The sequence below is a fragment of the Pyrus communis genome, chromosome 11, assembly GCF_963583255.1.
Source record: "Pyrus communis chromosome 11, drPyrComm1.1, whole genome shotgun sequence".
NCBI classification, from domain to species: Eukaryota; Viridiplantae; Streptophyta; class Magnoliopsida; order Rosales; family Rosaceae; genus Pyrus; species Pyrus communis.
Genome location: NC_084813.1, coordinates 19985995 through 20125044, shown reverse-complemented (window position 1 = coordinate 20125044; position 139050 = coordinate 19985995). Strand labels below are relative to the sequence as shown.

The 139050-nt window shown below is 37.4% G+C and overlaps 16 protein-coding genes, 4 non-coding genes and 4 pseudogenes across 22 annotated transcripts; 8 read left to right on the top strand and 16 right to left on the bottom strand.

The window, feature by feature from the left end:
- The first annotated feature begins 17826 nt into the window (after positions 1 to 17826).
- Positions 17827 to 19977, top strand: LOC137708783 (uncharacterized). Its single transcript, XM_068447933.1, has 5 exons — positions 17827 to 18225; positions 18561 to 18685; positions 19111 to 19202; positions 19348 to 19434; positions 19538 to 19977. Exons 1-5 carry the CDS (start codon positions 17870 to 17872, stop codon positions 19643 to 19645), a joined length of 768 nt encoding a protein of 255 aa, XP_068304034.1. The 5' UTR covers positions 17827 to 17869; the 3' UTR covers positions 19646 to 19977.
- Positions 19978 to 20591: 614 nt separating this feature from the next.
- LOC137708625 (uncharacterized) lies at positions 20592 to 22965 on the top strand. The gene is made up of 2 exons (XM_068447742.1): positions 20592 to 21351; positions 22302 to 22965. Exon 2 carries the CDS (start codon positions 22327 to 22329, stop codon positions 22762 to 22764), a length of 438 nt encoding a protein of 145 aa, XP_068303843.1. The 5' UTR covers positions 20592 to 21351; positions 22302 to 22326; the 3' UTR covers positions 22765 to 22965.
- Positions 22966 to 23172: 207 nt separating this feature from the next.
- On the bottom strand, positions 23173 to 26635 carry LOC137708624 (serine/threonine protein phosphatase 2A 59 kDa regulatory subunit B' gamma isoform-like). The gene is made up of 2 exons (XM_068447741.1): positions 24810 to 26635; positions 23173 to 23866 (listed from the first exon to the last, which is right to left on the bottom strand). The coding sequence occupies exons 1-2, from the start codon at positions 26043 to 26045 to the stop codon at positions 23477 to 23479; spliced, it is 1626 nt and encodes a 541-aa protein (XP_068303842.1). The 5' UTR covers positions 26046 to 26635; the 3' UTR covers positions 23173 to 23476.
- A 1028-nt stretch (positions 26636 to 27663) lies between these two features.
- LOC137707950 (chromatin remodeling protein EBS-like) lies at positions 27664 to 31765 on the bottom strand. Of its 2 annotated transcripts, XM_068446900.1 has the most exons (6): positions 31322 to 31765; positions 30652 to 30994; positions 30471 to 30539; positions 29243 to 29381; positions 28574 to 28628; positions 27664 to 27820 (listed from the first exon to the last, which is right to left on the bottom strand). In XM_068446900.1, the coding sequence occupies exons 1-5, from the start codon at positions 31392 to 31394 to the stop codon at positions 28602 to 28604; spliced, it is 651 nt and encodes a 216-aa protein (XP_068303001.1). In that variant the 5' UTR covers positions 31395 to 31765; the 3' UTR covers positions 27664 to 27820; positions 28574 to 28601. The 2 variants fall into 2 exon arrangements, with proteins under 2 accessions (XP_068303001.1, XP_068303000.1); XM_068446899.1 differs by lacking the exon at positions 27664 to 27820 and having other exon boundaries at positions 28272 to 28628.
- Positions 31766 to 38626: 6861 nt separating this feature from the next.
- Positions 38627 to 40925, bottom strand: LOC137709406 (homeobox protein knotted-1-like LET6). The gene is made up of 4 exons (XM_068448500.1): positions 40610 to 40925; positions 39955 to 40225; positions 39280 to 39533; positions 38627 to 38954 (listed from the first exon to the last, which is right to left on the bottom strand). Exons 1-4 carry the CDS (start codon positions 40871 to 40873, stop codon positions 38733 to 38735), a joined length of 1011 nt encoding a protein of 336 aa, XP_068304601.1. The 5' UTR covers positions 40874 to 40925; the 3' UTR covers positions 38627 to 38732.
- A 3638-nt stretch (positions 40926 to 44563) lies between these two features.
- Positions 44564 to 47284, bottom strand: LOC137708354 (plant UBX domain-containing protein 4). The gene is made up of 4 exons (XM_068447408.1): positions 46696 to 47284; positions 45821 to 46109; positions 45190 to 45285; positions 44564 to 45098 (listed from the first exon to the last, which is right to left on the bottom strand). Exons 1-4 carry the CDS (start codon positions 47187 to 47189, stop codon positions 44715 to 44717), a joined length of 1263 nt encoding a protein of 420 aa, XP_068303509.1. The 5' UTR covers positions 47190 to 47284; the 3' UTR covers positions 44564 to 44714.
- Positions 47285 to 47921: 637 nt separating this feature from the next.
- LOC137708886 (glycine-rich RNA-binding protein 4, mitochondrial-like) lies at positions 47922 to 49697 on the bottom strand. Its single transcript, XM_068448047.1, has 5 exons — positions 49479 to 49697; positions 49308 to 49376; positions 49034 to 49140; positions 48822 to 48952; positions 47922 to 48158 (listed from the first exon to the last, which is right to left on the bottom strand). The coding sequence occupies exons 1-4, from the start codon at positions 49633 to 49635 to the stop codon at positions 48839 to 48841; spliced, it is 447 nt and encodes a 148-aa protein (XP_068304148.1). The 5' UTR covers positions 49636 to 49697; the 3' UTR covers positions 47922 to 48158; positions 48822 to 48838.
- A 1184-nt stretch (positions 49698 to 50881) lies between these two features.
- LOC137708798 (F-box protein CPR1-like) lies at positions 50882 to 57267 on the bottom strand (annotated as a pseudogene).
- An 863-nt stretch (positions 57268 to 58130) lies between these two features.
- LOC137707763 (uncharacterized) lies at positions 58131 to 59605 on the top strand. Its single transcript, XM_068446677.1, has 3 exons — positions 58131 to 58209; positions 58966 to 59170; positions 59255 to 59605. Exons 2-3 carry the CDS (start codon positions 58979 to 58981, stop codon positions 59384 to 59386), a joined length of 324 nt encoding a protein of 107 aa, XP_068302778.1. The 5' UTR covers positions 58131 to 58209; positions 58966 to 58978; the 3' UTR covers positions 59387 to 59605.
- A 75-nt stretch (positions 59606 to 59680) lies between these two features.
- Positions 59681 to 62548, bottom strand: LOC137707761 (protein NRT1/ PTR FAMILY 6.4-like). The gene is made up of 5 exons (XM_068446676.1): positions 62399 to 62548; positions 62192 to 62300; positions 61853 to 62070; positions 61000 to 61547; positions 59681 to 60751 (listed from the first exon to the last, which is right to left on the bottom strand). The coding sequence occupies exons 1-5, from the start codon at positions 62399 to 62401 to the stop codon at positions 59857 to 59859; spliced, it is 1773 nt and encodes a 590-aa protein (XP_068302777.1). The 5' UTR covers positions 62402 to 62548; the 3' UTR covers positions 59681 to 59856.
- Positions 62549 to 65950: 3402 nt separating this feature from the next.
- On the bottom strand, positions 65951 to 70656 carry LOC137708874 (endoglucanase 11-like). Its single transcript, XM_068448035.1, has 5 exons — positions 70424 to 70656; positions 70120 to 70332; positions 69788 to 69988; positions 69376 to 69630; positions 65951 to 66815 (listed from the first exon to the last, which is right to left on the bottom strand). The coding sequence occupies exons 1-5, from the start codon at positions 70634 to 70636 to the stop codon at positions 66147 to 66149; spliced, it is 1551 nt and encodes a 516-aa protein (XP_068304136.1). The 5' UTR covers positions 70637 to 70656; the 3' UTR covers positions 65951 to 66146.
- Positions 70657 to 75842: 5186 nt separating this feature from the next.
- On the top strand, positions 75843 to 79704 carry LOC137707647 (probable plastidic glucose transporter 1). 2 transcript variants are annotated; one of them, XR_011064721.1, is made up of 12 exons: positions 75843 to 76097; positions 76199 to 76337; positions 76429 to 76629; positions 76761 to 76860; positions 77293 to 77405; positions 77541 to 77634; positions 77719 to 77875; positions 78159 to 78305; positions 78389 to 78462; positions 78632 to 78810; positions 78920 to 79034; positions 79231 to 79246. XR_011064721.1 is itself a non-coding variant. In XM_068446560.1 (12 exons), exons 1-12 carry the CDS (start codon positions 75884 to 75886, stop codon positions 79426 to 79428), a joined length of 1641 nt encoding a protein of 546 aa, XP_068302661.1. In that variant the 5' UTR covers positions 75843 to 75883; the 3' UTR covers positions 79429 to 79704. The 2 variants fall into 2 exon arrangements, 1 of the variants encoding a protein (XP_068302661.1); XM_068446560.1 differs by having other exon boundaries at positions 78632 to 78720; positions 79231 to 79704.
- A 1189-nt stretch (positions 79705 to 80893) lies between these two features.
- On the top strand, positions 80894 to 85051 carry LOC137708494 (uncharacterized). Its single transcript, XM_068447585.1, has 10 exons — positions 80894 to 81216; positions 81658 to 81811; positions 81940 to 82114; positions 82434 to 82549; positions 82721 to 82780; positions 83394 to 83532; positions 83961 to 84030; positions 84300 to 84371; positions 84478 to 84543; positions 84716 to 85051. Exons 1-10 carry the CDS (start codon positions 81034 to 81036, stop codon positions 84848 to 84850), a joined length of 1170 nt encoding a protein of 389 aa, XP_068303686.1. The 5' UTR covers positions 80894 to 81033; the 3' UTR covers positions 84851 to 85051.
- Positions 85052 to 85242: 191 nt separating this feature from the next.
- On the bottom strand, positions 85243 to 85368 carry LOC137709585 (small nucleolar RNA SNORD14). The gene has a single exon (XR_011064878.1). It is a non-coding gene; the product is annotated as a small nucleolar RNA SNORD14 (small nucleolar RNA).
- Positions 85369 to 85481: 113 nt separating this feature from the next.
- On the bottom strand, positions 85482 to 85563 carry LOC137709617 (small nucleolar RNA snoR77Y). Its single transcript, XR_011064905.1, has one exon. It is a non-coding gene; the product is annotated as a small nucleolar RNA snoR77Y (small nucleolar RNA).
- A 71-nt stretch (positions 85564 to 85634) lies between these two features.
- On the bottom strand, positions 85635 to 85789 carry LOC137709622 (small nucleolar RNA snoR2/U65). The gene has a single exon (XR_011064909.1). It is a non-coding gene; the product is annotated as a small nucleolar RNA snoR2/U65 (small nucleolar RNA).
- Positions 85790 to 85971: 182 nt separating this feature from the next.
- LOC137709623 (small nucleolar RNA U49) lies at positions 85972 to 86038 on the bottom strand. Its single transcript, XR_011064910.1, has one exon. It is a non-coding gene; the product is annotated as a small nucleolar RNA U49 (small nucleolar RNA).
- Positions 86039 to 86364: 326 nt separating this feature from the next.
- On the top strand, positions 86365 to 88985 carry LOC137708759 (AUGMIN subunit 2-like). Its single transcript, XM_068447913.1, has 6 exons — positions 86365 to 86592; positions 86859 to 86984; positions 87073 to 87177; positions 87678 to 87746; positions 88023 to 88136; positions 88466 to 88985. Exons 1-6 carry the CDS (start codon positions 86470 to 86472, stop codon positions 88814 to 88816), a joined length of 888 nt encoding a protein of 295 aa, XP_068304014.1. The 5' UTR covers positions 86365 to 86469; the 3' UTR covers positions 88817 to 88985.
- An 8882-nt stretch (positions 88986 to 97867) lies between these two features.
- Positions 97868 to 102939, top strand: LOC137749424 (uncharacterized). Its single transcript, XM_068489519.1, has 10 exons — positions 97868 to 97962; positions 98114 to 98205; positions 98563 to 98704; positions 98805 to 99074; positions 99160 to 99307; positions 100002 to 101174; positions 101290 to 101528; positions 101624 to 101697; positions 102360 to 102466; positions 102581 to 102939. Exons 2-10 carry the CDS (start codon positions 98141 to 98143, stop codon positions 102607 to 102609), a joined length of 2247 nt encoding a protein of 748 aa, XP_068345620.1. The 5' UTR covers positions 97868 to 97962; positions 98114 to 98140; the 3' UTR covers positions 102610 to 102939.
- A 558-nt stretch (positions 102940 to 103497) lies between these two features.
- On the bottom strand, positions 103498 to 105295 carry LOC137749426 (small ubiquitin-related modifier 1-like). Its single transcript, XM_068489521.1, has 3 exons — positions 105119 to 105295; positions 104117 to 104266; positions 103498 to 103922 (listed from the first exon to the last, which is right to left on the bottom strand). The coding sequence occupies exons 1-3, from the start codon at positions 105194 to 105196 to the stop codon at positions 103854 to 103856; spliced, it is 297 nt and encodes a 98-aa protein (XP_068345622.1). The 5' UTR covers positions 105197 to 105295; the 3' UTR covers positions 103498 to 103853.
- Positions 105296 to 106917: 1622 nt separating this feature from the next.
- On the top strand, positions 106918 to 110065 carry LOC137749425 (glucan endo-1,3-beta-glucosidase 12-like). The gene is made up of 3 exons (XM_068489520.1): positions 106918 to 107205; positions 107310 to 108632; positions 109735 to 110065. Exons 1-3 carry the CDS (start codon positions 107121 to 107123, stop codon positions 109773 to 109775), a joined length of 1449 nt encoding a protein of 482 aa, XP_068345621.1. The 5' UTR covers positions 106918 to 107120; the 3' UTR covers positions 109776 to 110065.
- Positions 110066 to 112444: 2379 nt separating this feature from the next.
- On the bottom strand, positions 112445 to 117805 carry LOC137709167 (palmitoyl-monogalactosyldiacylglycerol delta-7 desaturase, chloroplastic-like; annotated as a pseudogene).
- A 7567-nt stretch (positions 117806 to 125372) lies between these two features.
- Positions 125373 to 132260, bottom strand: LOC137709166 (palmitoyl-monogalactosyldiacylglycerol delta-7 desaturase, chloroplastic-like; annotated as a pseudogene).
- Positions 132261 to 135227: 2967 nt separating this feature from the next.
- LOC137709165 (palmitoyl-monogalactosyldiacylglycerol delta-7 desaturase, chloroplastic-like) lies at positions 135228 to 136526 on the bottom strand (annotated as a pseudogene).
- Positions 136527 to 139050: the final 2524 nt, after the last annotated feature.

Here is a 139050-nt window from a genome sequence, read left to right as displayed (position 1 = left end):
AAATGATGCACCTCTATAACTAGCTCCACCACCACCACCACCATCACCTGAAGAATTAGTAAACAATAACCCAGGTATAAAAATACTAAATGACAATTCTTTATAAATATTTATCTTAGTAAAGTTGTCACAAATCTTGCTAAAGTAATGTATTTTTTGTTCGACTATCTGCATTATCAGCTCCAATGCAGTGAGGAAAGAGGGTGAAAATGGTGAGGGATCGTACACCACCTCCTCCAAATGATGCACCTGTACCACCAGCTCAACCACCATCACCACGACCCTCATCACCTTCACAATCACCTGAAGAACTAGCAAACAATAACCCAGGTATTAAAATTCTACATGACATCACTTTATAAATATTTATTATAGTAATAATGTTGTAAATATGGTCAAAGTAATGTTCCTTTGAATTAGATAACAGGGCATCTACATATGTATATATCATGTACAAGTGTACAATTAGATAATCAAACTAACATCAATGTACCTATGGATGTAATTATGTTTATGAATGGACTCAATAGTTAGGACAGTTTCCCCAATATAAAATATAGCTTTATTGAATTTCAAGGTTTGTATATTGATCATGATCTTTACAAGAGAGAGAACAAAGCTCTTATAAAGAGCTGGAGAACAGATTACAAAAATAGTGGACAACATCCACTACTTACCACATGGTTTTTACCTTAGAAAACCGGACACAACAAAGGCTAAACAAATAATAATTACAAGTAAGGAGATCCCAGATTTTAGGAGAGACATTGACAAAAAAAGAGAAGTATGGTAGAACAAGTGAAAAGACAAGTTGGAAGGTTGTAGCCATCACTTTAACCCATAACTTAGCTATAGTGATAATTACAACCTGTTGTTCCTATTTTTATTGTGCAGCATCACTTGTGCAGCTTCACTAACACAACCCATACTTGATTTACTTGTGATTTTGATCTATTTCAACAAGCTTCATCTTTTGTCAATGTGTCCTTGCGCATTAATAAAGTCATCATATCCCAACTAGGAAGATATTCCATAATTAGATACAAGTACTCTTCATTCTGGAACAAACAATAAAGCTTGACAATACAATTACTATCAACCTCAACAAGTAGATTCCTCTCAACTTTCACATGCTCCACCTAAACAAAAAAAACACCAATTGTACTAAGCCCAGGGAAGAAAAATTAAATTAGATTTTAAAAAAAAAAGGTATGAGAGAATGTATACTGATTTCTTAAGCTTCTTCATTGCATATGCGTGACCAGTTGCTTTCTCCCTACAAATTCTAACCTGTATCAGATAAAGGAATATGTCAGATGTTGTAAGGCATACATAATGCATTAAGGCCACTTTTATTTCTCAAGATGAGTTATATATGCCAAAAATAGTCAAGATGAGATATATATATATATATATATATATATATATATATATATATGATTGTACAGTTGTACATGATATATACAATTGTATAATGATTCTTATTTCTTATCATGACAACACTTTATAAATATTTGTTTTTCATTTCCAGAAACAGAGTTTGATTTTTCTGCAAAAAAAAAAGGCACGTGGAAAGTCATCTAGGAAACGCCTCCATGATATTTTAGAGGCCAATAACGGGAAGAAGATGCCAGTCATCTTTGATTTGAAGCAGCAAGTACCAATTGATGCAGGTGTGTCAGCTTTTTTCACGTCTAAAATAGGGATTATTGTTCGAAGTGATGCACCGGTGTGCTACAAGAGATGGAGGTTCCTGTTATGGCTAAGGAAAAATTGCAGGAGTCATTGCTAGTGAGTTTGACTTTACTTCAACTTAGTCATAATAATTTCAACCACTCATCTATTTATATTTTACTTTGATTTTAGATACTGTTTGAGGTAGACTTGTGCAATTCGAAGATTCTTGCTTATGTGAATAAGAAGATGGGGAAGTTGTACTCCCAATTTAGGTTTCGGTTGCATGAGCATTACTTATCATGTGAAACACCTGCGAGAGGATGAGCTAAGCTGCCTGATAAGTCACTATGGAATGAGAGACCAGTGAGTCATTTGCACTGGCTGTGTGATAATATTTACACTAGTGAAGTCTTTTTGGTATGTTTCTGTAAAACATTTTCTTATTTATGTTATCTTGCTGCAACACTTTGCCATGTTTCTTATTTATGCTTTTTGGTATGTTTCTGTAGAACAATTTCTTTATTTATTTTAAAAAAAAAAAATTCCCTACAAATCATAGTCTACAATATGATTTCTTACTATATTAAAAGAGATTAACACATGAGCTTCTTAGAAATGTAAAGAAAATAATAAAAACAAAAGAAATCCACTACCTCAAATTCACATTGTGGTAATTAAATTCTTTTAACGTACTTAGAAAGTGATCTAGGAATATTATGAGCCTTTTTAGTAATTTCAATGACTTTTCAACTCCATGTCAGTTTGAGATCAAATTTTTATATTACAATTTATACATTGCAAATCATGCCATATATTCGTGAACCTTAATAAAGTCAAGAGTAGGTATTCCATATGCAGCATCAGTATGCAACATCAATAGGCAGCAACAGTGATATGCAGCATCAGTCTCCCCATATCGTCTAATAAAAGTCAAGAGTGGGTATCCAAAGCTATTGGTTAGGTTGATGATTAGGGTGTAGTTGTCAACTTACTTCTAGTTAGATCTTGTATCTTCTTTCCCATACTTCTAGGATGGTTAAAAGCTTTTTGCCTTACCTTATTTCTACTCCCTGTTTTATGGAGTTGCCATGTAGGAGTGGTGATCAATGTGTTGATCACCCCTTGTCTTATATATCTTGTATCCTTGTGTGGTTGTTTCCTTATGAATCATAATACAAACAAACACTTAAAATTCAACAAACCTGAACAAAAGTGTGATTTGATGATAAATACTTTAGAACCACTCATGGATTCAAGGTGTTTCATTTTCTTCTTATGTATGATGTTGTTACAAGTAGTCCTCATAATGGCATTCTAATGTAGGATGTTTCCAAGAAAAATGTTGATAATCGAAAGAAACAAAAGTATCATCACAAGAGACAGGTAAGGCCATTCATCCAAGATGCTAAGAATGCTCACAAGGTAATGAAATTAAATCACATATAAAATTAAATCACATATAAAATTTAGTGTGTAATTTCGATATGCTCATTTTTGTTATATTTTGTTTTGAATATGAGGAGTAGAAAGGAGAACCATTTTCTGTGATTAACAATTGGGGGGCTCTCACAAAAACAAGAACGGCCAATGGATACATGATATTGCTAAAGAGAAATATGTAAGTCACTTTTGTGTATGAATGTGGTATTTAGCAATTGATCAATATTGAATTAACTTTTGTGTATGATGTTCATTGCTATAAAAATGATGTTACAAGGTGACAAGTAAATATGACATAAACTAACATTATTATTGTTAATTATAAGTGATATTACTACTCCAAGAGCTATAAGGTATGACAAATTTTGACTTGAACTATGTTTACAATTTGGTTTCTTTTCAGCCATTGAGCAATTAACGCTCCATCTTTTCCCCTAGAAAGCAAAAGCACCAAAAGAAGTTGAATTCTTTACATATCACTATTGTTTATATATTACTTATTTAGCAATTGATGAATATTGAATTCACTATTTTAGTACTTTTGGTGCTATTTGTTATGTAAGGATAAGATGAAAAAAAAGAAGGATGAAGTTATGGAGAAATTGATCCAAGAAGCACCAGATGGTACTCCACTAGATTCTCTACAAGTTCCATTGGATGATGAGTTTGGCATCATGGCTGAGAACCTTAGGAGGAAGGGAAAATCTGTTAATGGTGTAGGTATTTTTCCTCATATGAATACATCTGATTATGTTTCTTCAATGCCTTCAAGTTCTGAGTTAACAGAGATGAAAGATCAAATAAAGCTTCTATCAACTAGTTTCATCAACTTAGAAAAGGAGAATAAAGAGTTGAAAAAGAAGAATGATATTCTCATATTACAAGTGAAAGCTCTTTTAGCAAAGAAGTGTCAAGGCATCAACAATTCTATAGGTACTGATGATGATCTTTCAAACGCCGATGGTGAATATGCTGAAATGGAAGAACTTGGTATGGATGAAGACTAATTTATATTACAAAGTCTTTTATTGTTATCTAGTTTTAGTCATGCACATGGTAGAACTTTTTGGTTAGCTCCTTAGTGTGTTAGATTTCTCTTTTGTTAGCATCCCAACATGTATAAAGGAGTTGGTGCCCTTCATGATGAACTTACTGTTATCTAGCTTTAGTCATGCACATGGTAGAACTTTTTTGGTTAGCTCCTCAGTGTCTTACATTTCTCTTTTGTTAGCATCCCAACATGTCTAGAAGAGTTGGTGCCCTTCATGATGAACTGCCATTGAGCTGAGATGGGATACTAAGATTTAGATTTTTTTGGGATTTTTATTAGATTTTTTTGGGATTTTTATGTGAGTATATGAAATGTACTTGATGTATGTACCTAAGTAGTTTATTAATGAAAATGCAATTAACCGAAGCATTACCTTATATTTGACATGAATTGTAATTCTATTTTATAAACAGGGAATTGTAATTTCATATTATAAACAGGGAATATGTATTGGTCTATCACATATATTTCCAAAATAGGTATTTTATTTTGACATAAATGACCCAGGCTACGTCACAAATGGAAGAAAAATGTGACGCTTTCAGCGTCACTTATCTATTTCATAAGTGATGAATTATATAGGTCACATAATTTACTCTTTTTTATAAACAATGAATTGTAATATCAGATTATAAACAGAGAATATGTATTGGTTTGTCACATATATTTCCAAAATAGATATTTTATTTTGACATAAGTGACCCAGGCTGTGCCACAAATGGAAGAAAAATGTGACGCTTTCAGCGTCACTTATCTATTTCATACGTAACGAATTATATAGGTCACATAATTTATTCTTTTTTATAAACAAGGAATTGTAATATCAGATTATAAATATGGAATTGTATTGGTTTGTCAGATATATTTCCAAAATAGATAGTTTATTTTGACATAAGTGACCCAGGCTATGCCACAAATGGAAGAAAAATATGACACTTTCAGCGTCACTTATCTATTTCATACTGACGAATTATGTAGGTCACATAATTTATTCTTTTGTGACGCCTTATCCGTCACAATCTCCTATTTTCGTAAATTTAAACCAGTACTAAGTGACGAAAGCAGTGTCACATATACTAAAAATATGTGGCGCTTTTAAAATTCGTCACTTATACTTTCCATGACGCGTCATAGGTGATGCTCATGGTGACGCTGTAAAAGCGTCACATATTATCAAATGTGACGCATTTTTATTTTCTGTGACGAATATATGTCGTCACATAAGCCCTGTTTTCTTGTAGTGGTTGCTGCCAGATTGTTTGATGTAGAGTCGTTTCGATCCATCATGATGACGTGCATCATTCTTCACAACATGATAGTGGAAGATGAGTACGATTATGATGCCGTTGATGAATATGAGCCAGACACAATGAACAATTCAAGAACACGTATATATTGTGCTCATGACGCCACCGAATAACCCGTGCAATATGAGCCATTAGAAAGGGATGGACGTTACAATGAATTGATCATTCAACGATATACTGCACTTCAAATGCCATATGTGCACAATGCCTGGCAAATTGATTTGATAAAGCACCAGTGGGAATTGAAACAAGCTCAAGATACTTAAGTTCATTTAAGTAATTTCCAACGACTGGACATCGATTCTTTGGTTCTTTTCCCACCCATTTTCTCAAGATAATTGGTATGAATAAGACTCCACATTTCTCGCAACTGCATCTCATTACCCGTAAGCGAACTATAAGTAATTTCAACCCAGCTAGTACACAACGCAATATCTTCAAGAAGCGTCCAATTCGTACCTGCATCAATAGTCATTTTGTTGAAAAAAAATTGGATTGAAACTTTGAGAGAAAGATAGGAATGTGGTTGAAAGTAGTTGAGAAAATATGAAATTGTGGTGTAAGATATATGATAATGAGAATGTATTTATAGAAAAGTAAAAACAATTTTTTTTTTTAAATTTCAAATCTTTTTTTGGATTTTTATTCGTTTTTTACAATTTTTTTTATTTTTTTATTCAACTAATTAATCTCTGCCGTTAGATTTAAAAAAATTGAATTTCAACACTCCAGATTGTGCCACGTGGCACAACGGTAACATTTCTGAATTTTAAAACTTTTTTTATAAGGGAGAATAATATCAACCGTTGATCTCAGATACAACGGTTGATATTAAATAAGATTTTTTTATTTTTTTTACCGTTGAAAATCGGACGGTCCACATTATATAGCCGTTGAGATCCAACGGACCATGGGAAGCCACGTGGCTTCCCAACGGTAACTTTTCAAAACTGCGCCGCATGCCCCAGGCGCTAAAACCGTGTCGGGTGACGCGCCCCCACACGCGGATGAGGTGCATGCGCCTGACAGAAAAAAAAATAAAACATTGGGCTGACGCCTGGATGACGTTAGCCCTGCGTCAGATCCACTTCAGACTCGCGGGCTAGCAATTCCTTACAGGCCTGGTGCTCGGGCCTGGCCTGTCCATCGAGCTCCCCACGCTGGAGCATTGAAGCCAGGCTCTCAGGCCCTTTTTCCTGGCCTGTCCCCCGAGCAAACTCCCACAGTGGAGTTGCTCTTAGGGTGTCGTCTTCATGCACTTCTCTCTATATGCATTCTTTTTTGTGTTCTTGTAAGTCTGAAGCACATGCTAACTTTTTTAAAGTGTCAATAACATCATATTTATTTATAATTACTTTGATCAATCAAATGAAAATTGGCGACTTTTGAAGAGTGGAGAAAATGAAAATGTTGCACCAAATTATGTGGTATACAGGCAAGCATAAACAACTTTTGACATATAACGGAGATGAAATCATTAAGTTGAAAACCAACGTTCTATACATAATATACGTATAGAAAATTATCTGACGGCAAGACCCTCGAGGGGTGATTAGGGTTTTGCCTTAATTACTGAATAAATTTCAATGATCCATTTGATTGTAATTAAGACTTCAAATTCTAAGCGGACATTGAAAAGACAAGTGACAAAAAATCTGAATTTGAAGGTCTAGTGATTTCTACAAAAGAAACCCTAGTTATTCCGAATTCATCAATGAGAGAGGTAAAGAGAGTAGAATTGAATAATTTATCAGAAGAATAGGTAGTACCATGCAAATTTGAACGGCCAAGATTGAGATGTTACAAAAGCTAGCCATCATCAACACACGTGACCATCAAACCAATACATCAATGGAAGATGTTGTTGGATGTTTTAGATAGCTGGGGCCGCCCCACTCTAATAACATTGATATTGTCCCCAACTTTACCACCTGCCTAATCCATCAGATGTGCACAAAAGGCCTCGATATTAGTTAGAGTAGGATAATTCTATTTAAACCCATTGGGTTTCTTTGAACCCACCGATGTGGGACATTTAACACTCCCCCTCACGTGTTACCTCATTTAGTGGTCCACATTGGTAATTGAAACTCAGAGGTCGGCTCACGTTGGGCCCACTTGTTTTCAATGGAAATCAGCAGTCGTCTCTATATTAAGAGTTCAGACTTGTTTCCTTGGCTTGCATAGGCCCACACCAGGCTCTGATACCATGTTGAAAGTTGAGGTTATGCTATAAAACCAATTGGCAATATGGGGAGTAACCCAAGACCATATAAGCACATAGCAAATCTTGTCCCTCACCAATGTGGGACAACCCTTCCTCACATTTCAACTCTCAACACGCCCCCGCACTTGTGACCGATTTTCAAGCCTACACATGGACAACAGGTGGGTAACGCGTGAGCACGTGTGGCCCTTGGGTTTTTACACGAGAGACAACATGCTCTGATACCATGATGAAAGTTCAGATTCCACCATAAAGCTAATTGGCAATATGAAAAGTATCAAGCAACATCAACTTGCTGTTTCTCAACTTAAATCCCTAATTGGTTATATAATGAACATAACTTTGAAAGTAAACATGCATCTATGTGGGTGAACCGCGGAAAATCTGTCCCACCACCCATAGTATTTATATAAATATATAATATGGTTAGGTTGAAAAAAATAAAAATGTAATCACTTGATTCAATTCCAATTTGATCGTGTCGAGATCGAATATAATGCGGAGTCTATCATCTAAATGGTGAATCGGAAAATTGCAGCTGATGCATCAATTGAGAGTATTCTTCATGACATCTGAGATTTAGCTTAGAACTATGAGGTTTGTTGTGTTTTTGTTTGTCCCTTGAGATAGTAATCAGGCAAGACACTTGTGGCTTCATATATCTAGTTAAATATGGTGGTTCGCATTTGTGAGATTTTATTGGTCTCGACTTTCTTTTCAATATTTTAACGAAGGATGTAGACATTATCATTAGAATCTAATAAAGTCTTATTGTTTCGAAGAAAAAAACTCTAATTTCAAATGCTGTACAATATGGAAAGTGAACGCCTTGACCTCTCCATAATTATGTTATTTAACTCTGGTCATGAATAATGAATATACTTGTAATATATATTTCCTCCACTTCTCTCATATAATTAACTTACAATAAAGTTTTCAGTAGTTATGATGATGAATTACTAAATTTGCCTCTTTATTTTGTTAGGTGTTGATCGATCGTTTATACATTCATAGGTTTATTCAACTTATTGTTCTTAAATAATCATGCATGTTGTCTGGGTCAAGTTTTTCTTTGTTGCTGACTCATTCTTGTAGGACCCTTTTTGGCCAACAATATTTTTATAGGTCTTGAATATCAAAAATTCTAAGGTAGAGTATGTTGTGCAACATATACGCAATAAAATTTAGCGGTAACATATGAGACGTTGAGTGTAAAAAATGAGTTTAGTGAAGATGAGAATGTTTTGTTAGATGTGTGGTCACATAAAAAAGGAGAGGATTAAAAATGAGAAAATCCGAAGTAAAGTAGGAGTGGCTACAATTGAAGATAAGATGAGAAAAAATTGGTTAATGTGGTTTGGACACGTAAACGGAAGACCAATAAATACACCGGTTAGAATATGCAATTATAAGATGGAGGCTTAGGGCAAAAGGAGTAGAAGAAGATCTAGAAAGACTTTGAAATAAACTTTAAGAAAAAATATGAAGTACTTTGAGCTAACAGAATACATACCACAAAGCCGAGTGCAACGACTTTACTTAGTGAGATAAGCTTAATTGTTGTTGTTGGATGTAATCCACTTAAAATGCAACGTATATTAGACATTGATCATTGATGTACAGAGTAAAGTAGAGGAACTCCTTGAATATACATGCTTCAAAGTTTCAAACTAAATCACATTGCTAGCTAGTTTTGAACAGTAATATCACAAGTTGCTTATAAGGGTCCTCACCTATGCAAAAAGAATGAAAATGGTATGTGGGTCTTAGTCGAGGGGGCCAGATTACCATGCTTATGGGATAAAGGAATTTGATGGGGAAAAGCAGGAACCTTTTGCTGCCTATAAAAGTTCATATTTTGATGGTGCACCTAAAAAGTTCATATATTTTTGGTTAATTAACTATGATATTTTTTATAACTTTTATGTTACAGAAGGTAGCATTCAAAGTTACATCATTTGGGACAAGAATATTTCACACTTAGAAAAAGAGAGAAAGAGAAACCCACTTATCGTTAAATTTGACATATAATTGGTTGTTTGGAATTTTTTTAACATAAACAAAAATACAGAAAGGTTAAGCCTTGCAGCAGAAAGTCTTTCTTAGAAGCATTCTATAAGGGAGGTATTGAAAATTTGTGCAATGCTAAAAAACCACGTGTTCTATCTGTACTTTTTAGGGCTTATCTGTCTCTCTCTAGAAGCAGCAGTAAAATTTCAACTTTCAAGAGCTATCTACCTTATATTTCAGTATAATCATCTTGTATTTGATTATTAATATCATTTAAAACTATTTACATTAGTACATTCACAGGGTAATCACATTTTTTTTTATAGACGATTCATTTTGAAATTGTTTTACTCCGAAACCCAAGTCGAATCACTCATTATTGAACTGTATAGTTTAATTCAGCTTGAGCTAAAATAAGTTAAAAAATCAAATTAAACCAACATGAGTGTAGGATTACTATAATTTAAGTTAATGTAAACTCACTTATAAATTAATACATGCATAAACATATAGAAAACACGATATTCATATACATGCCTCTTTTCTTTCACATAGACTAATCAAAAGAGTCGGCATTAGACTTTGACTTTTTAATGACCTTAAAGCCCCTACCTTGCATAGTGCCTATCCACATTTCAAGTATTATATGAGTAATATTATTCATACTATGTTTTTGTACCACATTTTCATATCATCTTAGGTAGAATCTAATGTAGACAGCCATATCATTTAAATTAATCAGATTTTTTAAATTTAGTTCATTATTTAATAAACTAATAATTAAGAAAAACTAGTTAATTAAATGATGATTGTGATATACGAGAAGTCTTTCTTCTTCATTTCCTTGGTTTTGCAAATTTTTCAAATAATGTGATTGTCTATATCAAATGCCATCTAAAATAGTATAAAAATGTGATATAAAAATATAGTATGAATAGCATTACTCGTATTATATTGGCAAATTTGTTGAAATGAATGTGAAATCAGCAGTGGGCATTTTAGTCCTTCCAAGAGTTGAAAGTTACTTCAAAGTCGCATCAGCAAACCTCCCTTCCCCTCCAAGATTTTCAAATACAGGTTTGTGTTGGTCGTATTTGCTATGTGTCACTGTCTAATTGAAAGGGCTCCTAATTGAATTATTACCACACCACCGCCCCTAACCGTCATTGTAGTCCTCACTTGATCCCATAATTGTACACCAGTGGATGACCATCACCAAACGGACGGTTGTAGTAACATGTATGATCTATGCACTGGGATACTTGACTTTAAATCCAACCGTTCATTCACCTGATTTGTTCTATAATTTTCTTGTATTTTGATATAAAAAAAAAAAAAAAAAGTCGCCCAATACTTCAGATTGTAATTGTTAATTTGCGTAAAAATACAGCAAGCACAAAACAAGAATAAAGGACAGACCATGTCCATGTATAAATATAAATTGACCACCTGGCCATGCCATTTCACCGTGCCTTTTCTGATCACTCTCTCTCACATTTTTCTTCAAATATTCACAGCATGAATCGCTTTCAAATCTGCCTCCTTTTCGCTCTGCTGATCCTCTTCTTTGCTCCGAGAACTCATGCCATTCGGACAAGCTTCCCGAGCCCGTCTTCGGCAAGAAGCCAACAAGTTTTCAGGACATCAGTGACTAGTGCTCCCTCTACCAGAGATCATCAAGCCAGAAATTTCGAGTCCGAGAAGCGAAAGGTTCCGACGGGATCAAACCCTTTACACAACAAGCGATGATCTTTCAAGTTTTTTAAGAACTCCCATTTCCAGATAAACACAAATATTTATCTAGCTAGCTTGTTTAATTAATTTGTATTTACAAAAGATATATGCTTCACGATGTGTAGTTAATTAGTAGTTAGCTTGAACATATATAGTTGGAGATTTCTATATACCAAATGATGATCATATCACAGCAGGCCTTGAATTTTGAAGCTCCATTCGTAGAGATATTGTACAGAAGGTGATTGTGAAGGTTTTGAAGAAAACCATGTAAGAGTTTGATTCATATAGTCTTGTTTGACTGTTATTTGTTTTTCTTTTCTTTCAGATTGTATTTTCTTATGAATTATTTAATTAAATAATTTTTCTTTTGGCTTGTTTTGGCTCTACCTGAAATAGCTACTGCATGCATATATAATTTCATGTTTGCATTTTGGGAACTCAAATGGGATGCAGCTTTGGCCTGCCAATGAGAAGAATTTGGTTTCACAAGTCCATCCATCTTTGAAAAACGCAGACGACTTGAGTGACTTCCACACCCATAAGTATAGAATATTCAAATTTCCATCTTATTCAATCTTCTGGGTTTTCGTGGTAGTTGCACCACACCAAATATAAGGCTTCATATTAAGCAAGCATATTCTTGATTTTTTCACTCTTGTTCTTCTTCTTGTTTTTTTAGGATTTGACTGAATAAATCAAAGAAATTAACACAGAAACAATGATACGAATACAGAGAGAGAAAACAAAGTGTGGAAATCAATATATATATATATATATATGTACATACATATGTGTGCCAGGATCACCATTGGAATTTGAGCATATGCAAAAAATACAAGATGATATTATAAAATGGGTATGGTCTAATTGAGTGTGCCTGCTGTGCGGGCTGTTTCTGAGCTTTTTTAGAACCCAAATTTGAATGCAGAGTGTAAATAACCATTACTTCATACAACTACCATACAATTAAGAAGAGGGATACCCCTTACTTACCCCTCCTTTCAGATGTAATGGAATATATGTTGAATCTTTAGGTCCACAAACCCTACATAACTCAGGTGCACCAAATGCAGTTGAGGGTTATCTATTTACAGCCTTGTCAAGTTGTCATAGTAGTACTTTAGAAATCTCAAATCCGATATGAATGTTTAATGTTTATAGCGTTCTCGAAACCCCTCAATCAGTGCTCGGACCTCCTCAAAAGCCAATAAATTAGGTTAAATTGAACATACAGATCCAAAATTTCCGAATTTAACTGTCCTAACAAGTGTAATGTTTTTTATCTTCAAAATATAATTGACACCAATGCTCAAGCCCTCTCGAGACCCCTCGATCAGTAATCGAGCCTCCATGGAAGCTGAAAACTAGGTTATAACTTATAAGTCTTAAACACGTTCAAATTCGGTCCAGTTTTCAAGATTTCCCGAATTCAATTATTTTCTAACCGTGAATGCAGAAATTCGCTGGACTCCTTGGACTTAATTAACTAAATGCAGATGGAGGAATAGCTTAGGTAAGGCAGCTTGTGGGAGGTGGGTGTGGTCCACGGTGCGTAAGTGCACCAACTGGCTACGCATAAGGCATCCCCACCAGAGCCTTTATGTACTACTGTGTATATATATGAATCTGGTGTATGTGCGCGTGTAAAATTTGCACTAATTTTTTAGTTGAGGAAATTATTACGTAGTTGAAAAAATTAGCCTAACATGATGGATTTCAAGTGAAAAGGAAAATCCAGCAAATACTTGTCGTCCCACGCACCAACTATTTGGCTTTTGTGTATTTGGGAGATGTAAAACCTCAGAAACCCTATTACTGGGTCTAATACATATGTATACATACACACACACACACACACACACATAGAGGGGATGAACTAATTTCTTGAATTGTTACCAGATCATATCTAGATTCTTCATCGTAAATAGACGATTTCTGCAACTTCAACTAGGCCACATCTGCTATCAACTTTCTGCAATCCAAAAATAAACAAGAAATAAAAATAAGGAATTAGAAACACAAAAGAGATATTTAACGTCTACCGATCCAGATCTAGTTGGACCAGTCAGGAGTGTGAGTTTAACGACCACCTCTTTAGTCGTCGGCGCCAGATCTATATAAACCATTGAGGATGAGAGAGAGACTATTTGTTTTAGAAATAATGGCATGACCATCTGAAAAGCAGTCGGAAAGACTTAAAGACTTAAAAATTGCCTTTGCTTTTAGCTTCTCGAAAAGAAAATAAGAACAAATTATCTAAGACAACAAAAAGATTGAAAAGGGCATAACAAGTGCAAGACTGCAAGTTAAAAGTTAAAATATGTAAGGTATTAAAGTAAAATCAACTTGAATAGTTGTGAAGTAGTAGCTGAATATATCAAAATATAGCCATGTGAACTCCACGAGTACTGTCACCGCGTTTAGCTTTGGTTCCGTTAAAAACAAAATAATTATCATTATCTAGGATTATAATAATTAAAAAAATTAGTTTGTAAATTAGATTGGTGACACCGTTTTTCAGTGGGACAAGTTTTGAGGCCACCCCATGTACACTTAATGGTGCAACCCTCCTTCATAAAGACACAGATTGTGAATGGTGTCCCAAAAATGGTGCCCTTTGGCATGTTTTCTTCTAGTATATGCATGTATGTGTTTCTTAAAGAAACGCGTGTTCCCAAACTCCCACGAGTCCAACCTCAGAAACCCTATTACTGGATGTTTTGTTCTAGTACAATTTTAGTAACTTAGAATATGTGAGTAAACGAAACCATGTAGATACTGGGGCATGTTGATAGTATGCATGAGTGAATGCGCTTTTAACTATTTGAGCTACTTATAAGCTCCTTTCAATTGTTATGTATACGTTTCAATGATTTGATTTCTTGATAAAATTCTAAGTAGATAACAATCATTATTTTTCTTAAAAACAATTAATGACGATCTTGTGTGAAATATGTTTTCTACTTTTTTCAATTATTTAATAATAATGTGTGTGGAATATTTTTTTTCTACTTTTTTCAAATACTTAATAATAATGCAAAAGACACAATCTTCTCCCCCAAGCAAGAAAAGACTGAATGAGGAGATATTTGTTTATCTGCTTGCTGTGAAGAAGAATGCTGTAATGATCTGGTCAATGGATGGGATAGAAAAAACTTTACTATAGTTTATTCAAAAGTAGCCGCTACACTTGACCATCTTCTTGTTTCAATGTTCAAGTTTTAACCCTATGAAATTGATCTTATAAATAATACATATACAATTCAACTTATCCATAATTGCGGTCCATAATTTCATAAGGATGTGACAAACAGTGATAGATTCGGAATTTCAATTTGGGATTGTCCTAGTATAGACAAATTAAGAATTTTGTAAATAGAAATAGTGAGCAACACGCCAATTACACCATCAAACCATCCCTTCCCAAACACACAAGACTTTCCATGACAACATAAGAATAAAAATAGCCCGTTAATTAAAAAAACCATTATGTTATTGTTTGCACCTGATTTTATACTATCGGCCTGAGTAATCTAGACCGTTGAATGAGTATAGCTCTTAACCATTGGATGAAAAATGAAGATATATTTGTTACAATTAAAGGATAATATTATGATTTTTATCATAATAATTATCTTTTAATTTGAATCATTTTGACATTATATCTTCGAACAAGTACAGTTCAAGTGGACTTGGGATTCCTGTTATCAGATTGGAGCAGCATGGTAAATAGGGTTTGAAAAGTCAGGATGCGTAGTTTGGAATAATGATGAAGCCATACAAATTGGAATGTCATTGGTGCATGGAAGTTGGACCATCGAGATTCACGGCTTGCGAGGCATTCAAACATCATCAAAACCAATCTTTGGTTTAAATTGGTGCCATGCAAAAGATAAGGAAGGAGCACGTGGCATTGAGGGAAGGATATGCAGGATTATATGGAGAAGGTGGCAGAATCCCGATTGAGCTCTACACAATTATCTAGCCGTGTCAAGCAAATATCAACCATATAAATACAAGGCGTTGTGCAACGTAAAAAGACCTCCAATTCAACACACAACTGCCCTGCGCAAAACCTCTCAAACATCTTGAGAATTTTTATTTTCTTTTTTTTTTGCCAACACATCTTCAGTTTGGATAAACAGCACTGTGAAGGCAACCGGCGAACATCTTCAGTTTGGATAAACAGCACTATTGCCGTAGAATCAGCCGTTCCCGAAGTACCTTCAGTTTGGATAAACAGCACTGCGTCGAGATCGACTGGTTATCTATCCAAGTCTCGGTCGAGAAGGATTTTCAAATCCTTATTGGCAGAGGTCATCTCATTAGCCTTCTCGACGAAGTGAGGTGTTACCAGGTTACTACATTCGGCACCCGGAGAGCCGAATTTGATATTGAACTTCGTAGAACTAGCAGCCTTGTCTTCAGGCTCGAGAATCCAAAGGCCAAGATTTGTTCCTTCCTCGACCACAGTCGCAAGATAAAGAAGTCAGCAACGTGCTCAACGCAACATCAACAAATTTTACTCCTCGGCCGAGCTCTGCTGACGAGTTGGCACGCCCCGCATTCAACCGAAGGACGTAGTTAGCTTATTAGTTACTCAGCCTGCACGCCACGTAGGCTTTGTAATTTTTAGGGTCAACAGTTACACACAAGGTTATAAAAAACGCTAGGCGCTAGTCGGGCGGTGGATTGGGGCCTAGCGCCTAGGCGCCTAGATGAATTAGGTAGATTTAAGTAAATCTATTGTATTTCGTGTAAATAAGTGTCTGTTTATACTTAAAATATATATAATTTCATCATAAACTAGAAAATAGAATGACATATATATTATGAAGTATTGGACAATAATAAAAATATGAGGAGCAAACATATAATATGTGTTTATTTAAGTGTAAAATAAGTTTCTTATTGACGTGTTAAAAAACTAGTGAAGGTTCTTGAAATATAGTTAAAGTTTTGATCTCTATATATAAATCTTCCAAGTAGTTACATAATATATTATTTAATAGTGAAGTGGGTAATTGTTTTTATTATAATTTATAACTTGTGGAAATTAATCAGATAAGGCGAGTTTGGTTTTGACGCTTTGGAAATCGGGAGGCTTTTACTTTAACGTGTCCCATTTCCTCTTCCAGTCTTCCTCCACTTCTTTGATTGCTCCGCCTATTTCTCCATCGTCTTCTCCGCCTAATTCCCCATCTTCTTGCCCTGCAAAATTTCCCAAAATCTATTCTAGCGTAGCAAAGATCCTCGAAAACGTTACCGGCTCCGGCGAAGAAATCCGAAGAGACTTCAAATTTTTCGTTTTTTTTTTTTTTTCCAACAATTGCATTGTTATTCCTTCTACTGGTTTCTCTCTCGCGTTCTCTTCCCTCACGCTTTCTCTCTCTCTCTCTCTCTCTTTTTCAGATTTTATGTTGTCGCCATCCTCTTCTACGCTGTGTAGTAAAACACCGATGTGTAATTTTTTGACAGAACTGCCTAGTTCGCCGCAGAGACCGTCGAGCCTGCCCAGTCGGCCGCCTAGACACCGCCTAATACACTTGCTGATTTATTGAAACGTTTTTGGAAAAATCGCGGCGGCGGTCCGACGCCTAGCGCTTAGGCGGCCGCCTTGACCGCGTTTTAGAGCACTGGTTACACAAAAGAAATTTGACAAAGATTGATTCATATTGATAAATGGGTTTTTTTAGGGAACTTTAACAAAAAGTTATCGGTACTATTCATTTTGACGAAAAACCAAATTTTTACACTAAAAAGTCAAATTGGTACTATTTACTTTATCTTTTATTTTGTCTTTATCGTTAAAACTCAAAATTTTCAAGCTCTTTTCATTAGTTTTTTTTTTTTTTTTTTTTTTTTTTTTATCCCTAAAAACTATACAAATTACCCTTATGCGCAACACGAATCTTTAGACTTTTACAATGATTATATGAGTTTGATTTGTTTCGCATTGATGTGAGTCTAATAGTTGCAGATTCATATTTTATAAGAATGAAACTCATGAGACCTTTTATCACACTCACTAATTGAGGTCGCATTTATTGGATTCAAAATTTTTAACCTGTTGTGTGAATTTGATATCAATTTATAACAATCAAACTCAAAATTTTCAACTTAGTGCAAATTTTCAAATTTTCAACTTGTTATGTGAATTTGATATCAATTTATAAAAATCAAACTCAAAGTACTTCAAACTCAAGAGATATTCAACTTTGTTTACTCTAAATAAAAGGTATTATAATGGAGATTTATGCCAAAATGCAAAAGATTAATTTTAAATTAGTAACCTTAAACTTGATTAGCAAGCAAAAACCAAACTATATGATAAAAAGTAGAAACGCAGCATAACATATTTACATGCCCGAGTGAACTGTGAGAAATCCGAGTCACAAGGATACTGGAAACCAAAAAGAAATGAGCTTTCTCGCGGGAAGACTAGCCGGGAAAGAGGGAGCCTATTTTCTCCGGGAATCGAAACAGGCGGTGGGCCGCCTTGTATCCCAGAAGAAGAAGCTCCCATCATCGCCGACCGAAGCTTCCTCCGCCGCGACAGGGCACGAATCGCAAGCCGACGTGCTTCCGGAGGTCCTGAGGCACTCTCTGCCCTCGAAGATCTTCCACCAACCCTCCGAAACGACGTCGTCTCTGGACACGGCCTCCAAATGGGTTCTTGAATCCGATTCCAAGAACGGCCATTTCGTGTCCGCCGAGGCTCTCAACCCTCTGAGGGCTTACCTGTCGCTGCCCCAGGTCACTTTTGGCCCCAAAAGGTTTGCCCTTTTTGTTTTAACTTCTCAATTGTTCAATTTTGTGTTTGTTCTTTGGGAAAATGTGGGAAATTGAAGATTCTTGGATTTGTTTGGTGGATTTGACTTTGTTGGTTTGTTACAGAATGCTCAAAATTTGTTTAATTTTGTTATGAATTCTCAAAATTTGGAAGCTTTATTGTGCATATTCACGTGGGAATTGGAATACCAAGTACTGCCCGGGAGGAATGCATATGAAGGGGCATTTAGTATATACTACATTGGGTGTTGAATTTGAGAGGAATTGTCCAATGCTGAATTGTTCTAGTTTATATAATGTAGGGCATTGCTGAATGCAGGTGGCAACTGCCGGAATCAGAAAGCTCATTGTCAGCCTCGACGGCTAATGAGTTGCGTCAAGACAGGCATGCTACTCACATTAATCCTGAAAAGTTGAAGGCTGCAGCCGAAGGGTTTACTCAAAGTACATCCATTTTCATTTATAGATGTGTATGTTACCTGATAGTTTATAAAACAGGGATAATGGCCGTGTCGGGTGAAGGCATAAGGAATAATGATCAGTCAAGATAGTATAGGAAAGGAAAGAAGGTTTCTTGCTCAAGAAAATATGTATTTCTTAAAATCTATTATAATGCTCAACCCCATTTGACATATGAATCGGTCTTACTAATAACAACCCTTTTTATGCATGATCTTTGGATATTATCTTGGGAACTTATTGTGAATTGCCATTTTTGATGTTGTGTTTGTATTCCCGCACTCCGCTGCTTGTCTTAGCACCCGGAAATGCAATCCTGAGCGCATATTTTCATATTTTTGTAAGAATCACGAGCTTTGCTTGGTTTCCGTCTAAAGTCTTAATGCGATGCATTTTCTGCTTCTCTGTAGTTGGGAAGGCATTTGCTGTTGCAACTGCAGTAGTATTTGGTGGTGCCACCTTGCTATTAGGCATGGCTGTCTCAAAATTACAGTTGCAAAATGTAAGTACAAATATATTATGTCTTGATACCCAAATCTTGTAATTACCACGTGGGATCCTTTTGCCGTGATGTGTTGATGAAAGTTGCGAAGACAGTCTTACTATTTGGTGACAATTTCACATCAATCTGTGATTTATATTAACAGAGTGAAGATGTCCGAACAAAAGGGAGAGACCTTATGGAGCCAAAACTGGAGATGATTCAGGAGCAACTAGCTCCCTTAAGAGCTTGGGTATGTCAAGTTGTAACATTCGAATGGGATTTCCTTTTCTCTTACCTAATTCTGCTTGAATGTTTCACTTGCACATGAACTAACATGGAGCTTCTAAATGCAGGCTGAAAAAACGTCAAAGAAATGGCGCTTGGAAAGGGACGAAAATATAAAAGAGAAGCCAATTATTAAGGCGCTTACTAAAGTGTTGGGTCCAAAGACATCCAATTAACAACATTATTGCTTATTTTTTGTCTGAATCTATGTAAATAGTTCCTATTGGTGGTGTTTATGGCTGTGGCTACGAAGTTTGAAGAGTGGTCAGACCGGTGGAGAAAAAGGAAAATGATATAAATAGGTGTTGTATGAATAATAGCTGCCTTCCCTTTTGGGGGCATGGTGTTGTATCAGTAAACACTAGTTGCCTGTGTGTATTCTTTGGTTTGAGAAGCCTTATTTTCCTCCTTGGTTTGTAATTAAAGTCACTATCCAATCGACACGAAGATAAATGATAGTTCAAAAATACTGTTATAAAAAATATTGTTTTCATGCTTGGTCCAGCTCGTTTGGATGTACTTTTAAAACGATTGAAAGTATTTTGGGTGAAAATGTTTTTAGAATCAATCTTTAGTAAATATGCAAGTGAATTCTCTAGAAAAGTACTTAAAGTGCTTCTTGGAAGAAGCACATAATTGGTGCGTCTTACAAAAAACACTTAAAGTGCTTTTGAACTAAAAAACATTTTCTCTAAAAGCGTTTTTAGTTATTTTAAAAACACATTCAAACCAGTATGATCCACCAGCACCACCGTTTGAATGATCCACCAGCACCACTAACTTCCCCGCTCACTGATATACTCTCCATTATCCTCTACGCCATAAATTATTTAGGCTTTCAGGACAAGAGAACTGTACGTGCATAAAGTACCTATTTAGGACATCCGCCCTTAACTGAAGACAAAACGTGCATGTACATTATCAAAGGAAAGGAATTCCTACATTTTTGTCAGTCACAATTTGACGTGTGAAAAAAATATATATATATCTTTACGTGTTTTTGATGAAGTTTTTGCTAATATTTCAGATTATGATTTTGCATGAATGAAGAACTACTCATTCAAGCAGTGTCCTCATAAAAAAAATGTCAATATGTTTCGTTTGAGATTATAATATCGATAGATTAGCAACAACATATTTACAGTGGATTATTTAACAGACAATAAATGTTTGTTTTATAGTCTGACTAATATGCACAAAACACATAAATGAAATTTGAAACTTTAATAAGGGGGCACCTGAGTTGTTGAGGGATGGAACTGAGTCTGCGAGCAGAGGCATCTTCGAGCTCTTGCGCTTCTTCCATGAGCAAGTACTGAGCCCTCCTTTGTGCTCTGAAACAACCCATTTATGGATTGAAGATGAAGCAAAGAAACACCATCACCTTCTGAAAACTATGTACAAAACCAATTCCTCTCACTTGCTCATCTCACACTTAAAGCATATCATCTCATCCCTGCGTTTGACGTCCCAAAAATGAGAAATTTTTCAATATATCCAACCACATGCCATTATATAATTGAAAAGATGCTTAATTATAATATAAAATGTGGTTTTTCGACACGTGTTTTAAACACATTGAAAATTCTCTCATAATAAATCTATCCGTCCCTGGACTGGACACAAAACTAACTTCTTTTCCCATTTCATTATCCTAAAAAGAAAAAGAAAAGCAAGGTAAATGAAACATCCGGTTACCGGTTAACTGTGGGTGAGACAAACAGGTCACGGGGGAGTGACTCGATCAAAGTCCTCGTAAGCTGCAGCAAATAATTGGGGTATTGGATAAACCTTGGAGTGTAGGGGTTTTAGCTTCAGAGCTCTCTTTCTGCACAGTCTCTCTCACTCTTCTCCTCTGAATTTGAAGGTTCAATTTCAACAGGTAAAATCCCATAACTTGCTTCTGCTGATTTACTTTCCAAATTCATGCTTCTTTATCCTCTAATGGTTTCTGGGTTCTCTTATACTCGTTTGGGGTGGGCAGGAGATGAAAATCTTGATTCGAAAACTCAGAAATATGTATGAACCAGATGACCCAATAAATCCTTGCTGGGTTCATTTTTTTGAAGGTTTTTGCTTGCTGGGTGTAAGAAAAAACAATTTGTGAGTCAAAGATGTATAATTTGTTTGAAATGTGAGGTTAGGGATATAGGGAGTTTGTCCAAGTAGTTCACTAAGAATTTCTGGGCAAAAGTTAAATGGAAGTGATTTCCGCGCACATGTTTTTTTTCCATATGCACGTTCTTACTTATTTCCGGTCTTTGGATTGAACAAGTCAAAGTAGAAACATGGACAAAAAATAAACATGGGTACGGAGAAGGAGAAAAAGAGCGTGCGGAAGTCATTTATTCCGGGAATTCCGTATTCAAGTCAATGATGCATTACATTAATTATATTCATAATTTTTTTTATAAAACAAAAAAAAATCTAAAAGCTGGTAGCGGGAATCGAACCCGCATCGTTAGGTTGGAAGGCTAGGGGTTATAGTCGACGTTTGAGGAAGTCAATTCTCCCGCTAAATTGATACTATCAAGAAGCACGGTTGTTATTTGTACTGCTTTGCATTTGGGATTTGGCTACCTAGAGCGAATAAGTTACATGAAGCAATTTCTCACTCCTTTTTCTTCTCCCCTTGCACTCCCCTTTTTCTTTTGAGGATTTGGGTCGAATAAATCAAACAAGAATCAAGGGGCGTGAACAAGGGGAGAAGTACACAAGGGGATAACACAAATGTGAAAATCACTACCCTGTGTTAAATTCAAAGATCATGGTGTTGGTTTTTCTCTTTGGTGAATACTTGTGCAATGCCTCATTGTTTTCAACTCCTAGCAGGCCAGAATAAGCCACTGCAGTAAACATGGCAAGTGTGATCATGGCCCCAACTTTCTGCTCAATCTCGGTCAGAAGAAGCGGCAAAGATTGGAGCGAGCGCAGTAGTACTAACGGGCAACATCGTGGTATGAAATTGAAGGCAATGCGGATAGAGAAACCTCTGGAGGAATTGTACCAAGTGAGAGTGGAGAGAGAGGTGTCGCAGGAGAGACTGGCGGAGCTTGGAGTCTCCAGATGGTCAATGTGGAAGACGGGCAAGTGCAAGCTGCCGTGGGACTGGCAGGTCGATCAGCTGGTTTACATTGAGGAAGGAGACGTGAGAGTCGTGCCCGAAGGCAGTCGGCAGTACATGCAATTCGTGGCTGGGGATCTTGTTCGTTATCCCAAGTGGTTGGAGGCTGACCTCTGGTTCAACGGCCCTTACCAAGAGCGTTACAGTTTCCGAGCCTTTGGCGATGATTAGTAGACTTGCGTAATGTATTTTGATAGAACCATTTTCATATGAACTGCAAAGATGTTTTTCTGCATAAAGTTCATGACAGCTTAAACAAGATTTTGACATTTCTTCTGGCGATCCCTGATGCACAAAACCATGCTTCGCCGAGGACAACATTGGGCCGCAAATCTCCGCCATTTGGCGCGAAGCGTAGTATAAGAGAATAGAAAGCAGAAACCACAGCAACGAAGATCCGGAATAGAATAATTTCTTATTGAACAACAAAATCTTCCTTTTCTGGCATGATAAAAGTACAGATTTCCGAAACAAGTATCAAGCCTACAGCTCTAGGAATGCAATCCGTTGGCCGTGACAGTTGACCAAGCACGGGACTAAGGATTACAACCAATTTCCGAGAGAAAAAAGTTGCTTGGGTTGAAACAGAACCAGAAAAATGTAAACTTTTCTCACCATTATACAGCAAATTTTATCATGAATTCTAGTAAGTAATAATCATTCATCCCTATAATAAATCCTTTATATTACATACCTCCCTGGCTGAAGGGTACAAAAGGAAAGAGTGACCTAGGAGCAATTGCGAAGTCCACAATACCCCGCCTTCGCGTTTATCAGCATAGAGTTACAACAAGCCAAAGAGAAGTGAGGTTGGGTCCAACTCACTTTCCTCCGATTATGACTGATTAGGCAAACAGAATCTGTGAGTTGCGAGGGTCTCAACTCAACTACCTGAAGATGCCTGTGGCTTTGGGTTAGTAGCAGTGGCAACGGAGGAAGCAAATCTTGAGACGAGCACAGCCTCATTGCCCAAAGCCTTGGAAGCAGCCACATCTTCTAAGCGTTTCCACGTTGATTCACGTTTCTCTTGTGTTTCTTTCTCTTTGGATTCATCTTCTTGGAAGCCAACTAAGCACTCATCAAAGAGTTCTTGATCAACATCTGAGAATATCTTTTTCACATTCAATGTCAAACTCTGAACAGCTTGATTCCAATGACTCTGTGTGTTTTTCTCCAGAGCTGGGAAGATTATTGGCAGAATCACTTGGCGATTCTGTGTAATCAAATTTCTTATGTGATCGTTATTCCACAAAAACAATGCACGTTCAGCTACCTGCCAATGGAAATCAAGTTAAGAAAACTTCGCGTTAAGTAAAACAAAAGTGACAATACAAACTTCACATCATAGTAATGAATATACACCAAATCTTGCACACCAAAACCATTTGCTGTTAAGTTTCCTTAATACCAAAACCAAGTGCACTGTATCTAAGTAAGAAAAGGTGCTTAAGTCAGGACTTCCCACAGATCACTATGAACAGCAGAAATTCTTATCACCATCTACCTCCCAAATTGTGCGCCAGCAAGAACTTACCAACAAATAACACCTAAAGTTTTCAACTTCAAATGATTTCTAAACTTCCACAGCCATTCAGGACCCATATTGCTCTCCAACTCAAGGGAAATCTTAACTTATACAACTTCGTAAAGCAAATATGAACTTGTTCATTAATGCACCACTATATTAAGGTGCAACTTGGACAACTCGTCCAAACCAATTTTGACAACTAGCACATCACCTCAGTTCCAATGAACCTGAACGACAATCTGAAGTAACCCAACAGTTCTGACAACGGGAATCTATAATTGTCACTCAACCAAGTGTTGGAGATAAAAAATGCAAAGAGATTTCGTGAAAACTTGATTTGAAATCAAAGAAACAGAATATTTACAGATTTGTTGAAGACAAAAATCTCCAACAAAACATCAAAAGCCCCAAGCTTTAACATATATCTAGTACATCTCATAAAACCAACTAGGTGGCTAGTTGAAAAGGCAACAACCATATGAGAATCTATAAAATACATCACGTTTAAAAACGTTTCACTGGAAGAAAGATATTGAAAATGGACATCCATCAGAAGTATAAGCACACAATAAAACAAAGAATAAAACAGAATTGATAAAAACAGTACACACTGTATCTATATACATACACAGTTAACATGGTAGTAAAAAGAAGCCAGTAAAAGATAAAGACATTATTTGAAAAGTACCTGAAAATGTGAGCTGTTGAGACAGTGACCAATTTGACGAAATAAGGGGACCATGCAGCGCTGAAACTCTGATGGCTGGGTAGCTTCCAAAACTTCTTCCAATTCACCAAGGAACATAACTTCCTTTGAACTATTAGTTATGGGCCAATACTTCAGCAGTCCTCGAATCACTGTATCCGCCAACTTGGCATCTTTCTCCACAAACTGACTAATGCAATATGAGAGTTGCTGATGGTACATAGATACACACTTGGGCTTGTGAAGAGGAATCAAGGCACGAACAAGGAACAGCTTGTGCTCTTCCTTCAAAGGCAAAGCAAAACCATTGATTATGCTGCCTAAGATTTCAAGCAATTCCGCAATCCCATTGTGCTTCTCGGTCTCAAAAATGAACCAAAAGAAGATGTTGTTGATGGATTTCCTAATGAATGGTCGATGCACCATGAACTTCCCATAAATGCGATGGAGGATCGTCTTTAAGTATTCCCTCTCTCTTTGGTCCTCAGAGTCAAACAAACCAAGCAACTTCAACACAAACGAGTGGTCAATATATCTTTTAGCTAGCTTAGCATCGGTCTCTGGCGAAGCCACAAATCTTAATAGAAATTCATACACAACCTGAAGATGAGGCCAAGCTGGATCCAACATCTGGTCCTCCTCGTCTTGGTCGTACATATCAGGACCCTTGTTATCAAGATTGGAAGACGAAAATGTACGAAACAGATTGATCGCCACCATCTTTGTAATCTCTTGCATTACCACCTCATTGAACTTTGATGTAACTGATGAAATGTAATCAACAAGTTCAAGTAAAGTCTGCCGCTTGACGTCCTTCTCCTTGAGATTCTTTGAGGGATCATTAAAATCAAACACAACACAACACATGTTCAACTTCTTAATAAAATGATTCTGCCTTTCTGAACTTGGAACGTCCCTGAAACTCGGCAGAGGCTCATATGCACCCAAAGAAAACAATGGACCTACTTGGGTTGCAATGGGAGCTGATTTCTTCGAGTGATTTGATTTAACTGCGTTCGAGGAGTGTGAGGCAAGAGTCCCATTGCTCGAACGCGAATTGCCTGAACCCAAATTCGAAGACTTTGACGAAGAAGAGCTCGATTTTGAGTTGTGGGATGGATTGGGGCGATTCCCATTGGCCCCTCCGTCACTATACGCATCGCTTTGCGATGATTTCGATGGTTTCCGAGGTATTTTACCCAATATATTTTTTATCATATCTACAAAACCCTTGACTCTCAACTTCTGTAAACACTAATCAAGCTTTCAGAACCAATTCGAATAATTTGCATTCTCAAAACCCAACAATCCAATCCACACGAAAAGTCACAATTTATGGACAGATGAAATTAAAACCGAGGAACATGCCCTTGCCCTAGAAGATTCTACCGGGCACCAAATCCTCATCATTTCTGACAAAGAATTCAAATTGAAGGAAAAAAAAAAGTTGTAGGTTTTGAATAAATTGACGAGATACGCAATTGAAATTGACTTACATCGACTGCGTAAGCAAAGGGATCCGAGAAAGTGCGAGAAAACGACAGAAAATGTGAAGGAAGACCTAGAAAAATCCGAGCAGGAAGTCTGGAAGTCGGGTCTTCAGCTTGACAAAACCCTAATTAAATCTAATTGGGCACTTAATTTGAAGAGAGAGAGGCAAAAGGCTAAAGCGAAAAGAATCAAAAGTTTGAATTTAAAAAAATGGAAAGGAAATTGTCTGGTTACTAAATACAGTGGAGCTGGAGCCTCTACATTTCGATGGAGAAAACGAAAGTCGAAGAAAAACCAAGGAAATTGGGAACGCGTGGCTTATTTTGTCGCCATTTACACAAACGTCCATTAACCGTTTAACCTGTATTTTAAATTATTCTGTCTAAAAATTGAAGAAAAAAATTATTTTTTTTATAAAGTGAAAGAATAAAATGGCGAGAATAATTTCGGTATGATTGTTTGGTTATGACAACTCAAAATGATGAAGTAGAGTGGAACAAAAGTAGGAGATCTTATATTTTTGCGAGAGTTATCCTACAAATAAAGTGATCAAAAACTCTAACCTAAGTCGTTCTCGTCAAAGACAAGTTGGATGTAGAGATTTAATATGAAGTGGTCGAACGAAAATCTTGTTACCATCATACGGTCTAACTAGATTAAACGAGGTAAAAGACTCTTATCATGTATTTCCACTGACTTGTAAAAAGTGTACCCAATCCTTGGGGATGCGACAATACATCTAAGAAATTATTCCATCAAACGTTTTTTCTCCGAGATATAGCGACATGAACAAATGTCTTATACAAACCAAGAAACTATTGCCCCCAAATAGTTGAAATAATCACATGTATGTGAGTAAAAGTGAATCACTTTTTCAAATAATACAAGCTGCAAAAGTGCACAAGATTGCGCTAATGGAAAGGGGAGATTGCATGGCATGAAAGTCAGTGAGTTCCACCACCACATATTTTCCACCATCTCATCAATTTTGCGTTGAAAGATGTGGAATTTATACCTCATCCTCGTACTTTTTTTATCTAACTATTTCTACTTTTCAAGGATTCCCCAGTTTTTAAGTTACCAATTTCTTTTTCATTTTTCTTAAACAAATATTTGGGAAAATGCAAAAGAAAAAGTTAGGTCTAACAAATTAGTAGTCAAAAGACGAACATTAAAACCAACATAACTTGTTAGTTTGAGTACAATGAACAAATATTTAGTATAAACAGGGTATATATATATATATAGCTTGATTGGGCAAGATAAGAGACTTAATCATCAGCTTTGCTGGCCAAGTTAGGTCAAGATGCCCTCTTAGACATCTCACGACTGTCTTCTATTTGGGGGGAGAGAGAGAGAGAGAGAGAGAGAGAGAGAGAGAGAGAGAGATTTTAGGTGAATATGGGTACCATGGTGCTAAAACATGGTAATACTAAAGGCTAGAGATTTGTACCAAAAGATGTGACTCGACGCGAATCCGGAAAATACGATTCTTCAAAAACCTGACATGCACAAATAACATACAGCACCAGTTAATCATAGAGATCGACAAAACCCGTCTGACATGCACAAATAACATACAGCACCAGTTAATCATAGAGGTCGACAAAACCCGCAGTTATGATAATGACAATACATGATCCTCAAACCGGAGGTACATTCACATGTCTTTGTTGATGGTCGATCCTGTGGGAAAAATAGCACGAGGCAGGGAGAAAAGCAGTCTGATGGAATGGAGCCCAGCTCCACCAGCCAGTAAGACCAACCCAGTGGCAACTGAGTGTTTACAAAGACAAAACCCACCAGTTACGCCAAACGGGGTTGTTCCAGTTACTCCTGAAACTGCACTCACCGAGCCTGTGATCAACATATGCAGCCTTACTCTTTCTCATGCCCAAAGACAGAAAAGACAGTGAAAAACCAGGGGGAGGGGGGGGGATTAAAAAACACAAGAAACCAAAACAGTTGCCATTGCATGCAGTACTAAGTAATGCCAGCAATAAACACATCACCACAAATCCAAAGTTCCTCCTAAATGTTTGGTTTGATGTGTTCTCATTTGCTCTGTGCTCAAATATGATTTTCATGTCTTGCAAGGGCAACACAGAACACAAAGTCATTGCCTAAGTCTAGCACACATACAAACATTCAAAAACTAAAAAAAGCCTTTGGATTGTGCAAGCACAGTATCTTCTCTGCACTGTACATTTCCACAACACACAACACAGGAGCTAATGCCAAAGAAGTCTGGATACCTCCTCACCAAGCATCTGAATCAACAGGTCACCTCTTCCTGCGCTTTGGCTCCGCCTAGAAAAAAATTCAAAACAGAACACAATATCATTGTTAACAAGACATGATCCTTCAATGAAGCAAGGAAAGCAATAGGATGATGTTGATATGAGCTCAACAAAATGACATCAGAAACAGTCAAAACCGTTTACTTAATGCTCTGGTTAAGGCTTCAGAGAACTATAATAACGTGCCACTTAAACAGCATTGCCTAAAATTAATTCCACTAGTTAACACGGTATCATAATCACTATCCATAAGACCTCTCTCTCTCTCTCTCTCTCTCTCTCTCTCTCTCTCTCTCTCTCTCTTTCTCTCAAAACTTTTAAAGTTTTCCTTATCCGCTATTATTCCATAGGTTGTCATTAAATCATCTAACGATGTTGGTTAAGGAAAACCAAGTGTTTTAGGTAAAGACAACGTCTCCAGCATACCAATTTTCAATCTGCATTAACTAAGGAATAAATACTGACAAGGAATTTAAGTCATAAAGATTCGCCATAATTCTTCGAGTAAAATAGTGACAAAAGAAACAAAGACACACAAATTCTCTTAGTCTGGACAAATGGTGTTACTTCGATGCATTCAAGAACCTTTTGAAATTGGATAAATAGAACACACAGATTTCTTACCTTAGCCTCAACAGATGGTGATACTGGAAATGTGTTCAAGGATCTTTTGGCATCATCATCAGATGAGCAGTCAGAACATAAAAAGTGCTCCAACTTTTTTGCATCTTCAATTGTCATACCCATACACGAGGGATGAAACCTGCAAAATATGAATGCAAAACACGAAGCATATCTGTTATTACCATGTATACAATGCCATTGTTAGTTTAATTGAAAACACCAACACTTAATAATGTTGTCGAGGCAAAGGCATTGAGACAGTAAAAAACTCCATTGGATAGATCATGGACCTAAAATCCACCTATCAAAAATAAATATTCCACTATCTTTGAAGAGTTGCTTAACAGCAACCAACTACTATTTTGTTCACAGTGCACTTCATCTGATCTTATATTGCTCGAGTAATATGACAGGCTCATACAAAAGTATTGTAAGTAAAGCTTAAAAACAAAAAAAAGAGAATCATATGGGACCAGTTCAATTTTCAATCCAATTTCTGTTGATATAGATATTGTCATATTATTTCCACAACAGTTCCATATTCCAAAACACAAGAATAATATCCATTACAATCAGATTTATTACCTTCCTACGATCAAGTCCTCAAGCATCCACCAAATAACTATCAAACTTAATAAACCAAAAGAAGACCTTGTGCAGTAGACACATACTATGTTAAGCATAAGCAGATATTTATTTCCTTAAATTCCGCAAATTAGAAGGTCTGATATTACCGGAAATAAGGTACAAAAGGAAACGAGCCCCCACTCACATTACACATCGGTTAAGAAAAGAGAAATAAATTCCAAGTGATGAGGATTACTGAGATTGAGCCAGTGTATATGGTCTGAAACCCAAATATGGTCAAAAATACCCGAATTACTATGAATTAAAACTCTTCATATACCATTCCACATGCTTCACTAACTCCCATATGATAAATAAATTAAATGTGTTTGCAATTGAGCAATCTGAAATTTTGACAAACACTTCATCATCTGCAACACCTAAGTAGTAAATGAATTTAACAATCATCACCTTCTACAAATGGAATCATATGGCACTAGCAGTCACAATTTCCATTTTCTATTCTACACAATCACTAATCAAGAGAGCTTCTAAAAAGAAAAATGCACAAAGATCCGATGTTTAGTGAAACAAAATGCATACAAACTTTGAAATGGATGAACAATACCAAGCACAAAACAAGGGAGTGGTGTGCATTTACCAGTCCTTGCATCCCTCGCATTGCACCATAAGGTCGTCCGGATTGTATGGCATCTCACATTTACAATACCTTCAAAACAATAACCAGAACAGCATAATTTCAAAAACCAATGATCACCAATCAAATATTACATGTGTGTTTCTGTGCGCAATCATCATCACAAAAAGAACACATTGCTTACACAGCCACGCGGTCCGGTGTGAACCCTCCAGTGGAAGCCTTGTACTCAAACCTACAGAAGTAATCCTCAGCTCCCACATTCTCAAGCTTAGTGTAGTTCTTGAAGGAGTGCACTGTACACTTCCCTTCGATAGTATGTGCACTCTGCACATCATAGTGGTCTGATAAAAACAGCTCCTTGGCCCCATGGAACTGTCTTCTACCTCCAATCGATTCCTCAGGCCGATAATACCATCGAATCCGAACCTTCACATTGTTGCGGTGGTCAGCTTCGAGCTTCTCCACGCGTGCCACATACGGAGGCTTATCAGTGTCTGACGGCCGCATTAACACACAATCACCAGCTGGCCAGCACAAAATCAATAGAAATATCAATGCCGCACATAGCAGGAAACACCAACTTAACTTCACAAACTGTTTAACAAAAAATCGAGTCTTTAACACCAATATTTGAAAAACTATGACAAGTCTTGGATTTCCGAGCTCGAAATTGAAATTTTGAATCTGGGTTTTACAGATAACCTCATGTATATATGTAAAGATCGAAAATTTAGCTATCTAAAACATAGATTTAATTTTTTTTTTTTTTAAATTCGGGTTTTTAGAAGCTAAAATTGGAGAATAAATTTTGGTTTTTTTTTCACAGAGAGAGAGAGAGAGAGGATAGTTACGTCGAACGATTTTGTTGGTGCCCTTGATGGTGTAAGAGTCAAGGTCCTTTTTTCCAGGTTTGGTCTTGGCCATGAATGTTGAGCGACTGCAACTTCTGCGATTTCAGACACGCGGATGGCGGCGGAGACAGGGCAGCTGGATTTGGGGAAAATGTGAGAAAAATGAGGCGAGATTGTTGTAGCTAAGTGAGGAATTTATATTAGGGTTTTGTGGATTAGATGGAGGGCTTTAGATGGTTTAATGGCGTAAACGGAAACCCTAGAAATTAGAAGGTTTGGACCAACGGGGAAAGAGGGGAGGAGAAGATTTGGTCGGAGAGAGAGAGAGAGAGAGAGAGAGCTCTTTTGCGTGGACGGATTGCGAGGATGAACAGAATGGATGCCAACAGCATCATGTATCATTCATTCATCACCACCATCATCATCCATTCTTGCATACCTTGATGCCCATTCTATATTACTAAAACAAAATTATGTCTTTGCTTTTATTTTTCTTTCTTACTAAGAGTGATGTCATTGACAATCGTCCGCTGGCTGTCAAGCGTTGATGCAAACCGGTAATTCAACGTATGCTCTCAACAAGTCACTCATGTGTGCATAAATAGCTAACCCCCAACTCTCAACACATAGATGCAAGTCTTCAATGCGTCGATCATACACGCACTAAAAAAGTTCCATAACGCACGTATCAACGGTCATTACTATCCTTCTTAATACAATGATATTGATGTGAGTTGGCTTTATGACCTTTTATTTACGACATGCAACCACTCACTATGTATTAACTCAACACAAATATAATACGTCGTAGTCATTCATGTGAGTTGAATTTGTAACCTCGCCCATACAAATAAAAATGAATATTACTAGATCGTAATATTATGATGCTATCTTTTTATCAAAATAAAATGATGAGTTTGAACTTGAGAGCTTTTCTAAAAATAACTTAAGATCACATCCTCCTCTTAGTGTAGATAATATCATTTGTTTTAAAAAAAATTAACATAAGATAGGTTTTCAATCTTACAGTTTTCTATTCTTGTATTTAGCTTGAAGGTCAAATTTCACTTCAAACAAGATAAATACAAAATTTATTAGATTCAAATTTAGATTTTAGTGTTTGTTACTTAGTACTACAGTCTAGTGGTATTCTTTTTCACTTGTAAGTGAGAGGTCTTATGTAACATCCCACATCGCCCAGGGGAATGCATCTTTTAAGCCTTATATGTATATTTCCATCTCTACCTAGCACGAGGTCTTTTGGGAGCTCACTGGCTTCGGGTTCCATCGGAACTCTGAAGTTAAGCCAGTAGCGCGCGAGAGCAATCCCATGATGGGTGACCCACTGGGAAGTTCTCGTGTGAGTTCCCAGAAACAAAACTATGAGGGTGTGCTGGGGGCCCAAAGCGGACAATATCGTGCTACGGTGGAGTCGGGTCTGGGAAGTGGTCCCCCCCGGGCCAGAATGTGACAATTTGGTATCAGAGCCAATCCCTGGTCGGAAGTGTGCCGTCAAGGACGTCGGGCCCCTAAGGGGGGTAGATTGTAACATCCCATATCGCCAAATGGAGTGCATCTTGTAAGCCTTATATGTATATTCTCATCTCTACCTAGCACGAGGCCTTTTAGGAGCTTACTGGCTTCGGGTTTCATTGGAATTCCGAAGTTAAGCGAGTAGCGCACGAGAGCAATCCCATGATGGATGACCCACTGGAAAGTTTTCATGTGAGTTTCCAGAAACAAAACCGTGAGGGTGTGCTGGAGGCCCAAAACGGACAATATCGTGCTACGGTGGAGTCGGACCCAAGAAGTGGTCCCCCCCCCCGGGCCGGAATGTGACATCTTAGGTTCGATTTTCTCCAAATACAAATTTAAACCACATTATTGTTAGCCTTTATGAGGCTAAGCTCACCTCCTTTCCACATAATGTAGATAATATTGTTTGTTAAAAAAAATTAAAAATTCAGATTTTAACGTTTAATGCTTACAACTAAGCAAATAGTCATTTTAAATAAATTTCATTATTATCATGTGTTATTATAAATTAGAGCATGTTTGAGAATGCTTTTTTGAATGACTAAGTGTTTTCAGCTAATTAAAAATTATTTTTTGTTTTTTTGTTTTTTTTTTGTTTTTTTTTGGCAAAAGATCTTAAATTGCTTCTAAAGTTATAAAAGCGCTTTTTAAATAATGTGTATTTTTTCAAGAAATACTTTTAACTATTTTCCCAAAAGCATTTGAATTTTAATATTAGGTTTCAAGTATTTCTAATAATCTCAAACCAGCCGTAACTGATCAAATTGATGTACGGAGACATTTTCATTCCTTGCAGAGAAGGTAATGAGAAACCTAGTACAAGCGAACATAGTTTAAATTAGCAGATTAGGTGAGGACACACTTCTCAAACTTCTGTTATTTTTTGTTCAACGACCTACTCTTTTCTCACCTACACCAATTATTTAAGGCTCAATCGTCTCTTACATTTGGTGTTGGATTTTCAATTTCTTGTGATAAGAAGAAAATGTAATGGAAAAAGGAAGGATGAAGACGGGTAGTGAGAGAAAATGAAAGAAATAAAGTAGAATGAACGAAACAAATTTTTGAAAGTGAAATTAAACAACTTTAAATTGTTTTTTGCATTGTTTTGTGTTTGTGTACCTTTCCTTATACATTTATTCTGCATCTCTCTCATCATCTTTCCTCACTCTTCCTTATCTTTCATTTTCACCATGTATTTTACCTGATAAAATAAAAAGTACACGCCAAAAACCAAATAACTATCAAACAAACACTTAAGTAGTAGAGAGATTTATAAGTGGAATTGTAAGATGACGTGACAGTGCTCTAGATAAACCAAAAAATCTTCTATGTATACTTGGAATACATATCACGTGTTATACGTTCTCATATGTTATAAAACAAGTACACGACATGATTGATATGTCTTACTTTTAGTATATTAATAAAATAAAAAAACAAATACATACAACATAATTTAAATGCAATTGTAATAAGGGACTGTTATTAGCATTCCAAAAATTTTATTGTACACTCTTCACACGTGTATTTTTCTTTCTAATTATAGAAAGTTTGGAATGCAAATTGAGATTTTTAGAATGCTAATAACAATTCCCTCATAATAATACATAACATGTATTCCATGTATACATAAACATTGCAAGTGGTCATTTACCACAGTGGTGGAAAGGTGTTAAGCCCTTGCATGATGGCATGAGTTTAAACTCTGTCGATGACTAATCTAACACTTAATCTAACAAAATCTTTCATTTGACAAAAAAAAAATACACACACACACACACATAAACATTACTCTCAATAGCGGTGTTCTTATTATTTCTATTGTTCTTCTTACTGCTATAATCTAACGGCCTCGCAATTCTATCACTTCAATGTGAATATGCGCGAGAGAATGTGAACAACTTCTTCATTCAAAATAGATATTTGTTCAACGGTCGTGTTATCCTTATACATATTTTTACCTCTCACACATTTTTCGTAATTTTCAACCATCAGATCAAATGAATTGAAAAAGATCAATGAAATTAACAAAAGTGAATGAAAAAGGTAAAAAAGAGTGTGAATCACACTACCCTTTTACCAAACTCATGCATGCATGCATGGAAAAACCATGTTTTCTTATTAGGCACGTATTAATTTAATAAACACGACTCAGATTTAGATTCAAGATCTGTTATATATTAGAATATAGGATAAATTCATCACTATATAAGAGCTAAATGTTGACACAATGACACTTGATATTGAAAAATTGGGATCAAAACTATATATCTGAATATGATATGTTGAGTGCATGCATCAACAACGGAGATATCATGCAGTACAATTAACATTAATCCTCTGACACTGATGATCGGATTAATGTTATTAGGTGGTTACCACATAAGTGTACATTCTCTTTGTGTAATGTAAATCAAGATATAAAATGTGATTTTACTAGCATATGACGACAAATATAGGAAAAATCACGTCAGTGACATGTGATAGTAGCATTTCTGTATCATCAATCACATGCGCAATAAGAAAACATGTTAAAAGACGAGAGTACATTTTGTTAGAAAACTTTCGAGTTCAATAGTAGACTACACCGAAATTAACCATGCATACATTAGATTTCGCGTTCAATCTTCTTTAGTTGACATGGACCATATGATGCCCTCGCAGTCAATGATTTCATACTGCTATCTTATTCTCTTTCGGGTATCTTTTTTATTTATAATTCTTAATGTGCATGAACCAAAGCTTCAATGCTTAATGAAAGACCGGACCACACCAGACATAAATTAGAATTAGATGCCTCATTTTAGATTTTTGTAAATTAAAGATTTATGCTTTTTGAGTTTTTGATTAAGCTTTTGAAACATTTGGTTAAAATGCTTAGACTTGAAATAGTTCAAATTAATTGAAATTAATTTACATTTAAATATCTGCTATATATTTTAAATAATTTAAACTATATTTAAGTCCAAAAATTTAAACTTTTCAAATCTAAATGTACACCCACTCCTAATGGAAACGTACCAACATTAAATGAAAACGTACCAACATCAAACGAAAACGTACCAACCCCAAATAAAAATGTACCCAATTATAAACTATATTAAAATGAATATTCATCTTTTTGGAATGTTTAAAAATATGTTTGATTCAAACACAATACTCTAGATAGTCTTGTTTTTTGACAGATAAGTCTCTGGAATAACTTTTAGTTGATCAGACATAAATCCTTATTATTGTATCTAATGCTAAATAATAACGATAAATCATATAATTTTGAATTAACAAAAAGGTTATTATCCGTTGATTAATGACTCTTTCTAGAAAAAAAAAATAATTAATTAAGTAATTTAAACTTTTACATTGTTAACGACTCTTTCTATAAAAAAAAATAATAATTAATTAAAGTAATTCCACATTATTAGAACAAAAAGTAATAAAACTTATGTTTTGAAAACAAACATACCAAAAATTCAAATGCAACAAGAAGCCAAATGAACCAAAAATTCAAATGTATGAAGTAACTAAATGTACCATTATAATCAAACGTACCTAACAACGAGTTTTGTTACATTCTATTTCATTTACTAAAATAAATATTTTAATAATAATAAAAAAAATCTTAAATCATCATAATAAGAGATGCATAAAAATATGAGGAAAAAAGAGAATGTTAACGTGAATAGACTTCTAATAAAATAAAATTAAAGTACCAAAATTGTAGAGAAAATGTTTAATTAAATTTGCAAAAGGAATAGATGTTTAGTCTATAACATTTAAAAACGAGGCGTCCAATTCAAAACGTCCTTTTTGTTTTATGAGTTGCCGGATTCTTTTTGTGAAGATCTCGAAAATTCTCAAATCACATCCGTTCATCGTACATTGTGGGATAAAAAATTATTGTAAATTTTTTTTATTTAAAATTAAATATAAACAGTATTTGATGAAAACACTGCACGATGTACAATGAACGGATGTGATTGAAAAATCTCTAGAATCCTCACAAAGAGGATCCGGCGAGGATCCTCTTTCTTGTTTTACACTCGCTCTCTATTCTAGTAAAGAAGCTTTGAGATGACAGTTCATGTTTAATCTTTTATAAGTTTGCAATCTTAACTTATAAGAAAAACAAATAAAAATGGTTTGAAAACTTTTGAATTTTAACGATAAGAATAAAATAAAGGGTAAAGTGAATAGTACATCGTCCATGTTTAATCTTTTATAAGTATGTGATGGTGGTTTAGTTTCTAGTGGTTCACTTATGCTGCAGCGATTTTGGTGGCGAAATCTGGTTGGGACTAACCTTTTGGTTGCGGGTTGGAAAAATTTGTGTTGCGCTACCGCTACCTTTGTTGAATCCAACGAAGAGTTGACTTTCTTAGGGCAGCCACTCTTGTGGCTGCTGACGAGGTGGTAGCAGCGGCAGCGTCCTTTTGTTGGATAAGAATTAGGGTTCTTCTGTTTATTGTCTTTCCGCTAATAGACTTTTCGACTATATATCCCCCATTTCTATTGGGCTTACTGATGTAATTTGTATTAGGCCTTACCTCATTGAATGAGATTTATGTTTTTTCAACCAAAAAACAAACAAACAAGATTTGAAGAACCCTAAATCGTCCCCGTCAAACTATTTGAAGATCTCCCCCTTTTCTCTCTTGCACAGCACCAAACCCCAAACGTTATCTCAGCGTCGCCGGCTCCTTCCTTTGGTTGGGATCAACGGCAACCCCCGTTTTTTAATGTTTTCCCTCCTTTTCCTTTCCTTTCGTTTAGCGATGCATGTGTACTACTCTTCCTATGCCCATTGATGTTGGTTTGAGAAACCACATGCAACTTTATATCTCGGCTTTCTTTGTAGTTTTACCAGCGTCCTTTGTCGTTTCCTGACATTTTTCGCCACTTCTCGGTGTTTATCACCGTTATTTGCGTTTTGAAAAACTCAATCCCCATCCCCATCCTACAACACCTCTCCTTCAACCCTCAACATTCATCATCTTCCATCTTGTTCATTTTGGTCATTAGATCTAAACCACCATCTCCTCCACCCCCCCCCCCCCCCCCCCCCCCCCGGGGCGTTCACATCTCCGGACCCAACCGGCATGCTAAAAAGTCGGGGCCAAGCGTGTTGTGACTTCGCTCTAAGTAACGGTGCTTCACATAACCCCCTTAGCCCCATCCACTTCCCCTTTTTGGTGGCGAAATTTGATTAGGGTTTTTTTTTCTTGTTGCAAATTGAATTGTTTTGTGCTGAAACATCTTCTTCGAATTCAACGCTGATTCAGTTTTCTTAGGGCGGCTATTCTTGTGGCCTCTGGCAAGGTGGTGGAGACGGCGGCAGTTGGCCTTTGCAGGTTAACGATTACGGTTTCTTTTTTATTTTCTGCCTTTTTGGTTAATGAGCTTTAACTATCCAATTTATTGGGCTGGTTTAATGTAATTGTGTTAAGCCTTTCTCATTCAATGAAATTTCATGTTTTTCAGAAAGAAAAAAAAAATATTGAACTACTTTCACAAAATAATGTCAATGAATCAAACCGGGGGAAACAATAAAATAAAAGACTGCTTCACAAAATATCCGACAAGCTGGTATCATATCAAGCATGTTGCAAAAAAAAAAAAAAAAAAAAAAAAAAAAAAAAAAAGGTGCAAGACGACTTTTGAACCAAAGTGATTTCTGCACTTTCTTATCAGTTTTTGTACTCTTTTATTTTATTTTTCAGCCAATAAATTAAATAAGAATTCAAGACAGAAATAATAAGTAGAAAAGTGACGAATAAGCGGGACCAAAGTGACAAAGTCATATGCATACATAATACATAATACAGAAGCCCTATGATCGATAATAATAATAATAATTAGAATGCAAATGTGATGATTACAGCCGAGTAGATGAACAATCCATGGAGAAGGGATTGCATATTGCATTGTCCATATAGAAGTGGTGATCATGATGATGGTGATGAAGAGTTGGATCCATCAAAACAAACTGCATGTCCTCCGAAGGCTTCCAATGGCGTTTCCTTTGATTGATGAACCAGTTATTTATCTGTTTAAGATCCAAACCCGTAGATTCTGCCAATGCTAGCTTCTGGGCCTCCTGCATTTATAATAATCGAGGTACCCTTTTATAATATATCATGCTACCGGTACCACAACAACAAACTAAATATTCGTGATACTGTTTGATTACGTTGTTAGATTGTGAATATGAATTACGACAGCATGGTGAATTGTTGCACCCTTGCGCAATTTACATTGCCTAACACAACAAGAAACTAAATTCACGGTGATGTTTGCTCATGGTTTTAGAGCATGAAAATGAATTACGGCAAAAATCACACGATGAATGGTCCGGATTTGAAATAAAGTTAGAACGTACGGATCTTAACGAACAAGGATGTAGATGAGTATGATATTTGTACCGATGGATAGGGCCACTTATAATGTCTGGACCACCAATCCAGCAACTGATGCCGGGCTTCCTTCGGCAACTTTCCAATCTTTTTCTTCTTCATAAATTCCTGCTTGAGGGTGCCCATATATCCACTGTATTTGCGCAAAAGTTGAACTTTGAGTTCTCTATCTTCAGCTTGAGGATCCATGGAACATTCCTTGATGGCATCAGCCTCTTCTGGAGAACCACTTTGTCCAATAAAATCACCACTACTAATACTAGCTGATGATCATGCAGGCCACAAAATCAGAATAGGCAAGAATATATAAAATATGTATAACCTAGCCAGAAATATTAATTAGTGAAACTTCAGGAAAATGGTGATGGGCGCAGTACACAGTTATTTTGATGAAGACACTTAATTTTTCTCTATCTTCGGTTCTTCACCTTCTGCAGTTAGTACTTACAGGTACTCAGCACCTACACCTATGTAATGATCTGTTGAATTTGGTCCAATGGCTTAAACATGCATGATCAGGAAGCTAGCATGCTAGCTAGCTAGGACCTCTACTTTTTGTTTGTAATGTTGACATATAGGACCGTTTAATTTGTCAGTTAGTCTGATTGGATCCATTAAATTTTAGTAGTATGAAACAGTTGGTTAGGTTGCAAATGAAGATTCAAGGAAAGATTAGAGAGGTACCAGAATCTGAAGAGGAATTAGAGTAAAGAGTAAGAGCTTTGAGTTGGGCGTCAATGTTGGAGAGGAAAATCATGGCTTCTTTGAAGGGTTTTGTGAGCTCTTCCTCGTACTTGGTCAGCATCTCGCAATACGCCTCCATGAACTGGTCCAGCGCAGGGTCTGGATGATCATCTCCTCCTCCTCCTCTTATGCTACCCCTCTTTGCTGCCTCAGAATTATAAGCACTGCAGACCTGCTGTAACCTAGCCACCACTTCAGCAGGTGCCCCAACCTAATAACAATTTAATATATCTCATTAGTTTTGTAATTAATCAATTTCTCAAAATCAACACGGATCACAGATAACAAGGACATGCAGAGAGTAAAACTGAAACCATGCTAGCTACCAATTTATGACAAATAATCATTGAAAACAATATTCAAAAGTTCTAAGGGGCAATGCAAATGTTTAATACAGGTATCTGCACTGCAGATTAGATATATTCCTTTCATAGACCACAAATTCTCATTTTTTTTTTTTAACACCTCAATATTCTACTCATTCTAAATGAAAGAGTGAGTACAGTGCTCTAACCAATTCGTCTACGGTCACGAAACCACAAAAATTGTGTGTAGTAAAGTGGGTATGTGGGTGTGAGAGAGAAGATAGAGATACCTTTAAGCAATTGACATAGGCAGACAAGAGTTGAGGGAAGAGAGGATGAGCCATAATCTTAGCTTTCACGCTCATCTCCTGATCAATAGTCTCATGCGGATGGCTTTGTAAGTTGGGAATATTGCTGATCAAAGGTAGAGAAAGAAACTGCTTACGATAACTGCTGCTACTAGTAGTTCTGGTTTCTGAATTCATTAGGGCAGCGGCTAAAGAAGAATCCAGAAACCCTAAACTGTCACTGTTACGACTGATTCCTCCTTTCATTTCTCTCTCTCTCTCTCTCTCTCTCTCTAGAAACCCTAATTTACATATTCTCTCTCTGTCTTCGCACTTCAGTGGCCTGGAAGTGGAACACCTAGCTTTTTCTTTCTTTTTCAAAAGAGGAATTGCCTCCCGGTTTTTAAGCTTAAACTCGGACAGTCTTTGTGTACAGTGGTAGTCAGTCAAAAAATTACATGACAGAAATTACAATACGACGGAGAGGCATCTATCTATCTGTAAAATTAAAGGTACATATTAATAGACCTCCCTCGGAAATGGTCACTTTTCTTTCCTTTTTTCTGTACATAAACAGTGATCTCATTTGTCCTCTCTCTCTCCACTCTAGGTTGAAATTTTTTTGAAGATTCAGAATGTGCACGCGGAGTTAACGTGTACTTCCAAGGAGAAAACTCAGAACCCTTTTCCTTCCCAATGAAATATTTAAAAAGCAATTTGTTTATGCAAATTATTTCATCTATCCATTCCATCTCCTCGTTTATTGTACTACTTTCCATTGCTGCTTCTGCTTCTGCACCGCACGTTGCCTTTCCCTTCGGTCCTCACTTCCCAGTGCAAATTATTTAATTACCACTGTAACCTATATCTGCTGTTTGATGATTGATGGTAAACGATCAAATGTTAACCGTCCATCTTGGTAATCGACGGTCGTCAGTCACTTCCTTCAATCCATCCATCCATTTAAATATTCTGTGGTGATTTTGGATTTCCTTTTCCAACACTCTCCTCCATTGCCCTATATCTCACATCTCTGTATTTAGGGATGTAGTCAAAGGAGGAATTTAAATAATTTTAAAAGATTTTAGAATCATGATGTAGTTAAATAGAATTTTAAAAAGCTTTAAAATAATTCATTCAAATACAGGGGTAATCAATTAAAGAATTTTAAAAGACTTTAGAATCTTAATGTGGTCAACTGAGATTTTAAAGGATTTTTATAAAATCCATGCAAATCTATAGGTATTAAAAAATTCATAGATTTTAAAGGATTTCTTTTAATAAGAGATTTTGTAGGATTTGAGGAGGAATTATAAGCATAACAAAATCCTACCTCCATCCCTAGGATTTATTTTCAACCCCCTCGCTCTTTCTCTCTCTCTCCATTCTGCAACTCGATCTTTCTTTCTCACTCTCCATTTTCTTTCAAACATAGAACCTGCCAACCTGATTTCTTTTCACGTTCATCTGTCACCGTCCTAGTTGCAAACTTGAATTTTTTGAATTGTACAATATTTTTTGAATTTTGAATTTCCTTTATTTTCGACTGTGTAATAGTACAATATTTCTTGTAATGCTTTGATGGGAAGTGTTAATAGCTACTAGCAGTTCTTGCAATGATTATGCGTTCTATCTGAATGTGTTAATTTTTTACCATGTTAATTGAACTCTTGGAAATTACTACTAAGAATCTTATTGCTAATTCAAGCTTTCTGTTCTTTTTCGTGTAATCATGTTAGTGTAAGGGTGCAAGCATCTTCCCAAGCCTATTTATATTGGTAACTGTACTTAGACTGAATAACACATTATGAACTAATCAATTGTTGAGGAAAAAGGGTTAATTTTGAGACATTTGATTTAAGAAGCACTACTTGTTTTGATTAGTTAAAATTATTTTTCGTAAAGAAATCACAATTCAAATGAGAAGGGGAAAGAAAACACATATTTGATTGGTTTATATCTCCATATCAATATACACATGCTTATGCCTTTTTCAGATTGTGCACTGAGAAAAGAATTTATGTTGTAGAAGTCAAAATAGAAATCCTAAGAAATCCATACAAATCCATTGAAATCTATAATAGAAATCCATAATAATCTGTCAAAATTCATATGGAATTGTAGAATCTATTAAAATTCTTTTAAATCTGTCACTTAAAAAGGTTCGTCAAAATCCTCTGAAATCCAAATTGACTACACCCCCCTTAATTAGTCTAGTGATCGTCATTTCCATTACACTGTATGTTTGGACGAGGGAAATAAATTTAGAATTATAACAAAAATCAAAATTTATAAATTAACATGCACCAATTTCTTTATTTAGATTCATAAACATAGAAATTTAGAATTTCCGCCTAGACAAAAAACTTAAAATTTGGGACCTCCAATTTCCAAGTTTAAATTCCATGTTAATATGTATCATTTTCAAATTTCTATAAGTGAAAGTTTAAAAATAACAAATTATATATTCAAATTTCATTGTTCTTTTAGGTTAATAAACAAGAAAATTTACAAATTTTAGAAAATAAAATTTTGTCATTTCAAAATTCCTTACTAATCTTAAATTTCCTCAACTAACATAGTGTTTAAAGAATTTGAATTGAGTGTAAAACGGCAGATACATTATATATCTCAATTCTCTAAAGGTAAATTTGTGAACCGTTGCCAACTAAATATAGCCAAAATGAGAGAACTACAACACGTTGAACATTTAATAGTGAAAAACTCACCTCACTCACTCTTTGCATGCTTCACTGCTAAAAAAAGAGCCACAAGTGCTGCTAAAATCCAATCACAAATGACCAAGTTTTCAATTGTAGTTTTCAATTTCAATTATTTAGATAAGTTCATTTGTGATCCAATCATAATTTTAATTTCAATTATTCAGGCACATGTCTATTTATGATTGAATTTTCAGCTCTTTTTTAAACAGCAGCTGAAGCATGGTTTCTCTCATTTTATCCACACTTCCATGTTGAGAAAAAATATATTCAAAATTAGTTGAAAGAGCTAATGCTGTCGAAAATGCCAAGTGATTATAGATGAAATAGCTATAAAATTACGACAAAGTTGAAAATTATGATATGGGAAACATTGAGATGACAATCTTGCAAATGAGGTCAAGCTTGCCTTTTGTTTCACCCACACTGCTTTAAACCCTATAAGGACACTCATTCTTTCCAATGCTGTTGGGAGATTGGTACTTTAAGAGATACGATCATCACTGGATTCTTTTTGTAAGAATTTCAGAAATCCTCCAATCACATTTATTTATCATGTATCGTGGGGTCAGTTTTCGTCAGATACTATTTATATTCAATTTTAAATAAAAAAAATTTACAATAATTTATGACCACACGATATACGATGAACATATATGATTTGAGGATTCCTGAGATCCTCACAACGAAGATCCGACGAGGATCTCTCTCGTACTTTAGGCCCTCTCTTATACGTATAAATGTATCTGTATAAATCAATATTATTACATTGAACAAGTGTCAAGAAATATAAACTTATTCGCTACACATTCACCTTTTTATGTCTATCTCTCTCTTCATAAGACAAAGAATGCTAAAACTTTACCTTACCTTATTGCTTTAACGTTTTGTCTCTCCCTTCACATAACAAAACCATCCTACGTTTTTTTTTTCCCCTTTTAAGGGGGCTACTATTCGAACGAATAATTCAATTGTCATAAAATAAGTGAAGAATAATACAAGTGAAGTACGAATACCGATATTTGAAAAAATCTCTCCAAACGTAAGACTTCGGGTGCGAATGTAAATAATTTGTTGGGCATTGTGATAAATAAATAGAAAAAAAAGAGCGTTAAAACGAAAAGCATCTCATTTGGACTCGAATTGAAAAATCATATACTCCAAATGATTGATAATTTCAACAATTTACTTATCAAACTGAACTTCGCATGCTTTGCAAAACAGATAGCCTACTGCATCACAAGAACATAAAAGCTGTCGTTGATTTCGTAGCTAATTTTCAAATTTCGTCGGTATAACAGAAATTCATCAAAGAAAAATAGATCCGTGCGAAGGACAGATGCACTTGAAATCAAGCTTGCGGATTGATGAGATTTGTTTGCAACCTCCTAGAGTTTTTGGATAATAACAGAATTGGCTATACCGGCTTGCTCTATTGTCTGGTCTAGATCTGTCAGCTGTTTGGGAGGGAACCCCATCGTCTGCAGTCGGTAACTTCTTGTCCCATCAGGTCTTGAGGCATCAATAAAAGCATGGATGTCTCTGATTGTATGGTGGTAGTTGAAGCGGGATACCATACGCGTGCCATCTGCTAACCTTAGCTGAACAGAGGTTGACGGCAATGACTGATCCACAACTAAGCCCATTGAAGGCAATGGAGCGCCTGTAAGGGGAGGAGCGGCAGCAGTTGACTCAGTGGTAGCTGCCACAGAGGTGCTGCCACCTAAAGTTCTTCCAACACCCTGAAAAGCAACATGCCTCTTCACTGGTTCCTGCAAAATAATAAGCTCAACCGGATCAGAAAGATTGCACCAGATGCATATTAATAACATATACCAGAGTAGGAGAGAAAGAAGCACAAACAGGATATTCTTCATCCCGCCTAGTAAGATTAACATGAACAGCAGTCCTCTTATTGCCTGGTTCAAGCTCTTTCGGGCACTCGGACTTCTTGATGCTCTGCATTCATAAAAACATAACATTTCCTATCAGCACTGAGAAGAGAGATCAAATCAAAGGAAAAATACAACAGCAAAAAAATGAATATCTATACTTGCAAAAAAAGGCGAAAGGAGAGCTACTAATCAAAACAATGAGATCAATACATGAGGAAGTAAATAAGTTTTGTTCATCATAAGAGTTATGGTCGGTTTTATATATATGCAAATTCTGGCCTTATCACCTTTAAGCCAAACTACTCTTCTGTGCTTGAAATTCTTAGCTCAGCCAAACAGTTAATGATTGTCAATATGATGTTTTATACATAAAGAAAGCAAGATCACCAGTTGTTTTATACATTTTTCTTTTGGTTGTAGCTTACTATGTGACATTTTAGGAGCCATTATATGTTTTGAGACAATGGTTAGGAGCCCTTTTAGCATTGCTTGACTAAGCCCAGGATCCTATCCCCTGATATAACATTTCAGTTTTGACATCAATGCAGTAAAAAGAATCCACTAAACCCTTATATAGGCTAAGCATCATTAGAACTTACTTCCAGGAAGGGTGCATTTTCAGGATCATCCAGCCTCCGCAAAGGACCATCATCTACAGAAAACCCATTCCTCCAAAAAGTGATAGTGTGAACGATAGTTTCAGGCGGCTGAGGAGCAGCAGTCGGGACGGTCTCCCCTGAAAGCAGTCTAGCTGTTCCACTGAAACTTTTTGAGCTTGAAGAAGGCTGATGGACATCTAGAGGTCCTTGTGTGGCCGCCAGCCGCCTAGCTTGACTGAATATTGAATCCACATCGCTGCCTTTGGTAGGGTCTTGGACAAGCATTCCACTAGAACCAGCAACAACAGGACAAATTAAAACTAAAATCTAATTGCATGATTAAAACATGAAAACAATTGCAAATTTATATACGTCAAAGATGGTTTACATCTGCACAAAAATCGAATTCCACAGATAGCTCATATAGAAACAAAAGTGAGAATGTTACAAACAGAACCCCATTACGACATTACTCCACAACGTTCTCCAGTTTAAAAATAATCTACTTGCACCCCATTTCGATATCATTGACAACGAATTGAAATTTTCTTTCTTTTGGTAGACTTGGCGTGCAATGGTATTCTACAATTCATACAACCGACCCCACTTAATGTGATAAGGCTTGATTGTTGTTGTAATAACTTTGTAACTTTGGTTTTTCTCAGCAACCAAACGCAACGGAAGAATGAATGTTACAAAACGAAGAAAGAAGATAAAATGCATTGATATCTCAACGTAAACATTCAGCATTATTGATTAGCTTTCTACTGTTTTCTGGGTTCCTCAACATAGGGTTAAAAGCAATGAACTATCCAAAGTAGGGAAAAAATCGATCATTTTCCTGGGAACCAAACAAGAACTAAGAAATAAAGTACCTTTTCTCGCCACCAGTGTAATACTCCTGGGGTTCATCGGAGTCACTATCGGACCCGCTCTTTGCCGGCCGATTCAGATCGGAAAGCGTGCGTATGCCACGCGGACGACTCGCAGATGGCGGGTTGGCATCACCCTTGCTGTCGGATCCACTAGCTGCGGCGCGCTTCGATCGGAGCTGGTAGGGCGCACGAGACGCGGGCGACGGCGAGCGAGAGCGCGGCGGGGACTGCGAAGGAGAGTAATTGGGGGAGTGCGAGGGTGAGGGAGAGGGAGAGTGGGAGGCGGGGATTGAGCGCGGGGTGGCGTGGGTGGCCTCGGCGGCGGCGGGGACGGCGGCGTTGTTGTCCAAAAATGTGGAAACGGCAGCGTCGAGGTCCCAGTTGTGGGATTCAAGGAAGAAGAGGGCTTCTTGCTTCGAGGCAGAGGTGATCTCGCAGAAAGAGTTGACGACGGCGTCGTTTTGGGGATTGGATTCTTGAGCTTCGGCTTCCATGGCGACTGGATTGTTCAGTGTTTCGCTCCAAATCGGATTCCTTATTGTTTTCCAAGACCCCGAGTGAGTGAGATTCCACACAAACTCCCAGCTTCCGCTTTGTGCTCTACATTTTACAGGTGTAATGCTTCATGAAACGGCGTCGTGCTAAGTCGGTTTGCGATCGCAATTGTGAGTAGACGGCATGTCGTTTCATGGGCATTATTCTACTCAAATAAGTTAAATACTATAATCCACTCAAGGAATAAAAATTTTAAATATTCCAGGACCCACCATGCATTTCAATGCCTTATGATAACAGAATCGTTTTGGTATCCTTTTAAAATGATTAAAAGCGTTTTTATCAAAAATGTTTTAGAAGCACTTTCAAACGAGCATATCTTTTTAATATGCGTTTAGATAAAAATATTATTTTGTTATCTAAAAGCTTTTTTAGCCTCTTCATACAATGTCAAACGAGACGCCTTCTATTACATCTTTGAATCTGACTTCTTTTCTAATTGAAAGCTCGTTTGAAAATGTTTCTTAAATGACTGAAAACGTTTTTGGTGAAAATGTTTTTTGAACCAATCCTTAGGAAACACAAGTGAATCCTTCCTAAAAGAAGCACATACAAAGCATTTCAAGTGATTGTGGAACACAAAAACATTTTCTCTAAAAACGCTTTCAGTCATTTTAAAGCACTTCCAAACGAGTCTTAAGTTTATTTGACCTAATGGAGACTCAAATGATAAAAAAACTTTGATTACCCAAAAATAATCTTAATATTTCATTACAAAAAGAGAAAAATATTGTATGATGAAATGGGCTCTGGTCTCATACACTTCCCAGAAAGAACACATGAACGGTGATACTATCTCTACATTCTTGGCCTGGATTAAGACAACTAGGTAACTGAACTTTGACAAGCTTCGAGCACTGAGTAAAATTTTCATTCAACTTGCATTCTGCATGTCATCAACCATTCACCTGCAAACAGGAAACTCCGAAATTAACGAACTTTCAGACGCAATTTTATAACGAAGAATACACAAATAATGATGAAGAAGAAATTAACGTTGATGAGCATTTAAGTTGCGATTTTTAAGCATCGGGGTTTAGATGTATATAGTTGTTACAGCAATGAAGAAGAAACTAGTAGTCTGTAGAGTTAGGGTTAAGAAACGAATGTGCAGTTGAGCAAAGCTGCAAACTGCAAGCAGTAAGAGATGGAAGATCAAAGGATAACTTAATTACATTTTAATTGACTTCTCCGTGGCTGCCAATCTCTGATTGTTTTACAAGAATCTGAAGAAACAGTGATCTAAGCTACATGCTTGAACAAAATTTGCAACGAGAAGTGCGTGACTCAAAGTGCTGTTGAATTTTTACGATGCCCAACTTCCTTCCTCCTAACAAGATACTATCATCAGATACATAAAACGTAAAGCTTCTCAACCACATGTGAAATGAATTAGTGTACAAGTTTGATTACTAATTAGATTGACGTGATTGACCAATCAAAAGTAATCATTATCTTCAAATGATAAGGGATAATGGTCACCATATTACAAAGCACAATTTACAGCTTTCGCAACTAAACATCTTTGGTCATCATCAATTCGCCATTAACATGGAACGAACATAACTTACCATTGTACCAAAGGAGTTCATGTATATCGAGTGGCAGCATCCCCACTGTCGGGAAGGTGAGGAACCACAACAGGTCCTCCCCTTACTTTTTCGACAGCAGAAGTAACCCTCAATGGCCGACCCAGCAATGCCTGCAAGCAGAACTACGTTAATCAGAAAATCTTTATAAAAGAAACAAACTCTGATCCATGACAATATAGTTTCTTCATCACCTTTCCATCCATGGCATCTTTGGCAACCTGTGCTTCATCTTCCTTGGAGAAATTAACAAATCCGAACCCTCTTGACCTACCGGAATCTCTGTCATACACTATCTTCACTACAATGAAGAATATGAACAAAGATTAATTCTTTTTTAAGGAAAATCACACATAACATCCAAATCATTGAGAAATAAACTGGAAGTGATCATTGGGATATTTTATCGAACAGTAGACGACAGATGAGTAATTTGCAAAATTTCAAACTGGGAAACCAAGATTTTACCTTCGGTGACCTCCCCGAATGAAGAGAAGGCGTCTTTCAATGACTTCTCGTCCACCGACCATGACAGTCCTGCAAAACCCAAAAGCCAGATCACCATAAAACGATCAAAACACGAAAACTACACAACTTTGGAGGTGTATTGTATGTATGGGGAGGAGTGGGGAGAGAAACCTCCAACGAAGAGTCGGTTGTTTTGGGGAGGAGAGGAGGAGGAGGAAGATGGTGGTGCGCAGAAGAATCGCCGACTTAAAGTTGGGTTTTGGATTGTGATTGTTGTCGATGCTCTTCGAGCAAGGAGCGTCCACAAAGTGTTCCTCATTGATGGCATGATTAGCCGATGACTTGTTCCTTCTTTTTGAGCGCTTTTGAGTTTTGAGCTGGATTTGGTTGAATTTTGAGGTCCATGCCACATGGGCATAAATTTTCTTTAGGTCTTAATTATTGAAATGCCCCTTAAAACTAACATCAAATCTCATTTTATCTTCCAAAACTTAAATAACATTACTTCACTTCACTTTATTCTTTGAAACTTAAAAAACATCACTTCTTAAAACACATATTGCGTATTTGTGTCTACGCCGTCTCAATATTTGCTTGACTGAAGAGGGTCTCGAGTCAACTCACATGAACCAAAAGATAATATACTTATATTATTTCAATATTAAGTTGTAACTCGCCGTGACTCATTAAGAATGAATTAACGATTAGTTTTAAATGCATTACAAGACATCTAATTAAAATAATGATGATTAATTATTTTCCAATTGTGAGCATTTCCAAATGTGCTGGATTAACGTAACAATTCTTAAGAGCCCACTCGTGCTCCATGCATCCACTATTGTCATATTATTTCCCTCCCACTTCTGATCGCTCTCTATCGATTTCACTTTGGATCCGATATGCTTCCACTTTGTTTCGCCGTATTCAGCAGCTTTATCGGAAGGTGCGTAGAACCTCAGCTTGGGTGTTCACACCACCACCTTCCACCTGTGTGTCGATCTCAGCACTATTGTTAGTGGTTCCACTGACATCCTCCTCGGTTTTATACCATTGGTGGCGGTGGGTTGGTTTTGTGTGGAGTTCGATGGAGGACGTCAACGTCTGCTTCTCTTTTTGTTGTTGGGGCTTGGTTGGTCTTCACCTTTAGTATTTGTTGGGTTGCTTGTTCATGGTCGTCAGAGCTTGCTTTGACAGCGGCAAGGGATCTAAGCTGCTAGGGTTTTCAGTTTTTTTATGTCTTTCTTTCTCGGGCTCAACCCTTGCATTGGGTTGTTGTTGTGATGGCCCATTTGTTGTTTGTGTTTAGTTGTGGGCTTTTGTTATGTATGTAAGTTTCTGGTAATGAAAGTTTACCTTTTATCCAAAAAAGAAAAAAATGAGCCTATTCGTGCTGGAAAGACGCAAAAGAGTTTTACAGTGTAGAGATAATTGCAGAAAGAACTGTACAAGATGGTTCAGTCTCGGTTCTGAATCATCATTGATACCCAAGCAGAGGATCCAAGGACAACCTGTTCACAGTATTTGTCGCAGCCGCCTCACAACAATTACACGATCCCCCATCAAGAACAAAGACGAAATGAACATGGGATGGGATATTATACAAGATGCAGGAAAAATGCAGCAAATAGTCAATTGTTCATACACCACAAGACTGGAAAAATATACAACAACGACTTGGACTACCCAAAACAGAGGTGAATTACAATGATACGAGTTGAAAACTAGCCAGAGAACTAACAAACTAACAATAATGCGGTACCGTACAACATAAAGAGCAAAAGGTTGATCACATAGATCAATAACCCTGGCCCTAGTCTAAAAGAAGTTGCAAATCATTACCGTGTGATCAACCCTTTTCGCGCCAACTGACTACTTTCTGCCCTAATTTTGATCATCTTCGGCTGCTTCCACTACCAGATCAAGAGACTCTTCACTCTGCTTGGAACTTTCCGCTTCTTTGAGGTAAGAGGTGCCTTGTTGATGCCTCCCAACAAGAACATCGTCACCATCCAGAAGACAAAGGCTCCCTACACAAATAGTTACCGTGACAGGACGCCAAATACTATAATTTTCCACCATAACTACACCAGGGGGAAAACCATGAATTTCAACTTCTTTGACAGTGTTGTCCTCTATGTCAATCCAAAAAAGCATATAATAGTCATCTATAAAAAGAACCATTCCACTATTCTTTGAGAACACCAAAGGTTTGTAATGATAGTTCTTACGAAAAAGGGAACCGCTGTCCTCTTCATCAATAGAATAAATCAAGGTCCAAGATATTAAGGATACAAATGTAATTACTCCAGGAAGAGAAAATACTTAGAGATTAAGCAATCTTTCTTTGCTAGTTGTAATAGACTTGTATAAATACCTACAGTGTAACAGTTATTGTCAAGTTAATGAGAAATATTTTCCTAATGGTATCACTCGCCTCTAGTCTCACGACCCCTCTTTCGATCCCTTTTTCCCGCTTCTCTCTGCATCGCTTCATCTTCTTCGATCGGTTGATCGCGTTCTTGATCTTAATCGTGCTTCTTGCTTGAGATTCTTGCTCCTCATCGCGATCTCTTCCTCAATCTTCAACTATGGTGACTACTGCCTCTCCATCTTCCGAATCGGTTTCTCCTGTTCATCTGATTCCAGATGCACTTCTCAACCCTAACTCTGTGATTTCTTCCATCACGATCCAAAACATTGGATCTATGGTTCCAATCAAGCTTACAACTACAAACTATCTCACCTGGAGTGCCTTGTTTACTCCGATCTTCCGTCGTTACAATCTTACCGATTTCATTGACGGATCTCTGGTAGCGCCGGCCAAATATCTTCTTGATTCTTCTGGCCATCGCACTGCAACTCTCAATCCAACCTATGTTACCTGGTTTGAGAATGATCAGAACATCCTTATTTGGATTAATTCCACTCTCTCTGAATCTTTAATTCCCTACACAGTTGGCGTGACCTCTGCTCGAGAACTCTGGGCGAAACTGGAATCGCGCCTCACTACTGCCTCTCAGTCTCACATTCACGAGCTTCGTTCTCGTCTTCGCAGTCTTGTTAAAGGTGATTGACTGCTGCTCAATATCTTCAGCAAATTGAAGAAATTGCAGATGCCCTTGCCAATGCTGGTGCTCCCGTGGAAGATTCAGAACTCATCTCAGTCACACTTCATGGCTTACCTCCCGAATTTGACTCGTTTGTGGATGCTATTCAGTTCCGTATTGGTTCCACAACTATTGATGAGTTGCATGGCTTACTTCTTAGTAAGGAAATTCAGCTCAATAATCGGAAGAAACCTGTTTCCACTGCCCCTTTTCAGGCGTATCATTCATCTGCTGGTCTTCTTCCTTTGCCTGCAAATTCTCCTCCTCAAGGTTTTGTTGCTTCGCATGCTTCTCAAGGTTTTACCAATCAAGGCCGTCCAAATCGGGGTAATTTTCAATCTCGTGGTAACTCTAGATACAACACTGGAAGAAATAACTACTCTCAGAATCCTAATCAACGATTCCCTCGTGGCGCTCGTCCACATTACTCTTCTCCTCGAAAGTTATTCTGTCAGATCTGTCGCCAACCAGACCATGAAGCCTGTGAATGTCCTCATCGCATGGATCCTCACTACACTGGCAAAGCTTCTCATTCTGCCATGATTGCTAATACTTCCACTCCTAATCCTACCTGGATCGTCGACTCTGGTGCTAGCTCGCACATGACAAATTCGACTGCCCATCTTCAGAATTCAGAAGCATATACTGGTCCAGAACAAGTGTATATTGGAGATGGCAAAGGTTTGCCCATTCTCCACTCTGGTGAATCATCTTTACATACTTCTACTCATTCTTTTTTGTTAAAGAATGTTTTACATGTCCCCGCCTTAAAGCATAATCTTCTCTCTACGAATCAATTTCTACTTGACAACTCATGTTCTATGCATCTTTATCCCTCTCACTTCATTGTGAAGGATCTTTCTTCGGGGAGGATGCTTTTTAAAGGTCCGGTTCAACATGGCTTCTATCCACTCTCCGCAGCATCATTACATGCTCCTTCTCCTCATGCTTTGGTTGCTTCTGTCAAAGCTCCAAGACATCTCTGGCATCAACGATTGGGCCACTCTTCTGTGAAGATTGTAAATAAGTTGGCCTCTCAATCCTGTATTGCTGTTGTTGATCTTTTTAATAAAACCTTTTGCTCAGATTGTGCACTAGGGAAATGTTCCAGACTTCCATTTTCAAGAACTACTTGTACTACCAGCAAGCCTCTAGAACTCATTCACACGGATGTTTGGGGCCCCTCACCCACTGTCTCTCATCAGGGTTTTCGATACTATGTCATTTTCCTAGATGACTATACCCGTTATTGCTGGTTATATCCTTTGAAGTGTAAATCTGATGTACTTACTGTGTTTAAGCAATGGAAATTACTTGTTGAAAACTCTCTGTGTTCCAAGGTTATTGCTTTACGCTCAGATTCTGGTGGAGAGTTTGTTAGCACTGCTATTTCTCAGTTCTTATCTAGCTATGGAATTTAACATCAACTCACCTGTCTTCACACTCCTGAGCAGAATGGGTGTGCTGAGCGTAAGCACAGGCACATAGTTGAGACTGCTCGGACTCTCTTGGCAGCATCTAAAGTGCCTCATACTTATTGGGTTGAGGCTTTCGCTACATCTGTCTATCTAATCAACAGGCTACCTACTATCTCCCGACCTTCTCCCTGGCAGTCTCTCTTCAAGAAAACCCCAGATTATAACTTTCTCAAGGTCTTTGGTTGTCGTTGCTTTCCTTGGTTGAAGCCATACACATCTTCCAAACTCGACCTTAAAAGCAAGCCCTGTGTCTTCTTGGGGTATAGCCTAAATCATAAGGGCTATCTCTGTCTCCATCCTTCCACTCACAGAATCTATGTTTCACGCCATGTTATCTTTGATGAATCCATTTTTCCCTTTCATTCCTTGCCTTCCTCTTCATCTCCTAATGTTCCTTCTTCCTCCTCCCAATCTTCCATTCCCTTTTCTCTTACTTTTTCCTTTTTCCCCTCACCTCCTGTTCTTTCCCCACCCTCATCCCCATCTCCCTCTTCTTCTGTGAATCCTGCACCTCTCTCTTCCCACCCTGCCTCCTTATCCCCTCCTGCAGATCCCTCACATTCCCATTCCTCACAGTCTCCAGCACCCACCAACCTTCACCCCATGCAAACACGATCCAAATCCGGCATTTTTAAACCTAAAGCCCTCACTGCCACTAAGCATCCTATTCCTCCCCATCTTGCTGTTGACTATATTCCTACAACCTACTTCCAAGCTTCCAAATACTCCCATTGGCGCACAGCAATGCAAGAAGAGTTTACTGCTCTTACCAACATTGGTACCTGGTCCCTTCTTCTTCTTCTCCTAATCTTGTGGGTTGTAAATGGGTTTTTCGGATCAAACGAAAACCCGATGGCTCTATTGATCGGTATAAAGCCCGTTTAGTTGCAAAAGGCTTTCACCAGCAAGAGGGTTTGGACTACATTGAAACCTTTAGTCCAGTGGCTAAACCTGTCACCATTCGTCTCATTCTCACTTTTGTTGCTCAATATGATTGGTTCCTCAATCAGCTCGATGTCAGCAATGCCTTTCTCCATGGCACTCTCACTGAATCTGTGTTCATGCAACAGCCACCTGGCTTTGAAGATCCAGCAAAACCACATCATGTTTGTCATCTTCACCGGTCTCTTTATGGTTTAAAACAGGCCCTTCGCGCCTGGTATGCTAAACTTCATACAGCTTTATCTTCTCTTGGGTTCCAAGGCTCTCAAAGTGATCACTTGTTGTTTGTCAAGCACTCTCCCACTTTGGTGTTCATCCTCGTCTATGTGGATGATATTTTAGTGACTGGCCCTTCCTCTGCAGCCTGTCAACAAGTTATATCTCATCTTAGTGCTCTTTTTCCCATCAAAGATCTTGGTGCTCTTCACTACTTCCTTGGCATTGAAGTAAAACGGTCCTCTTCAGGTATCTTTATAAATCAGACTAAGTATACCGTAGATCTTCTGACCAAGGCAAACATGGAAAGTGCCAAGCCCTGCACCACTCCTCTCAGTACCACTAAGCTTGATCACACTTCTCCTCTCCTTGACAATGCTTCTGAATATCGGTCTCTCGTTGGTGTTCTTCAGTACTTAACTTGGACTCGACCTGATCTCAGTTTTGCTGTTAATTTGGTTTGTCAGTTTATGCACACTCCACGGATCTCCCATATGCAAGCTGTGAAACGCATTCTCCGTTATCTCAAGGGTTCTCTTGACCTGGGCTTATGGTTCTCCAAGTGTTCTCAGGCTCCATCTCTTCACGCCTTTTCTGATGCAGATTGGGCAGACTGCTCTTTAGACAGGCGTTCCACAGGAGGTTATTGCATTTACTTTGGCAATTCTCTTATTAGTTGGAGTGCAAAGAAGCAACCTACTGTTGCTCGCTCCTCCACTGAAGCCGAGTATCGTTCTCTTGCTAACACTGCTGCAGAACTCACCTGGCTCTGCAAACTCCTTGCTAACCTTACTTATCCTCTACCCCATTCACCCCAGTTAAGGTGTGATAATATCTCAGCTCTTTCCTTAGCCAAAAATCCCATTTTCCATGCTCGTACCAAGCATGTCGAGCTCGATTACCATTACATTCGTGAACAGGTTCTGGCAAATCAAGTCTCTGTGCATTTTGTGGCTTCCCAGGATCAGATTGCTGATATTTGCACCAAGGCTCTATCCAAGCCCAGATTCCTGTTTCTCCGTTCCAAACTTCAACTGAGACTTTCCCCGTTTCGTTTGAGGGGGGATATTAAGGATACAAATGTAATTACACCAGGAAGAGAAAATACTTAGAGATTAAGCAATCTTTCTTTGCTAGTTGTAATAGACTTGTATAAATACCTACAGTGTAACAGTTATTGTCAAGTTAATGAGAAATATTTTCCTAATACAAGATTCCGCAACTCCAAATTCCTTCATAATCCAACCATCATGTCTGGTTCGTCCATCACGAACACAAATACATAAACAGTCTCCCAAGACCTCCAAACACAAATATGGCTTATCAACCGGGGCAGGAAATGCGCTACATTCCTCAGTGGCAAGATCAAGGGTTATAATTGTGTATACATCTGAACCATCATCCATCAGCCAACACAGAGCACCGTTCACATAAACGATATCATGTAAATCAAATCTATAATCACTCCACCAAGGGGTGTTGATGTTTTGGATCCTTTTCCATGAGTTAGATTTTAGGCCATAAATTTGAACCAAACAGGTAAAAAAAGATGGATCTTTATTTAGAAACTCCACAAATCCAACAAGTTTATAGTCATCGTTAATGGAATCATACCCGAAAGCATAGTAGGGAGAACCGAATTTGGTCATGATATTCAAATCCGCCTCAAAGGTTGTGGGGGGAATCATCTTGAACTTTTGAATTGAAGGGTTCCAAAAAGCAATATCTCCGTCCTCCCTTTTGCCTCCTTTGCGAATGCAAACCAGGCCGTGAACGGAGCGGCCCACGATCTCGGTGTACGCGGCAGGGCATTTTATCCACCTTACCGATATGAAATCCGGCAACCGCGGATCGAAGGGGTCAACTTCAACCGGCGGTTCAGGGCATTTCAACGGCGGAGCAATCTCGACGCATTCCCCGAACACCTCCGAGTCGTCAAAAGACACTGAAAAGAAATTGGAAGGATACGACCCAACTAAAAGGGCGCGATCAGAGTTCGTTGCGGCAGAGCGTTGGAGATGGGCTTTGATGAAGCGGCGGCTGCGGATGGTGGCGTTCCAAGATTTGGAAACACAGAGGGATCAGAGCAAATCCTTGGGAGGGAGACGCGTGAGGATCTTGAAGAGTAGCTCCAGAAGGAGGTTTGACAATGACATGTTTGTTGTGGTGTTGATTGTTGAAGGATACTGAAGCTTACTGATTGAGGGTAATTCTAGGGTTTAAGGGTCAATTGAGCAGTTGGGTGGTCTGGGAGGGTAGGGACGATAACATTTTTCTTTTTTAATTTTCCTTGCATTTGGCAAGTTTATTTACGAATGAAAAAGAATATCATTGAATTGTAATTTTTTTTTTATTGGATTGTAATTTATTTGTGTGATACTTCTGATTTTCTTTGTTACAAATGATACAATGACAGAAAACATCCATGCTCATATATTTTCAGATGCGAGTTCGATCTTTTAAGTGCTTGTTGAATTTGAAAATATTTTTTCTAACGCGCTTTCAATAATTTAAAAGTATTTTTCAAAAGAGAAACGCTTTATAAAAAACAACTTGCTAAATGACTGAAAGCGTTTTTAAAGAAAATATTTTTAGGTTTTAAAATCACTTAAAATGCTTCTGCTAAACATCTATTATATGATTCTTACTATAAGTAATTCAAGTATTTTTTTCAAAATTAACTTTCATTTTTACTAAAACTTAGTTCTAAAAAAATTTAAACTAAAAAAGGTTTCAATTGTTTAAATGTATTTACCAAACGAGTTGTAAAGTAATTCCGAACAAGCCACGAAGGATGTTGGGTTGGGATGAAGAAAACCAAGAAGGAAAAAGAAGGTCAGCATCGCACAGTAATTCTGCAGTACACATCTTATATACAAATTGAACATGGACCGTTAGATTAAAGCTTTAATTACAATCGTCGAGATTGATCCAACGGGGACGAAAAAAATGTGCTGCCATTGGGTTAGAAGTATGTTGGGCTTGGTAGGTAGAAGATAGACCCAAACCGAAAGGCCCAAAGTACCAGCTAGGCCTACATGGCAAAAGGAGCTAAAATCAACTTCAGCACTCAGACTCGTTCCACACGAACAAGGCAGTCAGCCATCGCCGCCGCCGTCGTCGTCACTGGTTGCAACTCCGTCGACAGACATACTTGAGGTAATCTCTCTCTCCCCTGTATAATCTCTTCCCTTTTCCTTTTATTCAGTTTGTAAATCTGCTGCTTTTTCTTTTTCTGCGTTCTCATTTTTTACATTTTGTAGTTCATGAATTGCCGGGTAAGTTTTAAATCTAACAGTGAAAAATCTGATTTTTGGGTGGAATGAAGATAAAAAGTTTTGTTCTTGAGAAAGATTGAGCTTAATTACCACCGGGCTTAGTCTAATTCCAGCTTTAGAGATAATACAACATCTTAATTTTGTTGTATTTTTTCAGTTTTAGGAGTAATTGAATGGAGATTTGTGATAAATTTACTAACTTTTGAGGAAACACATTAGGTTTGATCACTACATGATGTGCCTGCGGCGGTTTTTGTTGAACCGTGTAGTTCATAGTGGTGAAATGTAGAGATATTAGCGTTCAAGGCCACTGAGCTTGGTTGACGTAATTTTTCTGATTTTTTTTACGATGATTTATTGGTTAAGAGTTAAAATGATTGTAATGTAAACAAGGAAAATGATTGGCTCTAGCCCGTTTTTAACGTTTTGATGTTCATCTTTGCAATTCTGATTTAGTAGTGATTGAGATCCTTTAAGCAAAGCTAAACCCTGAAATCTTCGAGATATAAATAGTAAGCTATGTTTAACAGAGGCACTAAATGTTCGCGGTGCTTTTTCATGGACTTTCTGTATTCCCGAGTTGCTATGTTTATCTTATATTGAAGTTATGGCTTAGGCACCACTTTGGGATGTGTAGGTTGGAGAAGAAAATGAATGCTTTCAAGGCTTATAAAGCCAGTGTCCCAATTGCATGGAGCCCTAATCTGTATATAACTTTGGTGAGGGGAATCCCCGGAACTAGGAGACTTCACAGGCGTACTTTAGAGGCATTACGTCTCGGAAAATGCAATCGAACTGTCATGCGATGGAATACTCCTACAGTTAGGGGAATGCTCCAACAGGTTTGATAAGTTCAAAGTGTATGCATTCATAAGGCATCTGTCCTGTCTGTAGTTGATAATGTTAGTATGTTATTTTTCACACAGGTTAAGAGATTGGTTGCGATTGAGACAGAAGAGATGTATAAGGCCCGCAAACAAAACTTGGAAAGTCACCGAGCTCTACGTCCCCCATTGGTCGTAAATCACCAACCTGGTTCTGCAAGTGGACCTTCTTAATAGCCTATGTAATTGTTTAGAGGTCAGCTCTCAGCTTCTCAGTATTGATTGAGTAGACTAGTATTCCTGTAGTGTAAATTTTTTATAAGCAGCCAATTCTGGATCCGGTTGTTTTGTCAATTCCATGTTTGGCTTTTTGTCTCAAAATTTGCAGTGCTTCTGAACTAGTTCATTAACGTGGATACAAGTAATCTTGCAACTAGACCGCTTCTATTTTGCATATGCAATATGTTGGATGGTTTGATTTGGCAAATTCCTGATTTCTTGACGTGTGTCATGGATATGTTGTTATGCTGTTAATTTTGTTTTTTAGATGAATAAAAATCTATCATTACACTGCATTCTAGAGCACACTGTATTTACATTTAGTCCGAGAGACTGTGGATAAAAAAAGGATTTAAATATCTAATAAATGATTGATAAGCATACAATATTACACAAGATCCTTTTGGAAGCATACATACTAGGTTCTAAGGCCCTTCCTTTGCCTCAATTCTGATTTTCTCTGGCATCTCTTCAACTGTTTTGATGTTCGAGCTCTTGAACTCCTTTTCGCCACTATCATCTGGGCTATTGTTCTGATGGCCTTTGTATTGGTGTTTCATTGCAAAGGCAAGAAAAACCAAGAAGTTTATAGCTCCTAGCACTGCGAGGACCCAGTAGAAGTTATCCACCCTTCCCTTGTTCAGGTTACTCCTCAGCCAGCTCTTCTTAGTCACTTTGTCCACTACCGTCACCAAAAGACTGCTAACGTAGAATCCCATTGAGATGGTGCTTAAGAAAAGCCCTGTGCTCATGGACTTCATCCTGTCCGGTGCCTCTCTGATGAAAAACTCAAGCTGTCCGACATAGACAAAAGCTTCCCCTGCACCCACGAGGAAGTATTGTGGGATAAGCCAGAAAGCACTTAGCTTGGTATTTTGGTGAACTGTAATGCTTCTTCTTTCTTTCTCTACTATTGCGGCAGCTACCATAGCCGCCATTGATAAAATGAGTCCAACCCCAATCCTCTGAAGGCTCGTTATTCCTTGGGCATTGTTGGTGAGTTTCCGAGCAAGGGGAACAAAGAATTTCTCGTTTAAGGAAGTAAAGATGAGGATGGTGATGAAGAGAAATGCTGAGAAAGAACCCGCAGGGATTTCAAAAGAGCCTACTTTTCGGTTCATGAAGGTGGCTTGTTCGATGGTGAACGTAGTCATTTGAGAGTAGACCGTCCAGAAGAGGATACATGTCGACCAGATCGGCATGAGCTTGAAAACCAGTTTCACCTCTTCAACTTGGGTCACTGTGGACACTATCCATGAGTTGCTTCTGTTTCCTTCATGAGCAGCATATTCATCTAGGATTGCAGCTTTGTCTAGACATCTAACCATTCACATACGTAGTAGATAAACAAAACCTAGTCAGTGCCAGTGAAGAAATTGGATAATTCGGATAGTTTGGGATCCTGACACCCATTTTCTCATTTTGCACATGCATGTTTATTTATGTACTTTTTCTATTTATTCAATCCAAATACCAAAACTAAGTAGGGTGTGAAGGAGAGAAAAATGATGTGCGGAAATTACTTCCCGATGATAAACATGGAATACTGGCTTTATATGTAAACTTACTTGAGCCTCTCTGTGTGGGGGATCTTAGCTTCTTGGCATCCATTTAAAAGGCTTGGATGGGAAGGATGAGGATGAGCCCTCTTCTTCCAAGCCAAGAATATCACTCTCCATATGACAGTTAAAGGGCTGCCTCGGGGCTTGCTGAACCGGTAAAACGTGGTCCCCGCGAGCAATACGACGATGGCAACGATCATTGCCCCGGCTGATATTCCGTACCCTAACCCTCTGCTAACATTGACTTGCACATACACCAGCACAATAACGGCAAACAGAGACCCAATGCTGATGCCAAAGTAGAACCTGTTGAAGAAGAAGATCATGGCCTTCTCTTCCTTGGGGTCTGCAGCATCGAATTGATCGGACCCGAAACCAGAGACGTTGGATTTTATCCCACCACCACCTAGCGCTGTAGTGTACAAAGCAGCATAGAGCAGGGCTAATTGGCCGCCGTTGGCCTCAATGCATTGATGGTGTTGCTGTCTGTAGTCATCACATGGAGGTGGTCTCATGCTATGGATGGATGTAGCCAATGTCAACAAAAGTATCCCCTGCAAGAACAAGAACCTTTCAGTTTTTATAAATCTAGAAAATCACTCGAATCAAAGCACTCGAGGGCTTGAGCGTATTGAAGGGGGTTCGAGCAATGCTGGAGGGGTCTTGGGAGAGCTCAAGAACTGCTTGAGCTGTTTCGATTGATTCCAATTGATAAATCTCAAAAATCGTTCTGCGCTCCAAGATGAATATTCCTTGACAGAATGACTTTTAAGGAGTGTCGAACGAAAAGCAGGCTAGAAGTCTTTAAAATGATAATAAAAAGGTTAATATTGCAAATTTTCCTTGGCTCAAAACTTACCACAGCAGTTATGGTTGCAGAAAGTGCAACTGTGAGGTACCTTCCAAGCTTAGCATCTGCTAGGAACCCACCAAGGAGGCCAAGGAGGTTCAAAGTGCCCATGAAATTGGTCACTATGTTTGCAGATTTTGCAGAAGATAAGTGCAAATTTCCAACCAGGTATGTAACCAAATTCATAGATATGCCCATCACACATATCCTCTCAGCCAGTTCAATTCCTGCAACATAGTCATCATGAAGCAACAAAGCACCTTAAGATAATGCATAACAAAGGTAGATGTGATCTATCATAACTCAAACGTGAATATCAGAAAGAGAGAATTTGATTCGAGAAAGCACCCAAAATAAGCCCTGCAGCAAGCCATCCGCCAGTCTTCGACTTGTCCACTGGATTCCCTCGGAAATCCACCACATCTCCATCTTCCTCACCTTTCCTTGAGATCAAAACCTGTTGAAGTTAACGAAATGTAAAAAGAAAGAGAAAAACCAAATTTAAATTTCAAGTTTTTAGTTTGATATTGGAGTTGTATGAGTAAGTAGCTATACCATCTTTTAGAGAGAGAGAGAGAAAGAGAGAGAGAGAGGAGAGAGAGTGTTTTTTCTTGCTTAGGATTTGCAGTAGATTCCATGAATGATTGGGGGTTATAAATAGAAGTGGGAGCGATGAGGAATAATAGCTGTGTCATGGCCTCCACAGTTTCTGGTGGTCAAGAGCAGCTAAGGAATGTGAACACTTTCGAATACGTAAACATGTTTTTGTGGTTTTGTTGCTTGCTACTAAAACAATGGAAAGTGACATTCACGTTTTTTTGATAGAGTTGGGAAAGGGAAAAATGACACCTCTGTCTTAACACTTAGATGCCATTGATAGATCTTATGGAGATTCAAATCAAATGGTCCACCAGATCCACAAGCATGTGTCGACCAGGAATTTAAAGCTGGAACGTACGTATGAGTTTGTATTTTCTATCATATACTCGTTTTTTTACTACTAGGTTGTATGGTAAAAATGAGTGAAGCTCTTGTATGACGGCGTGAGTTCTAATTTCGTCGATGACTAATCTAATATCTAATTTAATAAAATTTATCATTTGAACAAACCATTATTACCTGCTTGATTTGAATCCTTGCAACTGTTATAATCCTCAAGAATTACGACATTTGATCTGTCATAATGTCGGATTGAATCAAACAAAAGCACCTCAATAATAAGTTTAACTTTTCAATAATCTTATAATTATCTCAAAAACAATCGTGTACAGGTGGAAAACCTTTTGAGTCTTGATCAGGGCAATGTTGCGATCAGTGCAGTGTCATACTGTTCAAGTTGTTGCTGAAGAAACCTATAGGTGTCAATTCTCGGGGCCCTTTTTCTAGAGAGAGGATCCTAGAAATTTTTTAATCACATCCGTTTATCGTATATCGTACAATCAATTTTTATCAGGTACTATTTGTATTTAATTGTAAATAAAAAAATTACAATAATTTCTGACTACATAATGTATGATGAACATATATGTTTAGAGAATCCCCCTGACTTTTTCTATAGTGTATAGAAGCCCTTCAAGGGAGGGGAGGGACTGCGCAAGTTTATACATAATGGTACAATCCATCGTGTATCCATGCATGAGTTGATTTGCACTGTTATAAACTTAACTTACACAAGTTTTCATGACTGACTATATCAGGATTTTTAAGTTGAAAGATTATATCAGTGTGCACAACATAAAGTCATACCATGTTATAAGAAAATTGAGCATAATTTGATCAGAGTCCATGTTGGTTATTCACTATCTTTTTAAGGCTCCTAATGCGGTCCTATGATTTTTTATAGTGATTGAAATAATTGTCTCTAGCGACTTCGCTAAATGCGTGCAATTTATGTGTACACATATTTATAGAGAAGGAAATCATGTTACAGATACTTTAGCTTCTTTTGGGGCAGATAGTTATGCTTATTATTGTTCGTCCACGATCTTAGATTTTGTAGCCTTTGCACATGTTCTTGACATTTCGTTTTGTCCTTATTACTGTTTTCGTTGATCGTTTTTTGTTTTTGTGGGTCTTGACCTAATCCCCTGTATGTAACTTTTTCGTTTACTTACATTTATTATCAATAAAATTGGTGAAAAAGAGACTGGCAGAGAATTTTTGGGTGTAATGATTCTCACCCCTTCATAGGAGAGTAAGTACCTTGCACGCGATCATTGCTAAATTCGGTTAGCTTCAAAATTGGGTTAGCTTTCATTGGGGTACATTAGGTAAACCCACGGTGGTAGAGGCTTGCCAGAAAAGCAGTCACCTATGAACCCAAGCGTGTCCACTAAGGGAAACACGTGTACTAAAACTGAGAAGTTGCCTATAACTCAGGTCACACGGAGTATCAAAGGAAGTCAAAGAAATAGATGGAATAATTATTTCGGGTTTAGGAATCGAAAAGAAACCACTTATGCTTTATATGACCTGTGCCAAATTGATTTAGCTCTACTCGGTTTAAGATAGGGACATTGGAATACCTAACTCTCGTTTTCTTTGGCAAATTTTGGAGAAAAGTAGCCAGGTTGTGTAGATGCAAAAGGCTTTTAGCCAAAACTTTCATCCTTACACAATTTTAACCACTCGAAAGGGATTTGAGCACTGCTTGATGGGGCCTCGATTGGTTATATTTCTAAATAATGAAGAAACAAAATGAACGACTGAAACTCTTTCCGTAAAGGGATTTTAGCAACAATGCAGATTATGTTGCCTCTCTAATCTGCATTTGTTTGTATTGACTTTACTTTCCTCACTTTTGATCAATAGGGTTGGTTTATATCAATTCTTTCTCATATGGGTTGGGGTTAGAATTGCAGGCTATATTTAGACCTGATTTGGTACTGAGGTGACTATGAAAAAAGCTGGAAGCTGTTTTTGTGTTTGGTAAACATTCAGCTTCAGTTTTTTTTCACAGTTTTGGGTGGAAAAAAACCAAAAACAAGAAGCTGCAAAACCCAACTTTGAAAAATCGGCTTTTTTTCACATCTGTTTTACATAAAAGTTTACCAAACACTATAATACTGTTTTTTTTCTTTTCAAAAGCACTTTTACAAAAAAGTTTACCAAACACTCTGCTGCTTTATTTCACAGCCGCTTATTCTTACAGCACAGCAGAATCAGTTTTTTTTCAAAGCACAGCAATACCAAACCAGCCCTTAGAAGGCTTATTTTTAGTTACAGTCTCTGGAACTCGATTTTAATCTAACTTTGACTCTGAAACTCAAAAGTCGCCAATTTATTCCCTAGAACTTGATTTGACCAACTTTGCCCTTGAAACTCAAAAGTCGCCAGTTTACCCCCTAAAACTCGATTTTAATCTCATTTTGTCCCCTGAAACTCAAAACTCGTCACTTCACTCCTTGGAACTCGATTTTTAGGAAGCAAAATTTTTGCTTCCTAAAATTCAATACTTAGCCAATTCACTCCTTGAAACAAGTCAAAGTCAAGTGAATGTTGAGTTTCAGAATGTAAAATGACGACTTTTGAGTTTTATGAGGCAAAGTGGGATGAAAATCGAGTTCCAAGTAACGTAGCTAAAAATAAGCCTATCTAGAAATCCATACTTACTCCAATTTTGTTTCCTCGAATTTTCCTGAAATTTTGAAGTCTACTTTCCTCTTTCATTTTGTTTACTGACAACATTTCAGCATATATAGCAGGAGCTGCAGAATATGTTATCCAAGGATCTGTTGCTTTTGTAAACTCATTAGCTCAATTAATTACTCTTCATCCCAGATTTTCGTTTTATGTTTATACGGATTCACTAATTTACCCAGTCTTGCTAGCATGCTGAACAGTAACTTTATATCCTTTTCACAGTCTTACTTGAATGCATTCATTCGGAGCAGTAACTTTATCCTAATTATTTGCTGAGGAGCTTTATTTTCCCTATGCTTTTAAGTAGTATGTGAATATTTCAGTCAAATTGATGTTATGATTGTTATCCTTGTCCATTCAAGTGGTGATATTATTAGAAGGTACGATGAATTTGACTATCAAAGGTAAATTGAAATGTTTTAAAAGATTAGAAACGATCAACCAAACAAAAGTCGAGGAGCGCAATCAGAAGAAGGTCACGAGTTTGGTGGGCGTGACTAAACCTTTTCCTTTATACTTATATAAACACTTAGATATTACAACAATGAAGCCACAGGATGGGCTAGCTAGAACACCTTTCGTTCAGCCGCCATGACAAAGCCAAAAAATGGGATTACAAGTTATAACCCCAGCACTCTTTCCCCACCACGATATCATATACCTAATAAGAAGCAACCAAATCCAAATTTTGCCCCTGATCCACATTCTTTTGGACCTGCAATTCTGAAAACTTTGCAAAAACCCCCACCAATGGTGATGTATTGTAAGTGCAGGCCTCAGTCTGCATGTAATTATCCCTCCTGTCCACAAAATTATCTTTGCAATCAGGCCCTCCAACCAAAGCCCCGACCAAAACATTAGGGTTTGGCTCTTCCCTGCCGTACCAATTATCATACCCTTGTGTGCACCCAATGAACCCTTTGTTCTCCCGATATGACTCCACGGACGCTCCTCTGTGGTGCACCCTCTGAGGATATTTTGGTCCATATCCCACCAAGTAGCTCATGTTCAAGGGGTTAGAGCCCAAAATATAATCTATCTGCGATTTAGCAAAGCTGAGGACTTCTTCATGGCCTGCCGTTCCGCCATGGCAGCTGAGCTTTCGGTTCGAGATTTTGAGGAAGTCTGAGTAGACTGTTAGGAGGAATGAAGCTGTCGAAACGTACTGCATGTTGTTCCATTGCCTTACGTACAGTAGGCCTGCCGGTGTGCGTTCCACATTTTTGGTGGCAGTATTTTTGTTTAGGCATGAGCACATGTAGTGGTCTGCTTTTGATTTATACAACTCCAGTATGTCAGAGTGTTTCATGTGTTTTTCTTCTAAAAGCAACTGCAGAAGAAAAAAAAAGAGAGCATATGAAACATAATGTACTCTACTATGAAGCGCTCAAAGGGTTGTAAATGTGATGAACTCGAACACAGAATCGTGGATACATAGGCGAAGCTTGTAACCTCATAATCTGTTTTTATTTTTAAGCACTTTAGAAGTAAGGAAAATCTTATTCAAAAACAAAACTGCAAATGAGAAAGTGAATACTTTTAAAAACAACCCCTTTTTGTTCTTGTAAACAAACTCCGTTTAACTCCTTTATATATGGAGTGTTTAACTTTCTTAAATTTTGAGATTTAAGAATGGCAAATGCGACAATATCAAAACTCGAGTCAAATGGACACAGAATTGTAGATGCAGAAATGAATGTTATTAAACACTTAATTCATTTCTATTATCATATAAGTACGAAAATCTGACTTGAATATAACACCGCAATTGCATATGTGAATGTTTTTAACCGCTTAATCACTTTCTATTATTCAAATTAATACTCTTGCATGTGAGGACAATTTTACAGTTGTAAAAACCTTCCATTATCTAAATTTACTCATAATATTATATGTCATTGGCTATATACAACTACATACTTATCTATTCTCTTATATGATTATCTCCACGTACATACGATAGATTAATTTTCTCGTGCATCATATGAGGACACATGGCACCTAATCTCCCTTTCAACACATGTGGGTGGGTCTCTAGATAAACAAAGTTTAGGGAGGTTGTGCTTCATCAAGTAAAGGAAGAGACATAAATGAACGAGCTACATCCACTCTGTTTTAGAAGTGGGCCATCCCTAGCACAATATCACCTCTCCGAGTTGAGATTTATTCTAAATTTCTGAGTTCAAAACTGATAGACCAGTTTGGACCATTTATTTTAAACCTTGCGATCCTCATTAATTAATTTTATTGGCCACCTCACACATATCTAAAGTTCAAATCTCTCTCTTTCTTTAACCATCCAAATCTTCGAATTTTTATCCTCAAAAACACAAAAATCCATAGAAGATCTCGACTTCATCTCTCCATCTTTTACTAGAGTGCACAAACTCTACTCAGGCATCGTGGGGATGACCTTTGTACGTTCTATCAACCACTCAGTGTAAGATCTCACATTGCCCATGGGTGAAGATTCTGTAAGCCTTATATGTATATTTATATCTCTACCTAACACGAGGTTTTTTGAGAACTCACTGGCTTCGGATTCCATCGGAACTCTAAAGTTAAGCGAGTTCGCGCTAGAGCAATCCCAAGATGGGTGATCCACTGGGAAGTTCTCATGTGAGTTCTCAGAAACAAAACAGTGAGGGCGTAGTTAGGGTCCAAAGCGGATAATATTGTGCTACGGTGGAGTCGAGCCCGGAATGTGATGGGAACCCGGGCCGGGATGTGACAATTTGGTATCATAACCAATCCTAACTGGAAGTGTGCCGACGAGGACGTCGGGCCTCTAAGGGGGTGGATTGTAAGATCCCACATCGTCCAGGGATGAGGATCCTATAAGCTTTATATGTATATTTCTATCTCTACCTAGCACGAGGCTTTTTGGGAACTCACTGGCTTCGGGTTCTATCGGAACTCCAAAGTTAAGCGAGTTCGCGCGAGAGCAATCCCAAGATGGGTGACCCACTAGGAAGTTCTCGTGTGAGTTTCCAGAAACAAAACTGTGAGGGCGTGGTCGGAGCCCAAAAATATCGTGCTACGGTGAAGTCAAGCCCAGAATGTGATGAGGGCCAGCTTGGGATGTGACACTCAGACTATGACAAGTGGCAGAACTTTCCTTGGTACTGCCATGCAAAGCATCATTTTGCACATGGTTTTGTTTGCAGAAGATGAATTTCCCTTTTATTTTTGGTGCCTAATTAAAAACCCTAGTTATGTGCCTTAATTTGGGCTTACTCCGTCTAATGACGAACTTAATAAAGTAAAAGCATGACGTAAAAGTTTGTTTTATCATTTCAAATTTGAATGCTAGAAAAATTAAAAATATCGTGTTACAGTGAAATCGAGCCCAGAATGTAATAGGGACCAGGCTGGGATGTGACACTCAGGCTATGACAAGTGGCAGAACTTTCCTTGGTACTGCCATGCAAAGCATCATTTTGCACATGGTTTTGTTTGCAGAAGATGAATTTCCCTTTTATTTTTGGTGCCTAATTAAAAACCCTAGTTATGTGCCTTAATTTGGGCTCACTCCGTCTAATGACGAACTTAATAAAGTAAAAGCATGACGTAAAAGTTTGTTTTATCATTTCAAATTTGAATGCTAGAAAAGCTAAATCCCAAAAAGATTTGAAGAGAGCAGAATTTGTGGCACCTATGGAACTAGACCACAATCAAAAAGAAAAGTTCAAAGAAAAAAACCAGCAATAAACTCCCCTCTGGTAGCGAACTTCACACCAACATTCATGAAAAACCAGATTAACGTGTCAAATGTATTTAAACATTTTTTATTTTCTAATAAGATTTAATTGCAGTTTATATAACGTGATAAAAAAAACACGATAGATTGTTTTGTTTTTGAGATATAAAGTGAGAAGTTGAGAAGTTACCTTTGACGCAAGGAGTTGAAGGCCAGCGTACTTAACGTCCCAACTGAACTCTGTAATTGCCCAACCAATACCACCAAAGTTATGAGCCTTGTTAATTACATATTTCAAATACTCCTCATTGTCGGTGGCTTTGTATAGCCACAAAGCTGCCCACAACAACTCGTCCTTAAACCCACTCACCGATGCATAGTAGCTCTTCACCACTCCCAAGCTCCCATCGTACTTCTCCCTATACTTGTCCCCAAACTCAAACAACTATACATACATCGAATAAAAAATAAACCTACTTTAGTCAATCGCATACAGTTACATGTTTAACTTTTTCGTGTAACAATGTGTTGATAATTTAAAACATTATCATAATAACATTTGATTACGTGTAAATTTTGTCAGCATTAAGTTAAATTTGTACCTCCTGGGCATGGTGTACGAGGAGGTGAGAGTAATGTGGATTACTTTTCTTGAACACTAAGGCCGCGGCCGCCATTGCAGCGGCGGTCTCTCCGGCAAGATCCGACCCGGGATTTTTCTCATCTATCTTGTAAGCTTGCCTTGATGTGGTCATGTCCTCCGGCCGTTGCCAGCAGTAATGATCAGTGTCCCCATCGCCCACCTAGGAGGAATATTATAATGAAGTGAATATTAAATGTGCTCAAACAGTTTGGTGCTAATCAAATAATTGATTTAATAACAGTGTGTGAAACTGCTGATTACAGTAATTAAACGTATGAAAATTATATGTACCTCTGCCCATAACACATTGGGACTAGTGTGAGCTTTGATGAAATAATCAGTCCCCCATTTGATCGCCTCCATTGCATGTTCCAATTCTCCGGCGGCCGCAATTTGCTGCCGGTATTCTATAACACTCCACGACAGCATCGTCACCGTAAATGCCATCGGCAGTCCGAACTTGACGTGGTCGCCGGCATCGTAATATCCTCCTACCAAGTCCACCTACACAAAAAATATATCCGATAAATCCATACTTTAAATTTTTATTAGTACAAACTTACGAAAATATAGCATTTTTAGGACATTAACGTACCCCTTGCTCTAGGCCATCGGTGAGGCCGGAATGGTCACGCCAGGTGACTCTCTGGTTGTACGGGAGGCGGCCGGAGCGTTGCGATTCGAAGTAGAGGAGGCTCTTTGTGAGGGCATCACTGTAATTTAAAGCTCTGGCGGTGGTGAAAATGTTGAAGGTGAGTAGAAGAAGAAGAACATGATGATGCTGCCGTTGTGTCTTCTTCTCCTCCATTGTTAAGTCTTTAAATTTCTTCCGTCCTCTGAAGTTTTGTTTCTTTCTCCAAAGGAGTGAAGGGAAGGATGGGAAAAGTGAGCTGGCTCACTTTGTCAGTTTGAAAACTAACTTTGTGTCTACTAAATTGTGTGTTTAGGCTTTGATAGGTGTCTTTGTGCATGTGACTTTCACATGAGAGCGACTTTATAATCCCACACAACACTAGCGTGATTTTTGCAACGGCTTGACTCTCTTTTTTGTACCATATATAGAGAGTAAAGAAACTTTCTGATTAGGGCAGTTCTCGTGCTAGGGTTAATTACCGTAAACTTAAATGAGACTAAAATATAAGAGATTTACATTTTTGTGAAGAGATGTCATACGAATGACGTGATCAAACACTCGTACTTAAGATTTCTTATAGAGAAACAAAAATATTTTTACGACACTATCTACCAACATAAGATAAAAGACAATTTTCTTACGAATATGTCAGGCAACACAAAATTGTCTGAAAAACCTAAAGGATACAATACTTATATTTTTAGACCATGAATCCGCACTACTAATCATCTTTACTCTGCGTTAAAATATGATATTCGAATTTACTGTCTACTGATGTAATTATTTTTCTACGGCAACAAGAAAAAACAAATGATCATATCGCATATGGATTATGGGAAGGGTTTGTGTGGTTTTTGAAGATGGGTAATACACCAATAATATAATTGGTTTAAGTATCCCGACACATGATTAAAGTCTCATAAAAGTATGTTAGAGAGTGACTCAGATGCCCATGATTTTTCTAAAGATTGCTTGGATCAGAGGATTAGATTGTGTAAGATCCATACATTCATTTGTATGGTGTAAAATACTGCTGTGCAGGGCCAGGGTTTGTAGCTTAGAAGTTTCTCTTCAAGTATATAATTGGGTCTTGGACCTATTGGTCTCTTGGACATGGGAGTGCCAAGTTGTCACCATAAATGTTTAGGGCATGGCTCTCTAAGTTGTCTTGTAATTTGTCAAAACTCAAATTACAACAAGGGCACTTAAGGAGAGATATAGAAATAGAAAGGTCGATCAATGATATTTGAACAAGACACAGTAAAGAATTTCGTTATCTTAGAACCATTATAGTTACGGCCGCCGTTCACTTGGACTTCGGTCGCCGATTTCCCTGTCATCAAGTCAACAACTTCCATGACCTTCCGGTATTGGGCAGGCATCAGCCTCCATACATGGTCTTACAACTTTGTGGAGGGTCTTCCTAATTACAAGAAGCATACTAAACAATAAGAAAATAAAGGGCATGACATTGATTTTGTTCTTGATTACAACAATCAATCAAGAATGATGGTGGTGGCCTTGTACAGTAATCCCATATCATATCATAATCATGTTGTTTAGTAAAATGCTTAACAATTGATGACACAAATTAAGAAAAGTGAGCATGTTCCTAAAAAGAAGAGCAATTCCGGAAATCTGGTAGTGCAGCTCTAATGCCTAATTTGCCTGTAGTGGTATGTGCGTGCAACGACCCCGTTTTGACTGCCCAAATTTGTTGTCGGTCGACCTACCTCCACGTGGAAGACAGTTGAGAGCACCGGCTCCTCCATTTGCGGTGACTGGACTGGCGAAAAAGCAAAACCGGTTGAGCCGGTCAAACGGAAGCACCGACTGGCAGTGGACCTGCGCATGCTCCCTCGCCGACAGCGCGGGAAATTTACGTAAACAGTGATTAAAATCAAAATTTGATTTCAACCTCAGCACGAGAAAAACGAAGGTTCCGACGAAAAAATGTGCTGCGTGATCAAGACTGACTGATGACCCCAATTGACTCTCCTTCCCTCCCGCCGGAACTATGCAACATCTAAATTAAAAGTGATTTTTTCTGTTCTTTTTCAAAACGGGATAAGTTGGTGATTTTTCTACGACAGTACGTGCACATTTTTAGACCAAATTATCTATTAGCTATATTTAAGGTGAACTGTTAATTTAGTTTTTAAATTATTACTTGAGTTTTATAGGTACCTAAACTTTTTTTGAAAAAATTAGTCATCAAAATAATAAAATTTGCCAATTATATACCTAATGTTAGATTCGAAACTATTTTATTCAATTTTTCGTCAATTTAAATCATGTGACTTGCATTTGATACACTTTAGATAGTAGATTGATAGTTTTTCATAAGGACTTATTTTCTTCGAAGAAATAATGTATAGAGTTAATTTTGAAGGGTAAACTAGATGTTAGATTCACAACCTATATGCAACATTAATGGCTTATAGGCAAGAAAATAGTGGCAATACCCACTAAAATGTGTCATGTGACTTAAGTTAACGAAATATTAAATAAAAAAGCTTTGAGTATAATTTTAGGGATGAAATTAGCAGTTTTTAAAGAATTTTAGAACTTATTTTACAAAAAAAAAAAAAACAATTCAAGAACCTAATTTTCACTGAGGTGATAATTCAGGGACTAACTTGACAGTTTACCCTATATATTAAAAAGTTTTTTTATATTAAAACGTTTTAAATGGATTTTGAAAATTTAATAAAATTTTGGTATTGTTTATAATATTTACATGTGTTTAATACAATTATTATAGAATGTTAGATATAATTTATGTGATATATGTATTTAATACAGCCATCATCAAACCATTAAGATATTAATTGTATTAAATATATAAGTATTGTGGTCAAACCCTAAAATTTTATATACGTTTCAGAAGGATAGAAAATGTAGATCTTAATTATAAATGGAGTCATCCAAAACTTGTTATGTTAAGATAAATTTGGGGTTAACCACATTTTTACACCATCAGGGTGCGTTTGTTTCACCGAACTATCTCAGACTAGACTAACTTTAGGGACTAAGTTGAACTAGCTTAGACTAGACTAAACTGGACTGATTTAGTGAAGCGTTTGGTGCAGTGTCGGACTAAGAAGTAGGATTCTAATATTATATTATTTAATCTATATCTATAATATTTTATTATTTACTTAATATATATTTATTAATATTCTATTATTAATTTATCTTTTTCTTATTTTCTAGAATCATTCTTTCCAGCTAACCTCTTTTTTTTTCCCTGCCGTCTCTCTCCCCTCTCCACTGTTTATCCAAGTTTCTTCGCTCATTTTCTCCCTCTGTTGCACATACTATTCGAATTAAAATCACAAAAAATGGAGACTTGCCTTCCCCCAAAAAACCCCAACCCCTCCCTCTCAAGCTTAGCATCGCCAATTCAATGGCAGCCATGGTGAATTTTCCTGTTCAGCTGATTCTCTCTCTTCCCTTAGTTTTTCCTTTCAAATCCCTCTCTCTTCCCTTTGCCTCTTTTCCCATCCAACTTCACTTGTTCTTCCATGGGTAGGGATTGAAGTTGTAGACGGCACGGGTGGGTGGGGCTGGGTATGGGCGTGGGTAGGGATTGGAGTTGCAGACGACAAGGGGTGGGTGGAGGAAGACGAGATGGATGAACCCAACCATCGAAAATCGAGGTCGAGGTCGATGCCGTCGAAAATTGAAGACAGAGATGGATGAACCAGCCGTTGAAATTGAGGTCAAGGTCTATGCCGTAAAAAATTGGAGATTGAGATGGATGAACCCAGCCCTAAAAAAATTTCTATCTTCCAAGTTCTAGCTTTCATTGAAGCCCATGTCGTAGAAAATCGAGGTCGATGAACCCAGGGCACTGAAGCAGACGAAGGCAATAAAGGATGCAGTGAGAGTGGATGAAGGCAAGAGAGGATGATGGAAGGTCTTAAGCTAAACCCGTGGATGTTGGGGTCTCTCACTAAGACCGGCTAGTGAAGCCATTTTTGAAAGCGAGTCCCACCTAGTGCCATTAATGTTAGTCCCACAAGCCACCAAACACAAGACTACAATCCAATCCAATCCAGTGAAGGCTAAGAAGGGTAAACAAACGCCCCCTCAAGGTTTAAAGTGATCTTCAAAATGGGCCATGAGGTTTTGATTTCTCACATTGTAATCTAAAGTTTTGTAATTATATCACTTTGAACATTTTGCATGTATAGTTAATTCTTCATTAAATTGATGATTTTTCGGTCAATTTAGTAAAAATGTGACTTGCATCTCAATCCAATTACGGATTCCATGCTCAATATGTCATAATTTAATGAAGACTCAAATAATTTGTTAGGTAAAATGCATAACTTGATACAGTTTTAAAACCTTAAGGTGTAATGTGAAATAGTTAAAATCTCACGACCCAATTTAAAAATCACTCCAAACTTAAAGGGCGTAAAATGTAGTTAGTCCTAAATATTGATATATTTGTGAGATTGAAGTAGATTCAAGATTTGATATAGATTTAATACCGAACTAGTGAGTCTGCTTGATTGTAGTCATGGACAGAGTGAAATTTCCTATAGCTTCTCTCGGGCCGAAAGAAGTAAATAAACGTAACTTGCAACTAGTTGTCCCTTTATTTAAAATTAAAAAAAAAAAAAAAAAAAAAAAAAGGAAAGAAGATTTGATACAGATTCTTAAAGGGTGATCTGTTTCTTGAAACATTTGATAAGTCGATCGGGATAGTTAGCATTTAATGAAGCAAATTTCATATATTTCGAGAAAAAAAAAGGTTGAAGATGACTTAGCTTTCGACGGTAACATGATCACAATTGTATATATAATTTAGTAAGTTCCTTTTGTGAATATTGTATTGGTAAAAGTTTGATTTGTATGGCCTAAACGTTCCTGAAGATCCTCGTTATAATCTCCTTTTATTGTTATCAAATGAGAATGACATAACGGTGATGATGTCAAACGTCTGCGGTTAATATTATTACAAAAAGAAGTGGGAATTTGACATCAGCATGAGATGATAATGAATTTTTCATCCACTTGATTTCTATTTTTTACAACCAATCACTTTACGCCTTATTTAGTTACAAATTCACTTTACCAAGTTACCAGACTCAGATGAACCCTAACTTAGTTCAGTCCGTTGATATGATATCTAGCTGCTGTTGGGTTAATACAATTTCGGTCCAGATGATCACATCGACCCAAGTTAGGACTCCGGCTCAAATTGGGCCTGGGATCCAATTGGAAGACTACACAGTACACAAACCACAAAATGCGATAAGGTCCGCCACGTGTTTTATTCCTTTGTGGGTCCCGGTCCCGCCCCTTGTGCGCTTGAGAATCACGTCTTGATCACGTGACACTAAAAATATCTGGATGATCCCGCTCCTCGAGAAGTGAACTTCGTCTCTCTCTGCTCACTGTGATCCAATGTGGTTGGCTACTACCGTACATCACCAGCCGGTCCGTCGGGGTCCGACGATCTCCACCGCGGGTCCGAACCCGAAACTCGTGCATCCCTGTCTTCCGAAACCGACACCGAAACCGTTTCGGTTCGGACCCTTCGGTGTCCGGCTACGCCTTAACAAGTACAAAGTTTCGGCGGAAAAGAAGCAGCTCGCCGAGTTAGGGACTCAGAATTCAGGTCTTCGATTCTCACTTTATACAATTCGAATTATATTAATCCGAATATTAAACTGTAATTATTGTAATTTTATTTAGTAATTATATAAATTTATTTTGCAGATGGTGAGAAATTAGAGGTAGGAGAAGAGAAAGTTGTAGATGAAGAGAAAGTTGAAGGTTTGGATTTGGGATGGTTAGCTGCTTTTCCGCACGTGTTTATAGCTTCCATGTCGAATTTTCTGTTCGGTTATCACATTGGGTCAGTCTCTGAGTCGCTGTAACGTGCAATTGTATTTAAAGTATTAATCTTTTTTGTTAGTTATGAGTTGGGTGGGCATGTTTTTGTGCAGGGTGATGAATGGTCCGATTGTTTCGATTGCCCGAGAACTCGGTTTCGAAGGGAATTCGATTCTGGAGGGACTTGTAGTTAGCATTTTCATTGTTGGTGCATTTCTTGGAAGCATATGCTGCGGTACAATTGTTGATAAACTTGGTTGTAGAAGGACTTTTCAGATTGCCACCATTCCTCTCATTCTTGGTGCATTGATAAGGTAATTCAAGTTGATATTCGAGTTTTGAGATGCCATATTCGACGTTGTGTCCATGTTGGTATCGGCATTTGTATTGTGTTAGTGTGCATTTTAAAACTTTTTGATGATTGGTTCATTTCGTTTCGTGACAGTGCACAAGCTCATTCCTTGGATGAAGTGACTTTTGGAAGGTTTCTTGTTGGCCTTGGCATTGGTGTTGACACAGTTCTTGTACCAATCTATATCTCAGAGGTAAATCTTCGTATTGGTTTAGTTGTGTTTGCATATTTTGTTCACCCTTCCAAGATGATGATACTATGTAGTTGAAATCCATGTTTCAGCGATAGTAAATGCTCCATTTCTATGGACTATCAAGAGTTTGGGTGAAAGTGAAACTCATGAAAGTTGACCAAACTGCTTCGTTCTAATAAATCGCCACTACTAGCATAGACTTTTCTGGACCTTATTTAAGTTCTCATTGAGCTTTAACACCAAGGTACACAATACAGCCGTAAATTAGTCCTTGCTAGAAAGTTATAAAAAGTTTCTTAATGGGTTTGACACGTGCCCTTCGTTCTTGTTTAGAAGATTGAAGGTTATACTCGATAATGCTTCTTCTCTGCATCACATGCATTGCATATCTGGAATGAAGTTTACTCATCTATCCTACCATATACCTTGCAGATTGCTCCAACAAAATATAGGGGTTCATTGGGAACCTTGTGTCAAATAGGAACGTGCCTTGGGATTATTTCATCACTGTTTCTTGGAATTCCCTCTGAAAATGATCCGCACTGGTGAGGTTCTGTTTATGCAGGGATTTTTTAAGAACTACTTTTAGCTTTTACAATGACTGGACCATTTAGTGCTATCAAGAATATTTTAATATCTGAGCTTATGTATTAAAATGTTTTGGCGTATCCGGTTTTTAGGTGGAGGACGATGCTTTATATTGCAAGTGTCCCTGGTTTTGTCCTTGCTCTTGGAATGCAGTTTGCTGTAGATAGCCCCCGTTGGCTATGCAAGGCAAGACTCTCTCTCTTATTGTAGAAGTATGGAATTTATTTTCAGGTGTGTTGTTCCTCAAGCTTTAATATGTTGTTTGTGCAGGTAGGGAGACTGGACAATGCTAAAGAAGTTATCAAAAATGTTTGGGGAGCATCTGAAGTTGAAAAGGCGATTGAAGAATTTCAGTCAGTTATCAGGAATGATGGTAGTGATTTGGACAGCAGCTGGTTTGAACTTTTGAAGGAGCCAAACTCAAGAGGTTGTATCAAGGTGGCGGACTTAGGATGTCAGCATTAATGGCATCTTGGTGTCAAACATCGTATAAAACTTACGGCACTTGCATTTAGGATCACCTTCTGTACATGAAAAAAGTTGCCTTTTCTTAATTAGAGGGTGATTGGTACATATAAGAAGTTTTATGTTTGGAAACTCCTTTGATTTGTACATGCAATATTTTTCTCTGAATTATGTGCTGGCTTTCAAATGATTCCTTTGAAACTGTAGAAATCCTTACTTATCGACAAATCTTTGCATGGTTGCAGTTGCATTCATCGGAGGCGCCCTTTTTGTACTTCAACAGTTTGCAGGCATAAACGGAGTTCTTTACTTTTCATCATTGACTTTTGAAGATGTTGGAATCACAAGTAGCGCTTTGGCAAGTTTGTTGATCGGAGTTACGAACTTTGCAGGTTTGAGATAGTCTCAGTGTATTTGTAGAATGATGGTTGTTTCTTGAAGAACCTCTCACCCACATCAATTGTGGTCATGGCAGGGGCACTTTGTGCTTTGTACTTGATTGATAAGCAGGGAAGGCAGAAGCTCTTGATTGGAAGTTACTTGGGAATGGTGAGCTGTATTTGGAATTAATGCTTGGAGACGATTAGAAAGTTACCATGCATATAATCCTTAACATTAAAAATAGGAGGGCGATTCTGTGTTTCATGAGTTGGAAATGCAAACACGGAATCATATTAGCAAACCCATGACTTAAGTAAGAAATTCTGTGTCTGTGCAGGCACTTTCGATGTTTCTTGTGGTCTATGCCATCAGTTTTCCGTTAGATGAGCAACTGAGTCACAACTTATCAATACTTGGAACAGTCATGTAAGTCTGCAGTTTGTATGATCCCACACATAATAGTTTCACATAAACGGGTAGTCAGGCACATTTAACTCATCAAAATACTATGAAGAGGTAATTTGCTGATGTCCGCCTCCTCTGTTTATGCTTTCGGATAGTCAGGCACATTTTGTGCTCTTAAGAGAACTCTACTGATTTTTTTTCTCATCGCGCAATTTTGTAGGTACATATTCACCTTTGCAATAGGAGCTGGCCCGGTGACTGGCCTTATCATACCAGAACTTAGCAGCAACAGGTCACGCGGGAAGATCATGGGATTCAGCTTTTCTGCGCATTGGGTGAGCCCTTGAATTTTGTTCCTTGGTTAATATTTGAAATAAATGTCCTGTTTTTTCTTTTGTTCTATGATTTATTAATGTGTTCTCACGGTTAAGAGCGGCCAGGTTATTTCCCTACTTTTCCAAATCATGTTTTGCATTTGGTCCTTTAAATGTTTACTTTTTTTTTCTAATTCATGCTAAATTTGTGACTCAGGTTTGCAACTTTTTGGTGGGTCTATTTTTCCTCGACTTAGTGGAGAAATTCGGCGTTGCTCCAGTTTATGGTACCTTTGGTGGAGTCTCCTTGTTGACAGCAATTTTTGCAAACTACTTTATCGTTGAAACTAAAGGCCGCTCCCTTGAGGAAATAGAAATGTCACTAACCTCCGATTTCAGGGCTAGAGACAAGTGAGAGATCAAAGATCACGTTGAAGTTTCCACGATGGAGATTTTTAGGCGGTAATTCTTTATGTTTCGGTCTCCCATCTCCAGGCAAGCTGTGTAGGATTCTAGGATCTGATATTGTACATCACACTACACATACATGCTGTTAAAGCTGGCCATTTTACTCGATTTCATTCTAGTTCGGTTCCCGGAAAATTCTGTATGGTGAATACTTAGTACGCGTCAAATTATTCAGTCGAATATTTCGGTTTGGTGTTGATTGGAAGTCAATTTTCATGGTTCACACATTGACATTTTTGAACAGAATGTGATATGTGCGCATACCCAATACGGCTATATCGCTTCCAAAGGCCACCAGCAACCCAGAGAAAGTGAAAGAGTCTTCGTCTTATGCTTATAAATGGTCTCCAAACCAGGAAGATACCACATCTCATTGAGTTATAATGTGGAATTGATATCGGAAAATATCTTGAGTTCGAATTCTTACTCATTCCATGACAGGGATTTGGATCCTTGCCGGATTCCTTCCCTAGGGATCAATGAACATGAACTGTTGATAAAAAAATCGTGTAGTCATAATTTTTCCTTTTTTATATTTTTCACGTAAAACGATGATGCTTTACTTTTAAAAATATAAAAAGCATTTAATTAGGACCGCATGATTTTTTATTAAGTTTACCAAAAAGCATTTAAGTTTGTTCACGACCGAGTCAATATACAATTGTGAATTATGATTGTAATTTAGGAGACTTGTTAGTGTGTCGAGAACACGAATTTAGTATACTAAGTCACATAATATAAGTGGTCAATTTTTTTTTTTTTTTTAAGTATTGAATCGTTTATATATTTAATGTACCGGATCGTGTTCCTGGCATATTGAAAATTTTTTGTTATTTACTCATCTCTTTAAACTCAAGTTCGAGTTCCTGATTTAAAAACTTTAGTTTTAATAAAAAGACAAAATAAAGATGCAAGTGAATCGTATCATGAGTGACTTTTCAAGGTAAAAATGTTTTTAATGTTAAAAGTGAACAGTACCAGGAGTGTTTCGTTAAAATTTTCTTAAAATAATGGCTTAATTGGATTAATAATTCTCGTGATGATATTGTAATTTAAAGATAGCTCGTGATAAAAAAAAAAAAACTAAGATTTAAACCCGTGATAAATTTGGTTAGGATTTATGTCCAAATTGAAATTTTCTCTTTCACCAGTATTAAATTTGAAATTAGCCTTTATAAACACGATATTGACCTAAAAAGAACCTTTCCAAAAAGGATGTTCTAATTACCTTTTTTTTTAAAAAAGAAAAAGAAAAAGCAAAAAGGCTGATGGCGGGCGAGAACTTCACATGCCCGCGAAAATTCCAACTGTCGATCACGTCCAAGTCAGCGTGAGAGTTCAGCTCCCCACTGGGCCCACTCCTGTCGTGCCACGTGTACGTTGCGACCAACTTGACCGTTTACGCGACGCTTTCCAACGAACGAACGCACACTGCATTAGACTTTAGCATTCGGCATTTCTTCTTGTTCTGCGTCCGGCAGAGATTGGAGTTTCGTCGCCACGGAAGCCACCAAAATTTTCTAGGGTTTCTGGAGATTTCGAGTGCGCGCGAATGTCGTCGTCGGCGGAGACCAGCGACGGAGAGCACGAGGTGGAGCTGATCGTGCACGACGCATTACCATCGGGGGATGACGGTGGCGCGGCCGTCGCGGACGAGATTGCCCCGCTCTTGACGCAGCCGGAGAAGCCCAAAATCAACATTTTCACCCTCTCTTATCCTCGAAGAACATCTAAGGTACGATTCCCTCACTTTAATTAATCCAAGATTTCATTTTTTTTTTTTTCTAATTTCAAATTTTGTTGATTACGAAGATTTTGATTTGTATAGGAATGATAGCATTTCTAGGGTTGAATATGTTTCCCTGTTTGGTTTCTCTGAAAATTAAGGAAGTGAAACTATGATCTACTTAAATTTTGAAATTTTGCACTTTCAGTTTTCTAGTACTCCAAATCCAAAAGCAGTGAAAATTTGAAAATGCTGGTTGGTTTTGTAGTTTAATTATGCCTCAGTGATTGAGAGCGATTGATCGGGTTTGGTTCCTTCTTAATAGTCTAATAATGATTGTGTTGTCATTTTGGAGGGAAATGTAGAAGGGAAAGTACAGTAATATTGAATTCTGCAATGGTGGTTTTTGGTTGATTTGATTGATAGTTGATATTGTGTACCTGTGTACAGGATCCGGTACGGAAAGCACTTGAAACGGAGGCGTCTGCAGTAGCTCAATTTGTTTCGTGGGTATGGAGTGGATCGAGATACTCTGGTCTAATGTGTATGGCCATCTCATCTACCATCTACTTTGTCATGGAAGTTTTTGCTGATGTTTTTTCTGGTTAGTAAGTTCTGCATTCCGTTCATCACTGAACTGCAATTCGGATAACTTTTTTTCGCTGTATGTTTCCTCACTTTCACTTGTCCTCTTTTTCATTTATACTTTACGTTTCTATTTTATTATGGCAGTTCAGTCCATTCCTTTGCTTGAGGCTGCATTTACAAGGTGTACAATTATCTTGGTATTGTCATTTGTATGGCTGAGAAAGTGTGGACAGCCAATATCTGGGCTGGCAAATGTAAAAAATCTTTTGATTTCCAGAGCCCTTACGGGATATCTCTCACTGATGTGTTTCATTTATTGGTAAGTAACCTTTTATGTTTTTTTCATGTTTCTTTGGTAGGAGCATTTACTTGTTCTTTGGTGTCAATGTATTCATGGCTCGATACCTGCCTCATTGACATTAACAGTTTCCATTCTGCATTCTGCTCGAGTGGAAATGTAATTGTATTTGGCTAACTTATATTATGAAGTTTGGTAGCTGTGATATGTTATTCTTGTCCACTACAGTATGTTTGAAATTCTTTTCAGGCAGCTTGTGAGCTCTGCCTTTTACAACTTTATCTCTGTAATGGGCAAATACCACATAAATAACCGGAAGTTGGCTCATTTTTCATTTCAGCATTCAAAGGTTACCTTTGTCTCAGGCTATTGTATTGAGCTTCACAACTCCAATAATGGCTTCAGTTGTGGCAAGAATCATTCTACATGAGAAGTACAAAATTTCAGACGTTGGAGGTATGTAGTAAATAATGTTTGTAATCATTGCTTTTCACTCTAGTTTGAATATAATGTTGCATATATTATATGTTCTTTTTGTTTGAAGATTTTAGCTTGTAGAAAAGTTTCTTAGACTACCTTTTGATAGTCAGGGATTGATGTCTTTGTCATTTGTCATTCATTTTCCAGGTCTTGCGTGCAGTTTCTTTGGTGTGCTCTTCATTTATCGACAAATGCTTACCACACAAGGTACAGAAGTGGGTTAACATAATCTTATATTATACACTGGATGTGGATGCTTTTGATATGTAGTAAGAGTTTAATAACTCTTCTGGTCTATGTCTAAACGTAAAGACAATTTTTTGGGTGTGTCACATGGATGTATATGCTGTTGCATGGCTTATCATGTCTTTTCACCTTTCTGCAAGAAAACTACTCTGATATAGTAGTCCACCAAGGGCATATATAATTTCCTACAAATGAGGAATAAAGAGTATTCAAGTTTTGTGTCTCACTCCATCTATTTTTTACAAAAAGAGTTTAAGCTTATATGTGTGATTGAGAGACTTTAATGCATGTCTTCAGATCATATGTGAGTAAATACTATGAGCTAGTTCATTATTGCCTAGTAACCATGAGAAGATTAATGTTTGTAAAAAGAAATGGTCCCTCTAGTACAACAACTATATTTTTTTACTTACATTTCTTCTGTTATGGCCCCCTGCTGACAGCATAATATTACAAAATCTAATCAAATGGGCCTTCTGCATACAGTAATGTAAATTTTCGGTGTTTCCTCCTATTGCTTTCAGTCTTCCTTGCATTGTGGAATACTAACTTTTGAATTATGCATGAGAATTAGATAAAAAAGGAGGAGAGAATGCAAGTGTCAGGGGAAGCAGCTATATCTTTGCAGTCTTGGCCGGTTTACTTTCGCCCATAACTGGTGGAATCAGCTACTGCCTTACAAAAGCTGGATCAAAGGCATCTGATCAGCCACTGTAAGTATTCTCTGCATTTATCAATTATCCTTCACTTGATTAATCCTTCTAACTTCATGACATTATGAAATGGTTGATAATGTGCTCTTTCTCTTTTATCTGCCAAACTATTGACACTGGAAAATTGCCATACTGATACTGTCCGATTGTGTTCAAGACCCTTTAAGTAGCTTGATTCCCTTTTCAGTTCCCGATGGTTTTATACAACGAGGATAACCTTTAATTAAAATGTTTATAACTGTTTAGGTTCCATGATTATCCCGGCTAGAAAAGATGAAAATCATCTGAGAGATTACATGCTGTTTGCATCTCTAAAATGTAGATAATAGTATAATACGGTGGGAGCAAAACATTTCATTGCATCCAAGCGCTATATATAAGTTTTGAGTGATAAAATTAATTAAATGAATTCTCTGTTCAATTTTCAGGTTGACAGTCTTTTCATTTGGTTTACTGGCGAGTCCTGCTTCAGCAGCAATTTGTTTGTTTACACTCGAGGTAAATTGATGTCGTGGTTGCAGTTCTGTGCTTTTTATTTTTTATTTTTTTTTTATCATTTCAATTGTACCACACTCCATATTAAATTTGTCACTGATCACTGATAGCCTAGCAACTTAAATTCCTCTACTTTTGTAATTTTTTTAGTTGAATGCTAGGAGTCCATCATGACCGGGAGTCGTACTTAGCTTCAGTGCTTTCAGGTTATTGCTTTTACATGTTAAATAGCATTTGGGTTGTGCTAAATATTTACCCTTTCCTTTTTTCAGGACTTTGTTTTCCCAGATTTTTATTCGTTTTCAGTTATGATTGTACTCGGTGTTCTGGCCTTTTTTGCAGAGGTGCTGTTTTGAACTCTCTATTTTCCCTATTGTGCTGCTCTAGTTTATGGATTCCTATTTATCCGATAATGCTCCAGCACTCCTCAACTTTTGTGCTCGATTTCAGGTATTCTTGGCACGTGGATTGCAACTTGAGAAAACCGGCAAAGTTGCAAATGTTATATACATGGAGGTACGTTTACTGTTTGGATGTAATTGCCACTTACATGATTGAATTACCAATTGAGAAATCTGGAAAGCGGCATTAAGGATAGCAACACCCAACATGTGAAGAAATTTTGGTTCAACCGCCCCCTACGATTCTTTCACGCAAGTAAATGCCTTCTTGTTTTCCTTTGTTTCAGGCCGCCCTATCACAATTATGGGGCATTGGTTCATCAAGGATAGCTCTATCTTTTGGTCGAATTATCGGATGTCTGCTTATTTTGATTTCTGTTAGTTGCACCATGTATATTGGACCCGATAAAGATACGGAATGAAAGGTACAAATTCTTCTGATGTACCCCTTCCTATTCATTTTTAAACTGTATGCGCTGACACCTGATTCCTTCAGTTCAATAGTTAAATGTAAGAAGTAAGATAGCAAGAGAAAATATTAGAGCCTTCATTTGCAACTGATTGACATGAGAAAGCTTGTCGTTAAAGCTGCCAAATACGGTGCTCCGGAGTATCGAATACTTTGGGCTGACAAGTTCTTTCGAATCACAGAAACACTTGTGAAAAGGATCATACCAAATGCTTTTTCAACTTTTGGAATAAGCACTCAAAAAAATATTTAAAAAAAAAAAACATCCAGCTAAAGAGAATTTTGTGAAATGAAGTAAAATTACAAATATAAAAAATGGAATTATATTTTAATTTCAGAATTTAAGATCTCAGACATCCAAGGAAGGATAAAAACAGCACAAGCTCTCGAGCCCGGCGAAAGGCGAAAGCTCTTAGGCGGCCACTGCGAATGTTCTTGAGAAACAAGCCTTTGGATTTATCATCACCGACCATTCAAATTTTTTTCAATTTTCCTAATCAAATTATCAGATTTAATTTCCAGCTAAAAACAAATTTACTATGTTAATCTCAATAAGAAAACCGAATTAGTTTTAAATTTTGCATTTCAAGCCTCAGAAAGCCAGTTATTTGACATCAACAAAATTCAGTCGGTAATTCCAACTAAAATAACAATCCTCATAGGCTCAACAAATTATTTTCTAAAATAACAAAATAATTTTTTTAAATCAAAATCTAACAAAAATTCAAGAAAATTATAAATGTAATCGCAGTAAATCGGCTCCGTGGACCAGTAAAAAAATTAGGATCCACAGGTTCCTATCAGAATGCGAAACAGAAGATCCTCGCTCTCGGTTCAATCATAGCAACGTCGGTCAAGGCCATTTTGGCTACCGTCGTCGTGGCATCGAACCTTTCAAAATAATCACACACAATAATTCAACTAAATAAGAATTTTGCAGTAATCGGAAAAATTCAAGACCCTCAGAATCCCGTTCCAAATCACACACGGCGGCGGCACACCGGAGCCGCACGCCTGTTCCCGGCCAACGAACCAATCATTGGGGGATGGGAACGAGACGGGCTCCGTTAGCGTGTGGCCGCCGCTGTATAAAGTGTCATACGGCACTTCCTATCACTTTGGGCATTCTTCCTCATTGAGATCGATCGGAAAGAAGATAAAATCAAAAACCCTAAAAGATCCTAAAACCCTAGAAATTGACTGAATTTGGGATTCGGGAAGAGAGGCGCGACTGTGGGAAGAGAGAGAACCACCAGAGCGATTTGTGAATTCATAGGACGAGAGGGGTTTATATAGGGAAGGTGAAGATGTTTGTAAAACCCTAATTGCCCTATATGGGCTTTGTTTTGGCGGGTTGGGCTCTATTTAGGCTAATACGACCGATATAACTATTGGGCTGAAGAACGGGTAGTTGGGTCCACCCGGCCGGCCAGAGAGCATACGTTCCAAACAGGTTTGAAAATTTTCAGCGCATTGCTGTCTCTGAAAGCAAGAAGAACTCAGTGGAGAGAGACGACCAACCAAACCAAATTGTGGTGGTTGCCGGAAGGCCGTTGTTTGGGTGGCGCGGCAATGTCGATGGGGACTGACAGCACTTGGGTGGGGAAGAAGCCGCTGCGGCGCATCGGCGGCATGGCCGACGCCCTCTCCATCGCTTCGGATCTCGGCTTCTCCGTCGCCGCTCCTCCTACCCAGGTAAACCCTCGCTCTCCTTTTTGCACATTTCTATGTCCTCCATGTTCAAGTTCAGTGTTTGGCTCGTTTGGACTTATGAGCATTTTACTCCCCATGTTTTAGCTTTCGTACATTTTTCAGATTTATGAGCTTAATTTTGAAAACCCAGTTGGAATTAAATTGTTATATGTTAGTGGAAGAGGAAAGCTGATTACTTGGTTACTTTTGTAATGTGGAAGCTTCTTGCTTTGAATTTCAGAAAAGTTGAATAATTTTTTGTGATGCAGGAAGAGCTTCAGAACTTGTCCAGTAGTACTGGTGAAAAGGGTGATGACTTGATAAAGGTTTTGAGGGACCTTACCTCTGTTCAGAGAAAAATAGCAGATCTGCAAGTTGAACTCCAAGGGAGAAAGGTGAGCTGTTGGAGTCTCAATTTTCGTGTTTCGAGTTTGTGAGATTATCCCATCTGTTTTCACTGAATTGGGATTGTATTGTCTGTAGGATGATAAAAACGTAGCGCATTTGACACATGCGTGTGAAATGGAAAAGAAGTGTGAAACTTTGGCAAGGATTACTACCATACTGAAAGATGTGATTCAGAATAAGGTAAATCTGTTGTGGTACATCATTGTGTGTTGCTTTGTTCTTGTTGTAAATTGGGGTTGTGATTGGATTGGTTTGTCTTTGTTAAATCATACAATGATTTAAGATTCATTATCATTTGCATATTCTGTCCACTGTGCATTCTTTGTCAAATCGTACAATGTCTGTAATAGTTGCAAAGTCTTCCTGGCCAGAAATGGAGTGGACTATAGCATCTCTTTCAAAGCGATTTCTGGTTTTCCTATCAAGAATATGCTTTAGTAGATATATTCCAGGCTAGTAATGTTGTAAACCGATGCTTTGGTTATCATGTTCTTTGAAAATTGAATTTTTGTGGCATAGAAGAGCAAATTTACAGTCTATCATTCATTGAGTTTCTTTTTTATGCCACCTACATATGTAGTTGTCGTCATTCAGATGCGTGTTTAATTCTCAGTAACACCCCCTTTTATGTTGTGTCTGAATAATACCTCCTTATTTATTTTGTTTCAAATCACTGGCAGGATCGCATCATAGCCCGTCTTCAACAACCATATTCACTCGATTGCATTCCAGTAGAAGCAGAGTATCAGGTTTGAATTCAGCAGTGTAAAATCTTTTAGGTTTGAACTCATGTAGGTTGTCTTGTATTTTACATTCTATGCTATGATTATACATGAGCCATTTTGTTTTGACCAGTCTAAGAGTGTTTGTTGCTAAATCCAAGTCATAATTTATGGGAGTTTAGATTGATCAAAGATTCAAAACAATTGTTGGGAAAAATTTAATCACTACAGGGCTATTTGTATTTCATGTGAAAAAAACTGTTTTCTTAATGTTTCTGGAATCTTTTGCTTGTGCCTGTACAGAAACAATTCTCTGAATTATTGATGAAGGCTGCTAGTGATTATGGGGCCTTGACAGCATCAGTTGCAGATTTCCAGTGGAGTCAGACATTTAAGGAGCCTCCTTCGGTTTGGGGGGTATGTTTGCGGAAGCTTTTCATTTGTTTCTAAATTACTGAGAATGCATGTAGCATAGTTGTTCTTTTTCCACATTATTTGCTTCAATTTTGACAATATTCCTGATGTTGCTTGGTTTATAAGCTACAAGACATTTGGTTGTTGGCAACTACAGAGTATAATACTGTTGCAATTTGCTGATTATAGCACTGAAGGAGTTGTTTACATTATCTGATCTACCATGTACTGTGATCTGAACGTGCGAATTAATAATGCAGATGTTGTAGAACTTTTTATGTTTGGAAATTACGTGTGCATGATGTGATCTTCATTTTTTTTAACTGATGCAGGAAATGCTTCGTCCAATTCCTGTGGCATTAGCTTCATGCACCCGGTTCTTTGAAGCAATGTCTGCCATGAGGGAATCGTTTTCAACTCTTCAGCATCTCAGAGTTGGTCAGACTGATACGCCTTCGCCTATAACACCAGGCAAGCAATCCTCCCAAAGAATACCAGGTGATTCTGAATGTGTAACTCCACCTCCTTGGAGAACTGAACCAAGCTTTGATGACTTAGCTATCAGAAGCTCAAGGAAGGCTGAAGTTGAGCACCGAGAAGCCGAGGATGAAAATAGTGAAATGGATGGCACTAGCCACCGGAGATTGTCATGGCCTCCGTCAGTTAAAAAGAACGGTGTTTAGTCAAAATAACTGACACTCGTTTCTTGCGACTCACTGTATGTGTTTGTGTGATATAGTAATTGTATAGGTATCTGCAAAAACAATTCCAGTACAATTATACGCCTTGAAACAGTAACTTAGTTTGTGCAACAATACATATATTTTCTATTATGTCGAAATGTTTGAGTTATGCCTTCAAACTTGTATTCTTTTTGGGCCCCTACTATTGCTGGGCAGAGACGGGCTGAGTGTTGTTAAACCAAGTGATGATATGTTAAAATTTCGTTGTGTTTTGAACCTGCCAAATAGGACTTATAAGAAGACACCAAGAAGTTCTCAAGCCATCTCCAACTGACCTGGTCAAAGGGCTATAGGACTAAAAATAGTTCGAAATATCATGAAACTCGTCTCCAACTAAGGGCTTGTGGGTCTCATCGGGCCAAAACCAAAAAATCGGGCCAACTGGGCCGGCCTAGTTTTTGAAAGCCAACGACTACTTGGCGTTAGCATGACGTCAGCTAGCAAAGGCTAGTTGACACTAGGTAGCTGTTAGGTTTGAATTTTTTTTTTTTTATTTGTTTCGGACAAATTTTTTTCCTATAAATACTTAAGCTATTCCTACATCATTTCTCACATAATTTTCACAATTTCATACTATCTTACCTCATTTTATTTCAATTCTTCACATTCTATTTTCTAATAATTCACACACCTTCATCTTTTCCCTCTCCAATATCTCTTTCAATTATAGTTTGCAATGAATTCCAACTTTAGATCATCTTCACATTCCAACTGGGAGTTCTCATGCAATTCCGAATTGGAAGATAAATGGGCGCAGATGAGACGAGAAGATGAGGAGTTCGATGAAGAAGATGAAGCATGGCTCAACACAAAATATATGGCAGTAATGGCTAGGGTTATGGCGTGTCAGGAAACTGAAGAACAACCTCAATGGGATGGCTCTGTTGTTGGTTGCTTTTACAAACCACGAAATAGAGAGATGGAGCATGAGACTCTGATGAACAACTACTTCAACTCCAACTTGGTGTACATAGAAGAGGAATTCAGACGTCGCTTCTGGATGAGGCGTCATGTCTTTGAGCGTTTACTTCATGATGTCCAACATGTCAATCCATACTTTTGACAAAAGATGGATAAAGCAAGTCGCCCTGGTTTCTCACCTCTTCAAAAGGTTACTATTGCACTCTGAATGCTGGCCTATGCCTCCCTAACTAATGCGATCGATGATACATATAGTATGTCTGAGTCTACATGCCTTGATAATCTTGTTGAGTTCTGTCACACAGTTGTTCAGATTTACAAAGAAGAGTACCTCCGTGAACCAAATCAAGCATATATGGATCGGCTCCTTCGCAAAGATGAAGACCGTGGCTTTCCGAGCATGATAGGATCATTAGATTGCATGCATTGGCAGTGGAAGAACTGTCCCACCAGATGGCAAGGAGGATTTAGTGGAAGATCAAGAAAGCCAACTATTATGTTATAGGCAGTTGCCTCGTTTGACACATCGATCTAGCATGCTTTCCTTGGAGTCCCAGGATTCCAAAATGACATTACAGTACACGGGCGTTCACCCCTCTTCAATAACCTGACGTAGCAACGGGCATCAGTACAATATAGGGTATTACTTGGCAGATGACATCTACCCAAAGTGGGCGACACTTTTCCAAGCAATTGCAAACCCTGTGGATGACGCCCAAATGTGGTTTACCTTACACCAACAGGCATACCGGAAAGATGTTGAGAGAGTTTTCGGCACTTTACCCACAATGGAAGATCATTAAGGAACCAGCAAGAGGGTGGAGTCGAGATAAATTGAACTCCATCATGATGTCGTGCATCATATTGTACAACATGATTATGGAGGATGAGCAAGATGGTTATATTGATGGAGAGTCTGATGATGACCAAGATGATCCAAATAAGTCAAGGAGTGCTTGTGCGAAAATATATGATGGGCCTAATTTGCCTTTGGATTCAAAAACTGGTAATATCTCTTTAGATGAGTACATGAGGCACTATAGGATGATACGTTCGCGTGTCACAAATAAGTACCTGCAACAGGATCTTGTTGCACATCTTTGGGCCAAAAGAAGTACGGAGTAGGCATTTAAGTTTTTTTTTTTTTTTTTTTTTTCATGTTTTTTGAGTTTGAATAACTCCCCCAAGTAGTACTAGGATGAAGATTGTGTTGTTGTTGTTTAATGTTGTTTAATTTAAAGAGTACAACGTAAATGTTCAAAAACCTTATTTTAATATGATAGTTTAATTTAAGTAATCATATTAATTCAATTAAAATAATAAATTATGTTTGGCTTATGATTATTTGGCCTTCTTGATTGGAGATGGTATGAAATATGGTCTGACATTATTTGTTAAAATATAATTTCTTGAAGGGCTATAAGGGAGCTCTATGACCCTTCTTTGGTTGGAGATAGCCTCAATAGCTCTATTCTCAATAAACTATCAACAGATAAGCCATTGAGACTCCAGAAGGTTCTCATGGCCCCTTTCACGTTTTAGCCATTATAATTTTGCTTCCCATGTAGGGTAAGGGCAAAATTCCATTGTTGAATTTAATAATTAAATAATGCAGATAATATCATCAAACACTTCTAGGTTGTTATTATGTTAAAGAAATTGTTAAAGTATTTAAGGTTCTGTTTGGTACTGTACTTAAATCTAACTTTTTAAACTCAAAAACAATTTTCAAGTTTTAGGCCTTAAAAATTTGTTTGGTAGGACTATTTTAAAAAACTGAACTCAAGACTAACTCAAAAATATAGTCTATTATTTAAAAACATAAAAAGTGAGTTTTTAGAGTTTTTAAACTTAAACTCACTCATTTCTTTTCTCACCTCCTCCCCTCTCACTCCAAATCTATCTCTCTAGTTTCTTCTTTTTTTCTCCTTTTTTATTTTTTTAACCTTTTTCGTCTCTCATCCAATCCAATCAAGTTTAAATTGTAAAATTTAAAAATTTTAAATTGCAAACCAATCAAGTTTTTTAATCTTAAAGAAAATTATTTTCAAAAAATGTTCTTAAGAAATGTTTTGAAAAATGATAAAAAATTTCAAATATGATACTAAACAGATCCTTAAAAGTTCTATAAATGAAAGTTGTTATTAGCATTTAAATAATATCTTCGTAAACGCTTCACATTTTGTTTTTTTAAATTTACAAGTGGCAATTTGTGTGCGAAAATGAAAGATCAAATATGCAAATATTATGCACCAATCTCAAATGTCAATGTGGTCTAGGCTGTATCCGCGTTAAATATTCCCAATTTTGCATGCACCGTTCACATCTACCACCCTTAAAAGAAGATTTTCAGTGTGTTCGAAATATGAGCACATGCGCCATAAGATTTAAAAAAAAAAATTCCTCCCATTTGTATTGTAACATAATGGTGTACCGCCAACGTATTTAGGGCACATGAAAAATCTCTCCGTTAAGAGATGTACTACCGTGTGAAATGTAAAAAATCAAAACGAGAAGCTATAAGTTGGACATAGTCACTATAGACGATGCTTTACCACAGTAACTTAAAAAAATCATGTTTATGCACCTTTGTACAGATTAGATATCCACGACTCTTCTTCCCTTTACTAATTAACTATCTAACCCAACAGTATCAATAAAAAACTTGGATTATATCAACGTCATCCAACAGTATTAATATTATTGCCTCCGCAGCTAAGAAATTAACTTCCCAACATTCAACATTCCTATATTATTAGACTAACCAAGTGCGTGAAATATTACAACCAATCAAATTATCAAAACAACCAGCCCTCCACCCAATCAAAACGTAATTACCATAACAAAGTGCCACCACCATGCTTGCTTAGAGTTATAATAAAGTCTCAATTTTTAATTATGATATTTTTCAATTATTCATCCATAGTAATAATAGTAAACTACATTTTATATTTTGAGATATTTTGTCGAACAATTGGTAGATTGTTGTCGTCTACTAAACCATGTTGCACATATATCAATAGATATCGACATATGACGAAGCAATCTGATAAGTAATATCAAGAGAATTGTCGAAAAATGTCGAGATTTACCTAGCAAACATTATATAAAACATTTGGTAAGTACAAAAGAGAATGGTACCAAACATTTGGATCCTTTGTTTCTGCAGATAAGCTTGAAAGTTCTTGGAGAGCTATTTTCCCCATTGTCAGATCTCAAAATCGTAACATTTATATCACACTGGAGGTTCAAAAGACTTTTTACATGTATATTTTTCAGACTTCGAGTGATCCTAAGATAACCTTTTTAGTTTATATGTTGTGTCGTGTACACATCCATTTTTCATTTATTTGTCGTGTTATAAAATGCAGGCTTTGACAATGTTGAAGCCGCATTTATTATGCTTAAACAGTCAAAATGTTGAAATAAAATTTGATTCAACAATTGAAAATTATGTGCAGATGAGTTTTTCTGCAATAATTGAAAGTAATTATACTTATACATTTTAGTGCGGGTTTCATCGACTTTTATTTCTTTAACAATTACAAACCTATTAGCGCTATCATTCTACTAAAACAATTGAAAACTATGTATATTATATCAATGTCATCCAACAGTATTAATATTGTTGCCTTCGCAGCTAAGAAATGAACTTCCCAGCGTTCAACATTCCCGTATTATTAGATTAACCAAGTGTGTGAAATATGACAATCAATCAAATCATTAAAATAGTAAACAAAAAAAAAAAAAAAAAAAAAAATCATCAAAACAACCTGCCCTCCACCCAATCGAAACCTAATTACCATAACAAAGTGCCACCACCAAACTTGCTTAGAGTTAGAGTTATCACAAAGTTTGAATTTTTATGATATTTTTAAATTATTGATTCATATTAATAAGAGAGAATTATATTTTATCAGATTTTAGTGCAATGACAATTTTATATATCATTTTTAAAACTTACTCTCAAACTGACCCTCAAATATTAAATGTTTTAAATAACCAAATATAAACTGCATATTAATAAAACACTAACTGTCAACAAAAACTTTATGAAATTACCAGTTTAACCTTCTAATTAAAACTAAACATGAATAAGAAATATGGGTAGAAATGTAATTTCACACAACTAAAATTTTGTTTTGTTTTTTTTTTTTCAAAGTCTTGCCTACATGTAATTATTCTAACATATCTCTAATCAAAAACTAAAAATAAAAAAAAAATTAAAATTAAAGCCCTTTCCCTACTCCACATTCTTTATCACTCTCTTCCTCTCTCCTTCTACTTCATAAACAAAAATAAAAAAATTTCACACACACTATGTGTGTGCCCATATGCTAATTTATATAATGAAATTGTTTATATCATTAGTTGATTCAACCAAACATGAAAAAGCCTTATGCATGACTAGTCCCGTAAAGAGAAAGACAACCAAGAGAGCATATACTCCGTATCATGAACATATTTTTAGAAATATTGCATTAACTTGCTCATTTGTGGTCTTGCACATCTTTATATATCTGTTTCATCCCATTATTCGTGTGACTAGAAAACCAGAGAACAAAAAATATGCACCAATACACACGAACGTACCATTTTCATACAAGCCATCATTCACGATGATGAAAAAACCCATTGACCATTGTAAATTGGAGAAAGACTTACATACACTTTAATAGTATTCAAACCAATAACGCACTACACATCTCTTACTTTGATATATGACACCTCATCTTTCAAGTTCATTCCAAATGGAGATTGAATCCACTTCGGACCTTAGTGTCTGGAGCTTATGAATCCTTTAATTTGGGCCGCTGATTGATGTGGAAGTTAAATCAAGACCGTAGGTTGTGTGTGGTGGGCTAGATTTGTAGATCCATAGGTTTTGAACACTAAGGTTTGTAGCAGATCCAATTTCTTCCAAATGTAGATAAAGTCCCTCGGTTTTGATTGTGGCAGCGATGACAGGTCAGCTGCCTGCAATTTACAGAAGTGGTCAATCATCATCTAACATGCATCATGCATGGCCTTTGATATTTTCTTTCTTTTTTTATTTTCCCTTCAGAAATTGAGGATTTATAGAGCCACTTGCCTCCTCCTCATCTTACGAAATTATCCACATCGGCTGCACATGAACTTCACACGACATGTGTAAGCTGCATCTCTGGCCTTGCTCTATTATTTTACAAGAGATTTTTTAGTATGATCATAACACATGATAGTACATCATATGTCATTGTACAAATGACAGAATATGTATGTTAAAAAATTAATAACTTAAAAAAAATAAATTTTCACTACTTATATAAAAATACGTAATGTACCATCCGTATTCCGATGACAATAAAAAATTTCTCATTAGTTTACCCAAACAACGGTTACGTATCAACTCCTGCCCGGGCCCTACCACCACTAAATCACAGACTGTCCGGTTCAGATGAGGCCAAGGAATTTGCGGGCCGTGATGTGATGTTAATCATTGAAATTCCTAGAGATAATTTTAAACGTGACTGGAATACAAATAGTACATCACGTATTATTAAGCAATCGGTGTAATATATGTGTTAAAAATTTAATAACTTAAAAAATAAAAATTCTCACAATTCATATAAAAACACGTGATGTATCATCTATGTTCAGGTCACTATGAAAAATTTCTCAAATTCCTGATCATGGTGGGGTCTTGCTTTTTCAAAGGATAACCCATACGCTAGCCAAGAAAGGCCGCATGTCTAAGCCAAAAGTTAAAGGTCAAAAACGCTCTATGGTCTAACTAAAGTAGGTGCGGAGTATCCTGACGATCACATAATGATGTATAAAGAAAAATTAACCATTGATATTGTAGAAATGATATAAAATGTCACCGCAACAACATATTCATACCATATAAATTAATCACGTAATTGTCGACTAGTTAATTAAGTTGGCCGGAGAAATTATAGGATGTCATGGTTGGACCAAATGGATGTGGCTAGAAAATACATGAGCCCTACAATGGAAATAACTCAAATTCAAAGTAAAAACAATTTCAAAACAGTTTACAACAAACAAGGACTTGGTAATATACTTGTGATCAACTTCGGATATATGCACCTTTTAGGCTACAAGTTTAAGCTACGATTTCTTGCTTAGAGTGACTTGAGCATCGAAGGGTACATAGCGGGAACCGCCTGCACTCCGCCCCTCATTGCCGAGATTCAGTCCTCCTCCTTCTCTCGAGAATCAAGTGAAAGCGCAAGGTCTAATCCTTATTGATTTTACGCTTCAACAACTACGCTACTCGGAAATCTTTAGATTTTGTTGGTAAGTTCTCCTTCACTTGCCTTACAGACAAAGGCTTGTTTTTTTTTTTTTTTTTTTTTTTTTTTTTTTTTTGTAATTTCCTCTAATTTATGGGAGGGAGGATACAAACTTGAGATGACACACTATCTTAACCCACAACAATCTCCAAGACCTATCTTATTATGTTTGATTCCAAAGAAGGTGGTGGAATTCGAGTTTTTGTATTTTCTCATCCAATTCAAAGACTTTATATTCTTATATTTTGAGTCTTAAGATTTGAATCTTTTTCACTGAAGTTTGAGTTTAACAATACTGAAAATGTTCAAGTTAAAACTCAAATCTTATTATTTACTTAGTTGAATAACATTTTTCTTTGACTTAAACTTCGTATTGAAACGCAAATGTTCAAAAATCTATATATAAATTTTAGTTATCTAGTGCATAAGATTTGAGTGCAAATCCTCTCGCGAATTGTAAATTACTTTGAAAAATAAAGTCCTTACTGTACGCAATTAAAGCATTAATTTAGGGAAGTGGACCTTTCGTTAAAATTGATGCCGATGGTGAAGCATGCAAAGAAACAATTATGGTGGATGAGATAAGAAAAAGAAACTGAGAGGGCATATTATAGGCAGCCTACTTATATGTAGATATTTGATTCTTTTCTTTTCCTACAGATAAATATAGGACCACGCTACGCCTACGCACACCACTTTTACCGACAGAAATCAAGTACGACCGGCATGTACGCGCTTTTACTTCTCCCCTCCAATCAACTGACTCCCAATTTTCAATCCCAAATTTCTGTAAATATAGTCCTTCGTATTGCAACCAATCCCATTTCCGTCCTTCCATTTAGTTTATAACTCCCAAAGTTTTATTGTTATGTCACTTTGGTCTTTCTGTTAAAATCTGCTAGTTTTTATGTTAAATTAGTCGTAAAAATCTCACACTTCAACTTTTACGCAACACAACGTACAATGAATATTATATTACTTATCAACAACCCTTACAACAACATCGCATTCATCTTTGAACCTTTATTTGTAATATCTAATAGGACTAATTAAGCAACAAACTCAACAACTCAACCAATATGTTACAAAACAATTGACACGTGGACAATCAAGATGATGCCATTTGGCATCATATAATTGTTTTGAAGTCGAAATGACAGATGCCTTAAATTTGGACATAAAATCAAATGAACTTTCACAAAAGGGCCAAAGTGAGACATAAAATTAAAACTCATAAACTCCAAGGGCCAAGGTGAGAATAAACTTAAATGATTAGATCATGTAGACGAGCGCAGCCATAATCCTCGAAGTTCCGTCACCTCTTCTCCCATTCTCTCCACTTTGACTTTAAGAAACTTCTCCGACTCTCTCTCTCTCTCTCTCTCTCTCTCTCATCCCCCAAACGACAGCTATTGAAGAGAGAGATAGTGGTGGCGGGAAGCACATGAGATCCGCAGGAGGGTCGAATTTACCATTGTACCCATCTCACCTGCTGCTCCCGTCATCCTCCTCATAAACTCCCCCAGCCGACGTGTCCCTGCCGAGTCGACCTGCCCCCTCTCCTCCTCCGGACACGCCACCTTCCCGTCGCCTTCGAATCCAAGCAACTCATAAATATCCCCCAAAAAAGAAGAAAAAAAGGAAATTTAATAATTAAAAAAAGAAGGAACAATCTGGAAAAAAAGATAAAATCTTTGCTCTGAAAATCTCCAGAGGGTAAAGGGTTTTTCTTCCCTCCGCCGTTGATTTGTCCACGTGGACTCCCCCATTATCTCTCTTCCGGCGTGACTTTGCCCTCTGTTATGAAGTTCGCCGGTGATTGCTTTCTCTTCTTTCCATGGAATTTCCTTCTTTATCAACAACAAGGTCCTCCTTCTCTCTCACTCTATCCTTTTTCTCTCTCTAAATGTATTCAGTGTATGCTTCCACATAAGAAACATATACCCATAACATTGTGTACTTATATATTGGATTCTGGGTTGTTAATCATTTGTGAATTGTGAATTGTGGGAAGCAGTGATTGGTGAAGAATTGGGCAGAAAGCATGAACTTGATGGGTAAACGTGACGCTGCCCGCTGCATTTTCCCCCTCACTGGTTTGCAAATTGGGTAACTTTCTTCAAAATTCAGCATTTACTACTTCAATTTTAATACTTCGGTTTAAATTTAATTTATTTATTTAAATTCTCAAATGCCCTTTTTGTTTTGATCCTACATGCACAATTTTTCTGTGCCAGAATTGGGTTTTATGAGAAATTTAATTGCTTGACAATTTTTTTTCTTTAATTTTCAGCTCTGGTGTGTGTTTATTTGTTAAGATTGTAATTTAGTATTGCTAAATGCAGAGAAAACCTTATTCTTTTTCATGTTCTGAAACATATGATGTACTGTTGTTTTTGGGTATTTTTTTTTCTTTTCTTTTTGTGTGAATAATGAAGTGATGTGGTTTGTGCTATGTGATTGCAGAGACTTGCAGTCTTATCTTTCGGATCTTAGCCTTTTCCTGGCCCTCGAAAGCAAGAAATTCTATATCTTGGTGGACAATCGGCCATGGCTGGGCGACCTAGGTTCGCGGTCAGCACACTTGTGGCAATTGATGGTTACTAAGGTCAAATCTATAGTCACTACACTCTCATTGATGTTCAACTTATTTGTTTTTCAATTCTATTTTACAGAGAATCAAAGTTTATATTGGTTTGATTTTTCAGTCAAGGTTGTCTCCTTTTGCAAACACTAAAGCGCGGAAGGTGGGAACAGAAGGAAAGGATGCTTGCCCCAGACCAAAGACTGCAAAACCAAAGAAGCTTGCTAGGTGGTTCTCATTAATCAGGCATCAGAAGAAGGTGTTGTTACCTGTAAAGAAGCTGCAGAGATCTTTGCTTCTAAGAAGGGAGTTACATAGGACCTTGTATGGTTTTATTGTATTCGAAATTGCATGGAGCAATGTTCGAGGTATCAATTACATCAATGAGCTTCAGGTATCACCCCCTTTTTATATCCTTGAACAGTTGTTTGTAGTCCTTTGTAAGTGCCCGTGTTCTATGGTTTATGTGTTCTTTGCAGACTGATACCTCGCTGGCTGTAGAGGCTAAATCCATGCAAAGATGGGAATTTGACAGTATTGCTCAAGCTGCAAGCTGCATATCTTCGTGGTTCCCAGGAACAATCTCTGAGCAGCTACAGTTGAAGGAGCATCTGAATTCTGCTGTAGGTAGTATTCTTGGCTCTCATGATTCCTATTTTTGTGGTCTTCATGTTAATAACTTTATGACATGGGGTTTTTTTCTTTTGGCATATGAGCATGGGATTTGTGTACATGTAGTCGGAATGTGGGGATGTCTTTAGTAGCCATGTTTGGTTAGTCAAAACAAATAGTGCAGCATTGAAAATGGTAAAAATTTGGAAATTTATTTGGGGCTGCTATAGCTTAATTGTTTCGTGAGATATGTTCCTTTAAAGTAAAAATATTAGAACTCTGCCGCGCACTGAGCCTCAAGGCGTGAAGTATTCATCTTTGCTTGAATCTGTATGATTTTGCTTGAGAGTGAAATTCTGTGATATGCATGATGATTTAAAGGTTATAAAATTGTAACACCAGCAGGAATCGAAGCCACTAGAATGTGAGATGATCTAGAGACACTGTTTAATTTACTTGGATGCTCTTCTTATAGCATAGGGACTTGGGATCCCTTGAAGCTCACAAGGAGAAGTTCGAGTTCTTTTCGAACATTTTTCCTTTGTTGGTTTATTAGGAAATTTGGATAAACGTATCTTTGGAGAATTTCTCTATCTGCACAAAGTGTTATACTGTGCTACATGATGGCTGCTGAAACTACTGTGTTTCTTCTACTACCAGTTGAAATGAGGATTCTATGATTTCATTTAATTTCTATTAACGTTTCCAGGAGAAGTTTTCTATGATGCCGAAGAGTTTCCAGAGACAGAAACTATGGCGGTTGTTGATGACAATATCTGTCACAATAATCTGTCCACTGGGGAAGATTCTCTCCACTGCCTTAGTCGCAACTTTAGTGTTCATTCTGATACCTGTGAAAATAGGGCCGGTGTGCTGCATTCACCGCCTCCACCTACTGGACCCTATAAGAGAAGGAAAATAACAACGTGTATTAGTGCTGGAGTTGAAGTAGATACTTATTCTGAGGAAGTGCAAAGCCCTGCTTGTGACTCTGAAAGTTCTGAGACGTATAAATGTTACTTTGAAGATGAAATGCAAAACTGTGAGACTTATTCCTGTTACTGTGGAGATGAAATGCAGAACTCTGAGATCCATACCTGTGACTCTGAAGATGAGATACCGGTGACTGCAAGGGCCTATATCAGTGACTCTGAAGGTGCCGTTAAAGCTAGTCCGTTCAGCAAAGATGCTGTACCTGTAACTGTCAATACCTATACTAGTGATTGTCAAGATGCTGTTGAATCTACCCAGTACAGGGATGTGCTGATTTTGTTCAGGTTCAATGACCGTGACCTCCCATTTAAACTAAGAGAAATAATAATGTCTGATCTCCGGTTGCTGACTTTGCTTGAGGCTGGGCTTCCATCTTGGGTTATCTTCCTTCAGTCATACCCAGGGTTTTGTCATATCTATCGCCCATGGATGTGCCCTCTGGCAAGAGCATTGTATGTGCTGATCTCAGTTGTCACTGTTCTAATTGGATTTTATGACCTATACAAAAATGTTCCAGTTCTCAAGGCAACTGCATCTCGTCTTTGTGGGCCTCTATTCGATTGGATAGAGACCTGGTCGATGATATCAAGGATTAAGTACTTGGGAACAATGCTATTTCTACACCACTCTCAGAAAGTTGTTCAGTGGTTTCTGGCAATCAGGAGTACCACGCGATCCTTTTTTTCAGTTCTAGCTCAGCCGTTGATAGAACCTCTTGTGGAGTGTTTTGGATTCCTCCTTCCAGTATGGAACGCGCTTATTGATGTGTTAGAGAGCCTCTTTTCAGTCATTTGGATTCTGATTGGATCTTCATGCAGTCTAGTCGGGAACCTGATTGAGGTTTTAGTGTTTCCAATATGGTTTCTCCTGTCGGCCATCTGCAGCATTGGTAGGTCATGCAATTCTTTGGATTACCCATCTTTTGATTCAAATAGTCAATGGCGTTGTACAATTTAAAAAATCTTCTATTAAGTGCATGTACTCTTGTTTGCATTTTGTTGCAGGAACTTCCATTGTATATCCTATATTTTGGATTCTATGGGAAGTACTCTATGCTCCGGTTCGCATGGTCCTTGCACTAGCCAATGTTGTAGTTTTTATTGGTGCATGCATATATGATACGCTTCAAGATATCTGGCAAGTTATTAGCAGCATGTTCAAGTTTGCTTCAGCTTCCCAGGCAACTGTGAAAGCGGTTGAAGTTTCCATATGGCGTTCACTTTGGAATGACCTCTTTTCTCAGGTTGGAAGTAAAAACGTATAAATGTAGTTTCTACTTTTTAACAATGTCAGCTAGATGGTTTTATTGATCACCATTCTCTTCTTTTTGGGTTTCAGGTTTTCCGAGCTGTCAGGAGTATATTAAATGGTTTTGTTGCATTCTTCGTAGCTTGTAACAGGCATCGCCTTAGGTATGCTGTTCTTTTCTTTAGCGTGAATATCTTGTTTAGTGATCTTCATTTTTCTGCTCTGTGGGATGCATACACATTTGCCGTGGTTGCTTAGGCCATCATTAGACCTTATCAGTACAAAGTTCCTTTAAGAACAGTGTTGTCGTTAAGTTACTAGTTGTTTGGGAGACAATAAAACTACTATGTCAAATGTAAAACTCCGACTCATGCTCCTCAGGCATTGTACCTGTCCTTCCGGATTCTGGGGTTATGCTAAATATTAGCTTTATTTGTGCAATAGTCATGGGGAAACTTCTGTTGTTATCCTCAATCCTTAGATATTGCAAAAGTAGACTTCTCCATGGTACCAAGCTTCCCAATTGAACAACCCTTTGAAGAGGTGATCTCTTGTATCTGCCACTCTTAACGGAGCTGACTACCCCAATTCTGATTCATTATGTTCGCAATAGTTTTGACCTAAAGGTTAGGTAACAATATGGAAACGAAGTTTAGATAGGAGATCCCGAGGGGAGATTTCAACTCTATTCATTTGGAAAACCTGTGCATGTAACTAGGTGGTTTGCCTATGTAGTCACTGGTAATTCAGCATGATAACTATTTGTAGACCTATGTAAGATTGTGTTAATAAACCCGTGCTTATGATTATTTTGTGATGGTTACAGCATTTATAATCATGTACAAGAGTTTACCCGAAGATTCCTGGACCGAACCCAGAGATCACGGCGTGAAGTTTCAAGACGTTATAGACCCACCGGAGACTCGGAATTTGGTTAGTTTTCTACTGTGGGAATAATTGCTGCACTTGCTGCTGATATTACGACGCACGAATAATTGCGCATGTTCTAAATTTCCTTAACCGATTATCATGGTTTTGGCTTTGCAGTTCGAAGTAAGAAGGAAAAACAACCTTGAATATTTTTTCCACAGCTTTTGGAGGATAACACTATCAATACGGTACCACCTTCGACAGTGTGTGAAATGCTGTCGGCCAAACAAGAGAACGTAAAGACGGCGGCATAGTATAAGTGTAGGAGTTGATGCTGGTGCTTCTGTTGTGTGCATGTAGCACCCATGTCTGAATACGTACCATACGAAGAGCTCTGTTTCTTTTTTATCCTTAATTCTTTGCGGTCTTGTTTGTTTCTATATGTGAATTGTAGGGGGCAAACTCTTAGTTCACTGTATATAATGTTCATTCGATTAATTCATGTTTGAATCCGAATTGGTTCGTAATCAAACTAATCTTAGGGCATGTTTACTTAAACAGAAATAGAATAAGGAATGGATAAATATTTTTCGTAGAGCGATAGAACAAATAATAATAATAATAATGGTAAAAATTGCTAAAAATAGATTTGAAGTTGCTATCAAATTTGATAGCAACTACCTTTATTGTCAATTCACGTCATGCCAAGTAGGAATTAACATTTTGGTTGAAAACCGCGAAAGCTATCTTTTATTTTTTTTTGCTATTGCTGACGTGGACTTTTTTAACTTTTTCTTTATAGATACTCTTAAATAGTTAGTTTTTAGAAAAAAGAAAAATTGGTCGATTAAACTTGCATCAGGTTGCACATGCTTGATCGCTTTCCGCTACTGCAGTACAGCAACATTTGCCCTCAGTAAGGAAGGAATGGAAAACTTAGAAATAGGAAAAGCAAAGGTCCAAGGGGAAAATATTATCTTAAATCGAAGGATCCTAATCGGATTATAAATTCGAAATCAACATTCGAAACCAATCAATATTAGTTAGATACAGGTCGAAACCATTAAAAATCTACACCAATTCCAAGATGGAGATAAAAATTCAAATTGGACTAAATTCAATTATTTAATAGTCTCGAATCCAAGTACGATAGCATTGCATCCCGACCAATAACACGATGTTATGTGTTTTAACAATCTCGCAATCATGTCTGTTCATTGGGACAACGACATACCAACTTAAAATCATAATCTGGATCCAAATTTAAAAGAAAACTAAAAACTTCGACGCCAAATCCCACATACAACATAATCAAAGTTGATTAACAACTACGAAAGGTCTTGTACATAACTAAACTCACTCGTAATACTTGACAACTGATGATTCATAGAACAACTTCATTTCCAATCATAGATAATAATATCTACCTTCCACTAAGAGCATGGTAGTATCAAATCTGTACGGCTCCCCCAGTTTGGTGCAGCATGGCGTCGATCTCATCACCGTCCTCCATTTCCAACTGGAACAAGAAAAAAACCACAAACAATTTAGCATGTGAATAAGAAAAACATAAGTGCAAATGTGCGTTCAAGTGTTTGCAATCGTGAGTTTATCATATATGCAGGAAATGAGTGACTGAGCGGAAATGCACAAGCGTTTGCAATCGTGAGAGTGAAAGAGCAGGTGCATATGCGAGAGAGGGGAGAGGGGAACCTCATCAGGGGTCTGCTCTGCTCGTAGACGACGGCCATCAAACAAGAAGGCGATTGAGTTCATCTCCACAGATTGGCGATCACAATATGCGTTCATAAGCTTCTTCAGTTGAGTGCTTCGCTTGATCCTGAAAAACACTTCATTCCCATCCTGCATTGAAATACCAAATTATCTCATCTGCTCATCACACTTTTCCCGACAATAAACCGTTTTGAAAATATACCACTCAAACAAAACATCTGAAGATTATGATTCAATGACTTCGGAATCAACAGCAAGGAAGCCTCAAACTCTGTCACAACTACGGAGTGAAATGAACAAAACACAATGAAGTGAATGATCATCCGAATGAAGAATAAATAAGATATTGAATGCAACAGCAAGCGTTCAACGGTGATGTTATAAACCCATCATGCAAAATAAGCAGTTCGCGCACTAAATCGTCAATCGCACAGAAAAACAAACAACAGAGATTGAAATAAATACATCTCCATTTATCATCACAAATGATTGCATAAAATAATGAGAAGCATATTGCAAAATCACAAGACCACAAAACCAATTGATTGCGGGGCGAAACCGTCATGATCATATCAAAAAACCCGACTTTAGTTTAACAAGAACAAAAGGGGTATATAATAAGATATCGACACAATCACGAGCAGATGGCAGACACCAAATATACGAATAAAAAGGCAGCAAAACACTAATCCCTGTTCAAATTGATCAACACCAACTAATTTATGCATTAATTTGCCAAAAATAAAAAAAGCAGTAATACTCTATTCAGAGCAATTTAAACTGATCTATTAGAACAAAAAAAGGGGAAAAATCAGGCATATTTGGGAAAACCCAAATTTTTTTTCAGAACCCAAAAATTAAAAAAAAACACCCATGCGAATCGAATATCACAATCAAAACCAGAAACATTAAAAATAAAAAAAATATAAAAAATCTAAATTGTATACAGATGGGTAAAGTTCGATGGTGAAAAATAGAGACCTGTCCTTTGACTTTGAGGTTGATGTGGGCGGCCTGGTCATTGGGCTTCTTGTCCTCTTCTTGCTGCGGAGTCGACATCCTCTTCTTCTTCTTCTTCTCCCTCTCTCCTCTGTAGTCTGTATCTCTCTCGCTCTAAAACAAAGCAAAATTAGGGTTCCTCTCCTTAATTTTTGTACCCGCTGCGGCGCTACCACCGACGGTTCTTTTCAGTGACCCCGCGCAATAGAGGTCGTATACGTGTTAGAGTTTGATTGGTTGCTGATGGGCCTTCTGAAGCTCAAATGCCCAGGTTATTAATTAAATAGGGCCTTGAGATCCACGAGGCCCGATAATCTTTTGGGATCAAGGATCATCAATCTTGTTAACAAGTGAGTTGGTCGGTCAAGCATACTCATTAGCTTGTGGCCACAATTAAGTAAATTCACCAGCTCGAAGCATTGAATTTGGAAGATCAAATATTTTATTGTTTATTAGGAGTCGCAGTTTGCGCCTTTACTACTGGGTCACTTGCTGTAATTGTTGGTCAGTTGTTCATGGTACAAAGTTTGTACTCGTGTATAAGGTTGGAACAAACTCTATCGTAAATTCGAATTGTTTAGTTTATCTACTTGTAACTAAGAAATCATAAGTTTGATACATTAATCTAAAATTTCCACCCATTATTGAAGTATACATGTTGTATAAAAAATGTCGACTTAGGAATTGGTTCAACTGATATTTCCTCAAGTGGATTTTGATGCATCGCTGGGCATGGAACTCAAGTTAGAGAGAGTGCTACATAAAATTGATTTCAATTTGTCAATTTAAAAAGGAGAGTTATGTTTCCCTCTTCGACTCTTCCAATATTCCATAAAAATTGAAAATTAAACCATTTGCATATTTAGCTGTCGCGAATGCCTTCAATTTGGCATATGAATGGGAATCATAGTTTAAGCCGTGCAACATTGCTAACAAATCAAACTTTTAAGCAATGAATTCTGTCACGAACACAAAACCCCAAAAAGTCGTCGGTTCACAACGGCATAAATGTTTTAATCATAAAAAGTGATGAACTAGTTGTTGGCTTGTTGCTTGCCTTTCCCGTTAAGCACTGCTCATTTTGCTTGTACCATCCAACGTTCGGAAAACATGATGAGATCATCTCCTCTTTTATTTTTTCATTTTCCCCAAAACATCGATTCCCCCTCCATATCCCCATGGACCCCATTGCATTGCATCCTATGTTATCATCAACACTCTTCATTATTTCCGTTGCAATGAAAATGGAGACCTAAAACGGGAGGTTCTGGGCTCAGTATTTTACAAATTATGAATCTACTTAATTGTCGGCATAAGTAGAGTGTAATTTCTAACAGTTTTCTCTCAACATGAAAAGAATAAATAACCGTAATTTGTTAGTTGTTTCTTCTTTTTAAAAGAAATGGAAGCCTAAATATGACGTTGTAGCAAATAAAAAATGTAGCTAGCATTTCTCATCTTTCCATTCTAAGGTTCCAGCTCATTCGACAGGACAAGTGGAGCGAAACAAGCCAACACAACCATTTCTTTAACAACAAAATAAATAAAGAGAATTGTTATCAACACTTCAAAAATCTCATTTGACACTTCTCATAAGTTTATTTATTTATTTCTAATTATAGAAAATTTAGAATGCTAAATATGATTTTTAATTGATAATAATAATTCTCTAAATAAAATTAGACGAACCTAGGAGCGTCATACGTACATTAGTAAGATGGAAACCATTATGCAGAGTTAATTCGGTGAAGCTTAAAACGGTCGAGTTTGTGGGACAGTGCGAGGGGAAGCCCATCACGTAGGGTTTCTTGCGTCAAAAGCGTGGGTCCGGCCATCTCGATCCCCACGTTATTCCGCTAACACCATAAAACCCCTTCACTCCCCCCACTCCGCTCACCGTCACTCACACCCTCCGCCACGGAAAATTAGAAGAGATAAACAGAAGAGGAAAGAAGAATAAGAATAAGCTCTCCCACCTTTCACAATGCTCTGCTTCTCCAAGAACCAGAGTATGGAACGCCACGTCATCGCCGTCGTGCTTCTCCTTTCCGTCTTTTCATCTCTAGCAGGTAAAATATTGAGGAAAATTACTTTATTTTTTCTCTTTGTATCTTCGTCTTGTAATGGTGTTTTGGGTTCTGATATTGGGTCGTTTTGTGCTACATTTGTGCAGATGCGGGCTCGGTGGGAGTGAACTATGGCAGAATCGCAGACAACCTGCCGTCGGCGTACAAGGTGGTGCAGCTTCTGAAATCCCAAGGCTTGGAGCGGGTGAAGGTCTTCGACTCCGACCCGGCCGTGCTCCGGGCCCTGTCAGGATCCGACATTAAAGTCACCGTCGACCTCCCCAACGAGCTCCTCTCAGCCGCCGCCAAGTCGCAGTCGTACGCCACCAACTGGGTCCAGCGAAATGTCGTCGCTTACCACCCCAACACCCACATCGAAGCCATCGGCGTCGGTAACGAGGTCTTCGTCGACACCCACGACACCACCAAGTTCCTCATCTCCGCCATGAAAAACATCCACGCCGCCCTCGTCCACTTCAAGCTTGAGTCGTCCATCAAAGTCTCCTCGCCCATTGCCCTCAGCGCGCTTCAAAACTCCTACCCATCCTCCGCCGGGTCATTCCGACCTGAACTCGTGGAACCCGTTTTCAAGCCCATGCTTGAGTTTCTCCGTCAAACCGGGTCCTACCTCATGGTCAACTGCTACCCCTACTTCGCTTACGAGTCAAACTCCGACGTCATCCCCTTGGACTACGCCCTATTCCGCCAAAACCCCGGTGTCGTCGACGCCGGCAACGGTCTCCGTTACTTCAACCTCTTTGACGCTCAGATCGACGCCGTTTTCGCCGCTATGTCGGCGTTGAAGTACGACGACATCAACATGGTCGTGTCGGAAACGGGCTGGCCGTCGAAAGGCGACTCGGTTGAAGTAGGCGCGAGCGTGGAGAACGCAGCCGCCTACAACGGCAACCTCGTCCGTCGGATCTTGACCGGCGGTGGGACCCCGTTGAGGCCTAAAGCAGAATTGACCGTCTATCTCTTCGCGCTCTTCAACGAGGACAAGAAATTCGGGCCCACATCGGAGAGAAACTATGGGCTCTTCTTCCCCAACGAGCGCAAGGTATACAACATACCGTTCACCGTCGAGGGACTAAAGAACTATCACGACAACCGATCGCCGGTATCAGGAAACCAGCAGGTGACTGCTCCGGTCAACGGGGGAGCAGACGTGTTGAAGAGCTTAACCGGAAACACGTGGTGCGTGGCGAATGGTGAGGCGGGGAAGGAGAAGCTGCAGGCGGGTCTAGACTACGCTTGCGGTGAGGGCGGGGCGGACTGCCATCAGATCCAGCCGGGGTCTGCGTGTTACGATCCTAACACCCTCGAGGCCCACGCCTCGTACGCTTTCAACAGTTACTACCAGAAGAAGGCACGTGGGGTCGGCACGTGCTATTTTGGCGGGGCGGCCTACGTGGTCTCTCAACCACCCAGTACGTATCTTATCATCTCCCTCTCGTATTTTTAATTAATATAAATACCGGCGCATTTTATATTGTTAATATGTGGTGTTGCTAAAATACGCCGGGTGGAATGGCACACTGTAGTCCTTTGAGTTCCGTGTGAAAGCTTCACTCTGGTCCGCGAAATGTTGGAAAGTGGTGCAGCACGGGAGGTCAAAGGACAACAAGCGGCGGTCGCGTGACCATTTTTTGGTTGTGTTGTCGTTTCTCTGTTTACATTACCTTAAAAAATAGGCTTTTAGATTAAAATCAATTAAAAATTAAAATCTAATTTTAGTTCTTTATACATGAATCACCTGATTTATTTGTTAAATTTTGATGTTTGAAGTTTTTATTTTTTATTTTTTCTTCTAATTTAATATATACTTACCTTTAAATCTTAATTTTGATTTCATTTATCATAATATATTTTATTTAGATAGTTAGGTAAAATAATTTTTATTAATATGTTCTTCAAACATTTAGATACATTAATTTAATATAATACATTTTAGTACGGTAATTTAATATATAATAGTTTGATACAAACTTTTTGGTATATTGGTCAATTAAAAAATATTCGATACAACATCAATTTATTTCAACATATTTTCGGTACACTTGTGGAATATGTTTATAAATAAATTCAAATATTAAATAAAATATATGAATTGGAGTAATTTTATTTACACATTTTACTTTAGGTACATTAACTTTTTTCAAATCATTCAGTGGCCATAAATTCAAAGCGCAGGAGCCATAAAAATAAGTTTGAATAACACTACCATTAAAATATAAGAAAAACTAACGAAAAGTTAAAAAAAAATTTTAATTTTAATTAAAAATGACAAATAAGGTGTAAATGAATAGTACTCAGAAAAGACAAAAACATGATTTTTTATTAAAAGTAAACAATACCTTGAAGTGTTTTGTTTAAACTTCCTAAAATATACACAAAATGACTGGAATGAATAAGTAATCTCATTAAATTTCAATTTTTTTTAAGAATTAGTGTTTAAAAACCCTTTTTTTTTGGTAAGTTCCTATTGTTGTGTACTAATATAAAAAAATTGGTCTTTTATTTTTGTTGCAGAGTTTGGGAAATGTGAGCTGCCCACTGGATACGGAAACTGAAGAATGCAGAAGGAAGGAGGGGTATGAACTATGAACTGTATGGTTAGCAATTTTGTGGCCAGAATAGTAGTGGGGGTGTTGCTTATCCTAATTGCAGTTGTGGGTTTAGTTTATAATTTATTTTTTGGGAGGTCCTTGCGTTTTGTTAATTTCTGTTTTAGGGGTTTTAAGTCAACTATTATGTTCATAATTACATACTTAGTAGTTTCCTGGTTTAATTCCAATGGCGATGTACCTTCTGGATCTTGACTAATTAAATCTTCCAAGAATCTTATTATTTTTGGATTTAACGGTTGGAGTAATAAATTTGGACGTGAGTTGGACAGTAATATGATGGAGACTCTGCAGGCATATGATAATTGTGTGGCAGTGTGTCACGTGAAAAATAATTGGATGTGTTCATCTGATACAGAATTTGGATTTGGATTCTTCCAAATGTATAGTTGGATGAATACGGATCGTGAATTCATTATTGGGAAGTACAGCTTCTCGTCTTGTCTTTCGGGGGAATGACTTATTTCACTCGCTTACGTATGTTATTGTAGCGGTATTTCAAATTAACAGTACAATATTATGTGAACAAGAAATTTTGCTTTAAGACACCGCCGCGGGAAATTTCTCTTCATATTTCACAATCTCCAACAATGCTTTCATGATCTTCTATTGATTTTGAAGTCAAAGTAAACTCTGGTTAATTTAACAAAAATTTAACTAGAACTTACTAAATGTGACATTTTCAATAAATAAAATATTTACTTAAAACATTTAAAAAGGTTGACACCAATTTATAATGACAATAAAATGTTAGGGAGTTTTAAGTACTTAATCTTTGTATTTGGTCGGTCTTACAACACGTGTAACATAAGCATTACAAGGTTATTATAGTAACCATAAAATATTTTACAGCTAATTAGCTATATACATTGGTTCAGTGGGAGCAATGTGCATGGCGCAGTACTCAAACTTTTACTTGTTTATATTGTTAGACAAATGGTAGAATGAGCTGGCCTAGCGATCATCCGAAATAAATAAAATAGAACTTTAAGAAAAATTTTCGGTATTGTTTATTTTAACGAAAAATCACATTTTTACACTCAAAAGTCAATCATGATATTATTAATTTTATCTTTTATTTTATTTTTCTCATTAAAACTAAAAAATTTCAAATATTTTCCATTAATTTTCTTTAAATAACAACTATAAAGAATAAACTCATGTGAAACCATTTCCACACGGCTTTTATTTGTAGCATGACAACAAAATTGCAGAATGCATCCTGCTCAAAACGTTGCACATATCCCAAACGACGATTGCCTTTCACACAACCCAAAAAGTGACCAATTTTTCTTACATCGACCCATGTGCCAAGGGGCCACCCCCCATTCGATTGCATCCGATCTAACTAGGATACAATGCACTATCTTATTGTTGGCAATAATCACACGCATGGTTGATGAAGACCCCCCTTTGGGGATTTTTCTTCCATACTCCGTATGATTAAATGCTACAAATAGTTGACGGTATGAATTGAAGATCGGATGAGAGGACTTTAAATTAACGACATTAAAAATAGTTTAAGTTAATGATACGGAGTATGAAATTGGATCCGAGTTTGGGACTTGTTATTATATTAAAAAAAAAAAATTTGAAGTTTTAATTTTATCAATTTTGGTCAAATGTACAATTTGCTTCAGTTTTGTGCTTAATTAAAAGTTTTGGTCTTTCATGTAAAATGATTGTTGTTACGCTAGGCTCTTTTGTTCAAGTAAGGTTTCATACAAAAAGTTCACAATGCCCACCACATGATTACACATGGATGCTAAGTTATATAAATTAGTAAATATTGAATATTTGCCTGAAATTTTTATGAATGATGCAATTTGGACACACATATTGAGATTCATATCAATGGTAAGGCCTGTGTATATTGGATGTGTGTTAGTAATCGTGTCAGTTTTGGGTGTCTAAATAATTATAGATGATAATAAGAATGATGCTATTAGCCTTCTCTATCTCTATCATATTGACTCTCATACTCATCTGACAACGTTGCATAATAATCAAAGATGTTCACTTTTTATTTCAACCTTAAAGATCAACTCTGCGAAAAGTAATTAAATTATAAATCATTTAATTGTACAATTGATGTTGTTATAATTTTAGTATTTAACTAAATAACATGCTTTGTATATATATGTTGGATAACTGTTTAGATGACTAAATGATGCCGGATTAGGTTGATTTACACAAAATTGATTTTTAAAGTGTGAATTTAAAAATTGACGTTTCGTATTATTATGCAAATATTGCATGATGTGAAGAAGAGTTGAGAAGAGAGAACGAGAAAGTTCAAATAAAAATGTTGCGAGATCCTCATGATAAGAGAAGTAAACCACTATACTAAACTCTCCATGAACTCTCTGGCTCTGCCACTCTATGTTTTTAGCACAATATTTCATAATGTTAACATGAAAATTAACGTTAAACTAAGAAGTGATAGAAAATCTATAAAAAATCTCACTTTGAAAGACTCTTTAACATTTATCAGTCGAAATCAAAGTACAATGTGGCAGCACAATTATTAATTAGGAGTTCCCCAATTCATCAACCACTGCGTCCATGTGAACAACGTTAATTCAAAAAGGCTACATAAACAACAATTTACCAGCTCAATCTGCCCACCATTCCAAGCCATGCCGAGCTGAGTGTTCAAATGCATGGTTGAGTGTTCTGCCAACTTTCTCCATACGCCAGCAATCCAATTAAACCTATTAAACATATTTAATTAACTTTACTGTTAATTTCCTATATAATTAAATAAGAGAACGCACTTAAGCTACAAATTGCAATACAATACCAATTGTTTCCGGATAAATCACTAGTATCCCATACTTCTTGTCTCTATGTGTCGCAATGAATTGCGTGAAAAAAAATTATTGACCTCATACGTTGCACTCTACAAATATAAAGTACAAGATAAGTAAAAGTATGCGATATATACATTATTATCGTTTTAACCATTAGATAGGAGGGGTTTACCTTTCCCTTCTACTATATAGGGTATAGAATTATACTTAACATTAGATCTATATTGTATTTCATACAAAGTAGGATCTTTGCTTAATTATGTAAAGAAAATATGAAAATTTTGATTACCAGTCCCCAAACCAGAAAGGGTAATCCTCCTAAGGCATAGAGTACAACTCCAATGCCAATGGCATGAAAGGGGTGTGTATAATGAAAAAATCTATAGAATGGCTACCCTTTTATGTCTCCAACGTTCTTTAGTCGTGCTTCATACTTGGGAGAGCATTGAGATTTGTAGAGAGAAGAAGGTTTGTGCGAGTACTAGGATGGCTTCTTCATCAATGAATATGTCTGTAGGTTAGTTTCCTATCTGGTGTGTGTTTTATACCTTGTTCTTCTTGTGTTTGTCAATGCTGTGATTTAATTAATTGCTTGACCTTTTGGTTCATGCGAAGAGACTATTCTTGTTCTTGATGTCTTTAGTTTATTCTTACAAGATGTGCGATGTGGTGATATCTCTCGTCACTTTGACAAATTAAATAAAGAGTTTGGGTACACTTTCAAACCGAGAACGATAATTGAAGATCCAACCGATGTGGCTACACCAAAATCCTCTAACGGGACTATGAGGGTCTTTCAACATGTCTGTAAATTGGTGGTGAGTACGGTATATGCTCGCCCATTCAAGTGCACTTCTCTGCATCTGAAAAAAAAAAAAAGAGTAACAAAATCTTCCTATAAACTAACAGAGATGAATAAAGTAATGTATAGAACCTGTGGGATCGGCTATCATACAGAAAAATAAAATAAGAATTGGGATATGAGGGGTTTGGGGAAGAAGAAAACAAGGGGAACTTGAGGGTTTTGGGGAAAAGTATATGAGGAAAAGGAAGAGTGAATCCGTAATTTTATAAAACCCATGAGACCTTTGCGCGACCATTTTATCACTTTGTACAACGAAGTGTTTGTTGCACAAGGTTTCCGTGAGAAAATGTTCGTCGCTAGATGTTGTCGCCAAAATTCCCCCTACCTGCGTTTTTTATGTGACGAAAATATGATTTCGGCATGTAAATGCCTCTTGCGCAATGAAACTCTTCATCACATAAGATTTTTAATAATTTTTTTATCAAGACGTTTTTGCGCAACAATGCACTTATTTCATCGCATGATGGTTAATTACGTGACAAAATTATATGCGTCGCGTAAATATTTTTTTTCTACTAATGTACCAAGTGTTTTCAAGTTTATTTGGTATGAAGTTAGGTATTATAATGCCCACGCATGACAGGTATTATAATGCCCACCACATGACTCATACGGATGCTGAAGTTATAATATTTAGTATGGTATTAAATTAAAACCACAGTACCTAAAGTGATATATCGATGTGGCACAACTACTAATGAGGAGTTTCTCCTCTTATGAGAAAGATTTACATGAATAATAAGTTAACTACTCACATCTTGGAGTGTAAGATCATGTGTAAAACTTCTTCCACATAACCTTGTAAAAGTGACTTACAATGCCATAATACCAGTACTCATTCCATGGAACTCATTCTCTAAATTCCTCAAACACTTCCTCAATGTGAACAAGATTATTTATTTCATGACTTCAAACAGGTTACACAAAACAAAATTTAACAACACATGACTAGCCTTTGGACAATATTTACTATAAATTTGGTATAACTTGGAAAGTTGCATGGTAACTGGTAAATACTGCTAAAAAATTAACGATCCATGGACTACTCTATATACTTAAGAGGACGGCAGAAAGCAGTAGCAGTTTGCAGTTCTTGACATAAAAAACTTTCCATTAACTTTAAAGCGCTTCGATTACAAAACAATACCAGTTTTTTCGAGACAAATCACCAATACCCCATACTTGTTGTCCCCAAGTGTGACAAATTGAATTTATTCCAAAAGTAATGTGAAGAAAAATTACTGATCTCACACCCTGCAATACAATGAAAGATTATAGGTATGAAATGAATTCTACATGTAGAAGAATAAGTGGACAGATTTAACACCTTAGTCATCACCATGTGATTTTTTTTTTAATATTATGAATGTATTTTTTTTTATTGAAATTTTGAAGATCTTTTGGCTAGTATAAATAAAAAGAAAAATTCTAGCCTACAACGATGTATGTTATACATTAACCGTTCTAACTATTAGATAAGACAGATTCACCTTTTCCTTCTATGGTACAGAATAATACTTGTCATTAGATCTGCAATATATTTCCATGCAATTTTGTATATAGTAGAAAGACTAATTAATGAATAAGTTGGACATTTACCTAAATATAAAGAACACAGCAATTAAGAAGACTTTGATTACCGAAACAACAAGAATATTTCGATTACCAGGCCCCAAACCAGAAAGGGAAATCCTCCCAAAGCATAGAGGAAAACTCCAAATCCAAATGCATGAATGGGGGTACGTATATTGAAGAAACATATAGAATGGCTGCCTTTTCAAGTCTCCAAAATTCTTTAGTTGTGCTTCTGTTTGGGCCCAAAATAATATTATTGGGCCGAGCGTAGGTTTATGTTCGGCTCAAAGCTTTTCCAAATATACCATGGGCTGCTTGGTGGTCCTGGGCCGTTCAGTAAATGTGGTCAAGTCCTATTGCAAGAAGGAGTAATTTGGATGAGCAGATGGTTTGAAGTCCTAATACGATAAGGGGTCCTAATGCAATACGGATTCTCGGCAGGCAATGAATACGGCCTAAAAAAGGGGGGGGGGGGGGTGAGTTCAAAGTCCTAATAGGAGTAGGACTAGTTGAGATAAAGTTGGATCAGAATAAGAAGTCCTAATCCGAATGTGGTTTCAACTTGATCTTAAGGAGGATTTGATGCTATAAATAGAGGGCATAATGCATCATTCAAGCCCCTCCAATTCAACACACAATTGGCCTACGCAAACCTCTCAAACATCTTGAGATTTTTTATTTTCTTTTTCCACCGACACACCTTCAGTTTGGATAAACAGCACTGTGAAGGCAACCGGCGAACATCTTCAGTTTAGATAAACAACACTGTTGCTGTAGAATCAGCCGATCGAGGAGCACCTCCAGTTTGGATAAACAGCATTGCGTCGAGGCTGACTGGCTACCTATCCAAGTCTCGGTCAAGAAGGGTTTTCGAATCCTTATTGGCAGAGGTCATCTTATTAGCCTTCTCGGCGAAGTAAGGTATTACAAGTTACAACATTCGGCACATTGAATGCCGAGTGATTTTATGATTGGATATTCACGAGTGAGTTTCAGAGTTAGGCATTCCAACGGCCAAACCACATTTACCATCAAAACATACATCTCGTTTGAGTACTTGTGTCCATATAGTCTGGTTTCGATTCGATGTGCTTATATTCTCACGAATATAATCATTGTGACCGAATCCGATGCCGACGATTCGTGAACTTCGTAGAACTAGCAGCCTTGTCTTCAGGCTTGAGAATCCAAAGGCCGAGACTTGTTCCTTCCTCGACCGCAATCGCAAGATCAAGAAGTCAGCAACGCGCTCGAACACAACATCATCAAATTGTACTCCTTGGCCAAGCTCGACCGACGAGTTGGCACGCCCCGCATCAACCGAAGGACGTAGTTAGCTCATTAGTTATTCGGCCTACGTGCCACGTAGGCTTTGTAATTTTTAGGGTCAACAACTTCGTACTGCAAAACATCAAAGTTTAAAAAGATCATTTATGCGTTGATATCTGTAGTCACGTGATGGATTATGCGATAAGAGTAATAGATGCAAAATTGTATATAACTTATTATGGGCAATATTTTAAAGATTGTGGGAGGTCTAGATAGTTTGTGTACACTTCCAATATATTTATAAGGAATACAACACAATGAAACTCTAGTCCGAATTGGACTTTTGCTCTACCCAAAAATATTTAAAATATTCTTATATGACTACTTAATTATTTGTGTTGCTCTAAAACTCAATTAAATATATTTGATGATTCCAATACGCATGAGACTCTTGGTAGATTCCAATACATGCATGAAAGCTTTGGTTACTGCATCAAAGTCAACAAATATTTAAACTCGAGGACAAGTTTCTTCATAGAAGAGGAGAATGATGCAGTAACCAAAGCTCTCATGCATGTATTGGAATCTACCAAGAGTCTCATGCGTATTGGAATCATCAAATATATTTAATTGAGTTTTAGAGCAACACAAATAATTAAGTAGTCATATAAGAACATTTTAAATATTTTTGGGTAGAGCAAAAGTCCAATTCGGACTAGAGTTTCATTGTGTTGTATTCCTTATAAATATATGTATTAAACCCTTGAGAAAGGAGACTGGAATGAATTAAAATTGTATTTGCCTTGTGCATTTGAAGAGAGTGATTTCTCCTTCTAAAATCAAACATTTGGCTTAGTCGTGTGAGCGAATCCACGATTAGTGACATGAGCGAACTCCGTTGCCCCTGGTTGAGTGAATCCCAGGTTATCATCCCCTGTCTCCCTGAGACTCCCTTGGTTTTTCCTGCATCATAATATCGATCACTATTGTTAAGTTTCTTGTAAGCTTGTAGCAGTAGTATTCCCTTTTTACAATGTTAAATAACAAATTAACTCACTTGAGGAACAAACAAGCTGATACGATAGGCTACTTTCATCAACTATTTTTTGTATTAGATTTCTCTTAATTCTATTTCATGTTTAGTTCTTTTTCTCTTGAAGGGCTAAAAGGTGAGAAAGTAATTGAAGAATTATAGCACACAAGATATGTAATCGCCAAGTCTATGTGCAATAATATACATATTACGGTTCAAAGTTTGGGGTGAGAGAAATCTCGTGGGCTATGTAGCCAAACCCCATCCATCGCCTATTGCCGAACCCTATATTATCCCAAGAAACGACACTCAAATGCCCAAGCATGAAAGCAGCCATAATGCCCAAGAGGAAGAAATTCAAACCAGAACTGGCCCCATAGAAGGAAACCAGAAAAATCAAAGGGCATGCCAAACGCGGCATCTTCCTTCACACTCACAAAGCACCATTGGATGACCTACTCCTGTACCACATATCATGACAGTATTGAAGAAATCTTAGAAAGCAACAGGAAATGAATTAATGAATATTGCAGAGATATAGAAAGCTTAGAAAGGAAGAAAGAGTAAGGAGGAATACGAAGAGATTATCATTCATTACAGTGAAAACCAATACAACAGCAGTAATGCTATTCTTACCCTATTTTTATACCACATTCATATACCACATGACATGGCATCTGATGTGGACATCCACATCATTAAAATGAATCACAATTTAATTTAAACTAAAAATCATTTAATAAACCAATAATTGAAAAAAAAGATTAGAATTAAATGGTGATTGTGTAATACGAGGAGTCTTTCCTTTCTTCCCCGTTCAGTCTCCTCCATCCCCCGTTCTTCTTCCACGCCATTTTTGTTCACCCTAGTTTTTTTCACGTTAGTGTGGACTACCACAATCTCAACTAATTATTATATGGCAAAGATTCATCAACGTCGACAATCACAATCAGACGTCAGTGCAATTTTCACCAATTCACTACAAATTTTCAAGCTTTATCAGATAATTAAGCAATCCAAATTTCCCAATTATGTCTCACAGAAAGTTGTTTATTTGTTGGATAATCTGCAGTAGGGGCAAAAGAAAGAGAACGGCTTCGTGGGCGGAGGTGGCGTAGAACTTGCTGGAATGATCTTCCATTTTTTTTCCTTGGTGGGGTGCTGTCTCTGCTCTGTGAATAGCTCTGGTGTGGTAAGTCTGATTATTTACATATTTAGGTGAATAAGGATAGTATTTCTTACTGTTTTAGACACTTTGTACTGTTTGATTTGATTTTTTTGGCGCCAAGGTAACTTCTTTTCCAGTGACGTTAACGGAAGTAGATTACTTGTTATAAAGTTTCAGTCTTTGGTTAAAACGATGAAGATTGAATATATCTGCCTAAAGGGTTTGAAAATTCAGAATTTTTAAATGTGATTTTGTTTCTGGTGTACCATGTTTTCTTTATTTGGGGGTTTAGTGAAAGCTTTTTGAGATGTTTAATGTTGTAGAGTTTGATTATAACTATTTTATTATGGTGTTGTTAGAAAGCCATCGATATAAATCTTCAATATTTAATTAGGAAATAAAGATTTGATTAATCCTGAAAGAAAAGAGGGAACTTGGGATTTATCTACCAAAAGGATATGAAAAATTCTCATTTTTGAATGCCATTCCGATTTTGGTGTTTTGTTTAGTTGGGGTTTAATGCAAGATTTTTGTGATGTTTGATGTGGTAGGGTTTCAATGAAGGCCATAGAGAGAGAAAAAAACTTTTGAAAGGCGGGGAACTAAGCATGTCAGAGAAGCTTTCTTCCAATGGAGGTGAAGTTATACTGCAAGTTCGAAGTGAAGAGATCAATGCAGCAAAAGGATCTCCCTCAAAAGTTTCAGAATATTCAGCTCCCAAGCAAAGCCAAGTGGGCTCACCCGCCAAAGCATCGGCTGAGTCCAGCAGTGGGTTCTCTAAATCAGTTCCAGTGAGCTCCCCTTCACCTGAATTTTCGAGAGCCAGTCCTGGTAAGCCTCCCAAGATTCCAACCCGCAATGAGAGTCTTGTTTTTTCAGCCATTGTAGTGCATGCACTAGAATTAAGAGACTTGCACAAATGGTCAGTGTAGATTTACATTGATAGTGTGGTGTAATATATAAACTTGTATAATTATGTTTTATGTTTTTGGAACAGGGAGTTCTTCTATTGAATTTACTAAAGAGGATGATGTAGTTGAAGTGAGTTCTTGTAGTGAAATAGAAAGTGATGGGGTTCATACAATAGAAACTTCAAATGAAATTATTGAAGAAGATGATGTAATTGAAGCAACTTTTGATGCCACTGAAGAAGAAAGCAATGGGGTTCATGCCGTGGAAAATAATGGGACTAACATGGAGAACACAAGGAATGTGGAAGAAAAGGTCCAAGAGCCTCAAGTTGGAATGATCTTTGACAACATGGATCAAGTGGCTACATATTACAAGGAATGTGGGAGACAATCAGGATTTCCAGTGATAAAGAGATCATCAACGAAGGGAGATGATGGAAAATTGAGGTATATTACTATGTGTTGCGCTCGATCAGGTACATCAAAAAGTACTTCAAGTAATCCTCTTAAGCCATATCCCAGTATAAAGAATGATTGCAAGGCTCAACTAAGGGCAGGTTTATACTTGGGTGAGAAGTAGTGAGTGAATTCTGTAAAGCTTGATCATAATCATGGGTTGAGAGTCCAACAAAAACTCGTTATTGGAAGTGTTTTCGGGAAGTTAGTTCTTCTATAAAAAAAGAAGCTTGAAGTGAATGATAAAGCCGGAATAAGGGTCGACAAAAGTTATAATTCAGTGGTGGTTGAAGTTGAGGGCATGAGAACATGAAGTGTTTAGAAAAAGATTGTAGAAATTATATTGAAAAGGTAAGGCGCTTACGACTTGGAGAAGGGGATGCCACTGCAGTTCAAAACTACTTTGTAAGCATGCAAGCTCAGAATGCAAATTTCTTCTATGCAATTGATTTAGACAAAAATGGTTGTTTAAGAAATGTGTTTTGGGCAGATGCGAGGAGTAGGGCAGCTTATAAAGAATTTGGTGATGTTATAACATTTGACACAACGTACTTAACTAATAAGTACGATATGCCATTTGCTCCATTTGTGGGGGTTAATCATCACGGGCAATCAATTTTATTGGGATGTGGATTGATTTCAAGGGAAGGTACCAACTCCTTTATTTGGTTGTTTAAGACCTGGCTTGCTTGTATGTCCGGTCATGCTCTAAGTGGAATAATTACATATCAAGACACAGCTATGAAAAAAGCGATTGAAGTTGTTTTTCCTTATACTCAACATCGGTTGTGCTTGTGGCATATAATGAAAAAGGTTCCTGATAAGCTCAAAAGTTATAAGGAATATGAGTCCATGAGCTCTTCTTTAGATAACATTATTTATGACTCAATGACCTCTGAAGATTTTGAAGAACGTTGGACTGAGATGATTGGAAAATATAAGTTTACAAAGCAAGCACGTAAATGGTTAAGAAGCTTGTATGCAGAGAGACATCATTGGGTGCCTGTGTATGTGAAAAATAAATTTTGGGCTGGAATGTCAACTACACAAAGGAGTGAGAGCATGAATGCCTTTTTTGATGGCCACGTGAACTCCAAGACTACTTTAAAACAATTTGTGGAGTAATATGAGAATGCATTAAGGAGTAAGGTGCTAAAAGAGGCCTCTGCAGATTATGATTCTTTCTTTTCAATTGTTCGTTGTGCAACTCATTATGACATCGAAAAGCAAGTTCAAGCTGTTTACATGATTTCAAAATTCAAGGAGTTCCAAAAGGAATTGACAAGTATAATGTATTGTGATAGGGTTTCAGTTGAAACTGATAATGCAATTTTGGAGTACCAAATAACGGAGCGTATTCTGATCAAGGAGAACAAAAAGAAGATTGTCATTTTCAAGGTCTAGTTTAATGAGCATGAGATTGAAGTTAATTGCAATTGTTGCAAGTTTGAGTTTAAAGGCATATTATGTAGACATGCGCTTTATGTTTTAGTTCATCATGACATTGACTTTATGCCAGATAAGTTTATCATTCGGAGATGGAGGAAGGATGTGAAAAGATGCCACACAAGGGTTAGGATAAGTTACAGTAATTGGGTTGCTACACCTAAAGCACAAAGATCTGATAAGATGCAAAAAACCTTTGATGACATCGAGGAATTAGCCAATGATTCTGATGATAAGTGTATGCTTGTGGTGAGATGGATGCATAAACTAAAGGAGCAAATATGTAAAAATGACGAAGCGGCTAGTAGCACTCAACCAACACCATAATCACCTGTTGCTATGAACCTTGATCCTCTTCCTAACCCAAGTCAATGTATACTTACGCCATTGTCGGCTAGACGTAAAGGTCGTCCACCATCTAAAAGGAAACAATCCAAGATTGATGAAGTAATCAAAAGAAGACAAAAACGACAGAAAAAGATTACATCTCGTAAAGACAATACAGATGAGGAAGGAACACAGGTAACAACATATTTGCTTTATATAACTAATAAGTTGATAAATCATAACATGTTTCACTTGTAACTTTTGTAGAAATCCATAGAAAGTGATGCAATATGCCATATTGATGGTCCACCTCCTTGTAGAAGTGATAACATAGCTGCAACACAAGAGAGTAATGTCGTTGTGCAGGTATGCGATAAATATATTGATCTTCTTGTTATCTTTTTTCCTTAGTTAATAATCATTTTCATTATAATTACTATACTTACTCTTTGTAATTGTAATTACTTTTATTCTTTGGGATTTAGCATTCTCATCTTACACAAGGAGTTCAAATTTGCACACCTGCCAACCAATATCCTATTTTCCCCCATACTAATGTAAGTTGTGCATTTTGTCCTATTGATAGTGATTTTGAGTTGCTTTTGTGATATCTATTGAACAAATATAACCTATTGTAGGAAAACATGGCTTTGTTATTGGGACTTAGTCAAGGTGGTCATCCAAATCCGTTGTACAAAGAGTCTGAGATTGGAAATACAAGTTATCCTACTATGCATGGAAATTATGTCCAGGTAAACATTGAGAGGTTGCATATAATTCTTTTATTGTTATTAATTAAATATTTATTTACATCACATAGTATAATGCTCTATATGTAGTTCTTATGGTTTTTTTTTCTTCTATTTATTTAGGGTCAACAATATCCATATTGGAATGAAGGTTATAGTATGTACAATATGCATAGCTCTACTTCAAGACGAAACGATAACGAAGAGCTCAACTAAGCAATGGAAGCAAAATGAAAGCAATTGCTTTATGTAGTTTGAGTTTTTGTGGATTTGAATCCTATTTCTTCTAAACATAGATTTTAATGCATTTCAAATATTTCGTAACATCAGCCAGTATGCAGATGTGTTACTCTTCTAATTCTTGTTGTACTGAAAGCGGAGTTTAATCAAGTTCTTATCCGCACTCTAGTCACCATCAATGTCATATGTTCCTTGCGCTACATAACTGACCAACTAAATGGTTTTGTTGTTGCCGTTGAGTTTGTGTTACTATGTTTATGACATATATAAACACAAATAGAGGTATATATGATATCATATACATATATATGCATTTTTCGGTGCCTGGCTGGAGCTTCAGAAGAAGTATGAAACTGCCAATTTTTTAAGGGGCTAAGAACTATATACATGACTCATAACTTCTTGGACAATTTCGTTGATGTGTTTTTCGTATAGAATCTTATATACATGACCTAGTTAAGGCTCAAGATATTGAAATTGGCGATTACCAAAGGTAAAATATTCTAATCTCCATACCAAAAAACTTGGTTGATTTACTTGATCTTAATATATATTCTGACTCGAACCGTAAGAAATTACCTACCTCGGTGAGAATTTCGATATGATTCAAATCATAAAATCATTAAGTTCCGGTAGATGAGAATGTCAAAGAGGATTGGCCTGATCCATATATTCTACACTTTGCAGTCAAGTTGTAGTCTTCAAACAAAGACTCAGCAGGGAACTAGTTAAAAATTTCTCACTAAGTCCTCATCTAAATGTGATGTCTCTTTTTTATCAAGTGCACAGTCCATATAGTAATGCTGCTGGATATGGTGAACTTGATATGGTCTCATAAACTGGCTAGTTGCTGAAAAGCCAACTTGCAACTTACACATATAGAAGTCAAACTCTCCGTTTTTCCAGTTCCGGAAGGGAATTGTACTCAGGAATGGGAGCGGTTGTCTTCTTATTTTGCAAACAATGTTACGACGCACAAATACTTAAATTAAAGATCGATCGATTGATCAATCAATACTACATAAATAAACAATGTTACGAAGCACAAATACTTATTCGGCAACATTGCAATTGGGAAACATGACAAAGTTGATTGCATATATGTACTTGAAACTAGTGTACCTAAACGGATGACATATGGTCATTGAAAAGTGAAACCAGAAATCAACATATATGTGAAATTCTCCCTCGGTGATGAACTTGTCATCAATCACCACATTTTTTTTCCACCTCAATGAGAGAAAGCCGAGCAGCTTCCCAATCTCTTTGCCGTTGCTTCCTTATATATGAACTCATTCGCCTTGGCCATCTCATCAGCTCTGAACTTGGCAATGATTGAAACCAAGTTTGAATCTTTATCTTCCTCTAAGAAAACAAAACCAAGATCCATAAACCCTTTTAACTCTTCAAACTGAAGGCCCTTCAAGCTCTTGCTCTCACTCTTCTTCTATCTTCTCCTCCTCATTTCAACTTTCTTCTGTGGTTCTTCTTCTGAATATATCTGTTTCAGGTTTTCGATTTCCTTGGCTTCTTTTCCGATTTCCCTGGTTCTTCTTCTGATCAAACTCTACAACATTAAACATCGCAAAAAGCTTTCACTAAACCCCCAAATAAAGAAACCATGGTACACCAGAAACAAAATCACATTTAAAAATTCTGACTTTTCAAACCTTTAGGCATATATATCCCATCTCCATCGTTTTAACCAAAGATTGAAACTTTACAACAAGTAATCTACTTCCATTAACGTAACTGGAAAAGAAGTTACCTTGGCGCCAAAAAGATCAAATCAAACAGTACAAAGTGTCTAAAACAGTAAGAAATACTATCCTTATTCACCTAAATATGTAAATAATCAGACTTACCACACCAGAGCTATTCACAGAGCAGAGACATCACCTCATCAAGGAAAAAAAATGGAAGATCATTCGAGTAAGTTCTCCGCCCCCAAAGCCATTCTCTTTCTTTTGCCCCTACGGCAGATTATCCAAGAAATAAACAACTTTCTGTGAGACATAATTGGAAAATTTGGATTGCTTAATTATCTGATAAAGCTTGAAAATTTGCAGCGAATTGGTGAAAATTGCACTGACATCTGATTGAGATTGTGGTAGTCCACACTAACGTGAAAAAAACTAGGGTGAAAAAAATGGCGTGGAAGAAGAAACGGGGGAAGGAGCAGACTGAACGGGGAAGAGAGGAGAGACTCCTCGCACAATCACCATTTAATTCTAACCTTTTATTTTAATTATTGGTTTATTAAATGGTTTTTAGTTTAAATTAAATTATGATTCATTTTTATGATGTGGACATCCACATCAGATGCCATGTCATATGGTATATGAATGTGATATTAAAATAGGGTAAGAATAGCATTACTGATACAACAATACTTATAAGGACATAGATTAACTAACTTTCTTTATGTGGCAAAACCAATCTTAATCTAATTAGAACTAACTATATTCCTGACAGATGGACCATTAGCTTATTGACACTTGGATCTTATACTTTCTGTTATTACTCCCCCTCAATTTCAGCTAGGATATTCAAGTCTGAGATTGCTACGATGCTTCACAAAAACAGGACTATGTAACCCAAATTCGAATTTTCTCAAAACTCACATCGAGAGAGTTTCCTTAGCATCTCTCAGTTAAAAATCAAAGTACAATATGGCAGCACAACTATTAATTAGGAGTTCCCCATTTCATCAAACACTACCTCAATCTGAACAACGTTATTTATCTCATGACCTTCAAAAAGGCTACATAAAACCAAATTTAAAAACACTTTACCAGCATCACCAACATAGGACATTATTACATACCAAGTAATACAATCTGCAACCATTCCAAGCCATGCCGAGCTGAGTGTTCAAATGCTTGGTGAGGGTTCTGCCAACCTTCTCCATGCGCCAGCAATCCAGTTAACCTATAAAACATATTTACCTAACTTTACTGTTAATTGCCTATTTAATTAAATAAGAATGCATTTACGCTACAAATTGCAATACAGTACCAGTTGTTTCCAGACAAATGACCAGTATCCCATACTTCTTGTCCCCAAGTGTGGCAAACTGAATTTATTTTGAAAGTTGTGTGGAGAAAAATTACTGACCTCCCACGTCACACCCTACAAATATAAAATACAAGATCAATAAAAGTATGTGATATATACATTATACCCGTTTTAATCGTTAGATAGGAGGGGTTCACCTTTCCCTTCTACTATATAGGGTATATAATTGTACTTCACGTTAGATCTATGATGTATTTCATACATTGTTATATGTTAGAAAGATTCGTGAATAAGTAGGATCTTTACTTAATTATGTAAAGAAAACAAGAACGTTTCTATTTACCAGTCCCCAAACCAGAGAGGGAAATCCTCCAAATGCATAGAGTACAACTCCAAAGCCAATGGCATGAAAGGGTACGTATAATGAAGAAATCTACAGAATGGCTGCCTTTTTTAAGTCTCCAACGTTCTTTAGTCGTGCTTCCTACTGCAAATTTCAAAGTTCGAAAGAATTATCATTAGCATTTCAATTTGCTAGCTTAGTGTGTGAGATGTGCCATATACAGTCAATGTGGTGGTCTCTCTCTGTCACTTTGACAGATTATGTGATGAGCAAGATAAACACAAAGTACTTGTGAGAGATTAGGAGTTTGCGTACACTTCTAAACCGAGAATGATAATTGAAGATCCAACCAATGTGTCTATCCCAAATTCCTCGAACGGGACTATGAGGGTCTTTCAACGTGTCTGTAAATTGGTTATGAGTTCGGTGTACGCTGGCCCATTCAAGTGCACTTCTCTGCAAACAGAAAAAAAGAGTAAAAAAATCTTCTTATAAAATAACACAGATGAATGAAGGTGATTTATGTTGACTTGTATTAGGATTCCTATAATTGTGGGATTCCTACTGTAATTGGTTTCCTAGTTTAGGATGTAATTATTCTTTCCCTTATTCTTTCCCATATCTGTATAGGGTTGTATATATATCTTGTTTTGATATGAAATAAAATAATTCATTGAAAAACATTCTTTCTTCTTGGCACCAGAGCCGGGTTAGAAAAACACTGAACCCTAATATTTTTTTTTTTCTGCCGTGTACCTGATCCATTGCAGCGAGCAACCTTAGGATTGTTGCTGCCCGTGCCCTGACTGATTGCAGCGAGCACCAGATAGGGTGTTGCTGCCCTGTTGATTTGTCCAACGTGTTCTAGGTCCCATCACCACTGCTGTTTTTTTTTTCTTCTCTGCCTAGTTTGTGTCAGTCAACACCGAAGCAACAGAGAGATGGCTGAAGAAAAGGGGGCTGGTTCACAGATTGTTTCAGCGCCTGCTCCAATTATGGTGCAATCAGAGAATTCAAGCTTTAATATTGGTATGGTTTTGGATGAAAAGAACTATGATTTATGGGCTCCTCTCATTCAAATTCATATTGCTAGAAGGAAGAAGATGGGATATCTTCGTGGGTCTATCAAGGCACCTAGCGAAGACGATCCTAAATATGATAATTGGTTTTCTGAAGATCAAAAAATTAATAGTTGGCTTTTGTCTTCAATGAAGCCCGAGATTATGAAACGGTACATTCGGTTGTCTACATCGAAGGAGGTTTGGGACTCCTTGAAGGCAGCCTACTTTGATGAGAATGACGAGGCTAGAATTTATTCGTTGAATCAGAAAGCATCCCATCTGCGTCAGAATGGCCGACCCTTAGCTACCTATTTTGGGGAGCTCACTGAGATCTTCCAAGAATTGGATCACTTTAATAAAGTATCCATGGAGTGTGAGAATGACATCAAAGTGTTTCAGAAATCCATTGAGAGACAACGGGTCTATGTGTTTCTTGGTGGTCTCGATGATGGGTTTGATCAGGTGCGTGGAGAAGTGCTGCGGAAGGATCCCCTACTTGGCCTGCAGGCTTCTTATGCCTATGTTCGTCGAGAAGCCGATCGAAAGGAAGCAATGAAGACAGAGGTTGACAAGGGGGAGTTTGCTGCCATGGCAGCAAGGGCCCGTGGATCATCTAGTGGGTCGAACCGAGAAGGGGTACAGAACCGGCCTGGATCAACTCGGCCTAGCCAGACAAGCCGGGATCGTCCACAAGGTAAGTGCCCACACTGTGGCCTGACGGGACACTCCAAGAGTCGTTGTTTTGAGCTGATTGGATATCCCGAGAATTGGGATAAGACCCGTGATCCTCGATGCAACAAATCCTGAGCCTCCATTGCCGAAACCAAGAATGATTCGGATCAGATAGCGGACAAGGCATCTGCCATGATAGCTGCGGTAGGAAGTGATGGTAAGGCACTCAGTACTTTTACTTCTGTTATGAATAATACATGGATAAGTGATTCCGGAGCTACTGAACATATGACTTGTGATTCTAGACAGGTTCCATCACTAAAAACATTCACACAAACCGAGGTCAATGTTGCTAATGGTAATGCCGTCCCTGTTATTGGGGAAGGCGCTGTTTCCCTTTCCGATACCATGAAACTTGACACTATTCTTGTGGTTCCCTCTCTAAATTATAATTTGTTGTCCGTTGCTCAAATAACCCTTGCCTTACATTGTTTGGTTATTTTTTGGCCCTATTTTTGTGTTTTTAAGGACATCCGGACGCGGAAGGCGATTGGTTATGGTATTAGAAGAGGGAAACTTTATTACTTGGAGTTGACCACCAGTAGTTCTAGCTTGCTGACTCAAGCTCTCTCCGTTGATGATTCTCAAGGGATTACTAATAAAGTGTCAGACATCTGGATGTGGCACCGGCGCCTTGGGCATGCTTCCTTTGGTTATCTGCATAAGTTATTTCCTAGTTTGTTTGTCAAGAATGATGTTTCTCGGTTTAAGTGTGATGTTTGTGAAATGGCTAAGAGCCATCGAACCTCTTTTCCTCCCAGTTTAAATAAAAGTACCGTTCCTTTTATGGTTGTGCATTCTGATGTATGGGGACCGTCAAAAGTAGCCACTCTTGGTGGTGCTCATTGGTTTGTTACTTTTATTGATGATTGTACCCGCATGACTTGTGTTATTTTGTTAAAGACGAAGAGTGAAGTTAGTTCGGCCTTCCAACAGTTTCATAAAATGATTGCTGTACAATACAACAGGAATATCCAGGTTCTTCGCAATGACAATGGGGGAGAATATGTTAATATGGAACTTCGTTCATTCTTAGAGTTGCATGGTATTGTTCATCAGACCACGTGTCTGTATACTCCTCAACAGAATGGCGTTGCAGAAAGGAAAAATCGACACTTGTTGGAAATGGTTCGTGCTTCCCTACTTGCGGCACATCTGCTGCTCAATTATTGGGGAGAGGCACTTACGTCTGCAACTTATCTTATTAATCGCCTTCCATCTCGGACTCTCAACTTCCATACGCCATTTCAGGCTCTCACATCTCAGACTAGCAGCCCCCCGACTCCCAATTTCCCCCCCCGGGTCATCGGATGTGTTGCGTTTGTTCACCTCCATCTACCTCAACGGAAGACTAAACTTGAACTTAGAGCTCTTCGTTGTGTTTTTTTGGGGTATGCTACTACCCAGAAAGGGTATCGTTGTTATCATCCTTTGAGTAAAAAGATGTTTATTACTCAGGATGTGAGTTTTCACGAGAATGACATGTTCTTTGGTTCCTCCCCGTCCTCACTTCAGGGGGAGTACCACAATGATGAAGTTCTGACTCACGATAATAGGGACGTGTTGAGCTTGGAGTACACGGCTTCTGGAAGAGGGCAACAGCCCACGACACCTGGGGAAGGGCAGCAGCCCGTGCCCGTGACACCTGGAGAAGGGCAGCAACCCGTGTTTTCTGGGTTTAGTCATACCGAGCAGCCTACTGAGGAGCAGCCAACAAGTCAGGAAGAGGAGCAGCCCACGGGTCTCATGGGTATTGAGTTGGAAGATGAGATGCAGCCGCCCAATTGCAGTGAAACAGAGCAGCAATTACAGCATGTGTCACGAGATACTACTTCTCATAACCAATCGTCTTCTACACCGGATGCACCTCCACTTCGTCGCCTTCCAGAGCGTATTAATAGAGGTATTCCCAAACCCACTTATGAGGCAGATCCTGAGTGTAAACACAAGTATTCCATGAGTGACCCAAACTCTGACTCCAGAGTGAGATACCCATTAAACCATTATGTGTCTACTTGTCACCTGTCAGAATCAAATAAGTCATTTGTATATCAATTATCTACTGTATCTATTCCTAACAGTGTGCAGGAGTCGTTAGCAGATTCCCGTTGGAAAGATGCAATGAACGAGGAATTGAGATCGTTGAAGAAGAATGCTACCTGGGAAATAACTGACTTGCCAGCCGGAAAGAAAACAGTGGGATGCAAATGGGTTTATACAGTAAAATATAAAGCCGACGGAACGGTAGATCGCTTTAAAGCAAGATTGGTGGCAAAGGGGTATACACAGAAATATGGCATTGATTACACTGATACGTTCGCACCAGTGGCAAAGATCAATACAGTTCGTGTTCTACTGTCCTTAGCAGCAAATCTGGATTGGCCTTTGCAACAGTTCGACGTAAAAAATGCTTTCCTTCATGGAGATCTAACTGAGGAGATTTACATGGACCTTCCATAAGGGTGCAGTGGTTCGGACAGACGGAAACAAAAGGTATGTAGGCTCAAGAAATCACTGTATGGATTAAAGCAGTCTCCTAGAGCCTGGTTTGGTAGATTTACCAAGTCCATGAGGGCATTTGGGTATATATAGAGTAATTGGGATCACACGTTGTTTCTGAAACACCAGAACGGAAAGGTTACGGCTCTAATCGTGTATGTGGATGATATGGTGGTTACTGGTGATGATCTTGTTGAGCAAGCAGCCTTGAAAAGTTATTTGTCCACATAATTTGAAATGAAAGATCTTGGTCCTTTGAAATATTTTCTTGGGATTGAAGTATCAAGATGCAAGTCCGGGATATTTCTATCACAAAGGAAGTATGTTCTTGACCTGTTGGAAGAAACCGGTATGACAGCATGTAAGCCGGTGTCTACTCCGTTGGCCGAAGGAATGAAGTTGGGTATAGATCAGAACCAAGTACCGGTTGATAAAGGGAGGTATCAAAGGTTAGTAGGAAGATTAATGTACTTGGCTCACACTAGGCCCGATCTTGCTCATGCCTTAAGTGTGATTAGTCAATATATGCACAATCCAGGAGAACAACATATGAGTGCAGTTATGAGAATATTGAGTTACTTAAAGGGAAACCCTGGTAAAGGAATTTTATTTCGGAAAAATGAGCATTTCAGAATTGAGTGCTATACGGATGCTGATTGGGCATGATCGACGGATGATAGACGCTCGACATCTGGGTATTTCACCTTTGTTGGGGGAAATCTAGTAACATGGAGAAGCAAGAAGCAGAATGTCGTATCAAGGTCAAGTGCAGAAGCCGAATTTAGAGGCATGGCACTCGGTATTTGTGAACTCTTGTGGCTTAAGTTTCTGTTGCAAGATGTGGGTGTCAAACAAGGTCTGCCTATGAAGTTATTCTGTGACAATAAAGCTGCACGGGATATTGCTCATAATCCTGTGCAACATGATCGGACCAAGCATGTAGAGGTTGATCGGTTCTTTATTAAAGAGAAGCTAGATAATAAAGTAATTGAGGTTCCTCCCATAGGAACGGACGACCAAGTAGCAGATATTCTCACGAAGGCGGTTTCTAGTAACAAGTTCTCCAGATTTCTAGACAAGTTGGGCATGTGCAACATCTATGCACCAACTTGAGGGGGAGTGTTGACTTGTATTAGGATTCCTATAATTGTGGGATTCCTACTGTAATTGGTTTCCTAGTTTAGGATGTAATTATTCTTTCCCTTATTCTTTCCCATGTCTGTATAGGGTTGTATATATATCTTGTTTTGATATGAAATAAAATAATTCATTGAAAAGCATTCTTTCTTCTATTTATACCTGAAAGACTGAAACGATAGGACTGCACATGCAATAGGCAAAAAAGTATTCTAGCCATTTGGGAAGTTTGAAACTCTGGTGGGAAAGTTGCCTGTGGTAAGAGAGATTTACACTCACTCCTACGACAAGATAGAGTGCAACTGCTACCCAAAATGCAGGCCAGGTGAAATGAAATGCAGCTAAAAGAGTAAGCAAATACAAAGCCAAAAGGACCCAACTACTGAGCCTATATCCACGATGTTCCATTCCCTGATAAGCTAAGCCTGCCGAAACTAAATTCGAATGGTTCTCTGATCTCATCCAATCCATTGCAACAGAATGTTTCAACTTAGTTTGAATGATTCAACGATCTTGGAATTATGAATTTTGTAATTTGTGTATTTAGTTCTTAGTTATCTGTTATGTTTTCATTTGAAGAGTTTGGTTTCATCTCAAACTCTCTCTCAACTCTATATATATAATGAAAATATACAGATGGCTAATTCATCTAGCCTAATTATACTTGAACTGAGATTTCTATCTTGGCATCATCCCTCTCTGCGTCTAACGACAAACCTTTCTCTCAACTTTTCCCATGGATCTTTCCACTGCTGTCTCTAATCCCAGTGTTGCAAACTTTCTCACCATCACGTTGGATCCTAACAAATATTCATTGTGGAGGGCTCAATTCATTACTTTTATCCATAGTAGGGGCTTTTTTCATTTGTTGATGGTTCATCTCAGCGTCCTCCTGCTTTTATCACTGACGATGAGGGAAATTTGACTTATGAAGTCAATCCAAGCTTTGAAGCATGCATTCAACATGATCAATTGGTTCTGTTGTGGCAAGTTTTCTCACTCCCAATGTGCTGTCAATTATTGTTAACAAAGTTTCGGCTTCTAATGCCTGGAAGACGCTCCAAGAATGATATGTTTCCTCTTCACATAATCGTGTTGTCCAATTTTGTGGTGAGTTGATGAATCTCCATCAAGTGACCTTTCTATCGCTGATTTTCTTATAGAACTAATGCTCTTGCAGACCTACTTGCTTTGGCTCTCCAATAACTGATGACGATCTCGTTGCTACGGTCACGAACAATGTTGGTCCTTTGTACGTGAATACTACGGCCTCAATCCAAGCACAATCTCGTTGCTACGGTCACGAACAATGTTGGTCCTTTGTACTTGAATACTATGGCCTCAATCCAAGCTCGCAAGTCTCCTATTTCCTATGCCGCTATAGAGGCTTTGCTTCTTAGCACTGAACGCCGTGAATTAACCTTCTCTCCCTTGAGATAATGGCCTAATAGCAATGGCATCCACACGTGGGCGTCCCGTTACTGCCAGTCCTGGGTTCGCTCATGGTGGTGGCATGTCTGGTTCTTATAGTGGTGGTTCCTCGTCTGGCTCGCGTTCTTCCGGTTCTACTTCTAGAGCCTATAATTTTGTTCTAGGTTTCTCGGTGCTGCACATGTTGGACTGCCTCATTTCTCCCCTTTTGATAGCTTTACTGGAGGGAAGATTCAATGCCAAATCTACCGGCGTTTTGGTCACACAGAGATTGACTGCTTCAATCGCCTGAACATGTCCTATGAGGGATGTGTTCTGTCATCCTGTTTCACTGCTTATGCTGCCGGTTCATCTACTCTGCTGCTGCTCCGCCATCTACAACTTGGCTATTAAACTCTGGAGCCAACACTACATAACCAATGATGCTGCTTAGATCATAAATCCTCAAATAATACACCGGTTCTGTTCATGTAAATGGTTTCAATGGGTGCAGGTTTGAACATCTCTCATATTGCAATTAGTTTATTTTGATATATGAAGTTATTCAAATTTATTTGTTTCTAGATTCCGTTATTATGTTATATATATTCATTGACGATTTTTCGCGGTACACTTGGTTGTATCCTCTCAAGTTAAATCTGAGGTATTTGCAACCTTTGCAAAATTCAAAATTCAAGTGAAAAATATGTTCGATATTGTTGAGGTTCAAAATGTCACATGCAAGCCCAATCAAATCTCAAGACCCAATCGTCATAAAAGGCCCCCAAGCCAAGCCTAAAAGTCCCTCCAACGGATACCAAGATTAAAATGATTCAAACTAGTGGGGGAGGCTAGTATATTAATAAGAATAACGCTTTTAAAATAAGAGATTTGCAGTTGAATTGGTTAAGTGCGTTTATCATTCCATTGCACTAATAACTCAATTCCTCACTCCCAATATCAGTATCAAATGAGGAAGATGTTATTAACCCAAAAAAAAAAAAAAATTGTTTTGTGCACTCTTCAAGGGTAAATTTCTCCATTATTGATATTGAAACAAAATTAGTTTGATTTGTGTACTCACTGATCATGTATGCGTATGAACTATCCCCGAAACAGATAATAGTTACACGAATTAGTAAAAAATGAAGATTCATTTGCATGTGTTCATCTTTCTAAGAAGGGGTGTGATATCCACACACCTTATTTTACTTCTCACACACCTTTTTAATTTTTGACCGTCAGATCAGATGAATTGAAGAAAATCAACGGACAAAAATTATCAAGAGGTGTGTGAGAAGTAAAATGGAGTGTGTGGATAGCATACCCCTTCTAAGAACTAGCACATTTCTAATAGTCCTTGTGTATTAAGAGTGCTTTCACTTCTCTAAATGTAAACTCCAAACTAGTTAGGATTTTTAATTACCTTCTTATCTCACCTCTTGTAATTAACTGATGTTGAACCAACCACTTTTTGAGTTTTGATCGCTACAAAACACTCAGTTTAGCTTGGTTAATTAACCCAAAAGATTGTTCAAAACCCACCACTTTGGTGAGTTTTCAGTGTGATTGTAACAACATTATTTTGGTCTTATCTCAATGTATTCATATTATGAGTATATCTATATGTTCATATCATACCCTAGATACTGACACATCAACCTTATCGTTTCCTCATAATTCTTAACGTGTGTGTTGAATTTTTTTCAGTACAATTAGGCATTTTCTACCATGTGTTTTCAAGTTTATTTGGTATGAAGTTAGGTATTATAATGCCCACTACATAACTCATACAAGGATGCTAAGTTATTAATAAATATTGACCATTTGCGTAAATTTATTAGCATAGCTAGTGAACCACAAGAATAAACATAACAAGATTAAAATTACACCTGAAGTGATATATCGATTGGGCACAATTACTAATTAGGAGTTCCTCCTCTTATGAGAAAGATTTATATGAATAATAAATTTACTGTCATCCTCGCATCTTGAAGTGTAAGATCATGTGTAAAACTTCTTCCACATAACCTCGTTGCAATAACAGTAAATTCGTTCCATGAAACTCATTTTCCAAATTCACCGAACATTTCCTCAAGTAAACAAGATTATTTATTTCATGAATTCAAAAAGGCAACATAAAAAAAAATTTAACAACACATTACTAGCATAACCGACATACGACATTATTTATTATAAATTTGGTATAACTTTGTAAATTGCCTGGTAACTGGTAAATACCGCAAGCAAAAGTAACGATCCATGGACTACTCTATATACTTAAGAGGACGGCAGAAAGCAGCAGCAGTTTGCAGTTCTAGTGACATTAAAAACTTTCCATTAACTTCAACGCTTTCCATTGCTGACTTCTGCGTCGAGTTCTTTTTTGTCACTGATTTGGCTGTTGTTGCTGGTTAACATTACAGCTCTTCGATTCTTCTGAGTCTCAGTAGGAAGCTTTACGTCCGTTGCTAATCCAACAGCTTCAAGAAATCTTATTACGTACCAAGTAATATCAAATTGCCACCACTCTAGGCCGTGCCGAGCTGAGTGTTCAAATGCATGGTGATTGTTGTGCCAACCTTCTCCATGCGCCAGCAATCCAATTAGCCTAAACATATTTGATTAACTTTACTATTAATTTCCTATGTGATTAAATAAGAATGCATTTAAACTACAAAGTCCAATAAAACAATACCAGTTGTTTTGAGACAAATCGCCTATCCCACACTTGTTGTCCCCAAGTGTGGCAAATTGAATTTTTTCCAAAAGTAGCGTGAAGAAATATTACTGACCTCACACCCTAGAAATTAATCTGTAGCCATGAAATAAATTCTACATGTAGAAGAACACAACAAATATACTTTGATTAACAAAACAACAGGAATATTTCGATTACCAGTCCCCAGACCAGAAGGGGAAATCCTCCCAAAGCATAGAGGAAAACTCCAAATCCAATTGCATGAAGGGGGTACGTATAGTGAAGAAATCTATAGAATGGCTGCCTTTTCAAGTCTCCAACATTCTTTAGTCGTGCTTCAGGCTGCAAAATTTCAAAGTTTAAAAACATCGTCATATATGCATCGATCTTTGCAGTTACGTTACAGATTATGTGATAAGAGGAACACACACAAAGTTCTATACAACTTATTCTGAGCAATATTTTTAAGCTTATGAGAGATCTAACGATAATCAAAGATCCAACCAATGTGACTTTACCAAAATCCTCTAACAGGACTATGAGGGTCTTTCAATGTGTCTGTAAATTGGTGGTGAGATCGGTGTAAGCTCACCCATTCAAGTGGACTTCTCTGCAAATATTAAAAAGTTCAATGAGTCTACAAAATCTTCTCTCAAATAAAAGTATGTATACCTGAAACGATAGGACTCCACAGTAAGCAAAAATGTATTCAAGCCATTTGGGAAGCTTGAAACTCCGGTGGGAAAGTTGCCTATGGTAAGAGAGATTTACACTCGCTCCTACGACAAGATAGAGTGCAACCAAAAATGCAGGCCAGGTGAAATGGAATGGAGCTAAAAGAGCAAGGCAGTGCAAAGCCAAACAACAACTACTGAGCCTATATCCACGACGTTCCATTCCCTCCCCAAAAATTCAACCCTCCACTGCGTCACCCACTCTCCCATTAGGCTTGCCACAAAATCCTAATGCTTCTGCTTCTTTTGTATCGTAATAACGTATTTTTTTCTTTTCTTTTGGACACATGTTAATCAATAATAAAAGCCACAAAAGATGTCACACACAAAATGAGTGCATAAGATTTGAACTTGTGTCAATGACTTTATAACTATTGGTACGCTTTTCACCCTATCTCGTTATGTACAACTAATATCAATGACCTTTTTTTTAAAAATTTCTTGTAGGTTTGTAGCAGTGATATTTGGTTTGTACTATGTTAAATAACAAATAAACTAACTTGAGGAACAAACAAACAAACTTTGGGAACAAACAAACTGATACGGTAGGCTACTTTCTTCAACTATTTTTTGTATTAATTTCTCTTAATTCTATATCATGTCTGGTTCTTTTTCACTTGAATGGCTGAAAGGTGAGAAAGTAATAGTTGAAAAATTATAGGACACAAGATTCGTAATGGCTATGTCTGTGTGCAATAATATACATATTAGGGTTCAAAGTTTGGAGTGAGAGAAATCTCGTGGGCTATGCAGCCAAACCTATTCATCCCCTATTGTTCACTGCCCTATACAATATAGTAAATAAAAAGCAAATTAACCCAAGAAAACGACACTCAACTGCCCTAGCATGAAAGCAGCCATAAGGCCCAAGAGACAGAAATTCAAACCAGAGCTGGCCCATATAAAGAACCCTAAAAATCAATGGGCATGCCACGCGTGGTATCTCCGTTCACACACACAAAGCACCATTGGATGACCAACTCCCTGTACCACATACACTTAACTATACCAATTGATGTCAACCTATCCAAATGATGATTTAGTTGTGGTTTAATTTAATATAAGAGGAATTTAGTCTCGTTTCAGAGTCGGTCAAGCGGCTCATCACTATTAATTAATACTGATAACTTAATTATCCGTGCAAATATGAGCTTAGTTAAGTTGGCTAAAGCAGTGTGCTCCCCTCTATACATCCACATTTATATCTCTATCTCCATATTATAGATAATTTAGTATATAATTTTCTGTTATTTGCAAAAATCTTAACCACATGCTGTCATTATGTGGGATTATTAAGTGCTTCAACATAGTTTATGGTCATCTTTAGCATGGTTAAAACATGAGTATATTGAATCACCACGGAGTGACTTAGTAGTTGCGAATGAATATTCAAGACATGTATTCCACACGGCACGTCCTGTGTTCGATGTTTGGCGTTGATAAATCGCACGATGGTGGCCAGTGAGAGGCTGAAATGTCTTTATGAGTTTTTTCGACTCCTGAAAAGATGAAGTTACCAGTTAGTTCCTTTTAAAAAAATAAAAATTATATATTGATATATAACACGTAACAATGTGAAGGTTAGCAAAAAAATTACTGGCTGATAGAGCTTTTCATAATAACAATTAATAACGTTACTCTCGACTACCCGCAAAAGGAAGCTAAACCCCAACCCCCCAAGAAAAAGGGTCCGACAACTGCAGGCCAAATTTGACAAAATATGTGTTGTCTTTAAAGCTAAATTTGTATTTCAAATGAAGATTACTTCAAGCCTTAAGCAATCAAAGATTTCCTCAGTGGTAACTCCTACTTTATGTAGTATGTGGAGCCATTAATTTGGTGACTTTCATGCATGTTGTATATAACATTTGGTTCGTTGCAGACAGTTAAGCAATTATTTGGAAAATTTTGGAAGATCGAAGAATTATCAAGAAATGGGCCAACGAAGGAATTAATGATGCAGTGGGCTACCGGGGGAAAAAAGCCTTATCAATATAAGTGTACAGAAGTTAATTCAGAATCTGCATTAGATTTGCAGAAGAGACATATCAGTGATTCATTTATAATCAAAATATCCAGCAACTTGCGTTTTACAACCAGTACATCACGATAGCGTGCGAATTTGAGGCATGGGGTGATATTAGGAGTGAAATTATTTTCTGGCTATATATTATAATTGTTTTTGTTAATTATTCGATCAGTTGAATATCGGATTACACGATGAGCAAACCAAATGTAAAATTATAAAACTTTATTAATTGAAACTAAAGAAAACACTACAAATTCATTGAGACGGCTACATAATTCGTAAGACTACATTGTGATAAACTTATTGTTCTCTGAATTACAAAGTATTTATTTATAGAGAAAACTAAAACAAACCCTAATACTTAAAGGACAAAAAACCTAATGCTAGATCAACATGAAAACTAAAATAATAAAAAACTAATTTTCCAACAACGATCAATGTGGAATTCTTATATTCTTGAACAATTGGTTTCTGAACGCTCTTCAAATACAATTTTTACAGAAAAAATGGAATATAACTAGCTAACAAGCAGAACTATGTACATATATAGGTATAAAATTTCATACATTTTTTTTTTACTAAAAACACTTCTTAATTTATGACATACCCCGACCCGGAATGTCTACTAGGATCCCGAATCGAGCTGTGCTGGCCGACACCTGAAAGGTGACGAAGCCATAAAGTGTGATAGTGTATAAAATGTGA

What these genes read in the sequence shown, in the direction of transcription:
- LOC137708494 (XM_068447585.1), top strand. Translation starts at nt 81,034, where the DNA reads ATGTCGTCGTCGGCGGAGACCAGCGACGGAGAGCACGAGGTGGAGCTG. An exon ending in TTTTGCTGATGTTTTTTCTG is followed by an intron (nt 81,812 to 81,939) that starts GTTAGTAAGTTC and finishes TTATTATGGCAG; the next exon opens with TTCAGTCCATTCCTTTGCTT. An exon ending in TTCTGGCCTTTTTTGCAGAG is followed by an intron (nt 84,372 to 84,477) that starts GTGCTGTTTTGA and finishes GCTCGATTTCAG; the next exon opens with GTATTCTTGGCACGTGGATT.
- LOC137749426 (XM_068489521.1), bottom strand. Translation starts at nt 105,196, where the DNA reads ATGTCGACTCCGCAGCAAGAAGAGGACAAGAAGCCCAATGACCAGGCC. An exon ending in ACCTCAAAGTCAAAGGACAG is followed by an intron (nt 104,267 to 105,118) that starts GTCTCTATTTTT and finishes ATTTCAATGCAG; the next exon opens with GATGGGAATGAAGTGTTTTT. An exon ending in CAGAGCAGACCCCTGATGAG is followed by an intron (nt 103,923 to 104,116) that starts GTTCCCCTCTCC and finishes TTCTTGTTCCAG; the next exon opens with TTGGAAATGGAGGACGGTGA.
- LOC137708886 (XM_068448047.1), bottom strand. Translation starts at nt 49,635, where the DNA reads ATGCCATCAATGAGGAACACTTTGTGGACGCTCCTTGCTCGAAGAGCA. An exon ending in CAACCGACTCTTCGTTGGAG is followed by an intron (nt 49,377 to 49,478) that starts GTTTCTCTCCCC and finishes TGGGTTTTGCAG; the next exon opens with GACTGTCATGGTCGGTGGAC. An exon ending in AAGATGCCATGGATGGAAAG is followed by an intron (nt 48,953 to 49,033) that starts GTGATGAAGAAA and finishes TTCTGCTTGCAG; the next exon opens with GCATTGCTGGGTCGGCCATT.
- LOC137709406 (XM_068448500.1), bottom strand. Translation starts at nt 40,873, where the DNA reads ATGAAAGGAGGAATCAGTCGTAACAGTGACAGTTTAGGGTTTCTGGAT. An exon ending in TAATTCCTCTTCAGATTCTG is followed by an intron (nt 39,534 to 39,954) that starts GTACCTCTCTAA and finishes CATGATCATCAG; the next exon opens with CTAGTATTAGTAGTGGTGAT. An exon ending in ATAAGTGGCCCTATCCATCG is followed by an intron (nt 38,955 to 39,279) that starts GTACAAATATCA and finishes TTATAAATGCAG; the next exon opens with GAGGCCCAGAAGCTAGCATT.
- LOC137708625 (XM_068447742.1), top strand. Translation starts at nt 22,327, where the DNA reads ATGGCAAGTGTGATCATGGCCCCAACTTTCTGCTCAATCTCGGTCAGA.
- LOC137707950 (XM_068446900.1), bottom strand. Translation starts at nt 31,394, where the DNA reads ATGGCCAAGACCAAACCTGGAAAAAAGGACCTTGACTCTTACACCATC. An exon ending in ACACCGGACCGCGTGGCTGT is followed by an intron (nt 30,540 to 30,651) that starts GTAAGCAATGTG and finishes ATTGTTTTGAAG; the next exon opens with GTATTGTAAATGTGAGATGC. An exon ending in CACCATCTGTTGAGGCTAAG is followed by an intron (nt 28,629 to 29,242) that starts GTAAGAAATCTG and finishes ATTTTTTTCTAG; the next exon opens with GCGGAGCCAAAGCGCAGGAA.
- LOC137708874 (XM_068448035.1), bottom strand. Translation starts at nt 70,636, where the DNA reads ATGGAGGAGAAGAAGACACAACGGCAGCATCATCATGTTCTTCTTCTT. An exon ending in CCAATGTGTTATGGGCAGAG is followed by an intron (nt 69,989 to 70,119) that starts GTACATATAATT and finishes TATTCCTCCTAG; the next exon opens with GTGGGCGATGGGGACACTGA. An exon ending in TCGTACACCATGCCCAGGAG is followed by an intron (nt 69,631 to 69,787) that starts GTACAAATTTAA and finishes ATGTATGTATAG; the next exon opens with TTGTTTGAGTTTGGGGACAA.
- LOC137708759 (XM_068447913.1), top strand. Translation starts at nt 86,470, where the DNA reads ATGTCGATGGGGACTGACAGCACTTGGGTGGGGAAGAAGCCGCTGCGG. An exon ending in TCGCCGCTCCTCCTACCCAG is followed by an intron (nt 86,593 to 86,858) that starts GTAAACCCTCGC and finishes TTTGTGATGCAG; the next exon opens with GAAGAGCTTCAGAACTTGTC. An exon ending in AGCCTCCTTCGGTTTGGGGG is followed by an intron (nt 88,137 to 88,465) that starts GTATGTTTGCGG and finishes TAACTGATGCAG; the next exon opens with GAAATGCTTCGTCCAATTCC.
- LOC137707761 (XM_068446676.1), bottom strand. An exon ending in CTGCAACCATAACTGCTGTG is followed by an intron (nt 61,548 to 61,852) that starts GTAAGTTTTGAG and finishes TTGTTCTTGCAG; the next exon opens with GGGATACTTTTGTTGACATT. An exon ending in CCCCACACAGAGAGGCTCAA is followed by an intron (nt 60,752 to 60,999) that starts GTAAGTTTACAT and finishes GTGAATGGTTAG; the next exon opens with ATGTCTAGACAAAGCTGCAA.
- LOC137707763 (XM_068446677.1), top strand. Translation starts at nt 58,979, where the DNA reads ATGAATGCTTTCAAGGCTTATAAAGCCAGTGTCCCAATTGCATGGAGC. An exon ending in TTAGGGGAATGCTCCAACAG is followed by an intron (nt 59,171 to 59,254) that starts GTTTGATAAGTT and finishes TTTTTCACACAG; the next exon opens with GTTAAGAGATTGGTTGCGAT.
- LOC137749425 (XM_068489520.1), top strand. Translation starts at nt 107,121, where the DNA reads ATGCTCTGCTTCTCCAAGAACCAGAGTATGGAACGCCACGTCATCGCC. An exon ending in CGTCTTTTCATCTCTAGCAG is followed by an intron (nt 107,206 to 107,309) that starts GTAAAATATTGA and finishes ACATTTGTGCAG; the next exon opens with ATGCGGGCTCGGTGGGAGTG. An exon ending in CGTGGTCTCTCAACCACCCA is followed by an intron (nt 108,633 to 109,734) that starts GTACGTATCTTA and finishes TTTTTGTTGCAG; the next exon opens with AGTTTGGGAAATGTGAGCTG.
- LOC137708354 (XM_068447408.1), bottom strand. Translation starts at nt 47,189, where the DNA reads ATGGAAGCCGAAGCTCAAGAATCCAATCCCCAAAACGACGCCGTCGTC. An exon ending in TACACTGGTGGCGAGAAAAG is followed by an intron (nt 46,110 to 46,695) that starts GTACTTTATTTC and finishes TGCTGGTTCTAG; the next exon opens with TGGAATGCTTGTCCAAGACC. An exon ending in GGCGGGATGAAGAATATCCT is followed by an intron (nt 45,099 to 45,189) that starts GTTTGTGCTTCT and finishes ATTATTTTGCAG; the next exon opens with GAACCAGTGAAGAGGCATGT.
- LOC137708783 (XM_068447933.1), top strand. Translation starts at nt 17,870, where the DNA reads ATGAGCTTTCTCGCGGGAAGACTAGCCGGGAAAGAGGGAGCCTATTTT. An exon ending in GTCACTTTTGGCCCCAAAAG is followed by an intron (nt 18,226 to 18,560) that starts GTTTGCCCTTTT and finishes TGCTGAATGCAG; the next exon opens with GTGGCAACTGCCGGAATCAG. An exon ending in AGCCGAAGGGTTTACTCAAA is followed by an intron (nt 18,686 to 19,110) that starts GTACATCCATTT and finishes GCTTCTCTGTAG; the next exon opens with TTGGGAAGGCATTTGCTGTT.
- LOC137708624 (XM_068447741.1), bottom strand. Translation starts at nt 26,045, where the DNA reads ATGATAAAAAATATATTGGGTAAAATACCTCGGAAACCATCGAAATCA. An exon ending in TCAACAGCTCACATTTTCAG is followed by an intron (nt 23,867 to 24,809) that starts GTACTTTTCAAA and finishes TTCCATTGGCAG; the next exon opens with GTAGCTGAACGTGCATTGTT.
- LOC137749424 (XM_068489519.1), top strand. Translation starts at nt 98,141, where the DNA reads ATGAACTTGATGGGTAAACGTGACGCTGCCCGCTGCATTTTCCCCCTC. An exon ending in GCATCTGAATTCTGCTGTAG is followed by an intron (nt 99,308 to 100,001) that starts GTAGTATTCTTG and finishes TAACGTTTCCAG; the next exon opens with GAGAAGTTTTCTATGATGCC. An exon ending in GTCGGCCATCTGCAGCATTG is followed by an intron (nt 101,175 to 101,289) that starts GTAGGTCATGCA and finishes ATTTTGTTGCAG; the next exon opens with GAACTTCCATTGTATATCCT.
- LOC137707647 (XM_068446560.1), top strand. Translation starts at nt 75,884, where the DNA reads ATGTGGTTGGCTACTACCGTACATCACCAGCCGGTCCGTCGGGGTCCG. An exon ending in GTTAGGGACTCAGAATTCAG is followed by an intron (nt 76,098 to 76,198) that starts GTCTTCGATTCT and finishes TTTATTTTGCAG; the next exon opens with ATGGTGAGAAATTAGAGGTA. An exon ending in GCCCCCGTTGGCTATGCAAG is followed by an intron (nt 77,635 to 77,718) that starts GCAAGACTCTCT and finishes TTGTTTGTGCAG; the next exon opens with GTAGGGAGACTGGACAATGC.